We start from the raw sequence: 107429 nt of genomic DNA on the forward strand, positions 1-107429 counted from the left end.
TACACTTTAATTAGAAGGACCATGGAATAATTCAGATTCATTATTATAAAACGAGTTTGTTCATTTCTCCGGGGAAGCTTGCATCCAAAGACAGTTCTCAGGATGGTACCTACCGGTGACGGGGTGAGAGAGGATAAATGGGACGAGAAAGGAAACAAGGTGACTGTGCTGGAGGGAGGAGCTAGCGAGGGTTAGCTGTTGGATATATCTCCTCCATATGGTTGAACAGTGGCCAATCTGAAAACCAATTTAGTTTCCTAGAACTACCGTGTAACCCGATTCTCTGAGTGTCTGTCCATCCTGCTGAATTGACCCCAGGAATGTGCCCAAATAGATGTTTACCTATCACCTGGCTTTTTTTTAAAATTTACTTTTTCCATATTTAGTTTACATCCCATTCACTGCCCTCCCCTGGCCACCCCCTCCTACAACCTGCTATTCTTTGGTTAGGCATACAGAGGGCCAGCCATGGACCAGAATGTTCACTTTTTAACCCTTCTTTCTCTTCCCCTTTCTGCTCTCTAACTAACTACCTTCAGTTTAGAAGCACACAGTGGGCTCTGGTTTCTGGAGTAGTGAGAGGAAGAAACTTGCATAGTTGTTGAGACGCTCATTTTTGTGTCTCTCCTCTCACCTTGCACGAGGAAGGCACAAGGAGCCAACCTGACAGTTGGTACTAACTAGGTGAGAATTCCTGCTCTGTCAGCTTGGAACTAGGGTGTGGGACCTGCTACGTAACGTGTGGAGGACCAGCGGAAAGCCACATGCAGGGTCCCTTGTTAAAAAGTCTGAAGACCGAGAGCATCATATGGTGGCATGCGCCTTTAACCACAGCATTGAGGAGGCTGAGGCAGGATGATCACAGGTTGGAGACCAGCCTGCGCTACAGAGCAAGACCCTGTGGTGAAAACAAAGACAGGAACTGAAGAAACGAAGAGTAACACACTGAGCCAACTTTGTTGTTGGGGGACACTGACTGACTCCCATTCGCATGTGCAGGACCTCTGAAGTTGAAGCACTTCTTGCCTGGTGAACCCCTCTATCAACAGCTTGCACCTTGGCCCTTCCAACAGCAGAGCTGCGTTAGAAGATAGGAGGTGGGAGTTATTAGCCTAGTGGCAATCGCCAGTGGATTCTATGTTAACCATACAATGGTGAGCCCTCGAGAACTACCCCACTAATTGGCTAAGAAGCCTACTCAGAGATAGGTACACTGGATAGAGAGCTTTAGCCTCTTCAAAGATGGCACTTAGTACTTAGCCCTGCGAATGGAATTGCAATTATTGTTGGTTTCCTAATTATAGAAATTGCTAGATGCCGAGGTTGAAGGGGTTAGAGTGTGGGCATTTCCCACAAAATTAAAAAAATAAAAAATAAATTCTTTTTCTTGCTGCGATTCGAGTTTTGTCAAGTTCAAAGTACAAAGCAGCCCTGACTCTGGAACCTCTGGAGTGCCTAGGAGGTCCTGGGAAGGGCGCCTAGTAGATCTCTGCACATGCCTCACTCGCAAGCCTAGGCAGTGTCCGGATGACTGTCGCGAGCCAGGAACTAGGAACTGGATAGGGGTAGCATTCTTCAGGTTAGGATCTCTGTGCTAGCAACGGCTCTCCCATTGCATCTCTGGATACATTCCCCCCACCTTACATTGAAGCACAGAGTGCTCACTGCTGGATCCAGCGACTTCTTATAGCTTTGAGCAACTATAGTACCCAAAGGCGGCCTGCTGTTGACCTACGGTCTATGAATAGTTCCAAGGATGAGACAAAGTCCCAGTGTCTGGGTGACAACAAGGTTATTGACAAAAGGCCGCGAGCTGCAGAGGATGGGATGGTGAGAGAGAGGGTAGAGGCCAGTGGCGGGGGGGGGGGGGGGCGTGCGGTGGAGTGGGGAGCGGGACAGTAGACCCTAAATTTCTGCTCAGCCAGCGTTGGGAGTCAAGGCCCCAGGGACAGTTTTTCAGTCCATTAGCAGGCAGGGGCCGCGCGCGCCGTCCTTGAAGGGCTGCCCGGCTGACCTTGCTCCGCTTTCTCGGAGGATTCTCCAGCAGCTCACGAGGACGCGGCTGCCGCGGTGACTCAGTGACCTGCGCACCGCATGCAAATGCTCCTCTCGACCAGCTTGCCTCTGCGGTCTGCGCTCCTCTGAACCCCACGATCCCAACCTGGCCCTTGACGCTACTCCCCTCCCCCTCCGCCACGGCCCCGCGTCCTGAGGTTGTGTCGCCCACCTCGCCTCCGCAGCACTGAAGGCCAACCTTCGCATCCCCAGGCTGCGGGAGCGGGGACCAGACGCGCTGTGCCCCGGCCGGCCCCACGCGCAGGGCGCCCCGAATCCCGAGCCAGCCCAGAGTGGGCGGCGCGTCGGTCTGAGTCTCGGCCCAGCCTCGCCGGCCCGGATCCCCATTGGTCGTCACCTCGGCGGGAGGGCGGTCCGGTCCCGCACCTGCCGTCGCCCCTCCACGGGTAGATCGGCTGCTGCGGGACACCGGCGCCCAGAAGCCGCAGCACGAGAGGACAGGCCTGGGGCTCAGCCGATCTCCACGCGGCGGGCCCTGTCCTTTTGCGGCCGCAACTGCGCCCGCGGGAAACTTTGCCCCGCCAAGTCCTCTGCCCTCCTGGCCACGCCGTGGCAGTTCGCCTGACGCCCCCCGGGGGCCCCGCACAACGCGCGTGATTGCCGCCCCGCCCCGCACAGTGCGTCCGCGGCGCCCGGCCGCCAGGATGCGCTACGCAGACCCCTCGGCCAACAGGGATTTGTTGGGGAATCGAACTTTGCTCTTTATCTTCATCTGCGCCTTCGCCTTGGTGACCTTGCTTCAGCAGATCTTGTACAGCAAGAGCTACATCAAGAGGTAAGAAAGTCTGAGGGGTGGGATACACCGAGTCCCGTGATAGCGTTCCTGGGGTCTGCCCTTAGCCGGGACACCTCTGTGGTGTGCCCTATGGCACCACTGCTGCCAGCCAGAGGACAGCGCCAGCTGCGTTGCCTGTCCTGGTGCAGTTATGGAGGTGTGTGTGTGTGTGTGTGTGTGTGTGTGTGTGTGTGTGTGTGTGTATGCGCGCGCGCGTGTGCGTGTGAAAGAGAACGTGGGCAGCAGCTTGGAATGCTAAGCAGCAAAGCTGACCATAAATACATGTGTATGTCCAAAGCTGTGCTGTCCCCAAACCTCCATTTCCGTGGCCATTTGCAGCAGACAGAAAGAAAAGGGCTAGTTTTTCCTTCTTCTACTTCTTAGTTTGGCAAGGTCTAAATTTTTGTAGGGGACCTTGGAGGTATAGTCATTTTTTTTTTCTCCCCAGGAACTCCCAACTAGGTGGGGTGGTAGTGGTCTGGCCACGCACAGGTACAGTGAATTCTATAGGTCTGTGAGACAACCTGGTCGCCTCAGAGGCAGACGGTTCTTTTGCATCCTTAGCATCAAAGGCAGCAGGCACTGGGCTCTCTCACCCCTTCACCACCCACAGCCAAACTCCTTGAAGAGAAAGGGCAGTACATGCCGCTCAAAATTCAGGCACGGCCTCTGTCTTCTGGGGGAGCAACATACGGGCTATGGTAGTCCCGAGGCTCTGCTGCCTGTGGAGCTGCGGCTAGCTAGCTACCTGCCAGATTGGAGATAGGGGTTCTGCTCTGGATGCTCCCATGCTAGGGTCTCTGGTAGAAAGAGCCCCTCTCCTCTCTGCTGGAGGCTCCTTCTTCACCATCAGGGCCCATCTATGCTGACTGCCTTCCACTCAAATGGATAGGAATGAAAATTTCTTTTCAGAAGTATCCCAATAACAGAACACCACCCTTTCTCTTCTCAGGCTTGGGGTCTGCATTGGTCAGACACGCTCCTATTCCAGGCTGCCCAGAGAGTGGGGAGAGGGTGAGGGTTGCTGCTGGTGATTTGCTCAAAACGGGAAAGCTAAGCAGTCTGGCTGTTCCTTCCTCCTGACTCTCCAGGACTGAGGACTATGAGGCCCCTCGCCTCATACATTCATTCCCAGTCACTTCCTGCTCCCCACGTCCCCAGACAGCTGTCTTCCCTATTGGCACCAGCTTCTGTGCGCTGTGTGGTGCTGCTTGCTTTAAAAACACTCTCCAGTCTCCTGCCGGATGTGGTCAAGCCCTTTGAGATGGTCTTGAACTGTCTGCCTTGCAGCCTTGCCTGATCTTGGAACCTGCTTCTTGGTAGGGCAGCTCTCGGTTTCTGCCCCCTGCTGGTAATCCCCCAGAACTGCCTGGGCTCCTAGAGCTTCTGGTGGGACAGAAAGGAGTGGCACCAGAGCCACAGTAGGTGCCAACCACACCACTGCCTGAATGTTCTGGTAAACCCTGCCTGGGTTTGGATGGATGGGCTAGTTGCCCAGAGCCTAGCCGGTGAATTGGTTGCTTCCCATTCTCTTTCTCAGAGACCCTGACCCCTAGACAGTAGATAAAACCCTGCTGGAATTCTGCTTAACACAACCAGTCAAGACTGGTGTGTGTTCCATCCTGGAAGGGAGTTGAGGAGGGTGCTATAAAGAAGTCGATGATGGAGTCCTGGTGCTCAGAGGGATTAAAGTCTCTCTCTGGGGAATCAAATGGCCACCAGTGAGAGAAGTACCCAGCGGAGGAGAGTGATGGGTGGGTGGGAGTGGCTAGGCAGACTGCCTGGAGGAGGCAGAGCTCTCGTGGGCCTCGAAGGCAGGTAAGATCTGAACAGTGGTGGAGACATGCACGTCTGTAACCGAAGGGAGGAAGCAGTAACCCTGAGACAGGCTACAGGCATGGGCTCATCCTCCCCTGTCTCTCTGGCACCTGACCCCCTGCACTGTCATGTTTGCCTCCATTTCTGGTTTGTCACCAGGCTTCCTGGTCCTGTGTCTTGTGGCTGACTCGTTATGTAGACAGTGCATGTCTGTCTGGTCAATTCTGCCCTTAGACATTAGAGTAGCCATGTCTTCGGTTACCACATGGGGAGAGGCTACTGGCATCCAGGAGGGAGTGGGTTGAGACACCCCCAAACTGCTCTAGGTCTGGAGTGCCTGCACAACAAAGATATTTCAGCCCCAAATGTCAGGGGTACTGAGGTTGAAAACTGCACTAGGTCAGAAGCTGTGAGGTAGGGATTATGGTTTGCTTGAGGCTGTATGTGTCACACACATGTTTGCCAATAAGAAGCCATTAATAAATATGGATAGTGAACAAATGATTGAAGATAGGAGCAGATGCACGTGTGTGTGTGTGTGTGTGTGTGTGTGTGTGTGTGTGTGAATACATGCATGGATTTATGCTTCGGTGTAGACATTGGAAGGGACATAGTAAAAAGATGGTCCCATGTTGTAAGGGGACAACAATGTGTCAGATAGCCAGAGCTTAGTGGCTTCACTGAAGTGCCCTGAAGGCTGAGGACAGATTGAGCTTGGTTCATAGGTCATGGGGAGCCACAGGTGATCCTTGCGTAGGGTAGGTTCTTGGTAGAAGTGCTTGGGAAGGAAGGTTGTCTGGGTGCTGGACAGGAAGGCTCAGAGAGCGAGAGACACTGGGGGTTACAGCCTCTCAGAAGTGAGAGCATGGCTCAGGGGATTCTGAAGCCCACAGTAGAGGCACAAAGGTGGTTAGCTTTTCTAGTGATTCTAGGTGACATTGCTACAGCAGGAAGTGGGCAATGTGAGTTGATATGCATCCATTTATCAATCCATCTGTGTATCTCTCTCTCCATCCATCCATCCATCCATCCATCCATCCTCCATCCATCCATCCATCCATCCATCCATCCATCCATCCTCCATCCTCCATCCATCCATCCATCTATCCATCCATCCATCCATCCATCCATTCATCTATCCATCCATCCATCCATTCATCCATCCATCCATCCATCCTCCATCCATCCATCCATCCATCCATCCATCCATCCATCCATTCATCTATCCATCCATCCATCCATTCATCCATCCATCCATCCATCCTCCATCCATCCATCCATCCATCCATCCATCCATCTATCCATCCATCCATCCATCCATCCATCCATCCATCTATCCATCCATCCATCCATCCATCCATCCATTCATCTATCCATCCATCCATCCATTCATCCATCCATCCATCCATCCATCCTCCATCCATCCATCCATCCATCCATCCATCTATCCATCCATCCATCCATTCATCCATCCATCCATCCATCCATCCATCCATCCATCCATCCATCTATCCATCCATCCATCCATCCATCCATCCATCTATCCATCCATCCATCCATCCATCCATCCATTCATCTATCCATCCATCCATCCATTCATCCATCCATCCATCCATCCTCCATCCATCCATCTATCCATCCATCCATCCATCCTCCATCCATCCATCCATCTATCCATCCATCCATCCATCCATCTATCCATCCATCCATCCATCCATCTATCCATCCATCCATCCATCCTCTATCCATCCATCCATCTATCCATCCATCCATCCATCCATCCATCCATCCTCCATCCATCCATCCATCCTCCATCCATCCATCCATCCATTCATCCATCCACAGTGAGTTCTGCTTCAGCAAGAGTGGGCCCAGTAGTGAGAAGTTTTTTTTCTTTATTTATTCATTTATATTTTTATATTCTTGTCTTTCTGTCTGTCTATCTATCTATCTACCTACCTACCTATCTATCTATCTACCTATCTATCTATCTATCTATCTATCTATCTATCTATCTATCTATCTTTTATCTATCAATCATCTATTTATTAATCATCTAGCTATCTATCATCTATCATTTATCTATCTATTTATCATCTATGTATCTATTAATCATCTATGTATCTATCATCCATATCTACCTATCTATCATCTGTCTATCATCTATCTATCTATTTTGAACACTTTGTCTTTCCCTGGGTTGTGCGATGGGCACTTTAGACAAGGACCATCGTAAACCACTAAAGCTGCAGGGATGTGCCTCATTAGGAAACAAAGCAGAGTAGTGGCCTAGTGAGTGGTGTCTTTCTGCAGCAGAAGCCGTGCACTGTGGCTTGGGAAGGAAGGAGTAAGAAGGATCGAAGTTGTAAGGTGTTTGGCTTCCCATGTCTGCTTCAGACTTAATGTACACTAAGTATTTCCTACACACTGAGTGCTATTTATACACTGAGTACTGTCTATACACTGAATGCTTGTTATACCCCGAGTACTTACTATACACCAAGCTGTCCACTGAGTATGCTTTATACTCTAAGTAATTGCTGTGCATTGAGTACTTACCTCACACCAAATGCCACTGGGAAGTTCTGTGGATCACATGTGCAGAGAAAGGGAGCTCGTGGGCTTAGAGGAAGACAGAGAGCACGCGTGGAGGCATAGACTGGGGACCCTAAAGGTGAAGGGGGAGCTGCTTAAGGAAAGAGTTAGTTTGGCTTACAGAGGAGATCCGAAGAGGTCTTAAAGATCCTTGGGCACAGGTGAAGGTGGGAGGGAGGCTCAGAAGCCCAGCACAAACAAGGAACGAAGGACGGGGCAGATGGAACAGCCCACAGTGAGCAGGGTGGAACTGCCTTCTCCAGACAGGAGAGAGGGGCACAGAGCGAGGACAAGGCTGGACTGTGTGTGAGGAGTGTGTCGGGAATGGAGAATCCTGAGTTTGAGCCTGTGTTTGCTTGGTTATGGAAGGTAGTCTGTCTGGAGCAAGCCAGCAAACTCATCGGAAAGACGCTCTGAAACCACACATGGGAGGAAGCAGGCTAGCAGCGAGGGTTTTGGAATCACCTGCCTCAAATCATCGTGCTCCAAACTTTATAGTTGTCATGTGCAGTGAGGTGCGTGGCCAAATAACTCTTGGCCATAACAAACCCTCTGGGAAGTAATATTTGGCTTTGCTATGAGAAATGTGCTCTGACATTTTCTACTCAGTTGCATTAAAACAAAACTTAGGAGAGCCAGAGAGATGGTCTCAACAGCCTCTTAGATCTGGATTTGGTTCCCAGCACCAATGTGATGGCTCACAGCCATCTGTGGGTCTAGTTCTGGAGGGTCCAGCGCCCTCTTCTGGCCTCTGTGGGCAATGCACAAATGTGGTACACTTTCCACACATGGAGGCAAATGCTCATACACATACAATAAAAATAATAAACAAAATCTTTAGAAGAACTTTCTAGGGCTGGGGATGTAACTCAATGGCAATGGTGTACTGCCTAGCTCTGGATTCAGTATCCAGCACAGGAAAAAAAATCAACACCCACTTTTCTATTTTAGAAAAATGTACAGTGGAAACAGGAAGTGGTGACATATGCTTTTAATCCCAGCACTTGGGAGGCAGATGCAGGGGGATCTCTATGAGTTCAAGATAACCTGGTTTACAGAGTGAGTTCTAGGTCAGCTGGGGTTATAGTCACTTTACATCTATATCTGCCTACCTATTCATCCATCCATCCATCTATCTATCTATCTATCTATCTATCTATCTATCATCTACCTACCTACCTACCTACCTACCTACTTAAGAAGAAGGCTCCAATACAGAGCTACAACATAGATGCACCTTGGAGCTATCACGACAAACAAAATGGGACAGACAAAAGGGCCAGCCATTGTATGACTCCACTTTGATGAGGTATTTGGGGTTGTCAGATACAGGAACTGAAAGTAGACAGGTGTTTGCTGGAGGCTTTGGGAAGGATGGGATGTTAGTCATCACTTATGGGTAAAAAGTTAAAGATGCAAGAACAAAGTGGATGGGCTTGCTGCTACTCACAACCGGGTAAAATGGCCACAGCCAGGCTATGTAATTTTATTTATAGTTACTGATTTTTTGCATGTGCAGAAATTTCTAGCCTGTGTGCAGGTGCCAGGGCATGAGTGTGTGGGTTAGAGGTGGACTTTTGGGAGTTGATTCTCTCCTTCCACCGCGTGGATCCTGAACAATCCATTAAATTGTCTTTATAACCAATTATTGGGAATATGCCCCTCGTTAGAAAATAATCTGGTCTTTAGGAGTAGGGAGATGTCTGAGTAGTAGAGTATTTGCCTGGCGTGTGCAGGGTTCTGGGTTCAACCCCATTCCTGCCCCCTCTCTGATCTGTGTGACAGATAGAACTTAATGGGACAGGAGGGACCAGACTGTCAAGCGACAGAGGGCCAATCAAAAAGGGCTCCTTGTGGGAATGAATGCTTTCTTTCAGGACCAGGAAGGTACTGACCGCCTCTGAAATCTGAGGCTGGGAGAGAAGAGGGGCAAGGAGGGTTGTTTATCCACTCTTCAAGCTGCAGATCTTGACGTTGTTTCTATGTCTTTGGCACGATGACTAGTTTGTGTGCAGGTTTTTCTGTGGTGGTATTTTTGTTTCTCAAGGCTTTAGATCTGTGAGTGGAATTGCTGATCATTTCCATGGTACCCCAGGAAGAGTTGCAGATGTTTTCCAAAGTGGCTGTACCGTTCCACTCCCAGCAGTGCATGAGGTTCCTGGCTTCTCCTCTGTTGTAATCTGACCATTCTTTTGAGTACCTTATGGGGGCTGGGCTCTTCCTTTTCTAGATGACCAGTGCAGCAGAACACATTCTTATGTGCTTGTTGGCCGTGTGCATTTCTTCCTTGGGAAAATGTCTATTCGGGTTTTTCACCTATTTTAAAATGGGAGTAGTTGCCTCTTAAAAAAAATTAAATTGTAATTTAGATATTCCAAATGTAAGTTACTTATGTGTTATTGACAAAGCATTTTTCTCATTCTATGAATTATACTTCCCATTTTATTTATTTATTAAATTTCAATTTTTGTTAACTCATTTATTGTTATGGACATGGGTGTTTTTGCCTGCATGTATGTCTGTGCACCAGATGTGTGCCTGGTGCCCTCAGAGAACAGAAGAAGGAGTCAAATCCCCTGAAACTGGAATTATAAATAGTTACGAACAACTGGTAATCGATGTAAGTCTCCAGGGAGAGCAGCCAGTGCTCTTAATTGCCGAGTCCCAAGTTTCACTTACTTATCTTTATTTTATGTGTGTGAACTTTTACTCATGTATTCATGTGCACCACATGCATGTAAAACCCAAAAAGCTCAGCATAGGGGATTGGCTCACCTGAACCTGGAGATACAGAGGTTTATAAACCACCATGTGGGCACTGGGAACAGAACCCGGACTTTGACAGGAGGATGGATGACAACTGAGCCACCTCCCTTGTCCCTCCTCTATTTTAAAAATAAAACCGCTGTGGCCCTGTGAATCAAATCAGGGCCTGGACCACATCCGACGGGTGAGCAAGCACTTCACCCCAGCCTCATCTTCTCAGTCACTTACTGGTGTTGTTTGAAGCAAGAGAGTTTAAAGTTTGGGTGAAGCCCGAGCCATTAGCTTGTTGCTGTTGTTAATTGCTGCCCCTTAACTATTGGTTCATAGATCACCTACAGCATGACCACAAAGGCTGACACATCTGCCTTCTTCGAAGTGTTTTCATGGCCTCTGCTCTCATGCTGAGATCTTAAGCCACGTTGTGTTAATGTCTGTGCACAACATTGTACATCCTGATTATAAAAAGACCGTCAAGAGTGTCTCATCGCTGGGGCTGTTGGCTTAGATTTTGGTAATTTTGGTAGACATCTTCAAGCAGTTAAGAATGTTTCATACACTCATGGACTAAGTCACACAATTGTGTTTTCAGAAACATTATGTATTGTTTACATCTATTAGATGATATACTGTTCATCTCTAACCCTTAATGTGGTAAATCACATTAAACATACAACTGGTCTCAGTACTGAACACCATACAAAAGCACCCAGTGTCGTACAAGTGCTCCCCAAAGATTATACTAAAAGATGCTCAGTGCATAGATTTAGACACACGCCTAGCTCTTCATGAGCTATGCAATGTGAGATTTTGTTGGCTATTATTTTTAGTTAGGATCTTGGCATTCAGTGTCTTTCCCATACTGTCTTTGCCTTTTAAAAAAAATCCTGTGGGATGAATTCAGAACAGTCCTTTTAAAACTGATCTTTGTGTGCTGGAGAGATGGCTCGGCAGTTGTGAGCACCGGCTGCTCTTCCAGAGGGCTTGGGTTCAACTCCCAGCATTTTCATGATGCTTTACATCTGCAGCTCAGTCCCAGGGAATCCCAAGCCCTCTTCTGGCCTCTGCAGACCCTAGGTGCACACATGGCGTCCAGATACACATGTACACAAAACACCTCCACACAAAACAAATCAATTAAAAAAAAAAATCCAAACTTGCTGTTTGTGAAAGTTTTGGGGATGTTCAGCAGTGGTAGCTTTTACAGCTAATCACTCCTAAGGTTTTTTTTTTTTTTTTTTCTTTTGAAAATACTTTATCAATTATTTCCTTTAGTGACTTGAGACTGTTTAGGTTTTCTATCCCTTTAAACTGTGGTTAAGATTTTTCTAGAAGTTAAAAGAGTAAGTTTCAGGGCATGAAGTTTATGAGTCTCAATTATTATTTTGTTATAGCTGCATTTTCATCTTCCTTAAAATTACTTAAAATTTAGCATTTATTTATTTATTTATTTATTCATATTTTAAATATATTTTTAAAAGTCTTTACTTCTAATGAGTGTTCTAGATGCATGAGTGAATGTGTACTATGTGCATGTCTGGTGCCCACAGAGGCCTGAAGAGGTATCAGATCCTGGAAGTTGGAGTTACAGATGATTGTGAGCCACTGTGTGGATGCTGAGAACTTAACCTAGGTCTTCTGAAAGAACAGTCAGTGCTCTTAACCGCTGAGCCATCTCTCTAGCCTCTCTGTTTTGTCATTATGTGTATGAGTGTGTATGAGTGTGTGTGTGTGTGTGTGTGTGTCCTGGGAGTTATAGCAACAGACCTGATGTGGGTGCTGGGAACGGGGTCCTCTGCAAGATCAGAATGCACTCTTAGCCTGCTGAGTCATCTTTCCATCTGCTATCTTCTCTACTTGGCTCTGATAGTCTTTGTAACTGACGGGCTTTTCCTGGGTTGGTCTTGCACATTACTGCTTTGTGTTTACGCTCTGGTTGTCCTCTGTCCTGCCTTTTCCAGTGTCCTATGACGGATGCTGGCCTCTGTGACAGTTGCTGTCTCTTACTATCTGTGTAAGCCAGTGAGGTAGGAGAGTTCTGCTTCAGATACACCTCTTCAGCTGAGGGGTGACGGCCACACCAACTCAGAGCTGTTCCATTTACCAGGTACCAAGTAGCAGTTCATATACCTTAGATGTTAACAGGCTTGTGTTTAAAGACTACCACTGGTGCTATTAACCTATAACTTCAGAAATGTTTGAAGTTTCCTGTTTTCTTTTTTTTTCTGTCTTCCTTCATTCCTTCCTTCCTTCCTTTCCCATTTTCTTTTTTGACAGGGTCTTCCTACATATCCCAGGTTGTCCTGGAACTCCCTATGTAACCAGGCTGGCTTTGAACTCACAGAGATCTGCCTGCTTCTTCCTCCTGAGTGCTGTGATTAAAGGCACGTGTCACCATGCCCAGCTTCTTTTATTTTCTTGAAAAAGCTTTTTATAAAGAATATTATGAAAGCTTTGAAAATAAATAAAAACACCACATGCGAAAACAAACCAGACTTGCCGTCTATACAACTCAATGAACTAAATAAATTGTATTAACTCAAAGTGTGTGGTAGAGAAAAGGGGATGTTTATGGTGCTGATCTTTAACAAACACATACACACATACATACACAGATACACATCCACATATACATCCACACATCCACATCCACACATCCACACCCACACAAACACATACACACATATACCCCATATACTCACACACATAAACACATACATATATGTATACACATATACACCTATATACACACATCCACACATATACACACACATCCACACATATACACACACATCCACACATATACACATATACACACACATACATACATACACACACACATAAATACATACACACATACACACATATACACACATGCATACATACACACATAAATACATACACACATGCATACACATACACACATACATACATACACACATAAATACACACACATGTACATATACACACATATACACACATATATACATACACACATAAATACATACACACATATACACACATAAATACATACACACATGTACACACATACACCACACACCACACTTCAATACTTGCATGCCTTTTATTCCTGCTGGAAAAACATGCAGTTTGTGTATTCACTGTCATAATCTTTGGCTTTTCCTTAGAGAGCCTAACACATTTGTATTTGTTGTGATTAATGACAACTGACAACTAAGAGTTAATTCCCACCATCTTGTTCTGTGTTTTACATATCTTGCTTCTCCCAACCCTGTTCTTGGCTTTTAGAGAGTTTTTGGCTTTAGGCAGAAGTTTCTAGAGTGACCCTTCACCTGACGTAGACCATTTTGGGCTCTTGAGTGGGTAGCACAAATCCCCGGGTTTGGCTGATGTCCCCCGGGGTAGCTCTGGCTTGAGACTCATCCAACACTTTTCTTTGCCAATGTCCTGCATTTAGAAGACACTCAGTGATGTGTTCTTCGTGGTCTCTGTTTGTGTGGGAGGGTGCGAGTGGGGCTGGGCTCCCTGCAAAGCAGGCTCTGGGCCAGACTTGAATGTGCAGGAAGCCTACGAAGGAAGTCAGGGATCAAGACCAACGAAAGGAGAAAAAGGGAGAAACAGAGGCAGCCTCAGCTGAACACAGGCAGTTTCCAACTTGGGTGTCCCTTCAGATTTGCCCATGTTTGGGGTGAGAAGGTTTGTGGCTCTGTGTGATCAGTTATTGGATTGGGGCTGTTCCTGGAAGGGGACATACTTCAGGGAAGGAGGCTCTCCTGGAGCTCTCTGAGAGCTGATTCTGTCAGCTTATGGCGTTCCCCCACAGAGGAAGTGAGTGCTGTGAAGTCTCCTCACAGCACTGCCAGGCAGCAAGTCTACTATTCTGTTGGAAACTGAACTCCTTGAATGGCTCTGTTTCCCACCCCACACAGCCATATGGCGGGCTACCTCCTAATGGTCAGCCTGTGCTGAAAGTCCGTCCTGAAGTCCAGCATTTCTTTGCTCAGTCAAGAGTCTTTTACATGTGTGACCTCTGCCCTAACTCACGCTTCTGGCCGTGCTGTGACTAAGTCCCTCTTCCTGCTCCTAACTGGACGCCTGGCCATCAAGTCCTCCCACTCCTTCCATTCCCACAGTGCCCCTTTGTCCCCTGAATTCCTAGCACCCATGCTGGCTGCACTCCACTGCTTTGTGCAACACCATCCCGTGGCTTTCTTGTTTGTACCCTGGACCCACCCGAGGTCTCTTCTTAATGCGCAAGTGTAGAGGATTCGAATATACGGCCCAGCCTCCTTTTCCTCGTGCCTCCAGGGTGCAAATCTAGGCTGCACTGTGCGGCTGGCTCACACCTGAGACTTGAGGCTCGGAAATTGGGTCAAGGTAAAGGACAGCCTGCCTCTGCCGCCTTCACATGCGTTCTGCGGCTCTCATCATGGAGCGGGTCCCCCATCCACCCAACAGGGACAAAGCATCTCGATGTTCTATTCCCCAAAGAAGCTGGTGCAGCCCAAGAGGTTGGGAAGGTGGCAGGTGAGCCATTCAGCTGCTGTGGAAACAACAGTCCAGTGAGTGCTGGTTTGCAGAAGGGAAGGTTTGTCTGGACTTGCAGATTCGGAGGTTCAGTGCACAGTTGCTTATGTTCTTGCTCTGATCTGGGTTGAGGTATTAAGTCATAATGGGAACTTGTGGGGGATGAAGCGGCTCAACTCGTTGTAACCAGGGAACAATAGAGAGAGAGAGAGATGGTTGGAATCCAGCATATCCTTCACGGTGCACCCCTGATCACTAACTTCCAAATCATCCATGGCGATTGGAATGACAGCAGCCCCGCAGGCTCATATCTTAGTCCCCAGTGGGTAATCCATTTAGGAAGGATTAGGAGGTGTGGCCTTGTTGGAGGAGGTGTGTCACTGGGGATGGGCTATGAGGTTGAGGTTTCAAAGGCTCCGCCCAGGTCCAGTCTCTCCCTCCCTCTCTCTCTCTCTCTCTCTCTCTCTCTCTCTCTCTCTCTCTCTCTCTCTCTCTCTCTCTCTCTCTCTCTTTCTCTCTCTGCCTGCTGCCTATAGATTAGGCTGTAGCTCTCAGCCCCATGTCTGCCTGCCACCATGCTTCCTGCTATGATGACAATGGACTGATTCCCTGAAACTGTAACTGAGACCCACCCCCCCAACAATTCTACCACAATAGCACCCCAATCTGGTGACCAAGCCTTCAAAGGGCAGGTCTCTGTGGGACATTGAGGATCCAATTTACAACACAGGGGGACCTGTGAAGCCCATAGCTTGTAAGGTCAGGGCAAGAGGTGCTTCCTTTATCTCATCCCTCAGGACCCTGCACAGGGACTCCCATCAGATGTCATCATCCGACACACAAAAGGAAATCAGAATGCTTCTTTTCTTAATGATTGTTCATTATACACCACCTCAGCTTGTCCTTGGGGTGAGAGAAGGTGATGATTTTGGTTTTGGAGAACTATCAGGTTCCAGAAACTGGGTATGGAAACAGAAGTGCAATAATTTGGATCTGGAATGCCCCTTCCCCCAAGGTTTCCTAGATAAGGGCTTGATCTTATCTTGGCATCTTCAAGGTATGGGGCCTGGTGGGAGGTTTCATGCTGTTGTGCATTTGGTCACGGCTGGTATGTAACATTTTTCCTTCTCCCTGCAACCTGTTATTTCTCGTAAGCAATCCCTCCTTGAAATAAACGTCAAGCAGGTAGTTAGCAAAGAGCAGTTGAGGAGGGTGTGGCAGCATTGGGATGTCCAAGAGTCCGCTGGGCGTGTGTCACCTGGGAGGGAAAGGGGTACGCAGTATAAGCTCAGAGTCTCGGCCTTACATTAAGGACAACACTGCCCGTCTGGAAGCAGCCTCAGTCTACTGCTGTGCTGAGGCGGCTGCGGTGCTGGTCCCAGAGCCCAGCCTGGAGCGTGCTTCGTGCTCTTCCTCTGAACCCTTCCTTGGCTGGCTGACACCCAGGCGTTCCTTGCTTTTCTCCTGCCTCTGCGCTGTGGATCTTGCACCCTTCCGAGGCTTCCGCGGAGCTACAGGGCTTTAGACTCTCCCTGGCTCAGCTGCTCCCCAGGAGGGACTCAAGAAAAGACTCCTTGTCCATTCGGAGCCCTCATATGATCCACCCAGATTACCAGTTTGCCTATCTCCTCCATCCCTATCTGAGAGTGGGGAGAGCTGGGGCCCAGTCCGATGATCATGCGCAGTAGATGATCATGTGCGGTGGATGATCATGCGCAGTGGACCAACTACGAGAGAATGAGCACCGCCCCTTACCCTCACCTTGTCCCACGTTTCTCTAGTAATGTTACTGTGGAGCTTTGAGAGGAAATCACGAGTCAGTCAGCTGTGACAGGGAGGGCAGCCATAGAGAGGAACATTGTTATTATACTATCAATTCCCCAGAAACACTGGGTCTTTTCTGAAATTGGACTACTTCCCTGGAGGAAGAAGCAGCAAGGGAGCAGAGACAGGTGGTGTCACTTCCATGAACTGAGGCCTTATCAGCTGCCACCCTGCGCCTGGCTTCCCCGTGTCCATATGCTTCGGGTCTTTGTTGCCCATGCTTGCTGGGCATTCTTTCCCAGAAGTCCCTGCTCACCAAGAGCGTTCTCCTACTCTTGTCTTGAAAGGCCACACTCCAAGCCGCATGTCTCTCCTTCTACCAGTTACCGTTACCCACCATGCCTTTCACCCTCTGGTACACTCTTGTCAGTAGCTTCTTTATTGTCTCGGTGTCCAGCCCCCACTGGAACAGCGGTTCTCAACCTTCCCAGTGCGGTGACCCTTTAATACATCTCCTCATGTCGTGGTGACCCCCACAACCCAACCATAAAATTAAGTCATTGCTACTTCATAACTGTCACCTTGCTATTGTTATGAACTGTACTGTAAATGTCTGTGTTTTCTGATGGCCTTAGGCCAACCCCTGTGAAAAGATTATTCAACCCCGCCCCCAAGGGGGTCGTGACCCACGGGTGGAGAAACATTGGGTCTGCTACTGATCTTTGGCATCCAGCCTTGTGGCTGTGTGATAAGTGTAGAATGATCTGATATGTCACATACTGTAACAAAAATAGAACGAATCCATAAAAGACACATACGCTCAGTCAGCTACGATGTACCATATGTGACATTTGATAACTATTAACTGAAGAGAAGAATGGTTATACCTTTTGTTTCACAAGCTGTGCTTGGTGAGAGAGAAATGGATCCTTTAAAATTATTCAACTAAAAGTATTATTAAGCCTTATCTATCACTGCTGGGAATTAATTAATTATTTTTGAGACAAGACTCCAACTTGGAAATCTTTCTGCTTTACTCTCCCAAGTGCCTAGATCCCAGGTTCAGGGCACCACAGCCGGCTGAAAAAAAGAGGTGCCTTCTTTCTACCCATAATGCCATGTAAAGAGCTTGGAGGTCTTGTGTGGAACAAGACCTTTGGGGGACTCTCTGAGCCACAGTGTGCTTGGCTGATCTACCTTTTGTTTTCTGGAAAGTTCTAGAGCCCAGGGCCAGCTGACCCAAACAGTATCTCTGGGGCTTTCTGTCTTCCTTCCCTTCCCGTCTCTCTTCTCCCTTCCCCTCCCCTCTCTCTTTCATTCATTCTATTTTTCTTTTATTGAAAATATTTTTTCATACACTATATTCTGATTATGTTTTCCCCTCCAAGACCCTCTCCACCTCCCCTTCCATCTGGATTCACCCCCTTTCTGTCTCTTGTTAGAAAACAGACAGGCACCTAGAGAATAATAATACAACAAAATAAAATGAGACGAAGCAAAACTGAACAAATCAGAGTTGGATAAGATGAACAACAGAAAAGTCAAAGTCCTGGGGATCTACCTGCGTGGAAGCAAAGGCTCTTGGGATTGCAATACCAAGAAAACCTGTCTTATCTGTCAGCGCGAGAAAACTTAATAACTTAATCCTGAAATGGGACAGCCTTGGCAACAAGGGCTTCACCACGGTGAGCAGTATTGCTAACCTGAAAGTCAGCTTGTTGAATAAAGAGAAGGTGGAATTAGAGAGCAGCAGCCCAACTCCCATTGGAGAGGAAGAAAAGACAAGTCCAGACTATGAGAACGGCCTTGAAGCATTGTGTGAGGAGCTACAGGCTTGACTGAAATACAGATGAAAATGGAAAAGCTGTCTTCAGCCACCAAGGGAATTTGTGAACTAGAAAACTTCCACCACAGGGAAGAAAGCAGCTGGCCCCTCTATTTCACTCGTGGCCCACAGCCTTCTTCACGAGGTCTCCGGCCAGCTCTCTGAGGCACACAAGGAGGAGCTTTTGAAGCGCACCATTGGCGCAGAGCTGGCTCATACTGCAGACCGGAACCTCCCCCTGACCTGCCTGTCCATGTGGCTGCACCAGCCCTACATAGAGAGCGTCGGCAAGCTACAGCTGGAGAGCATGCTGCTCGAAACAGGGCACTGGGCCCTGTGACTCCCTGGCCATTTTGCCTGTGACCACGCCTTGGAGCTGCAGACCACTGGCTGGATGGAACCTGTTGTGCCTCAAGGTCAGATCCTTTTAGGGTCCTGGGATCACTCTCCCCAGTGCTGCAGCCGCTCCAGACACACAGACACCGCTGCCCTGCCCTCCCTCTGCTCCGTCCCAGGGATCATTAAGTTCCAGGGTGACATAAACAAGAATGGCTGAGGGGAAAGTTCTATAAACCAGTGGACTTAACTGTAGTTACATCTGTGGAGACGATCTGCATTTCCTATCTACTCCTAGTTCGTATAGGTATTCACCTTTTTGTTTGTTTGTTTGTTTGTTTGTTTGTTTTGTGGTGCTGGAAATCAAATCCAGACTGAACACAAGCTGAATATCCAACCACCGCTCCACACTCCCAACCCTGTGCTCAAAATTTGAAGAGAATGTTTTAGTTCTATAACTATCCCCAAACTATTAGATGTTTAAAGTCTCATCAAGTGGGGATTGAGAGATGGTTTAGCAGTTGAGAGCACGTGTGAACTTCTGGCCTCCCCTGGCAGCCACACATATTTGCACGTACACAGAGATACACTTTTTGAACTTTATTTTTACTGAGGTATTGTGTATGGGCCACATGTACAGATGACCAGGACACCTATAAATAAATGGGAGTGGGAGCCTTGGAGCTGGACACACAGGAGGTTGTCAGCCGCCTGATTTGGGTGTTAGAACCCAAACTCCAGTCAGTCCTCTGGAAGAACAGTTCACACTCTTATGTGCTGAGCCATCTCTCCAACGGCTGGAGATACATATATTTAACATATTGTATAAACTATATTAATAAAATATGTATTGAAATATATATTTTTTAATCCTATAGAATTAACTGAGTATAGTTTGGTGTCACAGAAATGAAAACCACAGCCACAACAACAAAAGCCAAAGGAGAAGAATAAGAGACACACAGACGGCAGAGACACACACAGGAATCCCATTAAAGCACAAGACTGCAAGCCTTAACATGTGTATGCAAAGGACCTGCAAGGTGTTAAATCAATTAATTAATCAGTTAATTAAAAATGTCTTTAAAATGTCCTGACAAAAATGAGTCCATTTTGTGCTGACCACCTACTGCCTGCCCCCAAGAGTGCTTTGTATGCCCAGTGAGAGCTGCTAAAGAAGACAAGTCTTTTTTCTGTTTGCAAGTGGTATCAACTGGAGACAGCCTCTGGGTTAGGGATGAGGGTTTGTGTCCCCTTTGCCTCTCAATGCTGGTGTCCTTTCTATGGGACTCACTCGGCAGAACGTCACAGCAGTGGGACTGTGGCAAAAGGCAAGGTTCACTTTCTGTCGAGTAGGAAACAGAAAAGGAGACAACACATGGTTTTTCTTTTTCAAACCCACTCATAAATTTTAAATAAGATAATGCTTTATGGTTTCTAGAGGGTATTATTAATGGAGGTAATTAAACTTCAGTGGAATGTTCCTCTTGTTCTAAATTCTCTGAGAAGTGATCCCCCCCAGCACACCCAAAGTTTCCTTGGTAGCCACCCTGGGCAACCTAGGCAGGTCCCCCAATCCTTAAATGACTAAGAGATCATTTTGGAAGCAGAGGATCCAATTTGATATCTGAAGCTCATGCAGCAGGGCCCTGGCTGAGCCTTGTGTGTGTGTCATCCACAACCACCACACAGTAGGAAGCCAAGCTGAGCCTTGTCATCCACAACCACCACACAGTAGGAAGCCAAGCTGAACCTTGGTGGATCTGTCTCTTATTTCATAGCCAGGAAATCAGGACCAAAACAATTTTGTATCTGAGAAACTATGGGCAGCCAGGGAGACCCGCAAGCTTACCAGTGCTTGAAGCCACTAAATATGATTGCCTAGGCCTTCAGTACACTAGCTAATTCTTCCCGTGCTGTTTCCTGTCGGGGGAGCAGGTGCTGGAGAGATTGCTTAGTCATTACTAACAAAAAAAACTTAGATGCGATCTTTAGACCCCCATGTAAAAAAAGTAGGGTTTGGTAGCAAACACCTGTAATCCTGGTACTGTGGCAGCAGGGATGGGGTTCCTGTGGCCTGCTGGACGGCCAGTGACTTTAGATTCAGTGAGAGAGCCTGTCTTGAAAAATAAGGCAGAAAGCAATAGAGGAGGACTCCAAATGTTGACTTTCGACTTCATGTGAAAGCACACGTGTGTGCACACACACAAACATGCACACAGCATAGGTAATGGTAAATTTTAATTAAAAATGAGCTGCCTGTGATAAACTCATAATTACCAACAGGACCTTAGAATAAAGCCCTGCAGCATTTTACACTATGCAGGCTTGTGGTTGAAGGGTACTGTGTGTGTGTGTGTGTGTGTGTGTGAGAGAGAGAGAGAGAGAGAGAGAGAGAGAGAGCGAGAGAGAGAGAGAGAGAGAGAGAGAGAAAGAGAGAGAGAGAGAGAGAGAGAGAGATGGTGCACATATGGTGCACATGTAGAGGTCAGAGAACAACTTTACGAAGTCCTCTCTTTCTCTAACAAGGACCCCCAGGGATGGCACTTGGGTCATCAGGCTTGGTGATAAAGTCATTTCCTGGCTGTGCCATCCTGCAGGCCCAAGAACATGGTGAAGAAGTTTTCACAAAGACAAGACAGAGAGTCAACAATGTTCATTCTGTAGTATTCATTTCATCCCTCCCCCTAAAAAAAAAAAAGAAAAAAAAAAAAAAAAAAAAAGAAAAAGAAAAGAAAAGAAAACCCGACAAAACAGATTCAGCCTCTTTTTGGTGCTTGATTTTGCCCGTCCCACTTGCCAGCATACATCCTTACTTAGATGTGTGCTAATATCTCCACACCAGCTTAGTCCTCATGTGTGTTATTTCCTGCTTGTTGAGATTTTCATGTGGGTTAGTGTTACCACCTCACCTTATGGTAAAGATTCCAAACACGACAGCGTGCTCCCCAATAGTCATCCCGGTGGCCAGGATTTGTAGAACACAGTAGAGACTCCAGGAATGTTTGCAACTCACAGGGAAGAGTGAAGAAGCGACTCAGGGAGAGAAGGTTTCTTCGTTATCCTGGTCTCATCCCAATTAAACCTTTCTCTTTGTGATCAAATTGGGTAATCAGGGTCAGTTCCTTATGCTTAGCCCAGGAATGAAATTTAAATTATGTAATATTTGGTTTGAGAAACAGTATTATCAATTCTTAGATAAACCAGAAAAAAAATAGTAGCCTAGAAGAAAAATAAACTTTAGTGCCACACACAATGATAACCAGCTTCATGGTTGAAACCTCTGTGGCAGCCTGTCTTGTCTCTGTGGCAGCCTGCTCGTGTTAATTTGAGTTACAGCAAGTGCCTCATCTGATGCTCAGGCCTTGCACCTAGTGACTATATATTGATCTTGGCATAACTCTTGGGAGAGGGCTGTCTTTTGTGGCTGGAAAGGTGACAGTGTGGCTACATGACCTTTTGAGTAGAGTCCATGGGGAAGTTTTTCTCACCAGGCTGTCCTAGTTTGCTATCTAATGTTATAATAAAGACTGTGACCAGAAGAAACGGGAGAGGGGTGTTTAATTTGGCCTACATGTCCACAGCCCAGTCCATCATAGAGAGAAGTCAGGATAGGAACTCTAGAAGACATCTAGAGGCAGGAACAGAAGCAGAGGCCTGGGAGGAACACTGCTTGCTAGCCTGCTGTCCTGGCAAGTATGATGTCAACTTGACATAAAATCTGACATAGGTTAGACTCATCTGAAGAAGGATAGGATGGGCTCAGTTGCTAACAGGAGGAGTGGGTGGCAGTGGCCATGACATTAGCAATGATGACAGATGTAGCAGTAGCTTTGGTAGCAGAAACACAAGCAAGAAGGTAGTTGAAGGGCTCAGGGAGTGAGTTCGAGTGGATCCTACAGGGAGCAGAGGTAGTGAGGGGTGGTGCAGGTTTGGAGACAGGGAAGAAGGAGACACAAGCTGAAGACTCTGAAGACTTTGAAGCAGTAACTTTGGGCTTCAGTTACTGGAAGATTCCAGAGAATTCTCAAGGCCCAAAGGTCCAAGGGGCTTGACCCTCAAGGCTTGAGAACTTTACACTTGCTGTTGAGGGCCAGGGCCAAGGGTTCTGGAACCCTTGGGAACTGTCGCATAAGCAGGCACTGAGTGGGATTAGAGCTGCTAACTGAAGAGATGCTCCTTGGCCAGTGCTGAGATGCTGGTAGTCAAGCCCACAACTGGAGTACCTAAAACTGTAAGCCTCTGTCTTCTACAACCTGAAACTACAAACCTCTAGTTCTAAGGCCTTAAGAGCCATAGGCATCCAAATTTGTCAGCTCAAGGGTGCTCCAAGCGCCCAGGCCTACCAATTCTGGAAAGTTATTTGTCTGATAGTGATTTCCATCTGAGCGGAGCAAAATGACCCCAGCAAGCTTGACTGGCAACAAGAGCAGCTGCCTCATCTCTAGGTACTCCCACTCCACGACTCCAGAGACATCTACACTGTTTATTCACAAGAAAGTGCAGAGAGTTGGCCGAGAGCACCAGCTAATTAGAAGGGTGTGGATGGCACAGCTCCAAAATCCATCTGCAGCCCTCATTCCCTTAGCTAAGAGGCTATTTATTAATAATTCTATTAACTCTTTTCCTCAGCATTTTCATCTGTCTCCTCTTCCCCCTGCCCAGAACTCCCCCTTTCCTTGCTCCTTAGTTCTACTGGGACTTGGAGGTTCAATACGTTTTTCACTGAAGTGGTATTAAGAAGTGGCCTCATATTTGAGGGCCAGGCAGATGTAAGTGGGTTTTTGGAGTTCTATGCATTGCTGCATGACAATGATTCCTAGTAGGTGTGATCTTACCCCTAGAAGCCTTTTGCACCGAGAGACATTTTGATCATCCAAGCAGAAGAGCCGGGGGCCGGATGCAGCTGACAGAGACTTGGGGACATCACTCAATACCTCATGCAGCATAGGATAGTCCCACGGCAAAGGGCTCACCAGCCCCAGGTTGACACAGTACTAGCTGGAGAAAGCTGGGCCCGAGGCACTTAGGAGGGCACCCCCTTTTATTCTTAACCGTTTAACAAAGCTGCTCAGCTTCCTCTCTTGAAAGGCACACTCCTCACCAGGCCAGAGGTTCAGGCTGGGCAATGCTTCACCGTGGTTCTAGGGCCAGTCGAGGTTCTAGAGTACCAGTTGAGGTTCTAGAGTACCAGTCGATGTTCTAGAGTACCATTCGAGCCCTTCAGGGCAGCTCTGGGTGCAGAATTCCCTTCTGAGACAGCTTCTCCAAGACCAAGCCTATTGCTGTCCATGGGGTATGTGGGAAGGGAGCCTGGTGTGTGCTCCCTTTGTGTGCTTTATTGCTTCTTAAATATGCTTAACCCAGTCCTCCTCCTTTGGGTGCATCTCACGTGCCCACCTGCAGAAGCCCGTCCCTGGCTACTCCTGATCCTTTTGCGGCTGTGTCCTGAGAAGGGATCTACTTGTTGTAGGCCATCAGGAGGCTGCTTTCTCTGACCTGAGTCAGCTACCCACCTGCTTGCTGTCTTTCAGAACTGTTTCTGGTCCCTTCTGTCACCTCCTCTTCATGCACATGTTTTTACTCCTTGCTTTGCTACCACTGTCGTAGGGCTGGGGAGGGACTTAGATATAGATGTGCTTGGTCCATCATCTTAAACCAGAAGTGGGAATCCTCATACGGTGAATTAAAATCCTCCAGGTCGTGTCTGGCACAGCACTGGTGATAGAATTCTTTTCACTTAACTCAACTTAGAAATAGGAGTTGAGGGGTGGCACCACACAGGAGGTAGAAGAGCCCTGTGACTTTAGTCCCAGTAAGCCTCTGTTTCCCTGTGTGTAAAACATGTGCTTTGCCATGTGGGGAAGATGTGAGCAGGGGAAGGATGCAGAAGAATGAAAATGACAGAGGGCCATGCCTCACCACCATCATCCATCCCCATGGTTGCAATTAGCACTATCTTCTCCTTCTAGTGTATAACTAAAAAGTTGTGGGGACAAGGACAGAATGTGACTCTTAGGTCTAACCCAACATACCAGTGTGTATATCCATTGCCTCATTTTCTTGCCAGAGGCTTCCAGTTTGGTTGGCAGAGGGGCGACCAACAGGCCAATTGGACTGGGCTCTTTAATGACAGCGACAGCCCAACAGAGCAGAACATCAGTGACTCCAGCTCCAGGTACAGACCCCAGTGAATGGTGGGGGAAGGGGGAAGCCCAATTGGAGGGGACTCTGAAGTCCTTACCCTATTGCTTGTCCCTCGAGCTGTCCTCAGGGGAGGAGTACTTGGTCCTCAGTTTCACAGCTCACCACATTTGGGGTCCTCCTTGCATCCTTTACTTTGGGGTTGAGTGGATATGAGGAATAAGGGATAGGATCTTACCCTGTGGAGATGCTTTCGGGTAGGGTGGGACGGGAGCTCTGGGTCTGAGCCCCCATTAGGATGTGGGAACAAGAGCTGCATCTATATGGCAGAGATTTCAGAACTTGAGTTGGCAAATGCTTGTGTGTGAGGGAGGGTGAGGTGGCATTAGGGAGTGGAGATTGGACACGGGTCCCCTGCTTCTTTGAAGTTCACTGACACAGAGGTTTCCCCACGGGCAGCACAGAACAGTCTCTTTCAAGACTACACTGTGCTGTAACATTCACAAACATCTTCTCCTGTTATTTCTTCTTGATCTGTTGAAACGTCTAAAGCTGAAGTCAGGAACTGAGGGCCCTTCTGCTGACATGGGGAGGAGCTTGACAGTGTTTGTTGAGTGGATAAAAGTGGAATCTTTTTGGGTGAACACATTTTTTTTTTTTTTTTTTGGCAAGGAGGGATTGTGTGGCCAAGACTGGATGCTTTCTCTGGAGCTGTGCATGGCAGGAACCTGCCAGGTAACGGTTTCCAGGGCCTGATTAAGCCATTTTGTCCTTTGATTCCATTTCCCTCAGTCTCTAAGTATGAACTGTCAGATCTGCTTTTCTGAGAAAAAGGCCTGAGATTTCTTTACACTTAGTCTTGACTCTAACCATTGAATTAACCTTGGAGAGAAGAAGTGATGTGCTGTGCGGGGTCCCAGACAAGCCTGCTTTTGTCAAATCTTTGAAAAAGTAAAATGTGGCGAGTGTCAGAAATCAAGTGGGCATATGTCCACAGGGCAACCCGAGTGTATCAAATGGGCACACCCTATGATCAGACCTCAAGAATCTGATGCTTGCCTCTTGGGACCAGAGTTCTTCCTTCCTGTGGGCATGGGCAGCCAAGCAGGGTCTGGGGCTGTCATGGGATAGTGAGTGTACCATGGTTGTCCTCAGGTGTTGTTGTACAAGGAAACCTGGACAATGTCAAGCCAGTCAACACTCCAATGTGGAAGAGAAAGTCTCTAGCTGAGGGACTGCTGGCAGTTGATGCCTTCTCTGGGAGAGGGTCAGCTTTCTTTAGGAGAGTGGCGCCCACAGTCTGCTGCTCTCCAGTGGATGGCACACACCCCTGCATCTGTGGCAACATTCCTTGGACCCAGTAGAATCTAGATTTATTGTATGTATGTATGGAATTCTCAAACAAGTCATAAAAACTTCATACTTAAGAACCAAGGATTAACCGTTTACTGTCCTGTGGCATCTTAGGGGTCCTTGGCTCCTGTTGTGCTTAACCAGGAAGAGCTGTGGTCCCAAGCTCAGCATCATGGCCCTGCTTGACGATACTGTGTGGCATAGTATTTAGACCACTCTGCCCACTTCAGAACATCTGCCCACTTGGTTTCAAACACATGGGCTCTGTCCCTACACTTCCCAACTGCCAGCATCTTCTCTTCCTCATCTTCATCCTGTTTCTCTCCTTCCCTCCCCTTCCCCTCTCCTCCTCTCCCTTCCTCTCCCCTCCCCTTCTCTTCCCTTCCCCCCTTCCCTCTGTTCTTCCTTTCCTTCTTCTCTCCCTCCCCTCTCCCTCCCCTCCCTTCTCCTCTCCTCTCCTTATATGAAGCCATCTGCCTTTCTCTCATTTCCTGTCATCTTTCTTGACCCACATATCTTTCTTCTTTCCTTCTCATCTGCCTTGCTCTCTATTTTCTCTACTTTACAACTACTTTAAACTTTATAATTTTATAACTTTGTAAGTACTTTATGACTACTTTATAACTCAGAACCTTCCTTTTTCCTCACCTCTGACTCCTTAGGGGTGGAGTTTGTTTACTTTCAGAACTCAGAGGCTCTTTAGCCAGCAACATCACACCCCATCCCACTCCATCCCACCCAACCCCCAACCCTATTTGTTTTTTTGAAGAGCTGCCATCTGACCAAGAATAAGTGTCTTGACCCCCCCCCCCCAATTTTGTGGAACAATTCCAATTTCAAATCTCAGCCACCTGTCCATTCCTAAAAGATGTGTCTGCTCCTCCTGCTCAGACTATAGACGTGAGCTTGTTTCTGAGTTTCTTACCACACATTCTCTTGTGCCAAGCGGTGATGGATATGGGGACAAAATGACTTGAACTAAGTCCCAATGCTTCTTCTTTGTGAGGGTCAGAGCAACGATGTCTAATAACCAGGACGTCAGCAATCAGAAGCTTTGACCACAGACCTGTGCATAACACTTGGGCAACCGTTGGCCACGTTTGTTAGAGACTGCATTCAGTGTGTGTGTGTGTGTCTTGCGTGGGAGGAATGAATAAGGTAATCAGAACCTGGCTGCATATGGGAGATTTCTCACCTGGGTGAATGGGCAGCTTGCGCCTGCTTGAAAAGGTGCTGGACAGCTCCGGGCAGCAGATTTCCAGCCTCCACAGAGGACTTAAAAAAGACAGATGTCATGCACGGCATCCCATTTAGCAACTTTATATCTGTATCTAGAGTATCCTCGTGGTATTATTCACCTACTGAATAATTCAGTGCTTGCCATATTTTATCCTCTATAGTTGTGTGGTATGTCAAAGTATGGTGCAGCCTGTTAGCATTTTATTATTAACAAGGCTGGAAAGGAAGTCAGGAGGAGCCAAATATAACCATATGATGAAGAGGAGGAGCAGACCAGCTAACAGTTGCCGGAAGTCCCAGGAGAAGAAGCCAGTCTGAAAAATTCCAAGCAGAGTCACAAAGAAAATCCTGGCTGATAGTGCCCATCGGGGCTGCCAGTCAGATCTAGACACTCACCAGGAGAACTCAGACTGAACTGGGAAGTCTCTATCATGTAATATACATTGGTGAAGAGCTTTATGAAGGTCAAGTCAGGTCTATGGAATATTGCCCGGTAAGAATCTCTAGGGGCACTGCTTTGATGCACAGAATGGAGTGGCTGTTCACCAGCAAGCGTTAAGTGAGTGTTTGGACCAAGCAGAGGAATCTTTGAAAACAGTTCCTGTTCAGATGAGGAGTGTTTGTTTCTGTCTCCTCAGCTAGTAATTGTGAGCCCTCGTATTGTTCTCAGCACATGGGTGGTACCTGCAACAGCAGATGCTCAATAGAGGTCCACAGGACAGGAGGAGGAGTTGAGGGGGAGATAGAGGCTCATGGCGAGACGGGCAAACTCCAGCTCCTGAGATCCAGACACACCCTCTGGATTCAACTTCATCTCCTGATGCTGTTTTTAAAAAGTTATTCCCTCACAGGCTGGAACTACCGAAGATCACCTCTTGGGAAGAGCAGGTGAACAGTTGACCTGAGGGTTCTGGGATCCTGGGTAGAAAAGATGAAAGTGAAAGGCAGGAAGGGTGTGTAAGAAGCAGAGAAGAGTCAGTGAAGGTGGGCTATACATATGCCTGTGGTAACTGACTGAGAAACCCTTCCAAATGCTCCCATGCCTGTCAGCAGCCTGGTAGTTCTGGGAGGTGAGGCAGAGTCCTGGGTGCCTTGTCTCCTCCAGCCTGACCTATACGTCTGCCTGCCTGCTCAGCAGTTGCTCTGGGGAGGTAGCTGTCTCCTTGGTGTGCCTTGCAGAGTGGGCAATATTGGATCTAATTCCTCATACCATCTCAGGTAAAGTCCCCACCCCAATCCCCAGTCACACTGGTGTTGAGGGCAGCTAAGGCTCTCCCACCTCCAGGAGCTGTCCATCACCCATGGCTGACCGCAGCACAGTCTAGAGCATCACCCAGAGGCTTCCCTCAGTGCTGTGGCTGTGCTCTATTCGACACGACGGCCCCGTCTGCCTGCCAGTACCCACCTGTGCCATCTCTTCCTTGGGTCTCTCTGATAGCCCAGCACACTTGACTTTCTTTTAATTCTGCTGTCTGTACGATATGCCTGCCCTGGGGCCAGCTTCTACCACCACACACACGGAATCCCCTGAAAATTGCATATACATACTTCTGAGTTTTCTCACACAGCCCCAGTGCTCAAGGCTTTTCACCATGAAGACTTGGGGTGCTATCTATGCATGCATCTTGGAAGCTCTGGACCCGTGAGCCCCGGGTGACCTCAGCCTGACCTCAATGGTGCCTCTTCGGTTCTACACCGGTCCTGGTCCTCCATTCTAACAGGATGGCCAGAGGAAGATGTAAGAGGTGAACCGAGAAAGGCTGCCCAAGGACTAAAGCACAGTTGGTTCAACTGCTGTCGACAAGCTTCCTGAGCTAGACACTGCTCTCCCTAGCTTAGTAGTTTCTAGTCTGGGGAACTGAAGGTGGTCTGCACCACAGCAGACAAGAGAAGCCTCCATCAAAGGTATGAGAGACCCAGCTGGGTGTCAGGGAACAAGGCTGAGATCTGCCACATGTGTGTCTAGGAAGCAGGGGTGCGATTGTCATGTTTTATGGCTGGAAGGAAGTTGATTGAATTTAGTTCTGTACTTTATGATGTGGCATGTTCCCTAATTGTTCCAAGACAATGTATAATCAGGCACCAAACTGTGGGACACCGGCAGCAAGCACACTGGGAGCTAAGCATCAAAGTCAGAGGCACTGCCCAGAGTGGGTGAGACTTGGCTTAGATCTGGAGGACCCTGCCTAACGCTTGCCATCACTGGAGCTGCGTGCCAGTCATCTGTTTGCTGAGCATATTCTGTGAATTACTGCTGGGTAAATTTCACCCTTCCGTCTTTGTGTTGGGCACTATTACCATCTCACACGACAGGTGAGGGGGGACGGAGTCACCTCCAGGTGGCATGTGGTAGAGAGGCAGCTCACCTGGGTAATGCCGACTCTGGAGCCTCAGCTCTGGTGGGAGGTGGGGGAGGGATTCTTCATCCGGACTGCAGGCTGGTCACCCATGATGGTGAGTGCTGTTCACATGTCCAGCCACACGGCTCTTCCTGCTCTTGACTGCTGGGCCAACATAAAAAGGACACAAGGGTTTAAGTAGATAGCCTCGCTACTGGTTTCCCAAGGAAGATACATATAGAGAGGTGGTTTACTGTAATCCAAGTATGGGAAAACTCACTCATTTTAGACTCATTTTCTCTCTCTCTCCATCTCTTCCCCACTTTTTCTTTTTTGAAGCTGGGTGCTATGAACTTTATTGATGGTATTGAGAAGGGCAGGGCTCCCTAGCCCCCCCCCCCCGTTATTCTGGGGATCTGGGATGGAAACTGAGGAAAATGCTCAGTGTCGAGGGCTGAGTCGGGATGGGGACTCCCCAGTGGTTTATGGCCTCTCTTGTTCTTGTGTCCTTGCTGGGGTGAGTTGTCCAGGACTTCTTACTCCTGCCATGCAGGCCATGAGGTCCACCACCCTGTTGCTGTAGCCATATTCATTGTCATACAAGGAAATAAGCTTCACAAAGTTGTCACTGAGAGCAATGCCAGTCCCAGCATCAAAGGTGGAAGAGTGGGACTTACTGTTGAAGTCGCAGGAAACAACCTCGTCTTCAGTTTGGCCCAGTATACTCTTTAGCGGTTCCTCAGATGTCCAGGATGCTCTTTAGTGGGCCCTCGGATGCCTGCTTTACCACCTTCTTGATGTCCTCATACTTGGCAGATTTCTGTAGGTGGCATATCCGTTCCATAACAGACATATTGTGGGTAGGAACATGGAAGGCCATGCCAGTGAGCTCCCCTTTCAGCCCTGGGATGACCCTGCCCACAGCCTTGGGAGCACCAGTGGATGCAGAGATAACGTCTGGGAAGCCCCACAGCCATCACACCACAGCTTTCCAGAAGGACCATCCACAGTAATGGCATGGACTGTGGTCATGAGCCCTTCCATGATGCCAGAGTTGTCATGGATGACCTTGGCCAGAAGGGCTAAACGGTTGGCGGTGCAGGAAGCATTGCACCAATCTTAGGTGAGTTCTCATAATCCTTGTGGTTCACGCCCATCACAAGCATTGTGGCATTGGCAGAAAGGGCAGAGAGGATAACCTTTTAGGCCCTGCCCTTCAAGTGACTCCATGGTGGTGAAGGTACTGGTAGACTCCACAACATACTCAGCACCAGCATCACCCTATTGGATGTTAGCAGGAAGTCATTCCTGGAAGAGGGGGATAGGCTTCCCGTTGTGACATGCTCAGCCTTGACCGTGCTGTTGAACTCACCATGGGTAGAGTCATTAGATCATGTAGACCATTTAGGCCATGTAGTTGAGGTCAATGATGGGGTCACATTCACTTCACCAGATAAGAAGGTGGCCCTGGTAACCAGGTGCCCAATCTGGCCAAATCCAGTCACCCCAACCCTTACCATCGTGTCTCAGCCAAGGCCGGCATCGCTCAAGAAGATGTGGCTGTGTCAGGAACAGGGAGGAGCAGAGACTCTTTCCCACTTCTGTTCTTTCCTCAGTTTTCAGGAGGGGGATTTGTTTTCTGATCCCCTGACCTCTGAGGTTAGTATTTTCCCAATTGTCGTGGAGAATCCCTGTCTCAGCCTGCACCATGGGGTTCTGCGTTTCAGAATAATCCCGCTTCTGAGGTGGAATTTGAGGTGTAGCTGTGGAATTTGAACACTGGGCAGCAGTCCTCCCGATGGCCTGGCCCACATCACCACCCCTCCATTCTACCTCCTGTAAGAGCGCCTGCCCCTCGGGGTAGTTTTCGATGCAGCCTGGCTTAGTGTGAATCTTTCTGATGAATTTTCACTGCTTTGAAAAAATCAAGTGGGCACGAAAGAGAGACAGATCTCTTGGGTTGCATCCAAATGAGAAGAAATTGGAGAGACGGCTTTGGCAGAAACGCTACTTGCTGGGTGCTGGGAAAACACACAGCAAAGCAAATATGGTGTCTTCCCCCTTTCATCCTACAGACCTGATGTAGGCCTCCTACGGCCCGACAGTATCAGGCTTTGGCAGATGAGGCTGGTGGTGGAAGTGGACACCATGCCAGGAGACTTAAGATAGTGTTGCTTTATGAGTTTCCAGCCTCTGAGGTTTGGGGACCATAAAGGATCTCAGCAGAGTCTCCTAGACTTATGGCGCTTCTACACTCATGAGTTCACGCTTGTAAATTCTGTTTCTGCTCCTGTAAGTTGGCATTAATTCAACTGTCCAGCAGATAGAAAAGGAGGTCAGTCACGTGCTTGGACCATTCCAAGGACTGCAAGGTTAAAATACCCCACTCAGGTAAGCTCAGCACAGCTTGCTTTGTCTCAGGCAGTGCTGAGGCCCCTGAAGAGACATTCTGACAGGGCCTGATCTCTGCTTTGCCTCGACCCAGGGCATTGTCTTGGAGAGGTAGCACCCCATATGTGGACCGTGTCTCTTTAAAATGAAAGGAATGCCTGATTGGACTGTCTGGCTTCACTGGTTTTGATTGACTTTTCTTTTTTAAATCACTGCTTTTGGAGGTCATGGAGCCAAGCAATGCACCCCCAGCCCCCCCCCCCCCCCCCCCCGCTGGCTTTGCAGATCCCTCTGCACTCTTGTCTTGTCTGCACTGGTTGTCTGGTTACTTCTCAGGGACTCTAAGACTGCTTTTGTCAAAGCTACCAGCTCACCACTGAAGCCCGTACAGGTACCCATGGGGGATCTTTTGGTGTCAAAAAGCCAAAACTCCACTCACAGATCGTGGCAAACCACTATTTCTTAAGCATCCCTTCTGTGAGAGGCCGTGAAGCTGGATCACACACACAGGCAGACCATGACTCAGTTACCTTTCCCTGCGCCTTCGGTCACCCTGCTTCTTGATCCCATAAGTACCTCTAAACCCTACCCTTGGGGAGGCAACCTATACTCCTGTGCCCCCAACTTCATGCTCCCCCCCATAACGACCTTGTGAATGTATTCTCCATTACAAAATTCACAGTTCTGGTGACTACCCCATTCTGCAACAGGAGAAACAGGGCTGGCTCAGGAACAACCCTTCTGACGAAGCAGCTCCCAGGCACCCTGTCCTGTCACCCCTGCCCCCATGGTTCTGCCCTTCTCCACAGCTCCACTGTTTCTGAGAACTTCACACCAGGACTTGGCAAAGGTGGAAGGACAGAGAGAAATGGAGAATGGAAGGGAACGGAGGCAGGAGGCTGGGCCAGGAAGCCAGTGTACACTTGATAATCAAATGGGGGGCACTTCTAGTGCCCCCCCCAGGTTAAAAGCTATAGAATCACCTAGAAGCTCCATGCACTCTCCTAGTTTGGTGGGCACCAAGCCTGTCAGTGGGTAGTAAATGATGGGGGCTCACAAAGCTGGCTGCAGGCCATCCTCCATCGAGGGCTTCCGTGTTGGAAGTCCTTCCTCATACTGAGTTTGAATCCCTTATGCTCGATTGAGATCTTCAGTTTCCTTTTATTGCTTTACAGGACACTAACCCATCCTCCCTGAAGCTGCCCTGGAGTTCAGTCTCCAACATCCTCACCCTGCCTCCACCCCCCCCTCTCGACATTTCTCAAGACGTCCTGGTCCCCATTGCCCACCCACCCCAGTCTTACCTTAATTAACACATTCCCACAAAGAATTACCTGCTGTTGTCAAGGTCATTGTGACCTCTAAGTGGTCAGATCAGGGGTTCTTTCCATTTTTCCTTGACCACATTGGCACTGGGTGGAGCTCTCCCTTGTGTCCTGAAAACGTTCTTGGTCCCTGGGCTCCACGTCCTCTTTCTTGCATACCTTTCTTCTCAGTCTAACCTCAGGCCTGCCTTTCCCCCTCCCCACCTCTGAGAGTTCATGGGGTCTCTCTGTCAGCTCTGGATCGTGTGTTTTGCCCTCTGCTCTGTGAATACCCACCCTTCCCTGCTGCCTCTTACCCTCTGATGCCCGAAGGTCACAGAGAACACTTCTTGGCCGTTCGTTCACCGTCCCATTCATTCCCGGGTCATGGCTTAATCATGCCACTCTGTGTAGACAAGGAAGTCCCAGCAGTTATCCATACACTAGAAGAAGGAGGTTTCTTCTCCTCTTGGAACCCCCCTTGAAGCCTGTGTGAACTTTTAAATCAAGTTACGTTGTCCGCTGCCTAAATGCTTGTCAAGCTCTCGCCCTACAAGGTGACCGATGACCCAGCCTTTCTGATGCTACCACCCTGTCCTGGTCACCCTGGCTGCCGCTATACCTGCCTGCAGCTGGCCAGCTCTTGTTGTGTATACTGGTTGCGCATCTGCCTAGGGCTGCCCCCTCCCCCTGTGCACTGTCCGGAGAGGGAGGAGACCTTGCCTGGAGGTTCAACAAGCCTCAAGTGAGGGAGAAAAGATAAGACTTCCTGACCCTTGAGGGGTACAGGCAGGCCCTGAGGGATCGTATTTAAGTCATTTCTAGGGGAGGTGGAGATGGGTCCGGGGGATGTTGGCACAGAGGATGGAGGGCAGGAAAGCGGCCTGGAGATGCTGACCCAATTGACCTCTGATAGAAGTAAAGAGAAAGACACTGCAGACCCAGCGTCAGACACCAGTGAAACAGGGGTGGAGACCAAGGCCACTACAGAGGCAAAGATTTGGAAGGAGATAAAGAAGGAGACGACTCAGACACAGGCTTAGCACCAGGAGATGGTGACCAAAGCCCAGTAGGGTCAGTGAGACCCCCAACCAGGGGACATGTTGAGCAGTCGGGGCTAAGCTGGACTTCAATAGGAGTGCTTTCAGGGTCCCCTCATCTGGCTTAGAAAAGGTCACCTGACAGGGACTGTGCTGGCCACCAGGCCTTGGGCTGCGTCTGAGAAAGGAGGCACAGGGGTCTCTGAATTTGTTATTGTCCCTTACTACCCAGACCCCACCAATGGCAGTAATGACAGCCCAGCTTTTGCAGAGTGGTGTGGTAGACCAGGCTGACCACGGGGCTATCCAGAGCTCCTTTCAGAACAACGAAATGTAAGCTTTTATTTAGTCAGCATATTAGCTTATTATTTTGCAGTATTAGGGGCTGAATGTAGGACTTTGCACATGCTACACAACTACTCAACCATCAAACTATACTCACAGCCTTCTTCTACCTTAACTAAGAAAATATTCAATATAGATTCTTCCTAAGTTTCCCCAGCTGGCCTTGAAGTGACTCTAGCACATTTAGCCTTGAACTTGTGATTCCCTGCTTCAGCCTCCCTCAGAGCTGGGTTTATAAGTTTGTGCCACCAAGTCCACGTCACTAAGCCTGCTGCCTTTTAGCTTTTATACCTTTTTAGGTCTGGTGACTCCTGGCATAGGGAAATCACACCCCAGAGAAAACAGGTTAAATATCATTAAGCAGATATGGAGCCCCTCCCACAACCCCTCCCCACCCGCACCGCCTCCTCCCAGAAGTCAGTCTTTGGTGGCTGGTGGTGGGGAGCCCTGAGCCCCTCTGCACCTATCCGGGGACACTTACAGCCCTGGTACTCATCAGCCTGCAACTCTCCAACTGCCTTCTGCTGATGGGGCGCGTGCTCACTCCAGACCGCAGCTGTTCTTGTGCTGGAAATAGCACGCATCTTGCTGAAGGGCTGTCGCCTCTGGGAGAGAAGGGGGCTGCTTACTGACAAAGCCCCCAGGGAGCTGTCGCTGTCAGAGTCAGGGGGGTTGTGCTGAAGTGATGGAGACCCTGGGGTTTGGGTGCTTGAGAGCCTGAGATTTCCTCTCTGCTATAATTTACTAGCGGGATGACCTTGGGCAAGTGGTCTTGTTGATTGCAGCCTGAATTTCAAGCAACTCCATTGGGCTGCTAAGAGAATTGAACAAGACAGTTTACGAGTCTAAGAGAAGACTGCCTCACTCAGCTGGGCAGGATGGGAATCAGGTTGAAACCCAACCCGATCTCACTCCAACAGGCCATGCTGCTGGTATGTGGCTTAACTAATGGGGCTGAAGGACTTGCTAATATTTTGCATGGAGGTGCACATGGGCTAGTGGTGTTTCCACTTAGTAGAATCACTCTACAGTTCTCTTAGAATGCCCTCGGCAGGACAATACCCAAAGGGTCCAGACTTCACCAGCTTCCCTTCCTTCTGCCCCCGGCAGCTGATGAAGTCTACTAACTCTGTTCTTACATGGCACTGGACACCTCCTCAGGGCCTCTGAGATCTTAGATACTACTAGTGTCTGTAGCTGGTGGGATGTGCTTAGACAGGAAATGCAGTGACCCCATCTCACAGCAACCGGTGGTTCACCCAGAGCCTGGAGTTATATGACCACCCTGCTGCCTTGGGAAGACTGAAGAGGTAACAAGCAGAGGGGACCCTCTGTGGGTGAATTCGTAAGGAAAGGGATGGTTGGAACAGATTAGCTGGCCAGCTCTAACCTGCCCAGAGGGGCGCCATCTCACAAAGCGGGGACCATCATGGGAAGGAAAGCCACACACACACACACACACACACACACACACACACACACACACACCCAGGGCCCTCTGGGCCTTCTTCATTTGTCTTTTCATAGCCGAGGTTGCTACCTGATGACTGGGCAGTTGGAGCTGGCCATCCCAGCCTCACAAGATCCCCGAGGGCACAGGGACAGAGAGGGATGCAGCTTAGAGTCAGCTTAAGCTTGATTGCTGGGAGTCAAATGGTGTTGGGGTGGAGCTTGGCTTCTGACACAGCTCTCAGGCTATTTATACCTGTAGATGCCGATGGTGGTGCCAGGTCCCCCTCCCCTGAGCTGAGTAGAGATCGTCTTTCCGGATGGAAAGAGGAGCTGGTGACTCACTTGCTTACAAAGCCTGGGGAGTCTGAGAAGGCAGAGGGATGCTTTGGTGAGACTCCACACGCACAAGCAAAGCCGGAGCTATTTATAGGGGAGTCTGTAACTTAAAAGCAAAGAACGTTTATCAGCAGCTTTCAATAGTACAAGAAATCATAACGCCGCTGCGGGAAGCAACACAGAAAAGGCATTTTAAAAGCTATCTCCACCTCAGAACTCAGAGGTCCCAGTAACATCTCACACCAAGCCACCCCCTCCCCAGGGACTGTCATGTGTACAATTCTTTCTGCACGTCACAGTCCGGTCCTTGCAAGGTTCGCCTCTCACTCTCATGCGGCTTCTTCCCTAACACACACGTATGTGAGCATCCCTTCCGTGGATTCAGAGTGCTCTCGGTTTACACATCTTCCTCTAGATACTCCCTTCAGGCTTCCTGTCATGGGCAGAATCTTGGGGGCTCCCAGCATGGCAGTACGTCTTGGAATTACATGTATTGTCATCAATACATCATCAGTAGAGACCAGGCTGAAACAGCATGCCCCCAAAATCACATCCCTGTAAGGGTAGAAGGAGAAAGAAGCAAGAATTGTTAATTTCCTTTTCCTGACAGCAAAAGTGAGTGAGATAGTCTCAGATAGTCATGGGGCAGTTGGGGTGACATGACCAGGGTGTTTCAGGGGCTGAAGAGCTGTGTTAGGTGGAAGAGTCTGAGAATGGCTCTGCTTTGGTTGTATGGCATGACAGAGGCATTCCTTTCTTTTTCTTATCTTTTTTTGTTGGATAGTCTGTGTATTTATATTTTGGATGTTATCCCCTTTCCTCCAATCCCCTCCCCCTCCCATTGCTTCTATGAAGGTGCTCCCTCTCCCAGCCACCGTCTCCCACCAACAGAGGCATTCCTAGGCTTGTCTTTCGTGGTCTCTAGGAACCCTGAGAAGGACATATATAATAGACAGGGCCCAGGGTTAAGGTTTCAGAAGCACTTCTCCTGAACTGGGGTCTCCCTATGTACCCTGGCTGGGCTGGAACTCAGAGATTCCTCTCCCTCCCACGTGTACCACTCCACCCAGCAATAACACAGTCTTCAAACCTGTGGTGCTTAGCAGGGGCAGGCAGGGCGACCAAGGACATCTAACACCCAGGCAGGGGCTGTAGCCATCAGGAAGCAGAAGGAGGTTTAGTAAGCTCAGCAGAAGGCGGTGTCACCAGAGCAGATGGTAGAGAAACTTCAGTGTTATTCATCCCTGACTCAGCTCTGCTATCAACCAGCTGAGCGGAGAGAAGAGTGTGGCACTCCCTGGGTCTCCCTGTGGCATCTGCTGGCAGCCATTGCCCTTCTGTGGCAGGGCACATCTTACACTCTGTGTGTGCTAAGCTTTCCTGGAAGCGCCAACAGGGTCACATTAACTGTACAGACTGAATGATAAGACTAGAACTGACACAGCTAAAATGGCCGCCTCGGTTCATTCACGCTGCTAACACAGAACACAGAGACTGGGGTGCTCGTGAGCAATGGAAACTTATTTCCGTTTATTTCCAGATTTATTTCTAGAGTCCAAATTTCAAGGGAGCTGTGTTTCTTGGTTCATAGATGGTGTCTTCTCTCCATCCTTATGTTGTTCAGGGGACAAAGTGTCTCAGTCCCATCTTCTTAGGGTATTTTATAAGGGCTTTATCTTATAGATATAGGGGGAAAAATCAAAGGGCTTATCTCCTAATTCCATCACTTCAGGTTTTGGGATTTTGATTATGGATGCTAGAGGGCCATAGACACCCAAGCTCTAGGAGTGGCTAATAAGGAATGTGAGCCCAGTTCTGAAAACCTCCCAGCCTAAGAACCCCTAGACACACAGCACAAAACTGTTCAGAATGGTTCACTTGCCTATCTGAGTGATGTTGGGGACTCAGGAGAAAGAAGGACTGTGTTGGCTGGTTTTGTGTCAACTTGACACAAGCTGGAGTTATCACAGAGAAAGAAGTCTCTATTGAGGAAATGCCTCCATGAGATTCAATTGCAAGTCATTTTCTTAACTAGTGATCAAGGAGGGAGAGCCCAGCCCACTGTGAGTGGTGCCATCCCCTGGGCTGGTAGACCTGGGTTCTATAAGAAAGCAAGTCAAGCAAGCTAGGGGAAGCAAGCCAGTAGCCAGCACTCCTCCATGGCCTCTGCATCAGCTCCTGCTTCCTGACCTGCTTGAGTTCCAGTCCTGATTTCCTTTGGTGATAAACAGCAATGTGGAAAATGTAAGCTGAATAAACCCTTTCCTCCCCAACTTGCTTCTTGGTCATGAAGTTTTGTGCAGAAATAGAAACCCTGACTAAGACAAGGACTAAATAAAGGCTGGAGGAAAGGGGAATGATAGTTGGCTGGTCATCTGAAAGACCCTGTTTTAGTTCTAACCGACAAAAGAGACATAGAGAGGGGAAGTAACCCAGACAACTTATAGAAAGTGGAGGTATGTCTGCAAGTCTCTAGCTCTCCAAAGACTCTGAAGCAGTGGTTCTTGACCTTCCTAATCCTGTGACACCATAATATAGTTCCATATGTTATGGTAACCCCTAACCATAAAATTATTTCATTGCTATTTCATATATATATATATATATATATATATATATATATCTGCAAAGGGGTTGAGACCCACAGGTTGAATCCACTGCTCTAGACTTTTAATTGTCTTTACAACATTTGTATCTAGAGCTTTTCTTAGCAGTCTAGGTTCATGACATAACTCAACCTGTGGTTCCAAGGCTTTAGTGACACTTGCAGGGTCTGGTTGCAAATAAGGTTGCTTGTGACAAGACATTAGACCTTACTTTCCTCCATGTGACTGGAAAACTTCACAAGTTTGAGCCAAGGTCATGGACTTCTGTGATGGCCCCAAGCTGACCCCTTGTTCTTAGTTGGAGGCAACAGAATGCTTATCAGCTAGTTGAAGAAGAAAGGGATGTGTAAAGGGCACACCTAGCTCAGAATCTTTAAAAATAAAGACGTGACTGAATATATTAGTCAGGGTTCTCTAGTGGAACCATGAATTACAGAACGAGTGTATAGATAAGAAAAAAAGAGGATTTATTAGAATGGCTTACAAGCTGTGACCCAGCTCATTCAACACTGAACAGTCCAAGGAACTAGTAGTTGTTCAGTCCACATGGCTGGATGTATCACCTGGTCTTCAGTATACAATGAAATCATGAAGAAGACTCTAATGCCAGTGAAGGAATTGACTGCCCATGCTTGCTAGGGCAAGCAGGCCCAGATCAAAACTTTTCTTCTCTTTCCATATTGTTTACATATACCATGTCCTAGTTAGGGTTACTATTGCTATGATGAAACACCATGACCAAAAGGAGAGGCTTATGATTCCATAATGTAGTCCATCACTGAAGGAAATCAGGGTAGGAATTCAAGCAGGGCTGGAACCTGGTGGCAAAGAGCTGATAGAGAGGCCATGGACTTACTACTTACTGACTTGTTCCCTTACTTACAAGTCAGTGTAAGAGTGATTGCCAATAACCGTATAACACAGTCAATGCAATACAAGGCTGCCTTGAAGTCTCTTCTGCTGATTTCATTAATGACAAACTGTTAAATCCAGTTTCAGACAGGTATTTTTGGACAAGGGCAGGAAGAAGCCACGTTCTTCTCCAAAACATCACAGGAACAGTTTCTAGGACACTTAGCAATATTCTTCTTCTCTAAAACCTCTTGAGCTTAGCCATCACCATCCACGTTACTTCCAACAGCATTATCATTCATACTCCTACTAGGATGACCCACTCAAAGTGGTCAACTGCTTTTCTAGTTCAAAGTCCATATATTCCATATTCCTACAACAAACAGCACGGTCAGGCTCATCACAGCGATACCCCACTCCTGGTACCAACTTCTCTCTTAGTCACTGTTCTATTGCTGTGAAGAAACTCTATGATCAGAGCAGCTCTTATGAAAGAAAGTATTTAATTGGATTTAATCCATTATCATCATGGTGGGGAGGCCAGTGGCATTCAGGCAGGTACCAGAGCAGTAGCTGGGAGCTACATCTTGACACACACACACACACACACACACACACACACACACACACACACACACACACTGAAAGAAAGAAAGAGGTGGGGGATGGAGAGACTGACTCTGGGCTTGTCATGGGCTTTTGAAACCCCATTTCTAGTAACACACTTCCTCCAACAAGACTTCACCTCCCAATTCTTCTAATTCTTTCAAATGTTTCCACTTCCTGTAGACTAAACTTTCAAATATATGGAGGCCATTCTTATTCAAGCCACCATGTTTTACTCCCTGGACCCCATTGACCTGTATCCATATCATACTGCAAAATATGCATTCAGTCTAGTTTCAAAAGTTCCCACAGTCTACCACAATCTCAACACTGTTTAAAAGCTCAGTCTTTTTAAAGACTCAAGGCAATCTCTTAACTATCACCCCCTATAAAATTAAAATAATAATAAGAAACAGATCACATACTTCCATCACACAATGACACAGAATGTATATGTATATCTGTATATGATGTATATGTATATACACATACATCACCATTCCAAAAAGGAGGAAAGGGAGTGTAGTGAGAAAATATTGGAACAAAGTAAGACTTAAAACCAACAGAGGAAACTCCAAATTCTGCATCTCTATGTCTGATGTCAAAGTACTCTTCAGATCCCCAACTCCATTTATCTTTCTTGGGCTGTTTTCATACCCAATCTGCAGCTCTCCTTGACAGGTACCCACAACTCTGGAATCCCTAGCATCTTGGGGTCTCCAAGTTAACCCAGAATTCACCTTCAAAGCTCCACACAATGGCCTCTTCAGGCCTCTGTGCAGGAACACTCCTGGCCTCAGCAGCTTTTCTTAGCCATGGAGGGAGGTTCCACAAGCCCTCTTTTCATATCCTTGACTCTAAAGCCAGAGCCACATAGCTGGAGCTGCCAAGTTCTGCTGTTTAATGGGGCTGGACCTTGGCCCCTTCCTTCAATTGCATTCATATCAGCTTTCTGATATTGGTTGCTTCCTTCCTGCTGAAGCTTGTATTTCCTTTCCACAAGCTGGACGCTTAGCTGGTGAGGTCTTGCTCTTAGGTTACCACTCCCTTATATTCTGTTTAGCATCAGGCTTTTCTTAAGCCCCAGACTTAGCTCCATTACACTTCCTGGTGCTCCTTTTCTCCTCAAACTGTACATTTTGTATTGGAGTGGAATGTGGGGGTTTGCATAAGCATGGGCCCCCAAGGGCTCACAGATTGGAATGCTTCACCAGGGAGTGGCATTATTTGAAAGAATTAGAAGATTTGGGAGATGAAGCCTTGTTGGAGGAAGTTGTTACTAGGGATGGGCTTTGAAATTTCAAAAAGCCCATGCCAAACCCAGAGTCTGTCTGTCTGTCTGTCTGTCTGCCTGCCTGCCTGCTTGCCTGCCTACCTATGGATCATGATGTTAGCTCTCAGCTACTGTTCCAGTACCTGCCTGCATGCCACTGGGCCCCCCACCATGGATTAAACCTCTAGAATTGTCAACAATCTCCCCAATAAAATGCTTTCTTTTATAAGAGTTGCCTTGGTCATGGTGTCTCTTCACAGGGTAGAGCAGTGATGAAGACAGACCAGAAGGTGTGGTCCAGATTAAAGGTGGATCTTCTTATCTCAAAAGACCCAGACTAAAAGTGGGTCTTCTGACATCAAATGACTTAATAAAGAAAAATCTCTCATAGGTATACCCAGACACTAGATTTTAGTTAATTCCAGATGTGTTCAGTTGACAACCAAGAATAGCCATTGCACTGAATAATGGCATGGTGAAATGGGGCCATGGTGTAAGCTGCTGTCTGTGACATAATCATAGAGTTGTTGCCATGATAGTTGTTTCTGAGAACAGTGCTACCTCAATCTGCCCCATTTCCCTTTTTATGCTTCTCAAAGAACAGCTTGGAAATCAACCTCTTAAGAATGCTTCTGATTAGTTGGACTAAATTGTTTCCAGGGCCTTAGCCTTAAAGGAGTCTGGGAAATGTAGTCTTTACTATGCCCATTTTTAATAGTGCAGATGAGAAAGAAATAAGAAAGACATATTCTCTACATTTGAGATGCTCAGCATTTGGAGGGGCCATAGATACAGAGACAGATTATAATATGATACTATTTGTTCTAATTAAGACATAATGTATAGAGCCTTGGGAGTAGTACCACACTAGAGTTCCCAAAGGTGACCTTTGACCTCGGTTCTGAAGTTGAGTTTGCTGAATGAGAGAGACAGAGAAGGCTTCAGAAACAAGAGGGAAACATAGAGCAGGGGCAAGTTTGATATTACAGAGATCCTCAATTCTTAGTTCTTATGAGCTCACTTAATTCTTTTATGATAAGATACGGGGCCAGCTGGTTTTGGAAATAGGTGATAGCTCATTGCACAGACTTTTTTTTCTTCTTTTTTTTACCTTGTTCATAGCTGGCAAGCATTAAACCACTGAGCCATGTCTTACCATTTTTCAATCAGCGAATGCATGTCTATAACATCAGACTGGTAATGTGGTGACTGCTGCCATGGTTGGGAAGGTTCTGGGACACGCTTCAAGGGTGCTCGTGTTCCCAATTCTGCCTCCATGGCCCTGGGTACCTCTCCCATTCTGGTTCTTGAGGGTTACTTTTCAAGAGACCACTGACCCCACAGTGTCAGGCCCTGCAGTCTTCTTGACTCATGACTGAGGCCATCTTGGGATGCAGCATTCCTGGCTAAAGAAGCAGGTGGGAGTGTGCGAGGCCATGAGGAAAGGAGCGCTTGACTCCTTACTCCAGGACTGTAGGTACAGCAGCTGTTCTGGTAGGCAGATGGGACATGTCACAGTCAACACTGCATGAACGTGAGCAGAAAGGGAACAGATGGGGGACGGAAATGGATTGTAAATAAAAAAAAACAATCTGTGGCAGCCTCATCTTTGCCTGCGGCTGGGTCTTAGGACGTTGTCCTAGGAATGAGAGAAAGGCAAAAAGGGGAAGAAAGAATGCTACATCTCGTTGGCTGCATCCCAGACTGGCTGCCAGGTGCTGCCCATCTCCAGCTCTGTCTGCTCAGAGCTCAGAGGCTGCCCCATCTCCTCCCTCACAGCCACACAGGCGATGATCCCTGTGCCTGCCTTCAATGGTGGCAGAAGTGGGCTTTGTTCCTATACTTGCTTATAGCACAGTGGGCTTGCCATGCCTAGAGCCAGCCCCCTACTGGGTCCTGTGATAGGGTGGGTTGGTTTGTTTTCTTTGCTGGACTAGGACCCTTGGCTGGTCCTAGAAAACCTGGTCAGTTTTCTCTGTGTAACCTTTGTCCCTGTTGGTTCTCAGGTACTTCGAATTTTACAAGGAACCTTTAGAATTTAACTCCACAAGATGCCTGGAGCTGAGGCAGGAGATCCTGGAGGTGAAGGTGCTGTCCATGTGAGTGTGGCTGGGCTGGGTATGGGTGGAGGTTCATGTGGGGTGGGGTGAGTCAAACAGACCCCAGAACAGAAAGAAATGAGGAACACACGGCAGACTTCATAGACCGAAAGTTAGATCTTCCATGGGCACTAGAAAGGCCTGGAAGATGTTCTGATAACAAAGGCTGCCTTTGCAAGGTCATGCCTGCTGACCGAGCACAGAAGTCCCCAGCTCAGTGACCAGCCTCCTTGATTATCATCGCTGGGCTTCTTCTGTTCAGTAGAAACCCAAGAAGCCTTGGGAAGTGCCCACTTGAAATTCAGTATTTTGTATCACAGGGTTAAGCCTTGCCCACTTGATGTTACCTCTTACAATTTTAATCTCTTTGAAGGTTTGGTTAGTCAAGTGAGACAAAACCCAAGTGTTGCAACGTGGAGTATGGTGAAGTAGGCCACTTCTCAGACACCAAGTTCGAACTCCCGAAGCCGGTGTGTCCTTTCGTAGTGTCTATAAACACACACATCTGTGTGCGGAAATTCCGTAAATACGTTTTTACACGAGCGGCAAAGAAGCATCCCTTGCTCCACCCCGCCCCGCAGTCCATCACCCACCATACTCCCAGAGCCAGTGGAAGGAGGACCCAAGCCTCTTATGGGGTGCTTACTTGAGTCTTCCCTCTCTTGCTATTACACCTACAAATCCCGCAGGCCTCTCTAGGGGAATCGGATTATATTATATAGTTATGTCAGGCTCGGGATCTGTTTGGAAACAATTATACCTGGACGTGGATAAAATAAAATTTATATAGAGGTAATGTTGGGTGGCTTATATGGACTCATGAACCCCCTGACATAATCCCAAGGACTCTGCCTATGGCTGGCAGCTAGGAGCCAGGTAGTGTGGGTCACAAGGAAAGTATAGGCTTTGCATTCAGGCAGATCTGGGACCAAAAGCTAAATCTAGGCCCTGCCAGTTATTGGGCAAATTACTTAATTTCTCCAGGCTTTCCCTAACTCATAAAATGGAGATGGCATTACCTACTTCTTAGGTGCTGTTGCCAACTAGTGGAAATAGTTTATACACCGGAGAGCAGGCCCTGCCTGGGGTGGGAGCCACGCACAGGCGCATTGACGCTCAGTGCGTATGAATACTCCACCCTTTTTTTCTTCCATTCCTTTCTTCTATAAAATCAGCAGCAGTCGTTTCTCTGAGTTAGGCACATAATCTACCAGTGAGTTTCCCCATCACTATAATGAACACATAATGAGATACTAATTGGAGGTGAGCAGGCCCATTGTCTTGGGGACTGTGTTGAGATAGCATGCTGTGTCAGGGAACATGAGGTAGACAGAACGGAGCTGCTGTCTTCATGGCCAAGAAGGAAGAGGGAGAGACCAGGTTCTCACCAGCACTGTCAAAGGCCAGTCCCAGTGACCTTGAGACCTCCCACATGGCCTTACCTCTTAAAGGACTCCCAGCCTCCCGATAGCATCACTCTGAGAAACAGCCTTCAACACACCGGCCCCTGGATGTATAGACTCCATATGTACTGCTGCTGCACTGAAATGAACACACAGCACTGTGGTCCAGCTCTTGGGGAGTCCTTACCTTAGCCCAGCCGGGAAACAGATAGGAATAGCTCAGGAGACTAATTCTTGGGGTGATAGGGGACTTGATCTAGGGTGGGGTGATGTCAGGCATAGGCAGATAGGATGCTGGTCTGTGGGGCGATAGTTATTAAATAGGCCAAGAAGATTCTAAATGGGACAGTTGGTATGAGCTCTTGAGACAGACAGGAAGGTCCCTGCTGGGTCCTGGCTCTGAAGGACCAGAGCAGCTTGTAGGCCAGCATGTGGGGGGGAATGGAAGCTATGGTACCAGAGGATTCATGGTGCACCTGTGTCTTATTTTGGGGGACCGCGAAACCCTGTGGACAGGATTCGGGGCGGCACACAGGAGTGTGGTTTAATAGAACGCTTCCCAGGAGCCACATGACAAAGCCTACTCAGACCTCAGCTGGGAGTGGAAGCTTCCTGCTTATTGTCTCTCAGAATTTAGACCCTCACACATCTGATTGGGACCTCAGATTACCCCCGTTGGCAGTGTTCCTCGGGTTTCAAAAGAAAGGAGAAAAACAGTTAAACTTTAAATTAGAAAATGTAATTTCTTCATGCATACTTCAGGGTCTGGACAGGAAGTGCTGTATGTTGTTGGTCCCCACATCTCGGAAGCCATCATCAAGCCATCTCCTTTCTTTTCCATTGTGTGTGTGTGTGTGTGTGTGTGTGTGTATACGCATGAGGAGGCTAGATGTTGATGTCAAGAACTATCCCCCATCGCCCCTCCATCCTATTTATTGAGGCAGGCTCTCTTGGTTAAACCCAGAGCTCAGTGATGTGGCTGGTCTTGCTAGTTAGCTTGCTGTAGAGTCTTAGCTTTCTGGGGCTGGAATTACAGGCAAGCCAGCACTTTAAGTGAGGTCTGGGGATCCGAACTCCAGTCCTTATGCTTGCATGCTGAGTGCTAACACCGAGCCATCTCCTCAGCCCTAGACCAGTCTTTGATTTCCTCTGTGTTCTGGAGGCAGGATGATCAAGACGTGTCATGAGGAGTCTCTTTCTGGCTTGGCCATCCTTTCTCCGTGTCCTCAGACAGCTAGCTGCCCCTTGGTCTATGTCTTGTGTCTTATTCGCTTCTTATAACGATGCCTGCCATGGACTAGGCCCCACCCCAGTGATTTCATTTCCCCCTATTTTTTTGTTTTCAAGACCCCGTCTGCAAATACTGTCACACTGAGGTTAGGATATGCACATATGAATTCCAGGGAGACACAATTCAACCAGTAAGAGTTGCTGTTACCAGATGAGAAATTACTAAGGCACTTAAATTTGAACCCACAGACCAATACTGCAGGGAACAAAGAGCAATCTCGGATTTCCCAATGGCCATGACCACGCTTGCCCTGGGTTGTAGACTCATTTTGGTGGCGGTTGGGTCTTTACACAGTGGCAATCGGTTCTTATCTGTCTTCAGAACGCTTTGTCTTGTTTCTCAGGACAGATTCCTGGCATGAAGAGCAGTTCTGGCTGTTGGTCTCAGTCTTACTCAGTCTTGCCTGGATGGTTTCTTCCATGGCAGCCGTTCTGTCTGGGGACTTGAGTTGTGGAGGTATAGTGGGGTACAGGCAATCACAAGTAAAGGCAAGACTGGACCATCCATCCATAGGGAATCGCTTGTGTCGGTCTGTGCGGAAGCAGGGAATAGCAAGCCCGGTGCCTTCCTGCCTGAGTTTCCCAACTGAAGGTCTGTAGGTTCTCCATTGGGAGATACTGGAGAGCACAGAGGCCCACTGCTGTCCAGATTGTCTGGCTACTCTCAGTCTTTGCTCGCTCCAGCCTAGTCCCATGACCTCAGCACCGCAGGACTGACCTGAATAACTGGGAGAAGGTCAAATCCCATCTGTGGATGGATGCTCATACTGTCCATTCGGGCACACAGAGTGTCAGCTGGTATTTTGTCTGAGGACACAAGGAGATGTGTGATTCCCGAGTGTCTTAGTCAGGGCTTCTCTTTCTGCACAAAACATCATGACCAAGAAGCAAGTTGGGGAGGAAAGGGTTTATTCAGCTTACACTTCCACATTGCTGTTCATCACCAAAGGAAGTCAGGGCTGGAACTCAAGCAGGTCAGGAAGCAGGAGCTGATGCAGAGGCCATGGAGGGATGTCACTTACTGGCTTGCTTCCCCTGGCTTGCTCAGCCTGCTTTCTTAAAGAACCCAGGTCTACCAGCCCAGGGATGGCACCACCCACAATGGGCTGGGCCCTCCCCCCTTGATCACTAGTTGAGAAAATGCCTTACAGCTGGATCTCATGGAGGCATTTCCTCCACTGAGGCTCCTTTCTCTGTGATAACTCCAGCTTGTGTCAAGTTGACACAAAACCAGCCAGTACACTGAGGGAGTAATTTTGATCCAAAATTTCTCAAATCAGTGGTAAAAACCACTCAGCCAGAAAACACCCACACACAAAAATGCCCTGCTTCCTGACAGTGTCAGAGGCATGAGGAATCTGATTCTCCTGTGGTTATTTGTTGTGAACATGTCTGTTGCTGATTCTTGTCCAAATTATTTATGTTTGATCCTAGTCCTTTGAGTATCTGTTTTTAAAAGTTAACCTTCTGCCCATGTCCACACCAACACGTGCTTTGTGGCCACACCTCTCTGGCTTCCTTTCTTATCCTTGTGGAACTGGACTTGGAGCAGAGTCCAGCAATGAGGCCAAACAGAGCAGCCTGGAGCCATGGCCCCTGGCAAAATGGCCCAGTCCCTAGGCTGGGAGGTCCCTTATACCTCTTCAAAGCTCAGATCCAGAAGAGTTTTCAAAGGACTGTGTCCTCTGCCAAGCGGGGGCTCAGTGAAGTCAGGTCCTGAGCCCAGGGGTCCCGGGAGTAGACACTGCACAGGCTCAGGAGGTGTACAGGGAACACATGGGTGAATAAAGTGGAGGAGAATGAGGTGCAGACAGAGTAGGTTAAGATCACGTGCCCTGGAAGACATGAGGCAACAAGGGAGAGCAGCGAGGCTCTGTGTGATGAGTTAAATCACAAAAGCACGTAGCACCAACAGTCCATAGCTTACCCCACCCTTCTCAGCCTAGCTCTACTCTGGACTCTCAGCTATTTCTTGTGGCGAGCATCACTATCCTCGTGAGGGATGCGCACATGCTGCTGCGGATTTGCTCACTTTCCCCCATGTTCATAGGTCTTCTACTCTGATGTGAGGATTCTCCCTTTTCCCTTCAGGCCCAAGTCCCTCCCCACCTTTCCCAGGGTGCTGTGGTTTGGCTGTGGTTTGCTCCCAAGAGTTCATGTGCTAAGAATGGTGGGACTTTAAGAAGCGGGGCTAGAGGGAGGCAGCTAGATCCTTAAGTGTAATGTCACCCCAGTGCTGGAGGGGCAGGGCAGGAAGGTCTCTGGATCTCTTCCGGCTGTATAGTCTAGCTGAACTGGTGAGCTCCGGGGCCAGTGATTGAACCTGTTCCCAAAACTAAGGTGGAATGTCACTGAGGAGGACACCTGACAATGACTTCTGGTCTCTACACAAATGCACACACATATGCTTGTGCATCTGAATGTGTGTGTGTGCAGGTACACAGGAACACTACACTACATCTCACACACACACACACACACACTCTCTCTCTCTCTCTCTCTCTCTCTCTCTCTCTCTCAAGCACACACGCTACCCCATGTGTGCACATGCACACACATGCACGAACTCACACACAGGGTTTGGGGGTGGGAATAGGTTGCTATAAAAGATTAAACTTGACTCCTAACCATCTTAAGCCATCTGATCTTGGAACTTTCAGCTTCTGAACTCTGAACTAGACAGACCTTCTCCTTTGTAAGTGCTCAGCCTCTGGTGTTTTGTCTCAGCATTAGAAAACAAACTAATCTAAGATATACTGCCTAGTTCTAGCTCTTCTGTGGATGGGTCACCTTAGTAAGCTGGTTTTTCTCTATCAGCTACAGTGTTTCTAGACCCTGTACCACCAAAGAGGAGGCTATTGGCATTGCCTTTAAGATTAGAGCCATTTCCTGTCAGAACCCAGAGTGGATTTGCATTTCTCCTTCTGTCTGTTCTCGGTTCCCAGGAGGTAGTGGATGAGAGGGGAGGGTTTGGGTCTCATCCCCTCCCTCTCCCCCAATCTTCCCCTTCTCCCCCTCTCTCTGAGGGTGGTTGTGGATGTTGTATCTTCTTTAATTGCTTCCCCACCTGTATGTATCTTTTGGGGATAGGGTCCACACATCTTTAATTCTATCCATCCAGAGCTTTGTCCTTAGAGCATCCTTGCCTAAGGCAGCAGTACCTTTGGGACATCAAGGATGTCTCTTAGGCCTCAGTTTTCTCTACGGTCATTTTACCTGGTAGTTTATCTCCTTCTGTCCCCTCCAGGTAGAGTCAGTTAACCTTGGTTGTTCCAGTTCAAACGGAAAACAATTAGAAGCTGCTATAGTTCTGTGTTGGAAGTTGTTTGAGACGAAGGAGTGAAACGCTCTTGTCTTTAACAGGGAATGCCATGCACTTTAGAAAGAAATGTGTGGTCTGATTTCCCCCACTTTATCATCTGATTTCCCCACATTTATCAAATACCTGGTTGGGGAAGTTGGACCGGACTGAATGGTTTGTTTCTTTGCTTTCTCTTCAGTGACTTACCCAGGTCACACGGTGAGTTGGGGATAGAGCCAGGATTCAAGGATATGGTCCAGGATATGACAAGGGCAAGGGAGACACCCAGAATAAGGTCTGGATCCTGGGTACAGTCAAACTTCGGGCCCCTTGCCTACAGAGCTGGCAGTGTCACATTTCTCTGAAGTATTTGAGTCAGTTGCTGATCCTGCCCTAGGGCGTTGGGAAGTGCCCAGAGGTAAGGGGAGAGGGGAGGTGGGTGAGCCAGGGTGCTGCTGTGTGACAGCATCTATTTTCTGATGTCCCCTGGGCTGGAGGAGGTGGGGCAGCTGCAGGAGATTTGTGAAAGCTGCAAGGCAGGCTTGCTTTAGGCAGAAAGTGAGGGCTTTTTTCTTTAACTATCAAGCATGCTCCTGCCGAAGGGCCTTTGTTCTAACTGAGCGACACTTTCCCCCAGACAACAGTGTGGCTCACGTAGACAGTATTTTAAGATTCTGTGCCAGGCTTCTCTCCTCGAGAAACTTCTGGCCAACCACGTGACAGTCAAGTCCCTAGTCTTCGACCCCGCTTTTCTTCCTCTTCCAGATGAGGCAGTCTGTGCTTCTTTGAAACATGTCTTCCTCGTTGTCCTGGAATCTCTGTGCAAGTAGCGAGATCCTGTGTCTACTCCTGTATTTTCACACCTGGCCAAGTAGAGGCATTCCATAACTAGGCTTGATTTGAGCTCTGGTTAATCAACAAACTCATTAGTCTGGTGTGATACCCAACAAATATCTCCCAGATGCCTGTGCACCTCATCACTGTGTGAGGAGCTCAGGCTGATGGAACAGTAAAGTTATGATTGATCTTTTGTGGGCTTCAGTGTAAGGGAGAACCATCTCTCTCTAGATACTGTCCCCTCTACCGAGAGTGCTTGGGAAGATCCTGGTGCAGAGATGTTTGAAGCCAGCATTATAAGGCCTGGAGTTGTTCAGAAGAGACTCTCAAGTCTCTCTCCTCCTGACCTACTTGGAAGGGAGTGCCATGGTTAGGGGGTCAGCCCTAGGCAGATGTGCAAACAGTATACGCAGCTGTACTGGGCTGGGCAGGTCTTCTGATGGAAGTGGTCTTGTTTTTTACCGGCTGATTTCTGAGAGAACGGTGTGGGCCTTTGAGGGGAAGCACATGGGAAAGTCGACTTGCTTGAGGCGGAAGTGGTTAAGATGTGCAGACACGGACCGAAGGTGGATTTCCAGTGACTGTGTGGGTGCAGGCTGACCTTCTCCTCTGCCCTGTCCACTGCTCCCACAGGGTGAAGCAGTCTGAACTGTTCGAAAGGTGGAAGAGCCTCCAGATATGCAAATGGGCAATGGACGCCTCGGAAGCCAGCCTCTTCAAGTAGGTCTCGCCGTTGTCTGCCTTCCTTCCTCGTGGTGCGGGTCACCAGTGTCACCTCTTCAGATACCCATTATCCTGTCACACCTAATTCTCAGTGGACATCTGCCTGGAGCTGGACCCTAGGGGCTTAGGGATGTGAACAGGCCAGGTCAGCATGTGGTCAGCTGGTGGATGCCATTCTTGGCTGTGGCTCTTGCTGTGGCCTTACTTGGTTGGGCCTGTAATCTGCCCCTCAAACTGATATATACCAAAGCTCCAATAAATGAGGTACTTGCTTAATGTCCCTCCACAGCTAGTCCTTATAATCTCTTTGTCCCTACTTCCCTGTCCTGGGACAGTGGCTCTACCCACCTTCTTGGAGTCCCATGCTTCTGCCTGATGTCTGAGCCTGGCCAGTGATGTTTCTTAATTGCTCTCTGACCACAATTAACAGGCAGCAAGAGAGGCAGTAGCTGAGTTCCTGGGCTTTCCCATGGGAGCCAAACAGACAGGAGGCATCCAAAAATGCTTCTTTGTTAATGATGGGCTTTGGGGTTTTCTCCATTGCTAGTCTCCAGCCAGCTTGGGGTATCACTCCTGGGCAGGTAGACCTTACACTAAGAAATTGATGTGCTCCTGGCAACTTGTGTCTAAACTGGGTTCCAGCCATTCAGGTTCAAGTTTAAATGAACTGAGGAGCTACTGACATGGGAGGCTGTAGAAAGTAGGTGTCACCAAGCATTTGTAATTTCTTTATCAATAGGTAATTCCAGACCAGGAAGTCTCTCCTCCCTTCCCTCCCCTCTCCTTCCCTTCTCTCCCCTCTCCTCCCCTTCTCTCTCCTCTCCTCCTCTTCCCTCCCCTCTCCTCCTCTTCCCTCCCCTCTCCTCCTCTTCCCTCCCCTCTCCTCCTCTTTCCTCCCCTCTTCTCCTCTTCCCTCCCCTCTCCTCCTCTTCCCTCCCCTCTCCTCCTCTTCTTCCCTCCCCTCTCCTCCTCTTCTTCCCTCCCCTCTCCTCCTCTTCTTCCCTCCCCTCTCCTCCTCTTCCCTCTCCTCCTCTTCCCTCCCCTCTCCTCCTCTTCTTCCCTCCCCTCTTTTCTCCTTCCCATCTCTCCTCATCTGTCCTTCCTCCTTTTCTCTCTCTGGTCAGGTCCAGTTGTGTAGCCTGGGCTGGCTTCAAACTCACAATCCTACCTCTTAACTCCCAAGTGCTGAGGTTACAGGTATTCGGGGTGTGTGGGGGGGAATAGTATGAATCAGCACATTTTTAGAAATATAACTCTTTGATATAATGATCCTCAGTGAGCAGGTGTCATAAGCCCCATCGAGGCTTGCAGAGTCCTCGTTAGAGTACCTGGTTAAAGGACACCCACCTACCTTGAAGGGTCTAGTGACCCTGGGTGGAGCGTCACAGCATGAGAATAGATCCAGGCCTGCCCCTCTGAGGCATGACTCTGTGCTCTCCCCTCTGGACGTCCCCAGGGCAGGGGAGGCTTGAACACATGGAAGCAGATACACAGCATGAAGAGGGTGAGCCAGTGAGGTATTCAAGGATGTGGGCCAGGCTTAGTTGGAACCGAGAGCACATCTGAGATGATGCTGATGACAGGAGGTAGTATAGCAAGAGGAGCACAGAGCTTCATGAGGTTGGAGGGGAGGGGCAGAGAGCCTCTGGGGTTGAGGGAGGTGGAGTGGGTTTAGGAGTGGGGGAAGGAAGTGACAACAATCCCTGCCATGGTCTGAACAGAAAGCTCCCAGGGCCATCAACTACCTCTCCTGGCTCTTACTTCGAGCTTCTGGAAAAACAGGGAGCTTCTCCATCCAGGTTGGAGAGAGCTCGGGCACAGTGCCGGAGCAAGGCATTGACATTTCGGTCACAGGAGAGGAACTATAACAGCCGCCTCCTCCGTTCTGGCTTCTACATTAGTCACATGTCAGCTTGTGTCATGTGGGGCCATCCTCTAGTTGGTAGATGTCTTAGCTGGGACTGGCTTCTAGGTTCAGAGGTTCAGTCCATTATCGTCATGGAGGGAAACATGGCAGCATCCAGGCAGGCCAGGTGATGGAGGAGCTGAGAGTTCTACATCTTGATCCAAAGGCTTCCAGCAGAAAACTCTCTTTCCACGCTGTGCAGAGCATGAGCACAGGGGACCTCAAAGCCCACCCCACAGTGATGCACTTCCTCCAACAAGGCCACACCCTCTACTAGTACCATTCCTCATGGGCCACGCATTCAAACAGACGAGTCTATGGGGGCCAGATCTACTTAAAGCACTGCAGCAGACTAGACTGCTTCCTGTCCGAATGCTGTTCTGTAATGCTGACCTTAGTTGCCCTGCCACAGCCTTTCTTTGGAAACCTCACGCACGCTCTAAGGTCCAATCCTTCGTAGAAGAGCACTCTACACCTAGCAACCAGCTGGTTTTCCAGCGAAGGTGTCTCAGCAAGACACGGAATCATTAAAAATATATCTACATTTAACCTTTTGGCTCTGACAGGTCGGAGTCACAGAATTATAGAGGGTCAGAAACAGACGAGGCGACCCTGCATTTTATACACAAGGAAACTGAGGCTGTAGTGGAAAGACACCTGCCTAGGGCCCGGTGCCGTGGACCACAGAGCAAAAAACAGAGCCCTGGCCTCTGGATATTAAGTACCAATTCATATTTCCACCCCAGAGCTCATGAGAACATTCCAGACCTCCTCCAGGACCTACTAGTGGTCATCACAGGGCTCTGTGAGGTGACCCATCTCACAGGGCTGCCTGAACCCTAAGGGTACTGGGGTCTGGAGCTGTGTGTACTCCATTCTAACTCAATGAGGCAGTGATCTGTCCCCATGGCCACAGTGAGAACCCATTAAGTTTCCAAAACAGGACAAGGGGCAAAACTGCCCAAGAGGCAAACCTATCAAGAGCTTTTTTGGAAAGGCCTGGAGAGAAAAGCAGGTTGCTTCAGTAGCCCCATTCCACAGGCTTCTTTGTCTCTTTCATATCTGGTGTCTGAGCTTTAACCCGAACTGTCACCCAGCTTTGGCTGTTTCTGAGACAAAAATGTCAAGACTCTTTCAACTAACTGACTGACTCACTGACTAACTAACTAACTTCCCTCCCTCTCTCCCTCCCTCCCTCCTTCCCTTCTGCTCCCTTTCTCCTTCCCTCCCTTTCTCCCTCCCCCTCTCTCTCCTTTCTTCCCTCTCTCTTTCCCTCCTTTCCTCCCTCTCTCTCCCTCCTTACCTTTCTTTCCCCCCTTCTTTCTTCTCCCTTCTTTCCTCTCTCCCTTTCTCCTTTCCTCCTTCGCCCTCCCTCCCTCTTCCCCTCCTTTCTCTCTCTCCCTTTCTCCCTCCCTCCCTCTCCTTCCTTATTCCCCTCCTTCCCTTCCTCCCTTCTTTATTTCTATACTGAATCCCCAAAACTTCATTCAGAAGTCATGTTCCACTTTCTGCAGGAAGGCAGCCAGCACCAACTAGAGTCCCCAGCCCGGCCCTACCATCTTCCTAAGTCAGCTTCCACATGTCAGAAACAGCCGGCACTTTTGGTCACCATACAGGCCCTGGTTTTGTGAGATAAGGAGAAATCTTGGTTGAGTGTTGGTCATGGGGGTTGAGACTTTAGAGAGTTCTGGCTTCAGGCCACTGGACGAGTGAGAGGAGAAAAACAGTTCCTGGAGCAGTAGAACTCCGAGGGGGAGCCTTGCCGTAGCTGAATGGGCACCAGTCAAGTCCTGGCTGGCTCCGCTGGCACAGGGCATTTGAACATGCACGTGCTGAGTGCTGTGTGAAGTTTAGAGAGGACCTGGATTCCAGTCTTTCCTCCCAGTCTGAGATTAGTCTGTGCCATAGCCTTCAAGGAGAAGAGCTATCACAGAAATTTGGCAGACAGAGTTTTCCAGTAGGAAGTCTTGGAGAGACAGAGGAGCCCAGGTGTCAGGAAGATGCTGAGGGGTGGATTGAAAGTCAGTGTGGAAATGGGGTGGAAAGGAAGCCCCCCATGCTCTGCCCAGTGTCATCCCTGTCTCCATGCCTAGCAGGTCCACCTTGTCCAGGTGCTGCAATGCCCCCAGCTTTCTCTTCACCACCCAGAAGAACACCCCGGTTGAGACGAATCTCAGGTATGAGGTGGAGTCCAGTGGCTTATATCACATCGACCAGGAGATCTTCAAAATGTTTCCCAAGGTACATCCCTGACATGGTCTAGGAGGAATGGGTGGTCTGTGGCAGTGCCCCAAACCTGCACAGAATACTGTGCATGAGGTATCACTCTGCATATAGGTGCTTTGGTCTTGTCCAATCAGTGGCCTTCATCCACCGGGTTTCCCTGAGAAGTCTTGTCTGGGCATGACAATGCCGTGTGATCTGGGTGATCTGGGACACACACACACACACACACACACACACACACACACACAGAGAGAGAGAGAGAGAGAGAGAGAGAGAGAGAGATATTAAAAGCTCATGCCATTGTTTGCCAAGGACATCACACCTTGATCCCTCATCTGAGGAAAGCATAAGAGAAAAGTAATACGAAGCACGTGACAGCAGAAAGCAGGCCCAGGGCAGAGACAGGCCTGAGTGTCAGCCACATCAGATAGGTGCTTGGTGTCGCTGTGTACGAAGGCTTTTTCTTAGAATTTAGTGGTTATACCTAGTGATGGGTTTTATTATTCCATTTTCATACATGGCTAGAATGCATTTTAATCATATTCCTGCTAATACCTCTACCACCAGCCTCTCCTGTTCCCTTCCCCTTCCCAACAACCTTCCATTTCCCCTTCCCCTTCTCAATGAGTCCCTCCCCTCCTTCCTCCATTAGTAACTCAATGGGGTCATATACAGGAGCATGGGCAACTACCCCTATGAGCACCCTACCTAGCAACTGCTAACTGCCTATAAACTCCCTGGAAGGGCTGGGACTCACAAGTCCATGACAGCATGTTGACTAGTCCATTCAAGAGTGCCACCATCATACCTTGCCCACATACCCAGACGACCACAGCCCAGCATCTCACCAAACTCCGCCCCATCCTATGGCTCGTCCATTGTGCCAGCTCTCCTTTCCACAACATTCCCTGAGCCTCAGAGAAGGTGATATGCATGCTTTATTTATGGTTGGCCACAAATGACCACTTATTCTCAGTCCCTTGTCTAGTTATCTGTGCAGTGGCTCAGAAGAAGCGTCTCTGAGCCAAGTTGACATCAACACTTATTTACAGGGATACATATAATTATTTAGAGGGCCATTTGATGGGCACGTCACGTGCATTTAGTTTACCAACAGCTGTACGTTCCTAACTGGACCCTAGGACCTCCCAGCCACGGGCCTTTGACCAGGTTTGTAGGATCAGATGCACATTCTCTTAGCTCCAATCAAAACATGGTTGGTTGTCAGAAAGTGGGGGAGTGGCAAGGCCACATTCACGACTGTGTTCTGGAAGGGGAGCTATGGCATACCCTGCATGTTTAGTGGCTCAGGGGAGGTGTTAACAGGGTACAACCAGAATGTATGTTCAATTGCTGATAGATACCAGAGTGATTGCTTGGGCTCAGGGAATGAGCCAAAGGTACAGCACGGTGCTGGAAAGAATGGTGTTGAGTCACTAAGTGTGGGGCAGGTGGCAGATAAACCTGTATCTTACTCGAGTCATAGCACCATGGGATGTAGCCCGGGCTGGCCTATGAGTCCTCGGAGAGCCAGGGCATGAATTACTGAGATCAGGAGCTGCATCAAGGTGTCTACACCTTTCTCTGGAAAGGAGCAGATAGTAAATAGACATGCAGGTCACCAGCACCATCTCTGCCACCTGCCACCGTGGTCCCAGCATGAAAATGGCCATGATCATGTGTAAACTGAGGAAGAAGGATTCGTCTTAGTGGCGTAGACCTCAGAAGTCTATGTAATTTTCACGAGTCACACATCTTCTTTGAGTGGCTTCAGACGATTTAAAAATATAAATGTTATTTTCAGCTTGCTGGCCGTACAAAAACAGCCAGTAGACCAGATGTAAGCATGCAATTTTTCAGTCCCTCAATTGTGGCAGCTTCCCTTAGCACAGAGGTGTTTCCGGGGTTTGAAAAGGTCAGCTTTCCAATCTCCTGTCCACCAGGAGATTCTTATTCTGTGGTTATCGGGTGGTCGTTTGCATGTGTTTCTGAAGCACCCATGGAAAACACCAGGAACCCCAATGACTTTCTCTAAGACTACTGTGGTTTGTTCTGCCCCTCCCCCTCTCGACTGTGAGACCCCAGTGCTTTCCCTGTCCTGGTCTCTGGACCTGTCCCCACAGGAGAGTGGGTCACAGACTCATGACAACTGTGGGTCATGACAACTCCTGGTTGAGCCTAATTCCTAATGTGGTGTGGCTCCCTGTGAGATGCTCAGCAGCTGGTTAGCTAGTGGGTGCTGGGGACAGGCAGGACAGTCCTGCAGACTCCTTCATGTCAGAACAGGGAGAAGAATCACTCAATGCAGGAGGCCTCTCCTTCCTGCTCCTCAACTGTGAGTTGAATTCCCCTTTCTCTCACATTCCAGAAAAGGCTACCTTGTTGGGCAGAGCTAATAGAGGGGACTTTTTTGGAGCGGGGACAGACATGAAGCCTCAGATGAAGGTGGGGTGGCACTGGCTGTGACACCATGCGTGTTCCTCTCCAGGAGATGCCCTATTACCGTTCCCAGTTTAAGAAGTGTGCTGTGGTGGGCAATGGTGGGATCCTGAAGAACAGCGGCTGCGGGAAAGAGATCAACAGTGCTGACTTTGTCTTCAGGTAAGGGACGCCTGCTGGGATCATTGTCATCTACCCACCTACATGTTCTTTCTCCGTGGGTGATGGCTACTCTTCATTGTCAACTTGTCTGTATCCGGAATTAACTAAAACCCAAGTGGCTGGGCATACCTGTGAGGTTTTTTTTTTTTTTTTTTTTTTTTTTTTTTTTTTTTTTTTTTTGTTTCTTCCTTAGTTAAATCATTTGAAGTGGGAAGACCCACTTTTAATATGGACCTTTTGAGGTGGGAAAATCCGCCTTTAATCTGGCCCACACCGTCTCCTGGCAGCCTATAGAAAAGACACAGGAGAAAGAAGCTCACTCTCCTTGCCTGCTTGTTGTCCCTCTTGCTGGAGAGTCTGCCCATTCACTGCATAAGAGCCCACTTTTGCAGACTCTGGCAATATGCTGAAACCAGAAGAGATACCCAGCCTTGCGGAATTTTGGATTTTTGGACTTTCTGTTGGTAGACAGCCATTGTTGGACTAGCTACTCTAATAAATCCACCCTACTAAATAAAATTTATACATGACTCCCGTAGAATATATGAAGCTGAACATGATGCAGATCTTGGTATCAGACATGGCTTTAGAGCAACAGAAATATAAAGATTTTTTTCCTTAAGTATCTGGAAAAGGTTTTCCAATTTGCCAACACCCACAATTACAAAACCTCTTCTAGAAGCTGAGATTACTAAAAGCAAATTTTACAAACTTAAGGAGACAAATGCTTTTGATTATCCTGACTTACTGATTGTGAGAGACAACAAACACATTTGGTGACTCTGTTTGCAAAACTTTTGACAATCTGAAAGGGGTAAAAAAAGGGAAGATGAGGATGCTGGGTGACTGACTGCTCCTGGCACCTCTGGATGAACTGACAGGGGAGGAGAGTGAGCTCAGTAATAAAATTAATCAGCTTGTGGTGTCTCAGAATATGGTGAAGGACAACAATGAACTTTGATAAAGCTGACCTGCCCCAGATGCACATAAACGTGTAAAGTTTTCTAAGTGCACCCTGGCAGAGACTCCTCCCTCCAGTAGCCCCAGGACTCACGTTGTGGGAAAATTCAACAAAAACCCTCATTATAAGGTTGGCTGAATTACAGAGAGAATTCAAGTCCCAGTTTCTGAAGGTGTCAGTGGTTAAAGGAATGGCATTCATTGGTAAAGAATGAGATCTTGTAACTTGGGGTATAACTGTGTGTGGGGTTTATCTCTCTCCCCTTGTCACAAGATGTATCTCCACCCTCCACTGAAATATTGCCCTTTCCACCTTTGACTGGGGAAATTAATCCTTTCATTGCTAAGCCAGCAGCGACTTTCCTTGATAGAGATGTCAGCTGAATACTGATGTCCCTCAAGTCCCACCAATAGTTGCCTCCAGACCTATAATCAGACTTAAGGCCAAGCAGGCACCTAGAGGGTAAAAGGAAAGGGAAGTCCATGAGGTCCACCACCACAGAGCTTAATGAGTTTGCTAATTCATTTAAGCAGAGGTCTGGGGGAAGTGTGTAGATATGTTTTAAGGGAATGGGATAATGGTAGAAGGAACATGAAACCGGATCAGGCAGATGCTGACATGGGCCCACAGAGTGGAGATTCTGGGAAGTGATATAGAAATGTGCACAGTTTAAAAAACTGTGGAAAGTTTGTTTGAATGGTTGACTGGAACATTTACCAAAAGATGACCCACTGAAAGGGAGTTGGAGATGCCTGATATCTCCCGACTTACTGTTGATGGAGTGGTTTTAAGGCTCAGGAAACCTGCAGTGCTGGTAGAGCCTAAACCCCAGCAATGGGAAGGCCTAGAAGACATGCCTTCCACTAATCTTATAAGACACAAACTGGTGAGAGGGCACCGGCACATCTGAAGAGCTTTGTTGTTGCCCCCTATCCTGCGCCAGACCTTGGGGCGGGAGACACTGCTGCTCAGTTTGATGAATTAAATGCAACAGGTTTAATTGGGCCTCGAAGTAGCAGCGGCCGGTGGGGAGTCACCAAGGGTCAGGTGATCTTAGTCACGTCGACGGGTAGCACCATATACAAAGCAATGTCATAAAGGCCTAGCCCGTAACTGCCAGCACAGGCAAAGCGATTTCCGTGGCGAAATGGCTTGTATGGATTGTTGGCACTGGCTAGTCACTCATGGTGTTTCCAGGCACGAGATAGATAAGAAGTCTCCTGCATTTTTGTTGGGTCTGTGTCAACCAAAAGAAGTGGAAGAATTTCTCAAACAAATAAAAGAAATGCTTCACTGGATTGTGGCAAAAGGGAATCTCAGCCCAATTTCCAGGCTTGAATTGGTTTGCAGACCCAGGACCCCTTGGATAGAGGGATGACCAGATTCGCCTGAGGAAGGGCCTTGATAACACACCTAAGAGTGTTTATCTTACATTAGTCTTTCCTCCACCCTTCCCCAGAGGGATCCTTTTACAAGGTAACTGTACACTGGGGAAAGGAAACAATCAGATTTTCCAAGGTCTATGGGACACTGGTTCTGAATTGATGCTAATTTGGGGGAAAGCCCAGAAAACATTGTAACATGCAGAAGTCGCCACAGTGTGTCTTGGGGTCTCCCTTGGGTCCATTCCCCAAGGATAGATGGACCAAGCCTGTAAACCATCCTAACAAGTACATCCATTCCATGAGTTCCGCTCTCCTACGAACCGTGACTAGCAGACTGGTAGACCTTCCTTCTTATCTTAGGGTTTTATTGCCGTGAAGAGACACCACAACCACAGCAACTTTTCTAAATGAAAACATTTAATTAGGCCCGGCTTACCGTCACGGTGGGAAGCGTGGCAGTGTACAGGCTGACATGGTGCTGGAGGAGCCGAGGGTTCTACATCTTGATTCGGAGGCAACAAAAGAAACTGTGGGCCACTCTGGGTGTCACTTGAATACAGGAGATCTCAAACTGACTCCACAGAGGTATCTTTCCTCCAAGAAGGTCACGCCTCCTAACAGTGCCACTCCCTGTGGGTCAAACCACAACATTTGTCATGCCACATTCTCTTTCTAAAAACTTGTGGGGTGTCCCTGGACCCACCTGGTTAATCCAGAAATTTTCTCCCCATCTCAGGATTCTTGCTGAGATCTCAGTGTCTCTTCTGTTAATTAAGGCACACATTCCCAGCTTCAGAGGTTGGGATTTGGTTGCCTTGGTGACCCCACTCTTCCTACCTTAGGGGATTTCTGCAGGGCCACACAGTTCTGCAGCTCTGGACCTCAATAGTGCATTTCCAAATAGTGTCTCTAGCCCGGGGCAGCTGGTTCTTCTGCCAGATGAACTTTGCTAATTCCTTCCCTCAGCTCAAGCATTACTTCCTCAGAGAAGTCTTGAGTCCCCAGACAAGGGGATGGATGCTCCTGTATCTCCCTGCTTACATTCCCTCACAGAGACCCAGGGATGATCACAGCTTTCAAGGATCAAGGACTTGTTTTTGATGATAGTTTCAAAATCTCCATGGTTGTAACTTGAGTGAGACTAAGGATTTTTTTTTTTTTTTTTTTTTTTTTTTTTTTTTTTTTTTTTGCTGTTCTGTTGTGACACAGATCAAAAATGACCTTTGTCTCTTAGCCAGCCACAGAAGTCCTTCCCAGCTGGTGCCCATTGCATCCTTTCGTTCCTCCCCCACAGCTACTTGCAGGTGACTGTCTAACCATGTGAGGCTGTCTCTCTGCAGGTGCAACCTTCCCCCCATCTCAGGGATATACACCACAGATGTGGGAGAGAAGACAGATGTAGTCACCGTGAATCCCAGCATCATAATCGACAGGTCAGTGGTCCTCCTTCTCGAGCTGTGGTGTCTTTTGGTGGCCACCGGTCACTTGCAGCCACTGAGCACTGGGAATACTGGTTGGTCCTGATTGAGACATGCCAGATGTCTACATGACAAACTCATCATTGGGTGACAAAGACTTAACACAAACAAAGGGATTTAACACATCTTGTTGATTTTTATTTTATAAAGTGATAGCATCTTTATATTTGGATAAAATATGACATGTTTTTAATAATGTCCCTCATTTCTCGTTCATTTCCACACATGGGGCCTGCACTGTATTTCTTCTGGGCTGTACAGGTCTGAGCAGTTGCTATCCTGAGGTGGTCAGGAACCCATCAGGTGGGCTGGGGGCAGGCAGTGCCCAGGTATAGAGGAGGGGTGCTCATGCAAAGATCTCAGGTCTCATCGGTCTCCCCTCTGCGGGCCTGCCTGAGAGGTCTGCAGAAGCTGGTATGCTGGAAGCCCTGCACATAGTTAGCCTGGCTAGAGGGTGGGTAAGCGAGACAAGAGACGGGGAGGAGTGGCTAAGTTATATCAGATGCCAGGAGCCTCTGAGAGCAGAAGGAGCTGCAGACAGAGGGATGGACACTAGAGAGGACATGCAGGCTGAGGGCAAGATACCAAGGAGGGGCCCAGGCATGCCAGGCTGCTGGGTCAGATGGTCACTCCAGTCTTAGGGAAGAAAGAGCAGGGGAGGGAAGCAAGGTTCCACTTCCCAGCCATAGCCTTGGTGCCTTCCTTGGCTGCCCTTAACCAAACCAGACCAGACCAGGCCAGACCAGACCAGACCAGACCAGACCAGACCAAATCAAACCAAACCAAACAAAACAAAACAAAACACCATCTTTGAGAAATGCCACGTTCCTGGGAGACATGAGGTGGCTCAGTGGGCAAAGCCTTTATTGCCCATTCTGACTTGAGTTCAAGCTCCAGGGCTGCCATGATGGAATGAGAGAACGGACTCTGGCAGGTTGTCCCGTGACCTCCACACTTGCACTCTGTCATGTGTGCGTCCCCTCCATGAATAAACAAGCAAACACATAAACAAGGAAAGGAGGGAGGCAGAAGGGGGGAGGAGAAGGGGCAAAGGGGGGGTGAGGGGCGGGGCATGGGGTGTTAGGGTGAGGCTGGGGGTGAGGGTGTGTGGGGTGGGCTGCCAGGATGCTCAGGGTTTGCTGCTCCTCACTCTGCCACCCTGCAGGTTCCACAAGTTGGAGAAATGGCGGCGACCCTTCTTCAGCGTGCTGCAGAAGTACGAGAACGCGTCGGTGCTGCTGCCAGCCTTCTACAACGTTCGAAACACCCTGGTGTCCTTCCGCGTCAAGTACATGCTGGACGACTTCCAGTCGCGGCAGCCGGTCTACTTCTTCCACCCGCAGTACCTGAGCAGCGTGTCGCGCTACTGGCTCAGCCTGGGCGTGCGCGCACGGCGCATCAGCACCGGTCTCATCCTGGTCACGGCAGCCCTGGAGCTCTGCGAGGAGGTGCACTTGTTCGGTTTCTGGGCCTTCCCCATGAACCCCTCCGGCTTCTTCATCACACACCATTACTACGACAACGTCAAGCCCAAGCCGGGCTTTCATGCTATGCCCTCGGAGATCTTTACCTTCCTGCGCATGCACAGCCGTGGCATCCTCCGCGTGCACACGGGCACCTGCAATTGCTGCTGAGAAACAGCCCCCCACGGGTGTCCTTCTCCCTCCCATTACGGCTGTCACCCCCTAAGGACTTAGGGTTTGTGTTTGGGTCCTGGGGAGGGAGACAGGGATAGAGCACAGATCCAGGTCTCATTCAGACCTTTGGCTGCCCAAGTTTCATATGGGAGGAGCTCAGCCCTGAAGCACCATCTAGAATCTCAAGGCCCCAATGCCAGCCCTTCCAGGGAACAAACAGTATGAGTGTCCTAGTCGCACCACCTGGCTGAGCTCAAAAGACTTCAGGGATGTCTAATCAAAACCCATGTTGGCACATCCCCGAGAGTCCAGGAGTTGAGAACCATGCCCCTTAAACCAGCTCTTGGACACACACAGCCTTGGAGCCTCTAGGTTCCAGCCTGCATTTAACCTTTGACAACAAGGAAATAAACCAGACCAGCCATTTGCACTAAGATCTTCAAACCAGTGTTATCGACTCAATAAGTGCTTAGCAATTTGCTTCCTGTTCTGGCTCCCTATTTTCAGCTCCATTTTAATCAGGAGTTATTTATAAAGATCGGTTCCTCTTTATGTCCCTGAAGACTGCAGAATCTTGTTAAACTGTGTTCCCAAATAGGAACTGTCAGCTGGGAGGTGCCTTGTCACGTGAACCTGGTGGATGGCAGCTAGCTGGGGGCTTTGACACCAACATCCTTACTGTTTCTGTTGTGAAGGTGGTGCACCCAGGGCACATGCCTGCCATCTTCAAACACAGGGATTCACCAAGTCTGGGGTTAGGGAAATCAGCAGTGCCTAGGCTGATAGATTCACATGTCATCAGCATCCGAAATCCCTTTTAACTGCTTTCTCCTATGAATGTCCACCCTAAGTGCTGTGGTGCCGGATGGTCACTTGATTTGCTTTGAGGAACTGTGGGATGTGTGTGGAGAAGGCTTTACCCTTCTCTCTCTGGCTCTTTCCCTCTCTCCATCCTTTTCCTCTTTCCTCTCTTCCCTCCCTCCTTTAGACATGTTTAAAAAGCCCGTCCTGATCCCGTCTGTGGCTGCGCTGGGGAGGGTCCTTGGCGGAAGGATCACCTCTGTCTTCTGCAGAGGAGCAGATGAATCACATCTACACTCCAGCCCCACATGCCAGTCTGAGGAGGTGCTCTGAGAAAACCAGGGGCAGGGCGGGCCTTCCGCCTGACCCCACTTTGCAGGAGAGAGCTGTCCCAAAGGCTTCTGACTAGCCTGAGCTCCCTTCTCTGACTTTTCTGAGGCTGTTTCCTCTGGGCTCGGGCCTGGAGGTGCCTGCAGCTTACTCTACACTCATCTGTCTGGGTGCTGTCTTTCTGAGATCTGACTGACTGGGAGGCCCCCAGGAGGCCTAGATTCCTAGTCTGTGGGACATGGGGTCACAGAGCAGCTGCTGAAGCAAGCCAGGCAGCACACTTAGGTAAATCGGCAACTACCACACAAGAACAGGGGTGCACCTGGCTTTCTGAGCTCTGGTCCTTCCTTCCTTCCTTCCTTCCAGATTTATTTATTTTATGTACATAAGTACACTGTTGCTGTTTTCAGACACACCAGATTCCATTACAGGTGGTTGTGAGCCACCATGAGGTTGGTGGGAATTGAACTCAGGGCCTCTGGAAGAGCACTCAGTGCTCTTAACCACTGAGCCATCTCTCCAGCCCCTGGCTCTGGCTGTTTCTGCCAAGGAAGGGGTCCTGAGAATGATCCATGATAACTGAGATTTATAGCCATTGTTCACAGCTAACTGAATCTATGGAAAGTCAGAACTAGAAGGTTTCATAAGGACAGATTAGTCTCACTTCAGGAGACAGACCTAGAGCAAAGAGGTGACTTCACTGGCCAGACTGAATGTCTGTCAGGGACAAAGCTCTCTACATGGGGGAATAAGTGGGCAAGAGCCTGGTCAGACATCAGGGTCTCCTTAGTCAATGGTGCTTAGAACCTGCCCTACCCAGAGCCCTCACAGGAGCTGGGGATGACACATCCAGCTTCATTCCATGCACTTGCATAAGGGGTTAGGACCCTCTCCTGGCTTATAGTGGCACTTCTGCCTATGAGTTTTAAGGCAGAAGCCATCCCTCCTATCCCTCGAGATGTCACTTTTCTCGTGTCTTCAATTAGAGGCTCCGTTTCAGTGCAGATGAGACGCGAGGGCGTCCTGACTTGAGAATGTGGTACTCGCTATGGCCGGGCCTCCCTCCAGTGGAGGGCCTTGCAGAACTCACAGAGCTCACAGAACTCCAACCCTGGGAGTGGGAGGCAGCCTCTGCTTGTTGGCACCTCTCTCCAGCCTTGACCCTGCAGCAGTTTTGACACCTGGTGCATTGTTGCCCTGGAGGAGGACTAGGAGCACCTCTACATTTTGGGGGCAAGTAGAGATGTCTGGAAAGGGTCCATGTTTAGGGACAGCATGAGCGGCTCTCCCCAGGGCACATGGCAAGGTAGAGGCTCGCCAGAGGCTCAGCCAGTCTCCTCTGACTCTCAGATCATATGCTTTCTGCAGCAGTCAGACATGGGCATTGATTCTGGGACCCCTCTGCCTCTGCTTCTTCACACAACCAATTAGGTTCTAATTTAAGGACATCAATTCCCCATGAACAAAGCAACCACGGTGTTGTTCTTCCTCAATGCTAAATGCATTGCCAGGCTTCCCAGCAAGTAGGGGACTCAGTGCTTAGGCAGGCAGAAAGGAAGGAGGCTCAAGGTGAGGCTAGCTTCTGGAACCTTCTGGCGACGCTGCTAATGCATCTCTGTCCAGACTCTGGGAGGCATGAACAACCCTGGATGTTGCTGAGTCTGGGAAGGAAGCAGCAGTTTCCTGCTGACCTCAGCCGGGCATTGTTGTGTGTTACTGTGTATTTGGTGTTTGTCTGTTGTACCAGGGGATGTGTGAAGATTGAAGCCACCCTTCTGGCACCTCTCTTGTGCATGTGCTGATGCTAAAAGGGGCCTCTGTCAAATGCTCACAGAAGCACAATATGTGGAGGGCTCCTCAAGACCAGCTTCCCGATTACCAGCGAGAGGAGAAGGAGAAGGGGGAGGGAGCGGGAGGGAAACACAAGTCCAACCCAAATCCTGAACATCAGCAGCATAGCCATTCCCAAAGAAGGTGCCTTAGGTCTCATCCTTGGCAGCCAAGGAACATTTGACAAGGTTGGCTCCAGGTCGTCACATCCTTTCCTGCTCTGTTTACTCCTCCTGTGGCCCAGCCTCTGAATGTCCCTTCGCTGTCACTCATGCCCTGTGACAACTTCCTCAGGGCTTTCTTAACAGCAGTGCTCCTGCTGAAACCACCTCTCCTGAGAGCCACCAGTGCGTGCTGACCTCACCTGCACGCCAGCCCTCCCCAGGAGCATGTCCACTGGGGCCTTCTGAGCACTGGCTTCTGCATGAAGTCTCAGACCTCAGTCTGGCTGTTCTCCACAGATGTAGGTAAAAGAGTCTGGACTCAGAGTTTCTCCCATGGTTTAGTAGACATGTGACCTTGGGGACTCCCTGAAGCCCCCTATAGGCTCTAATTTATCCTCTAAAACAACTAGGACCTCGGGTCACTGGTGTTTCCAGGATAAAGCAGATGGCGCAGTGTTGTGCAAGGCCTGGCACAGACACTGCGTAAGCACAGGTTCCGTCTGCCCAGACTACTTCTTCACATTTTGTTTACTGGTTTCCAATTCCGACATCAACCTCCCCTGAGTCCATTGCCTCCCGGTACCCATTTCTGCCACTGCCATAGTTTCGGTTCTTTTGAGGGAGTCTCCTGCGTTCTGAGAACTAGCATTTCAGAATACCTTTTGTGTGGTCCATTGCTGCCCGTACCGAAAAGCCCAAGGTATTTTGTTTGTTTTAAAACCGTGCCATATTGGCCACATCACAAGCAGGCTGTCTTTCTTTTGGGAGGCCTCTGTGGGCCTCCTTTCTTCTGCTAGTCCTGAACTTTTGTGCAAGAGGTCCCAATGCCTGGAATGGTCCCTTCTCCCTCTTATCTGGTCCCCTTTGCAAAATGATGTGAGGTTACAGCTCCTGCTATATGCTCTACTGAGGAGTCCCACACTCTCCTCTCTGCTTCGGTGACAACCAGCAGACTTCCATAAGGACATCCTCAGAGGATACAGCTAAGTGCTCCCAGACCCTTATTTATCTGTTCTCCAACGGAAGGCTTGAGACCAAACTCCTTTGTGTACCCCTAACACAGACACAGAGCCACACAGGAGTGTTAAGATCATCCATCCATGACTGGATGCCTGTAGCCCTGGGACCTAGAGTCACAATACTCTACAATCATAGGCAGGTGGACCATGAGTTTGAATCTAGTCCAAACTATATCTCGAGTTCAAGGCCAGGCTGGAATGTAGAGAACCTGTATTAAGATTGAAGAAAAAAAAAACTTAAAATTCAACTATTTTTGGGTGCCACTGACCTGTAAAGGTTTTTTTTTTTTTTTTTTTTTTTTTTTTTTTTTTTTTTTGTCTTGCAAAATAAAAACTTGAAACCAATGAAATGACAACACATCCCACCCCCTGCCCACCATGGTCTGTACTCTTCTCTCTGAGTTGTGTCTGTGCTAAGGCCCTGTGTAAATGGAATCACACAATGTTTGTCCAGAGATTTGGGCTTGTACAGACTTGAACTAGCACAGCCAGTGAGCTTAGGGAGGGTGGTTTGCCAGTCTGTTAGAAATTTCTATTTCCTCCTGAAAAATCTCTTCTAAACATTTTTTTTTCCATTTCAAGGACAAAAGGGAAAAATAATCACTACCATCACCTAACTTGGTTACAACAGGACAAGACCCCAAGGTCTGCCAATCCGTGTGCACATTAGGGCTTCCTGGAGTTTCGTATCAAGTAATCCTGCTGTCACGACCTTGTCTTCCTAGGGGCAGGTGCGGTGGTTTGTGGGAAGCTCCCAAGAGCCTCACGGATTTTCCAAGTGGTTACCAGCATAGTGGCTGAGAGTCACCATACTATGCTGGCCAGTGGCCTTGGCTGTGCCTGCTCATGGTAATCTTCAGAGAGCTCTGAAATCCACGAGGACTCCAGCCACGATACTTCCATGTGGCATATCTGGGACAGGGCCTGGGCTACTATGGTTTCAAGCTGTCTGGGACTCTGGGACGTGCTGACGCTGACCTAGGGATCTGATTCCACTTCAGGACCACTGTCCTGGGTGGCCCTTTGATCTGTGGCTCTGACCTGTTATATTCAGCCTGTCAAGGGTAGGTGGTTCTAGAAACATCTGAGTTTGGCATGAGATTTCTTAAAAGTACCACCAGCTTTTCTTTGCCTGCACAATTTAAACACTATGAAAAGAAAATAAACACCATGAACTACTGTTCAAGGCAAAGCAACAGATTTCCTGGATTCAGATTCAGCGTGTCTGAATTAAAAGTTCATCCACGTTTAGGATTTGGGTGTGTTTTGTAATCAGAACTAAGGGGTAAGTTTGGAGCTTGGGACCAAAGTAAAAGTCACTTTGTGGTTGGTGCTTTGGTCAGTCCCAAGCATCACACCACGCCCTCTAGCACAGAGAGAGCCTCCTTACCCACCTGGCCTGGCCTGGCTCAGCCCAGCATTCACAGTGAAGGCCACAGCTCCCTTAGTACCCCACAGCACCCTGAGCACCCCCACAGAACCCCACCTTCTTATACTCATCCTTTGCTCTCTGCATTTGGAAAAGACCCATGTCGGAACCAGCTAGTTAGAACTCAGATTTGCCTTAACTTGTTACTCTGACTAGAGGCAGGGGCCTGATATTTCTAAACATGTTCCCATGGCAACTTAGAAAACCACACTTAGCCACAAAGTTCACAAATCCCTGGAGATTCTGAAAGCTCACTAGGAGATTAAACGGTTGCTATTTCATTGAAACTCCACACTCTTACTGTGACTACTTACCAGAATGGTCCCTCAGTCCCAGGAGTGGGGCAGTGGAGTTTAGAGCCTCATAATTCATGCTGTAAACCCTTTCTCTCAGGCCATTTTGCAAAGGGCAAGTCATTCATGACATTTGCTTTAACTTTGTATTCAGTTCTAGTGAGCACAGGCCTAATTTCTAACAGTAAGGATGGTGCCAGGTGACAGGTAGAGCAAGGGGTGGCAAGGCCAAAATCTACAAGGCTCAGAAGTCATCAGGTGACAAGGGACATCTTGTTGATGGGGCAAGTACATAAGCCCAAGGGCAAGACAGCTTCAGGTCCTTCCATCCTGGGTATCCACAGAGACACAGAGACATGGAAATCTCCAAACAGTGTCAGCCCACTGTCTTTAATAAGGCAAAGAAGTATCATGCTTTAGGGTTGTTTCCCTCCTCAGAGACTCCACATCAAAATGTCTGTGTGAGATCTTGGTGCTTAGGGCATGGATCCTTAGGTTTCTTGAAGTTTCTGCAAGTGAAGTCTTCATTACCTGAGATGGAAGACCCCCTTTTAGGCTTTACTCTGACATGATAGTTCCCTCTGGCTATTCTCTGTGTTTTCTGGCAGAAAGAATAGGAGAGATGGAGGGAGAGGGAGGGAAAGAGAGAGGAAAGGAGGAGAGGGAGAGGAGGAGAGGGTGGAGAAGAGGGGGAGGGGGAGGGAGGAGGATAGGAGGAGGGGCAGGGGAGAGGGAGAGGGAGAGAACAGATCTCTTCCATATCCAACCTCGCCCCATGGCATGAGTAGGGTCAGTACATCCTCTTGCCTCTGTGTTCACTCTGCTTATGATCCCCTTGTTATACAGGTCAACTGTTATGGCGGTCAGCTGCTACCCACCCTGGTGACTCAGGCTCTTGTTGTTTTCTCATTCTTTCCCTCCTTCTCTTTCTTGTGCAAGAGACTGAGCCCAGGATCCTAGGCATGCCTCCCACTAAGCTATGCCCTGACCCTGAGCTAGCTAATTTCTGAATTGAAGTGTAAGATTTCTAATTTAAGTGTAAGGTTTCTCTTCTCCACAGCTGGACCTTTCTGCTTCCCAACTACAGTTGTCATCCGTTCCTTTGTTGGCCTTGGCTATACCCTGGGGAGGAGGCTAGGACAAACCCAGGTCACTGGGGATGGAAGGTATCTATAGGATGCTTCACTTTCCCAAGACCTGAGGAGCTAGGGCAGGAGGAGGGGGCAGTGCCCTTGTTCCTCTGGTGTCCATCTGTTTGCTGGAAGAATTCCGATGATCTGGTGATCCAGGCGATTCAGACCTGGTCTTAATCCTAGCCCAGCGTCTGTGTGGGGCTTCCAGTCTGAAGAGCAAATCCACTGCACTAGAGCCCGCAGCCTGAGAGGCTGTACTCACGGGGAAAGGGGGAGGGGAAGCAGTTGAATATGGTCATTGTCATGAAGGCCACAGGCCTGAGAAAAATAAGAGTGTGGAGGGAGTGGATGCGGATGAGGGACTGTCATCCGCTCCGCTGCAGCAGAGGAGGCTGCAGACCCCAGTGGCTGCTCCTGCCAGCCTCCCCGAAGCTAGCTAGCCATCTCTCTGCCCTGCTGGTTTTGGAACAATGTCAGCATGACACAGCTAGCCTTCTCTAGGACGCACACATTGTGCACACATGAGTCAGGGATATTAAAGGGGCTTGATAATCTGCAGGTGAAGTGACATTCCTATAGAAAGCCATATACCTATTCTCATAGTTCCAGAATGGAAGAATACCTATTTTTTAAAAAGTGAGTGATTCATGTGGGTTGCTTGGCAGTTCATCACTGCTGCCTCTCCTAAATAAAGCTAGGACAGATGCTGCGGCAGTGGAGGAGCTATGTAGGCCAGCAGCTTGCCCCCAGGTACTTGTCATCCGTGCCTGGCATGTCTTCCCTTGGGGCGATGGCCCTTTCCCAGAAAAATCTGCAGGAGTCTGTCCTTAACAGTTTGGTAGCACTGATTTATCCTTGAGTGGCTGACACCATTCTCTGATCATTTTCCCCCTTCTTTGTGTTTTTTTCCTCTCTCCAAGAACCACATCATATTGTGTGGTACAGGTGCACTTCCCTGTGGAAAGAGGAGGCATTTGCTCCTGGCCCCGGAGAGAAGCGATCTGCCATTTGGAGACTCGCTTAGCCTAATTTTTTAAAATTGTTGTGGGAACCTGGGTTCCCACAAACTCTGGCAGCAGAATTCTGGAAGCACGTGCTTGTCCCTGGATAGTGATTCTGAAGTGATGTCTGGGAGCAGAATTACATCTTCAGGGTACTTCATGTCTGTCACTGTGTTTGAAGGACCTTCACTTTCTACCCAAAAAAACAGTCAAATGGTTCGTTGGGCAAAAATGGGCTGTATCTGTACCTTTGTGTTCGTGTGTTGGTTGGGCTGGCTAAATGACCAGCATAGGAGGGTGTCGGGTGTTTTAAGAAGCTCCCAGACACCCTAACACTTCTCTAGGCTTGTCAGACGTACACAAGGCTCAGAACACCTGTTGACATCTAGCGGCAGTAGTTAGCATCTAATCAAGTTAGGACATGGGCTTTCAGATCAGGACAAAAATCAAGTGGGTTGCCAAATTTCTTCCCAGAATGCCAGGCCTGTCTTTAGAGTGTCTAAATAAATCAAGTCTGTTCACTTGCCCCACAGATCTCATGGAAACATAATGATAAAGGCAGGGAAGGAGTTTTATATTCAGCATAGATTTACCAGGAAGAAACCTGTAGGGGTCAGCATTCTTAAAACAGCACCCTTTGGCTGAGGAGATGATGCAACGGTTAGGAGCACCTGTTGCTCTTGCAGAGGACTGGAATTCAGTTCCCAGAACCTACATGGTAACCCCAAAACCATCTGTAACCCCACTTCTATGAACCCAATAGGCACTCAGCTGGGGCACAGACATACATGCAGACAAAACATTCATTTACATAGAGTAAAATTCTTTTAAAGAGACAGACAGTACCCTGTCTTTGGGGGATACTAACATGACTGTTGTATCAGTTACTCCCCCATTATGATCAAATGCCCAGAAGAAGGTATTTAAACAGTGGCTTACTATTTAAGGGAGCACAGTTCATAGTATCAAGGGAGGCATGAGGCATGGTGGTTAGAGTAGCTTTGTCCCTGGTGGCTAGAGTGCCTGGCAATGGCTCTTTACATTTTGAAAAACTCAGCATAGAGACTGGAACCAGAAACCAAGTCCTTCAAGGCTCATCCAAAGCAGAAATCTCTGCTGTTCAAGCCCATCTCCTGCAGTTTCCACGACCTCTGCAAGTACATCCATCAGGGAACTACGTGTCCAAACATGTGAGCCTGTGAGGAGCATTTCACATTTAAACCACAAGAAATCATAGGCAGAGTTGAGGGGAGTGGGAACATCAAACAGACTTGGGTCGACTATGGTCTGGCCGATTACAACTGCAGCTCTTCTCTAGGGGAGGTGTGACCACCACCACTGCATTGGGGGGAAATTCTGTTCTCATCTTTAGTTGATTCTACTAGATCTGGGTAGTTGGAGGGGCAATGGCCCCTCTAGGGGTAAGTGTTACCACTTATAGGGACAACCTTACCATGGACATCTGCCTGAAAGGTCCACTGTCCCAGGAATTCAAGGAGACACAGGATCAGGGCAATTAATAGGAACTTTCAGGTGCCATCTCAGGGGGTCTGGAAAAAGATGCTTTTAAAAGTTGATAGGAAATTTTCCTTATCATTCTTGTATCGACTGATGGCTCCAGTCTTAAAAGAGGGTTAGCGAGATCAGGTAGGGCTAACCTATTTCTGTCGTCACAGACAGGAACTACTCCGTAAGTGATGAACACAGTTACCTAGAGCTGAGCAGGAATCTGACCCAAAGAAGACAGACATAAAGCAAAGGCAGAGATGCCATGTGCTCATCCTGCTCTCAGTTACACACATGGGGCACTTCAGGTCCAGATGAAGAGATGGTGCTTTAGCAAGAGCAGCCTCAGGCGCTGTTAGAGGACCAAACCCTGCAGCCCTGACCTGCTTTAAGCCAGTGGTTCTCAGCCTTCCCAATGCTGCAGCCCCCCCCCCACTTTTAACAAGACTGAAATCTTTTATTTACATATTTCTGATAAACACTAATATAATCTTATACATTCAACTAAATCTAACGTTGGTGAAAGGGGAACATAAAAGACAATTTCAAACTTTAGTTGTGTTGAAACTTTCTCACTAACTGCTGGACGTGACCAGGAAATAGCCTTTATGATACCGGGGAAGGACACTTTCCCTGTGAAAACGCCTAAGGGCACACATTATTTTCATGTTCCTCTGTTTTCAGATTCCTGATGAGGGGAGGTTTCATTTTATATGTGTTGGCCATCCAGATGTTGGACATAGCCAAGTCATTTCTATAATATCTAATGGTCACATCACATCAGGGACTCCGGAGTTAGAGATGATGAGGAAATCACTTCGATGTGGACAGCCTCCTGTGCAGACTGTCCAGCGGTTGACTGGCCTTCCAACATGGATGGTTCTTACCTTTCTCACCCATCTCTTCAACCTGCTTCTTCTAGCTCCCTCCTCACTTTCCCAGAAAACATTTCCACTAAAAAACACTTCCAACATTTCCTTTTATCAGCTGTTTAAGCCTGGGCTGCTGCTGAGCCTGAATCACAGTTCACCCGCCTCCTTCCATCTTCCAAAGAGGAGGACCATTTTCTCTCTAAGAGGAACTTGGTGACAGCTGTTGGCAACAGATGTTCATGTGTTTCATTATGATGCTTATAAGATGTTAAACACACTCAGAGCATTATAGAACCCGAGAATGCTCTCTGAGGGTTTTATCCAAACCCATAGGAATACAGGTTCCAGGTGACAAGGGGCTGAGAGTGAGAATTTGGAACAAGAAATAAAGGGGACAGATAATCTGGGACCAGGAGGTCTTGCATAAGCTGATGTCTTATGCCAAGCAAGCTTATTAAGAGTTCAACATCTCATATACTATTTGCAGGAGGAGAATGGACCAAAGCCAGCAGAGAGATAAATCAGACAACACTGGCCAAGAAAACACAGGGTATTTCAGACACCATAGCCTTAGTCTTGATAACCGTGGCCCTTCAGTTGGGAAAGCTCTGAAACCAAAATTCTAACTCCTTTGAGGCTCCAAAGAAACTTGCTGAGAGTCTGCTACTGGATAAGGACACAAAATTAGCATCTCCCATGTCCTTTTGCCAGGGTTTCTGAGAAAGCCTTGAATCAATCTGTCTCCCAAAAGGATCCTCTCCAGACCTGGGCAATGTCTTCTAATACTCTTGGAAGGCAAAGCACCATTGCTCTTCCACCAGAAGGTGGCGTATTGGTTACCACAATTGCCAAAAAGGATGTCCTTAAGTGGGGATATTTGTGCCAGCTCATAGTTCAGAATCTTGAAGCCCCTTATGGTAGAGAATGCACTGGGGCGTAGCCCAGGCTGTAACATCAGGTACTAGGGGTGGAGCCAGGTGCTGGGCATAAGTTTCAAAGATCTATTTCTAAGGACATACTTCTTCCAGCTAGACCTCACTTCCTAAAGGTTCCACAGACTACCCCACCAGCTGAAGAACGAGTGTTCAATTGATAAGACAGGGAGTTCCTTAAAACTTTGGACTAAATGAATATGGGCATGTCCTAGGGGTGGATGGAGGTGATTGTATTCCATTTATTTATTTAGTATCATTTATATAGTGCATGGTGTTTGTTGTGCTATCCATTCAATAAATGCTTTCTGAGCACTGGGGCAGATTCCTTAATGCTTTGGGAAAGTCAGAGTGTACTAGAGAGGAGCTTCACGCCCTGAGAGAGCTCCTCCGGGCAGCACCATGGAGAGCTCTCTGAGCTAATTCTGCACCTGGTTGTGGAGAGCATGTAGGAAGGTTTGTGTGGCTTCTAAGGAAGAGAACACAACTGCTGAAGACCAAACCGGGGAGCTGGACAGACAAAGACTCTAGTGCTTTGTTCACAGTGTTGACTAAAAGTCTCAGAGTCAGCTGGTCCTGGGAAGAGAAAGAGATATCATCGGATCACGCCTGAAAAAGCTCACTCTGGTTGCGATGTGGAGTGCGGGGCTGCTGAGGGGTTCTGCGGCATGGTCATTTAGGAGTGACAGCTTGGCTTGTAGGGATGGGAGAGGAGCAATGTAGGTATGACACAGAGGGACAGGGATGAGGCACCTGAGAGGTTAGTGGAATAAAAAGACAAATCAACAAGAGTGTGTGGGTAAGCAGGGAGGGTCATTTCAATGAGAGCAGTGGTTTCTGAAGGAGGCACAGAAGTCTAACTCCTTGGCCTTCCCAGGAGTGATATTACTGGAGAAATGAGATATCTGTGCAGCAAGAAGGCAAACTGAAAAGCTGCAGAGGATGCTGCTTCCCAAAGGAGGCACTGGACCATGGATAACATTTCCAAACGGATGGGCAGAAAATCAGTGAAACTTCTCTTGGGCCTCTTATCTCGAGGCAAAGGCATAATAAGGATGGCAGAGCATGGGGATAATCTTTTTGAGGCAAAGTCTCACTATCTTGCCATGGCTAACCTGGAACTTGCTATGATGACCAGGGTGTCCTTGATCTAACTCACAAAGATGTCTGCTTCTGCCCCCCGGGGGCTGGGATTAAAGGCATGGACCACCATGCTGTTGAAATTGTTTTAAAGGATCTTTAATAGAAAAAAAAAATACTCAGTGAGCCCTACTCCGTTGGGAGAGGCAATAGTCTCTCTCTACCTCTTAAGTCCAAGCTTAGAGACACAGGAGGGTTCACCAGGACTGGCCTGAATGATTATAGATTCCCAGAGTACTGGGTCCCAATTCTTGCTCGGAGCACCAAAGTGACCATGTCACAGAGTTGGGTTGATTGGTGGAGGGTCAGGATTCTGAGGTTTGGTTTGAAACCATGTAGGTTTCATATAGCACAAAGATCATCTGGGAGTCATCTGAATGGAGGTGTGCTGCAGGGTAGAGGAGGACCGGAACTGTCTGTCCCGAGGGGTGGCTTGTCCATATCTAGAAAGTCTGTTGGGAGGAAAGCCACAGTGTCATTGGGAAGAGCCAACTTAAATCACCCATGGGGCACATGGGCAAGTCCTGTGGAATGGTCATTTAGGAGTGATGGCTTGGCTTGTAGGGATGGGAGAGGAGCAATGTAGGTATGACACAGAGGGACAGGGATGAGGCTGTGGAATGGCTTAGCTTCACAGGAAGTGACAAGCTAGTGTACGTCCAAACCTGCAGCTCACCAACAGGGGGAGACCAGGAAGGTAGAGGGCTGCCACTCCTACAACAACAGAGGTTCCTTATTCCTGCACAAAACATCATGACCAAGAAGCAAGTTGGGGAGAAAAGGGTTTACTCAGCTTACACTTCCACATTGCTGTTCATCACCAAAGGAAGTCAGGACAGGAACTCACACAGGGTAGGAACATGGAGGCAGGAGCTGATGCAGAGGCCATGGGCGGGGGGCGTTTCTTCTCTGGCTGCTCAGCCTGCTTTCTCATAGAACCCAGGACTACCAGCCCAGGGATGGCTCCACCCACAATGAGCCTTCCCACCCTTGATCACTAATTGGGAAAATGCCTTTCAGCTGGACCTCAAGGAGGCATTTTCTCAAGGGAGGCCCCTTTCTCGGTGATAACCCCAGCCAGTGTCAAGTTGACACAGAACAGCCAGTACAATGAGCAGACGGTTGGAGTCTCCCGAGGAGTCTGTGTATTGTAGGTTCCTGTGCTGGAAACATTGTCATTTGTAGTATGTGCAGAACTTCAAAACTGACAGGGAGCCTCACAGTCCTACATCTGCCATGGACTTCAGCTGCCATCAGGGGAAGAACTAAGTCATTTCCACAGGTCCTGCTTGCTTGATGAGTAGGTCAAGAGTGATTTCAGAGTGGTAAGCTGGGGACAATCACACTGGTATAAGTAAGAGGCTTCAGGCAGCTGGGGAGAGTTTCACAGCTGTAGACGGTACTTGATCGATCTGTCTGAGACGGGGCAGAGTGCACAGGCAGTTGCATGGGTTAGGGGGTTAAGAGTTCTATGAATGTCGTCATGTAGGATGGGTCATAGAACCGAGGCAGTGCTTGAGAGGTAGGCAGCACCAGGTCATGGAACTGGTGCTGCCGTTTGAGGAGGCTGCAAACAGTCATGGAACTGGAAATTTGCTCTCTAGGAAATGGAACAGGAAGAGAGTTCCTGCCAAATGTGACCCAGGAGTGTGAGGAGGTGGGTGGCCACCAGGGGGTGCAGTCCCAGGGAGAGGGGAGTGAGGTTAGGACCAGAGCAGTTTGCCTTTGACAGTGTGGGCTTCCCATCAGGATGAGGACCAGAGCAAGTTTGCCTTTGGCATGTGGGCTTCCCATTAGGTTGGCGAGTCACTCAGAGAGAGGAGTTAAGTGTAAACGGTGCACATGGAGCACATGGGAGGCAGTGTGCTTGTAGGGCAGAGAGTGAGGGAGGGCCTGCAGACATCTGAGAAGTCCAGATTAAATTCTAAAGATGTGCGGAATCATTGGAGTATGTAACCTGGAGAACGACTTGAACAGACAGTGTTTTAAGGGAAATCCGGTACTTAGCACAGAAGACTGACGGGAGGAGCCAGAGCTTTGCTCTCCCGCTACCTCAGGCAGCTGGAACCAGTGAGAGGTTTGTCCAAAGTGGGTGAGGGATCTCAGATTTTATGGGGACAGGAAGACCACCAACACACAGCACTGCACTTCGGACTCTTCTCCCGGGATAAGAGGGGATGCACTCTGAGATGTAAGGCCAGCTGGTAGTTTGAGTGAGGAATCAGGAGCACACAGTAAGTCAGGGCTCACACTGAAGAAGTTATGGTCTTCACACTTACGCATGCTCATTGTGCCCACTTCAGGTTTGACGCATGCCCATTGCTCCCGCTTCAGGTTTGACGCATGCCCATCGCTTCCACTTCAGGTTTGACGCATGCCCATTGCTTCCACTTCAGGTCTGTGGTCTGCTCGTCCCGTTATCGTTTTCTGAGAGCGGCATGATTTCTCTGCCAGCGCTGAAGATTCTTAAATTTTGCTTCAAGAAGCTGCAATGTTGGTGCTAGTAGAGCTGGAGGTTGAGGGGCTCGTAAGAAATGGAGATAAGGGGGTACATTTGGTACTAAGGCCTCGTCACGCTTCCTCGAGTCTAGACCTTGGCTCTGTCTGAGATGAGAAGTGGGTCTGAAAAGCAAGCCCCCAATCACCTCTCCCGACAACTCCGTGCAGGGTCCTCACACTTAAGAGGTTTGGATGAGGATCCAGACAAGGGCCAGGCCTGTATCACAGACTTGAGCCAGCTAGACTGGCATGTGGACTGGAAAGGCAGACGAAACAGGACACATGAGAGAATGAGAGGGACAAGCGGAGTCTATGTCCTGTCTGTGAGGTTGTGGGGATCCTCCTTTCTAACGGTCCAGCCTCTGGCCAATGCTGGCCTGTTTCTGAATCTCTACCTTTTATCTTTCTGACAGTGTTACATAAATGCAAACCTGCAGTGAGAGCCTTCTCTGGGCTTCTTACTTAACACGATTCCTCTGATATCCATCTGTGTCGCACACCCCTTCCCCCTTTTATCCTCTGTGGGAGGGATCAAAACCAGCTCCGCAGAGTCACAGTCTTAGTCCACTTGACTGCCAGTCCCAAGTCCTGCCTAACTTCCCTTTCAGTTCTGAGCACTCGTCTTCTGCGTGAAGAAGGCATACAGTTTGCTTGTCCACTGGCCAACTGACCGTCACTGAGGTGCTTCTAGTGCTCTTATGAATGGCGCTTGTATCTCAACACACATGTACAGATTTTGAGTAGATACTGTTTTATTAAATTTAAAATGTATTTTATTTATTATTTGAGAATTTCATTCATGCATAAATGTATGGTCATATTCACCTTCCCACTTCCAACTCCCACCCCCTTCCCCGCTTCTCTCTATAACCCACTGCCTCTCATTCAGTTTGTGCTGGTGTGTGGGGTCATCTACTGGAAGGTGGTCAACTTACCAGAAGCTACACCCTAAGGGAAACCAGCTCTCCTCAGCCAGCCACAGTCTCTGTGAGTTCACGAGGGCCGCATCCCCGCCAGGCCCAGAAAATGGAAATCCAGCTTTGTCTTCAGGTAGATGTCCAGGAGTGGAATTTTCGGGTTCTGTAGAATGTGCTTGCTGAGCCACCACATAAGAGACCCCTGCTCCTTTGCCAAGAATCGGGAACATTATCCATTCCCTTGCCCCAGTATGACAGGCCTGCTTTGTGTCCAGGCCACTGTTTGGTTCTGATTCAAATCATGATTTTTTTTTAAACTCACATGTTCTAATGTTGTGGGATTCTCTAGAAATATTTTTATTTTCAAAGTCTTATAAAAAATTTCAATAAACATTTCATCTGAAGGGTGTCTCACTAAAAACAAGTCTTGTTATTGTCTCTGATCTCAAGCAAACTGATTTGTATGCATGTGCGCGCGCACGCGCGCGCGCGCGCGCACACACACACACACACACACACACACACACACACACACACACACACACACACGTGTTCTCTCCTGTCCCTACAAAATGCCTTTTCTTGGCTTCTTCCAATCTTCAAGGTTCCAGAGGTCAAACCATATGACACCAGCAGGGGGCGTGTGTCACCTACAGTTAAGCCACTCCGTCATCTATCCTTTCCACTGATTCAGGTGTGGTCCCTCTGCAGACTAAGGGGTGGGGAGAGACAGGGTTGATGTCTCTCTGGTGAAGATGTTTAGGATCAAAGATACCTTCCCTTTCTTGGGATCTGGGTACCTCAAAAGGACCAAGTGGGAAAAAAGCTTTACCGAGCAAGTTTGGGGGAGGGTTCCAGTGCTGGTTGCTGCTCCGATGTCTCTTCCATCTATGCATGGCCCTCTCTTCCTTTCCCTCCAAAATGTGTTAAGAATGCTATCTATGTGAGAGCATCTGTTCTGCGTGACGGTGAGTTCTGGGCAGCGCATGCTTTCTTCCCGGGTGCTGGGCCTCGAACCTGGTAGTTTTATTGACTTTGTTACCATCTTCTCATGTGTGCATTTATCCCTTCACCGAGCCCAGTGTGTTCCAGGCACGGCAAAGGTCCTGATCCTGCTTCTGTGAACACCATAAAGGCTCTTCCACTCCCAAAGAGCTCACAGCCGGCCTTGGTAGGGAGAGGCCTATAATGGTCCCTCTGCAGACAAGGAACTTGGAAGAAAGAGAAGAACGTGGAAGGAACCAGGAACTCAGAGCCTCTGCTGGGCTTCTGTGGGCATGGAGAGCTGGCGGTACTGAGACAGGGAGAGTCCCTCTTAGAAGCCATGCAAGGTCCTGTTGATGGTCCCATACCCACACACATAAAGGCGACACTAAATAGACCCAGGGGATATTTAGTTTCCAAAAAAAAAAAAAAAACAATATCTATTTTTTTGTTGTTGTTACTGGGGGGTTTTGTTTTGTTTCAAGACTGGGTTTCTCTGTTCAATAACACAGACTGTCCTGGAACTCCCTCTGTAGACCATGCTGGCCTCGAACTCATAGATATCCACCTGCCTCTGCCTTCCCTATGCCAGGATTAAAGGCGTGCACCACCACAGCCCAGACTCATGTCACTTTTAAAAATGATGCTACCGCTGACCTTGCAGCTCACTGGTTAGACTAGACTGTGTGGCCAGCAAGGCCTAGGAACCTGCTGCCCTCCCTCACCTGGGATTGCCTGTGCTGTTTGCATGCCTGGCTTTCTGTGGAGATGGAACTCGAGCCCTCCTGCTCTCCCAACAACCACTTCACTGACATACACGTCTTCCCAGCCCCTGGTGTCTCTTTTCTAAGGCACTGATCACACTCCCAAGGGCTCCACCTCCGTGACCTAATCTCCCTTCTTGGCCACCTCCGATGACCTCCCTGACACAGGGATCATTTTACATGTTAATATTCAACATAAGAATATGGAAGAGACAGATATCTAGTCAGTGCAGGAGTTACAAATGTTCATCAACCTCTAATACTTTCTGGAAACTTCTGACTAATAAAGAAGGGTTTTCTCCAACTGCTGAATGTGCAATACTGGGTCATTATTCCCCCTTTATGGATGGGAAATTGGGTTGTGCTCCGGGCCATACAGCCAGGAGGTAGCACAGATGGACTTAGTCCTGTCCCCTCATCCACCTGCAAGGGAAGAGAAGCAAGAGTTTCAAAAATTGAAAATTTCTAGTATTAAAAAAAATTCTATTCAGAAATCTCACAAACCAGGTAATAAGGGATCTTGGTTTAAAGTCATAATAGAATGAGCAAGGAGGGGACTCTCGTGGCCACAGGAAGCTCTCCCTGCTGACTACGAGTTGGCAATGACATCCGACCCTTGTTCTGTGCAAGTGCATCTAGCCTGGCTTATCTGGGCCCTCTGGGGCCACCTGAAGTTGGGTGGACTTCCTCAAGGTCCTAGACTCCAGGCCAACAGTAGCAGTAACTTCTTTGTGGGTCAGCCACATGCTTAGATGGACAGCAGGACGTCCTAGAGGAGAGTCACTTCCAGAAGAGATCATTCTCCTGGGAAATGGAAACAGAGACTGAGCTAGTAGGAACCTGCCTTAGGGGTAAGATGAGCAGTACTCATTCATAATGGAGGGAAACTGATCCGTGCCAGGAGCCTGGTATGTCCCCTCAGCTCTGCCCTCCTCAGACCAACAATGTGCAGGACTCTCGCAGGCTGTGGAGCTCAGGTGTCTCCTTGGTGGCTGGCCCCTACATGTCCTTGGAATGGCCTGGAGGGGTCTTGAGTGTTACCCTCCTGTCGAGAGGTCAGGTGGGAAGTGAAAACCAGGACATATGTCACCTGAGTCTCTGCAAAGGGGGGTGAGGGGGAGGAAAGAGGGCAACCTCCTCATTTTCATGAATAAGTGATAGGGCTCAAGGAGAAGCCCCGGGGCAGGCGCAGAACGAGGGAGGGTGGCAGAGAACGGCTGTGGGAACAGAAAGTGTGCCGCGTTGTGCTGAGGCACCAGAGAAAAGGAAAGTGGGAACTTCGGGATTGGGGACCCAGGAGACCCAGGGAGAGCCATATCCAGACCTGAAATTCGAGGAGGGGCTGAGGGCTCTGCATCTTGCTGAGTGAGAGGCACAGGTCTAAGGAAGCCTAGAAAGCTGACCGGTGAGCCTATAGGGTCCCAGAAGAGGCAGGCAGCAAAATGATGCCCCAGAAGAAGAAGCGGAGAAAGAAAGACATCGACTTCCTAGGCTTGTATGAGGAGGAGCTGCTGAACTACAACTCAGAGGATGATGAGGATGAACTGGAACACGAGTACTACAAAGCCAAGGGTGCGGGCTGCTGGTGGGGGCTCGGGCTGTTGGTGGGGGCTCGGGCTGCTGGTGGGGGCTAGGGCTGTTGGTGGGGGCTCGGGCTGCTGGTGGGGGCTCGGGCTGCTGGTGGGGGCTCGGGCTGCTGGTGGGGGCTCGGGCTGCTGGTGGGGGCTCGGGCTGCTGGTGGGGCCGCAGGCTATTGGTGGGGGCTCGGGCTGCCGTCCCTTCCTCTGAGGAGTGCTTTGAAGTTCTGGACCATTGCTTATCAGTTAATACTCATGCCCTGAGTGTCTGAGAGTGCAGGGCCCCATGGAGCTGGAGATGAGGCAACTTTCTGGTTGGCAGAATGGACTATGGCAGTACTGAGGCTGTCTCGTAGTCTCAGCTAGCTGCACTGATCTATTTGAATTAAAAAGTAACAAATTAGACTGAGGGCCGGTCTGCGCCCAATACAGAACGCGGAAGTACCGAGGGAAGAACGTAGCCGTGCACACGTGTGTGGCGCCACTAACTCAGACCAGGACGGGAGCATTTCCACCCCCACAGGTCGGTCTCTGCCCGACTCTCCAAGTCTCCTTATTCTGTCTCCACAGACAGCTTTTCACTGCTTTGAACTTCGTATAAATGGAGTCAATGGATGTATGCTTCTCTGGAAGCTAGGTCTCACTCTGTACTTCGGGATTGTCTTGCTATATACTCACTGTGTGGCCTAGTCTACCTCAGCAGTCCCCATGCCCCTGTTGCCTGGTGCTGGCATTCCAGGGGTGAGCTATGGAGTATGAGTTTTGTGGTGTGTGTGTTTTTGTGCATATCTCTTTCTTACCACCCAACCTGAGAGGTTCGTGCATGCTGTAACAAGGTCACAGTTCACATTTTTTATACATGAATATAATTGCATTTCTCGAGCACATTGCTGGTGATTCAACCACTCTCATGGTGAGCAGTTGCATTGTTTGTGCTTTTAGTTTTGTGCTACTGTGAACTGCAGGTTGTGGACACACACAGTCATCTCTCCAGGATTTGCAATTGGAAGCCGAAGTGCTGGGTTACAGGGTGAGCGTCTGTTCCCCTCTCAGTGCTTACAGCCACTCAGACACCCCCACCATATGAGAGGGACAGTGGCTTCACGTTCTGTCATTGCTCAGAATGGTCAATTCTTTATTTCAGCCATTCTAGTGACATGGTAGCATCTTCCTGGAAGTTTAGTTTTCATTATTCATTAGTCCCAGATGAATAATGTTTCTGAGCATGCTTATTTGAGCATCTCCTGGTGGTCATTTGAGTATCTTTGGTGACATATTAAGTTATTTCTGCACACAGTGTTACTGAAGCATATAGTTTATTATAATACAGTACCAGTACATATATTTTGAATGTCCTTTTTACATGACAAGGTCAATGTAGAAAATAGTTTCATTAGGGAGACCAAGGGTTCCTTGTGTTGTTCCCAGCCAGCTTCCTGTTCCCAGTTCCAGCCGGCCATTTCTCTGTCTCCTGTTACTGCAGGTCCCACTTGCTCTCAGTGGCTTCACATACACAGCATTGTGAAGAACTAGTGTTTCGTGTCTGTGTGCTGGGCTGCATAGTGTGTGTCTTTAGCTCACTGCTTGTCATTGCTGAGGGGTATGGTTTGTTTACCCAATGACCTGTCGACGGACACTTAAACTTTCTCTAACTCTACTAAGTTACTATGAACATTGAGCTCATGGGGCTTTCTGTGCATCTCTTTTTTTTCTCTCTGGGGTCAAATCCCAAAAGTAGACTTTTTTTTAATCTTATGACAAGTGATTTGTATTTAAAAGAATGGGGTGTGTGTTTCTTCTTCGTTATCAATATGAGTAGTAACATAGTTTCTAGGTTTGGGTCCTTGGCCAGGTGTATTCCAAATGCCATTTCTTCATCCATGACTCAATCTGCCATTTTCTTCATGGTCTTAACTGTCATTAAGTTCAGATGAGCAACTTCCAAGAGAAAGCGTCTGGCTTAGGGAGTAGCTGTGAGCCCCCCTAGTGAGCTGGTGAATCAGCTTTTCCATTCCTGCCTGAACACCAGACCCACCTCTTCTCTAAATTAAGTATCTCTGGGCCTCTTTCTACAATTTTCAAGTGATGTGGTCCTGGCATTTCCAGCGGGCTGGCCAGACTCCTGGGGCTACTTGACTCAGAAATGCCTATGTGGATGTAGATGATGTCAGAGATGCCCCGTGTGCACACAGATGACACACACAGTACTCGGGTTCCCCTGGGGTACAGGCTACGATGGCTCAAGCCTTGCCACAAGTATCATGGGAGGCAGTGCATTCACACGGGCTGTTCCCCATTCTCTCCCCACTCATGGCCTCTCTGATGAACTTTGTGAGACTCAGGCACATCCAGCGTTTCTCTCATCTCCAGACACTGCAGATCCCATTCCCCACAGGCAAGCAAGTGCCACGCTAGAATCTGCAGAGCTCTTGGAGAGCTTCAGAATTATCTGCACACCATGTTCATGGTGCATGAGCTCATACGCTGTCTGCCAAAGGAACAGGTGTTAGCTCTTGGATGGAGTTGGCTTTTTCTGCATAAACAATAGCTTTAAACGAGAAAAGCTATTTATTACCTTCTGTGTGTTGGGGCCTCTACATTTTTCAATCCCAAGAGCAGTTCTGCAGAGCAGATATTACTGTCTAGTGTTATGTAGGCAGCGAGGTAAGAAACCATCCTGTTCCTAAGCAGACAGTCGGTGGTACTGATGCTCAACAGTTTGTCCCAGCATTCGGAGGCTCAAAGGCTTTCAGTAGGAAGAATAATGCTTGGAACACACCTGGAACACACCTTCCACAGGTCCAGATGCTACAGGTGCTCAGAGGTATCCATGACCTCCCCCTTCTGCCCCACGGCTTTGCTACTTTGTCCATGGGGCAAACCCCTCTTCTGGAATGGACCGCCAATTGATAGTTTTGAATGATGAATATCTAACCCCCAAACAGCAACCCAATCCACGAGACCTCCTCAAGAGAGCTCCAATATATTCTGCTCCCAAGAACCCTTCCTGAAAAAGGCCAGAAGTAGGGATGAGAAATAGGTTTGCAGCAAGAGTCAAGGGTGATGACAGACACGAAGCCCGTAACTAGGACAGGACATGCAGTAAGTCATCCACCATTGTGGTTATGACACAGCTGTCAAGCGCTGGGACTCTTTCCCACATTTGACCAGCTCTTCCCAGTGCAAATTCCTCCTTCCCAATGCAGTCACTTCCTCTTGGTCAGCCTTCCTCGATGCACACACATGGGGCTGGTTCTCTGAGTCAGCGTTTCCAGCCCACAAATGATTCAGAAGCGAGTCTCCTCATAAAGCAGAATGGGAACGCACTTCTCACTGGGAGAGAGGAATAGCATCTGGGTAGGTTTGTGTGTGCTGTTCCTGCTTCTTAGCAGAGGTGATGTGGCTCTGGAGGTGGTAGGCTGCAGCAACCCTGCCCAGGCCAGGTGTGTTGGGTGTCTAGGAGTTGATTCCAAAATAGATCCAAGATACATTCCTACAGTTTTGCTAACACTCTTGCTGGCCATAGAATGCCCCTGTTCATCCTGCTCAGTTCTGGTTGTAGCAGATCCTGCCTGTTTTGGTCAGGGTTTCTATTGCTGCGACGAGACACCATGACCACAGTAATTCTTAAAAAGGAAAACATTTAGTTGGAGTTGGTTCATAGCTCAGATGTTTGGTCCATCATTGTCAAGGTGGGGGGGAGGGAGCATGGTGGTGTACAGCAGACATGGTGCCAGGGAAAAAGCTGGGAGTTCTACTTGATGGACAGGAAGCAAGTACAGAGACGTGGGCCCGGCATGAGCTTCTGAAACCTCAAAGCCCACCCGCAGTTACATGCTTCCTCCAAAAGGACATATATCTTAATCTTTTCCAACAGTGCCACTCCCTGTGAGCCCACGGGGGCCATTTTCATTCAAATCATCACATTGCCATTTCTAAGAATCTTGATATATTCTCCGGTCAGCAAGTATACAGACACGTCCTGCCCAGGAAAGTTTTGACCACAAGCCATACAAGCTTCAAGATAACTATGAGCAGGAACTCAGTGACCCAGCCAAAGACACACCCCTTGTTGGAAAACTGCATATTCAGCCCATAGGTTCTTGACCCATGCAAAATGAAGTTGGCCTTGTCTCTGAGCTTTCAGAGTCCTCTGCTACAGCAGTCTGTGGTGTTGATAGTGAGTTTTCACCCAGTAGGAGTTAGTGTGTATTTGACCTTGGTTCAGGATTGTGAGCATGAGATTCTTGGTTCCCTCCTGAGCCTACAATCTGTCTTTTTCTGCTTTCTTTCTCCCAGTGTACGAAGTGGTTACAGCCACAGGGGATGTTCGAGGTGCAGGGACAGATGCCAATGTGTTCATCACGATCTTTGGAGAGAACGGGCTCTCTCCCAAGCTCCATCTCACCAGCAAGTGAGTACCATTCTGGGCTGATGGGATTCTGGGATGTTAGTTTGGCTGGCCATGTTCTAGAACCCACTGGTGGTCTTCTGCTCTGTCGAGATGGACAGATGGACCACAGGCATGTTAAATGATGAGAATTCTCCATAAACAATCCAAGTATCATTCCGGGAATTTTCCTTTGTTCCATTCTATATTTTGTAAACAGTAATGTCTAGTTTGGACCTTCCAAGGGCTCATGCACATCCCCTGATGATGGAGAATGAACAACTAGGACCAAAAACCCAGGGCCAGCTTTTCTATCCTGCTCCATGTAACTTTGCCAAAATCTCATAGTCTCCAAGGCCTTGATTTCCTTACCTACCATCCTAGGGCAGTTGAGATCATGAATGTCATGAAGAACATGTGTGAGGGAGCCATAATCTTGAGATGTTCTATACTGAGGTCTCATGATCATACTTCACCTACCTGGGTACCATGTACACTCGGTCACATGTCATGTGTATATGTGTGTGCATCTGTGTCTGCTCTGCACACACCCAAGCCCTTTGCTTTCTATAACCCCTGAAGGCAGAGACTGCTGCCGTCTTTGTGGTTTACTCCGTCAATACACATATGCACACACAAGCAGACACGGCACACCTATGAACATCCGCAGAACAACAGGATCTCCGAGTTGGCTATCGGTCTTAGAAGTGACCTTGCTCACTGGTCTTCACTCAGTCTGGGCAGATTTGACTAGCTGGCTCTGGGCCCACAGTGCCCCTAATCTTTCAGAGTACCCCACTTCTGCTTATCTAACCCACTGGGGTTCCGGGTAGGATTCCAACTGAGGAAAGGTTCCACAACCAGTTAGATCTACTGATACATTATCCTTCGTTCATAGGGAAGAAGTATTGAATGGCTCACAGTCTCGAAGTTTTTTGTTTTTGTTTTTGTTTTTTTTTTTTATGGGAAAGCGGATACTTCATTTATATTTATGCTATAGGCATTTTAATAGATGACATGACTCTGTGGCCCTGGAGCATGAAGAGATTCTCTTCTAGACTGCTCTACAGATCATGGCCTCTAAGGTTTATGGCCTGGTACCTCCTGGGGACAAGAAGGGAAGTTATAGAGAGGCAGAGTGGTTATGCAAGAAGACTTGGGACTCCGTGCTTTAGGGTTTTCAGCATTGTTATGTGTGAGTACTAAATTAGAGCCATGTCCCCATGTCACTGTTCAGATGGGCATAACACCCTTTTCTGTCCATTTCTGCAGAACAGGGTACCTGCCTCCTTGTCTGTTCGTACTGCACGAGACTCTCATGGAAGTCTTTCCCTCCTCTGATGTGGGCACGGTAAAGGGGATACATGAAATATCCATCCTTTTTGCCATGCATCTTCCCGGAGGAAGGAGATGCCACTAGCCCTGGCAAGGTGGCCATCTGGTACTTGCAGTCTCCACCCACCTCTTAAAGCAAAACCATCCTTTTATCTTTTTGTAGTGGACTCTCACTCTCCTTCTTCTTTTTATGCACCCGGAATCCTCAGCTTCCTCCCCTTCTGCTTGTCCATTTGCCAAACTTTCTCTCAGGGAGGCCCAGGCCACCAATGTAGCACACAGAGAAGGGACCCTGGGATCCTGGCTTTTAGCCTTTCCTCTCCATAGGAGGAAAAAAAGCTACCAGGTGGTGCAGGGGGAGCTATGGATGGGTCAGGGTCAGGAGGGAATGGAAACCAGCTTCTCCAGCCTAGCCCAGGGGTAGGAGTTCACAATCCCCAAGACTACGGAGGTCTTCTGGGGAGGCTCCTTGAAAGGACCTGTGTCATGCTTGAGGTTAAGAGAAAAAGCAAGATGATGGGCAGGGGTGGGGATATCAGCTGGGTGCTGCTGAGACTAGAGAGGGCTGTCGGGCAGGGAGATGGCGGGTCTGCAGCTGAGGGCAGAATTATGATGATTAGGATGAATAGCAGCTCAGGAGACACCTGAGGTGTCACGTGGCCATAGTGACACTTCACAGTGAAGGACATAACCTAGGCCTTCAGTGCCAAATAAACTCAGATACTAGAGGAATAGAAATGATTAGTTACACCCAGAGAATCAGCGTGAGAGTGTGGAAAGTAGAGGTCCTGTGGGGGACCCAGCCAGAACTGCTGTGGAGCCATGTTCCCGTGTGGAAGCATAAGGGAACAGTTGAAGGCCCGAGCAGAAGCCTGGAAGCCAAGTGGTGAACGCTGAGTTGATGTCATCTCAGTAGTGAGCATGGTGGAGGAGATCCAGAGGCCAGAATCTGGCCACATGGAGAAACCGAGGGACAAGACGACAAAGAAAATGGTGTACAATTCTGCCCGTGACATCCCTGCAGCTCAAGCTGGAAACTGAGTCCAGGAGGAAAATGTGACTTTCTGAGGGTTTGGGATGCATCCCACGTGGGCGGCAGCTGAGGTCACCTCCAAGTCCAATGTAGTTAGCACAGGATGTGCTGCCTCTGTCTCCTTACACCGTCTGCTGATTCTTCTCCACACCGAACCAATCCAAGACAAAACTATTGAGTTACTAAGAGTAGGGATCCTTGTACACACACACACACACACACACACACACACACACACACACACACACACACACTTTTGTATGTAACAGATCTCTCTGATAACTCCATGCCCTAGAAAGGGTTTACACTACCCAGTGCAAACAAGTCAATGCTTGTTCCTTCAGTATTAAAATTCAACCTTGATCTTTTTCGGGCATGTCTCCTGACCCTTTTCTACAGACTTCAGTAGCATCTTTCATCTCCTATCTCCTGGTCCTCACATTTTCTACCTCACCCTGATTTGAGCACACCCCTGTCCCTTTTCCGGTGTCCTGGAACATAGAATCTCACCCCTTACCCAATATAATGTAATTTCCAGTTCAAGAAGATCTTTGCTATCTGACTTCTAGGCAGCAAAAAATAAGATGTGTCCACTCAGTTGCCCACATGTGACCTTTCACCCAATCTTCACCCCAGTGAAGTCCCTACAAAATGATTTCCAAAAGAAGTCCCCATCTTCTGGGTGTCCTGTTACCCCCTGTTGCCCAGGAGGTCACGTTTTTAAGACATGGTAAAAGGATGGGATTTCATGTATTTTATGGTTTGTTTTCCCACTGGGAACTCACACCCCAGTGTGTTGAAGAGTGCCTGGCATTTTAGTTTGGAGGGTATGTCTTGTTAGTGGCTAAAATGCTGGGTACAGCCTTCTGAGGCTCTCTCTGAGAGAAGTCTCTGCTGAATGGTGATGTGGACAGTACCCTGAGCCACACTTTATTTGAGGATGGTTGGGGAGCCTGGTGGGTCCCTCTTCCCACTGGGAATCATGAGGAGGCCTGTGTTTCTCTTTCTTTTGGGATTTCTAAGTCAGCCTTGGTCAGTTTTCTAAAGCAATTGCATTCTGACTTACTAGAAATGGGCTTTTCAGATCTGATTCCAGAGTGGGTGGGGCTGGGGACTTGTTTGGGGATAGTCCCAGCCACTCCTTGAACATGAACAGTCAACAGAGGGCGCCTGCAACCTCTTATTCTCTGGAAACAGGGCTTTGCCGTATGCCAAGAACAGGTTGGTCTTGATGGGACAAAGGCCAATGAAGTTCATATCACATCTGTCTAGGAGCCATTTTAGTACCAACGACGTGGCCTTGAGTTGGCCTAGAGTGTCCCTGCTCCTGCTGGCCATGCAGATCTTTCTCCCTGTGTCTGTGTTCCTCACCACAGGCTGCAGAGCAGCAAGGATTAGTTAGTTATTCAACGAGCACAATGGTACATGTGTTTCGAGCCCCCCTTTGCTGGAGGCAACTTTCAGAGCTTTCCTGCCAGAACCCTCATCAGAGGTACCACAGAAACCAGCTTTCTCCCTCCACCCTCATCATTGGCTGGAATGGCCTGGCAACACTTCCCTCCTCATCCCCTGTTCCCAGTTGTCTACTTTCTAGGTTCTGTGCACCTTTAGAAGATGACACCGACCATCCTCAGACCTTCAGCAGCCCGTGGGCTGAGCTGAGTGTTGGGAGGGAGGGGGTTTGAAGGGAACCTGAAGTATGGGGAATCACAAAAGCATTACGTGTTTCTTAAAAAAAATGTAAAAATTCATGTAGACAAGGACAAGTAAGACTTCATAGACTTAGCCTCTGGGTGCGGCATCATATTTGTATAATTTCTCCCACTCATTGTTTGTATATGAAGGTATCGTCCTGTTGGTGTTGATTGTTCTGTCCACAGACTCCATCTCAACATTATTTTTTTTAAAGCTTGTATTATAAACGTCTTTAAGTGTTCTTTTATAACAGGATTCCTTTCTTTTAAAGGATTTATTTATTTATTTAGTGTATGAGTACACTGTAACTGTCTTCAGACACATCAGAAGAGGGCATCACATTCCATTTCAGATGGTTGTGAGCCACCATGTGGATGCTGGGAATTGAACTCAGGACCTCTGGAAGATCAGTCAGTGCTCTTAACCACCGAGCCATTTCTCTAGCTCAATAGGATTCTTAATGGCTACAAAGCATTGAATCATATAACTTCCCAGGGCATCTTTTTCTTAGGGTGTTTACTTAATCCAGACTCTCTTGTTGATTTCTTCTAAAAATCTGTTGCTTTGTATCATGAATTGAAAAGGAAAATACCACTTACTGACTTTCTTGGGTTTCTTCTTCACAAAATTCTAACATGCAGAATCAATGTCTATGTGTTTCCCTTCCAAGGAGCTGGTTTGTCCCATTCTTTTCCTGTAGATGCAAACCCCACATTAGCACACCTCCACGGGTACTGCTTTGGTTTGGTTCCATTTTCAACACCGGATCCGAAAACTCTATCTTCCCAGGAATGAAATCAAGTCATTCTTTGGAGGAAACATTTTGTCTGCGCACTTGAAGAGGCATTGCTTGGCTCCTCCTTCCCTCCTTGACACTCACCTGAGTTCAGATACCGTGTCTGCAGCCTTGGAGTCTCTATTTCTCTACAGCAAACCTAGAAGCTTCCCCACCTCTCCTCTCTTCTCTTCCCAGGCTTCTCCTTGGGTCCCCATTTCCCTGACAAGGCTGTTGTTCTTTTGTAGGAGGCTTGGAACCCACCCCATTGTGCCCTGGCTCTTAAGGAAACTTCTCCCCAAGGCAGATTGCTTTACAAATGGATTCCATTTGAAGAATCCCAGCTTATGGGCCCCAAAAAACCTTGAAGGCCCCCTGTGCCTGAGCTTCATGAAGAAGAGCCTTCACTCCCTTTATTTTGAAGAACAGACAGCCATTAAATGTTAATAACCATAAGCTTGGTTATTTAACATTCCATGGCTGTGACAGAGACCTAAAACAAACCAACTACAAAGAGAAAGACTTTATTTTGCTCCAGAGTATTTGGAGGTTTTGGTCCATGATCAAAATCAGTTGGCTGTATGGCTTTTAAGAAACATGTCGAGTCAGTGACAGCTGTGAAGGACGCTATTCAAATCACAGCAACCAGGAAGTGAAGGGAGGAAGAGAAGTCACCACAGGGTCCCAATGTCCTCTTCAAGGGCACAGCCTTTGAAGACTGACTTCTCTCCACAGAGTCCTGACTTCTTTATTGTGCAGTGTTGGGAATCGAACCCAGGGCCTCATGAATGCCAGAAAAATGCTCTCTCATGGGGCCACACTAAAGGCATTCAAACAGTGGAGGGGGAGGTGCAGGGGTTGAGATTTACAAGGCTTTGGGAATACATTGAAGGTGTGAACCATCACCCAGGCAAACGTCTGTGCTTTCCCTTCCTCTCAACTGTGAGCTGGGCCAAGAGCTCTGGCTAAGAACACAGACTCCCAAACCAGAGGGTTCATCTGTGAGGGAGAAAAGGCTGCTGGCAGCCCTGGGCTGTCGCGGCTGGATTACTGACCCACACAGAAGGTGGAAGAGATGACAACAGGAGACTCAGTGTCCACTCCTGAAGATGCTGGGGTGAGGCCTCCAGCCTCCTGTGTGACACTTTTGAATGTAGGATGTGCAGAAGCTGGGACCGGCCTGGGGTCTACACAGCTTCACACCTCTGGTGTATTTCCTCTGACCGCACTGTTTGCCAGGTGCTAGTCATGATTCCCCTTACTGCGTCCGACTTCCTGGTTGTGGGGGTGGGGGAAGGGATCTCTTTTCTCATCACGGTGGGATCACAAGCTGCCACCCAAGGTCTGCATCTACTTGGGGCTGCCCTACACATTCTTCTCTCAGAACAGAGCAGGTGACGATAAGCCGCAAGGGACTTCAGAAAAGAGGCCCCGGGCTTTCATCCACCACATGCTTCTCTTCCCTGAGCGAATCCCAGTTCTACTGGATAGCGGTTTGCACTGCCGGCCACACAATGGCGCTGGTATCAGCCACCGTGCTTGCCTTAGTGACTTGTGGCAATGCTTAATTGAACTCCTAGATGTGAGTCTTGGCATGATCCTGCCTCTCCTTTCTCTTCTCATCTCTGACCAGGTCAAAATGGTAGCTAATGGCATGCAGCTCTCCCAGTGAGTGGGATACGGAGCAAAAAGAGGAAGCCAGCCTCTGGCTCTATTCCTGAGCCCAAGAAACACATTATTCAGACTAACTGCACGTGTTCACTGCAGGAGCGAGTCTGCTTTCGAAAAAGCCAACGTTGACGTATTTCGGGTGCGAACCAATAACGTGGGCCTCATCTATAAAATCAGGTGAGAGTTTGCCCCCAACTACAGTCGCAGTGATCAAGGTTAACATTTTCTTGATGTCCAATACTCACTGGCTGCCCAAATCCCACCCCCACCCATCGAACCACAGAGCTCATAACTCTAAGCTGTCCCATTAGAGACTTGATTTCACAGGCTAGGACAATTTGCTACAATTTCCCAGTAGCTCTTAGAGACACTAAAGCATGATAATTGGGAGCAAATCTCGGGGTCCAAGTCCAAGGCCCGCTCTGTGGGTTGGTTTTTAGCTGTAGAGTTTTAGAGGGTTTGTCTTTCCACATCTCTGCTTCCTCCTCTCTAATAATGGTGCTTGTCTATATAATGCTGGGACTCGCTGAGTTGGTGCACAGCACAGTCACTGGTAAGCACTAAGCACTCAGAGGAAAAGCACTGGTGAGCACTTTGTGGAGCCTTGGGATGGAGAATCCCCCTGATGTGCTCATTGGGGGATTATTGTGAACTGCTTAAAAGGGGGCAACTATCCTGTATTCCTCTGCCAACCACCGCTATTCGGAATATACTTGCTTTGGGTCTGATTGCCTCTAACTGCATTCTGGACAATTCAGTCTAGCTTTTTTTTTTCTTCTTTTAGAAAATCTAGGGCCATGGAGTCCCTTTTCTGGGAAAATAGAGGGCCTAAGGTCCACAGGCACTGCTTATGTGCAGGGAGGAGAATATAGGCAGAGAGGGGCTCTTACAGGAGGAGGGGAGAAAAGGAAGTTGTGTGGGAAATGGTCTTTAACCGAAGTCTTCCTGGAGCCAAACTCTGTGCCAGGCAGAGGCAAGTGACCCTGTAGAGGACAGCCCAGTGTAGCAGGTTGGTTATCTAGGTTGGGGTCGTGAGCTTTACTGAACTGTGAGTTTCTGGGATAATGTCTGAAGTTTGATGGGCCAGAATAAGGTGTCCCATGTCCCATGAGGTCATTCTGGGGAAGAAATGAGACAGAGGTGGGAGCTGTAGGAAGAACCAGAAAACAGATTCAGAAGAGCCTATATCTATGTCCCCAGTACAGAAGACATGTGGCTATTGTGCACGTAAAATCTAGCAGAGTCACAGCAAGTATGTTGTATGGATAAAACAGATGCCGGGTTTTTTAAAGACTTAACGAAAGAAGAATGCACAGCATGTTACTAATTTTTTAAACACAAGAAGAATGTACACCATGTTGCTAATTTTTAAAAAGATGGCTATGTGGAAGACATAATACACTATTAAAATCCATTCTACTGACCTTCTCTATATTTTCACACCTGCTTTCTACTCACTCTTCACAATTCCCTTCATAAGGTCTGGACCAGCTGCCTTTCCCATCTCAACTCTGATAGGCTTGAGAGGTGATGCATAGCTCATGTCAGGGCAGACAGAGTACAGCGCTGGCAGAGACCAAGGATAGCAGAGAACACAGGACCTGTCGGGTCCAGTCAAGATGCTCCTACTGAGAGCTCCAGGGATGTGGATTTTCCCGGGAAATAAACTATTTCCCTATGGAAGTATGGCAATGCAATCATCATTAACATGCACATCTACCTTGCAAAATATCTCCGTTAATAGATGAGGGAACTTAGAACCAAAGTAAGTAAATGACTGGACCTCTGTCTGGAGCAATCATTGGGTGCCCTCGTGTAAAAGGGGCGGCATCTTGGTTCTGCTAGTGAAGTGGGGCTGTTGGCTTCTCACCCCAGGATCGAGCATGACAACACAGGCTTGAATGCCAGCTGGTACCTGGACCGCGTCATAGTGACTGACATGAAGAGGCCGCATCTCCGCTACTACTTCAACTGCAACAACTGGCTGAGCAAGGTGGAGGGTGACCGTCAGTGGTGTCGTGACCTCCTGGCCAGCTTCGACCCCATGGACATGCCCAGAGGTCAGTGCTAGCTTTGTCTGCCCATCGTCCCTCCCGGCCAGCGCCTGGCTCCTTGCTGTGCTCTGGAAGCCCACTGTCCCCTCTCATCATGTTTCCTCTTGGGCCATGTGGAATCCCATCGGTGCTGGCCAGTATTTGTCCGTTGGAGGCAAAAGGGACCTTTGGGTGGAGGAGAGAGGTGGCTTCCCTATGGTCATCAGAACAACATACTGGCAAACTCACCACTTTCGTCCTGGTGCCGTCTCTAAGTAAGTTCCACTCTCTTCAGCCCACCCTGGCAGAAGGAAGCATGTCCTCTGTTCTCTAGCCATGTTTCTACATTTCTGCGCCCGTGCCTGACTTTCCAGCTCTCATGCAGCACAGAGCAGCAGGCATTTTTCTAATGCCTAGCACACTAAACTTGCAACTTGACTGATTCTTAAAAAAAAAAAAAAAAAAAGTCACCATGAGTTTATTTTCTTACAAAGCCAATTTTCATCATTGCACACAGTTTAGAAAATAGACACATGGAAATATAAAAAGAAATAATTTAATCACATCACCTGGAAAAATACCACCCACCAGTGACAGATGCATTAATTTCTAGCCCTTTCTGTGCATGTGAGCTATAGAATAACAGGCTGGTATACCCTCTGTTCGATAGTGAGGTTATTTCGGTGACATTAAATATTACTTAACATTTCTATTTCCGGTGGCTGAGTGTTTTCGAGAATAGTGGTTCTTAACCTGTGGGTCGTGACCCGCAAAAAAACCACCAGAAAACACAGATATTTATATTCTGATTCATCACAATAGCAAAATGGCAGTTATGAAGTGGTGACGAAGGTAATTTTACAGTTGGGGATCGCCACAACATGGGGAGCTGTGTTAAAGGGCTGCGGCACTAGGAAGGCTGAGAACCGCTGGCTTAGAATGTGTCCTTCTCTTATTATTCAGGTATTTGATGGCTACCTCATTATTAGGCATCCATGGTGTGTTTCTCTTCTAAACAATACACCCAAATGTGTCTTTTGGTTTCAAGACTCCTTTCTTGATGATAAATTCCAAGGTGGAATTTCTAAGTCAAACAGTATGCCTATGGTTAAAGTTTTAAAGAAGTTATTTTGTATGATTGTGTGTGCGCGTGTGTTTGACATGTGTATACAAGTGCAAATTTGCCAGAGTGTGGAGGTCAGAGGGCAACTTGTCAGAATTTATTCTCTCCTCCAACCACGTGGGTTCTGAGACAGAGCTCAGGTTTCAAGCCCAGTCTTTGCCTACGGAGCCATCCTGCCAGTCCGGGGCAAGCTTTTGGTGGGCAGTTCTAAATGGGCACAGGAAGTTGGCATCAGGTGGACCACAGTCCCACAGTGCCCACTTGGTTGGTAAAGTGTGATTTCTCAGATGGATCATAGCAGGGCTTTTCAATATTCTTTCTTTGGTGACTAGAATGATTAAATATTTCATATTTATTGACAATTTTTCACTTTGATTTTTCGTAAATTCTGTTATATATATATTTGAAATTTACATAAAGGCTTGAGAAATGTTATGGATAGTAAAACGTTCTCTCCCCCTGCTGCCCACCCCCTCCCGTGTGTGTGTGTGTGTGTGTGTGTGAGTGTGTGTGTGTGTGTGTGTGAGTGTGTGTGTGTGTGTGTGTGTGTGTGTGTGTGTGTGTGTGTGTGTACATATGGGAATTGTCTGCTCATTGTTCTTTGCCGTGTCTTTTCCTTTGGGGTGAATTTCACAGCTTCTCCTTACACTGTACACAACCCGAGTTGCTGACAGTCTGTCAGAACCAATCCACATCAAACCCACCATTCCTTCCTTTTCTCTTTTTCTCTGGTCCCTGGCATTTTTCCATGTTCAACTCCCCATCTTAATGTCCCTGCATTTCTTGTAGACAGGATAAATTTGGGGTTGATAGTTTTGTGGGTGTGTTTGTGCTCCAATCGTTCCATTGGGGTTCCTGCCTGGCAATAGAAAGTGGGCTTTTCAGTTTCCACATCCCCAGTGCTGTGGGTCACAGCTAAGGTTGCCCCCATTGATTTTTGGGCCCCTCCCTCACCCCAGGCCTCTGGTCATCCTGGAGATGCCCCCTGCCTCCCCATCTCTGTCAGTTGCAGATTTTCATTCATTCTCATGGCCATCCCTCCCCACACCCAATCCAGGACCCCCAATTCCTCCCCATATCTTCTCCCATTCAGTTCCCTCCCTTCATCTCCCTCATGACTGTTTTATTTCCCCTTCTAATCAAGATTCAAGCATCCTTGCCTGTGCCCCTCTTCTTGTTTGTGGGGTGTAGCATGGGGGTTTTCTGTACTTTATAGCTAATATCCACTCATAAGTGAGTACATACCATGCATGTCCTTTTGGGATTGGGCAACCTCGCTTAGGATGATATTCTCATCTATTTGCCTGCAAACTTCATGATGGTTTTGTTTTTAATGGCTGAACAGTATTCCATTGTGTACTACACTCTCTTTATCTATTCCTCAGTTGAGGGACATCTAGGTTGATTCCAGTTTCTGGCTATTATGAATAAAACTGCTGTGAGCATAGTTGAGCAAGTGTCTTAGTGAGAGATGGTGGAGCATCTTTTGGGTATTTGCCCAGGAGTGGTATAGCTGGGTCTCGAGGTAGAACAATCCCAGTTTTCTGAGAAACCACCAAAGTGATTTCCAAAGTGGTTATACAAGTTTGCACTCCCACCAGCAATGGAGGATTGTTCCCCTTGCCCCACATCCTCACCAGCATGTGCCGTCACCTGAGTTTTTGATCTTAGCCATTATAATGAGTACAAGATGGAATCTCTGAGTTGTTTTGATTTGCATTTTCCTGAGGACTAAGAGCATTGCATTTCTTTAAGTGATTCTCAGCCATTCAAGATTCCTTTGTTGAGAATTCTCTGTTTAGCTCTGTACTTCGTTTTTAAATTGGGTTATTTGAGTTGTTGATGTCTAACTTCTTGAGTTCTTTATAAATTTTGGATTTTTAATAAGGAAGCCAAACCATACAATGGAAAAAAGAAAACATCTTCAACAAATGATGCTGGTCTAACTGGATGTTTACGTATAGAAGAATGAAAATAGATCTATATTTGTCTCCCTGTACAGAACTCTAGTCCAAGTGGATCAAGAAGGAACTTAACATAAAACCAAATACACTACATCTCATAGAAGAAAAAGTGGGTAATACCTTTGCACACATTGGTGTGGGAGACAATTTCCTGGACAGAACACCAATGGATCAGGCTCTAAGACCAACAGTTGATAAATGGGACCTCATGAAACTCTAAAGCTTCTGTAAGGCAAAGGGTATTGTCAATAGGACAACATGGCAGCCTACAGAATGGGAGAAGACCTTGACTAACCCTACATCTGACAGAGGGAAGGCAGGAGCTTAAGCAGGTCCTGGGAGATTCCTCTAAGGAAGATCTCATTTCAAGCATTGAGAGAAGCACAGGAAAGCTTTCCCCATTGGTGACAGTAGAGGGCAGCAGTGGGCACAGGACAAGATGTCAGATGGTCTTTTCCTGGGAAGTTCCTCTGTAAATGTGCCCAACATGTTCCTAACTTTTAGAGAGAGAGCCTTTGTCTTCATTAAGGTTACTATTGCTGTGAAGAGACACCGTAACCACAGCAACCCTTATAAAGGGAAACATTTAATTGGGGCTGGCTTATAATTAAATTCAAAGATTTTAGTCCATTATCAGCCTTGGTGGCACATAGGCAGACATGGGATTGAAGAAGAGCTGAGAGTTCTACATCTGGATTCAAAAGCAGCAGGAAGTAACTGTGATACACTAGCCAAGCTTGGTTTTTGAGACCTCTAAGCCTGCAGTGACACACTACCTCCAACAAGGCCACACCCACTCCAACAAGGCCACACCCACTCCAACAAGGCCACACCCACTCCAACAAGGCCATACCTCTTAATAGAAGTGTTCCCTCTGAGCCTATGGGGGCCATTTTATTCAGGCTACCACAGCCGTGTTAGGGTGCTTTCTCCTTTAGTAGAGCCCAGTGGATATAGGACTTTAGAAAAGGCAGAGGCAGGAGGTCAGTCATGAAGGATGTAAACCCTGATCAATCACATACTTCATCGAGTTTGGTGTCTTAGTTGGTGCTGTCAGTGTGTTGAGAAACAGCCCATACAGCTTCTTAGGGAAGTCAGGCAGCACAACCTACCCAGAGAACTTATCTTCTGCTTGCCTGAGTCTGGCATCAGGCATTGGGGACCCATGGCAGGAGCTTAATTCCCCAATCTATTAAAGAGTCCCCAAACCTTAGCCACTCACATTCTGCCTTCAAGAGTTTTCCCTTCTTCAGTCACCACATACATTAGTCACGGCTCTTCCTTACTCACCTTTAATATCCTTGTAAGCTTGTCAGAAACACAAAGGTATGTACCACTTCCATAAAAAAAGCACCACTCTCCATGGTGTGAATGCCAGCTACAAACCTGCATGAAGCGATATGAACGTACCTCACTAGACAACTCTAGTGTGCCAATGCTGCCGTCTCCCAGACCACCGAGTGAACAGATTACTTCTGGGAAAACACCACTGGGTCTCTTCTGAAAGCAGAGCAAAAGGAAGGGCACAGGGGTGCCACCCATAATCTCTTCCCTTCTGACGTCCTTGTTTAACTGGCCCCATATCTCCGAGAATCAGGGTGAGGTGGGGAAGGTCCTAGCAGGTGTTAATTGAATTGAGGTTTATCCAAGGACAGATGGATATTTCTGAAAGAACTTGGACTAGACTTGGGGGGGGCGGTCTGCCTATCCACAGCTAAATTGCTTACTGCCTATGTCTTAGTCAGGGCAAGATCAAGGGCAAACTGGCCTGGCTTTGTGAGAGCTAATGGAGTCACAGAAGTCAGGAGCTCCAACCTCCAGCTGTCCTTCTCCTGCCTTTACACCAGCCCTTCTTGAGTGGTGGGCAGTTCTTAGCCTCCCAGAGTGACCCCCATGGCTACAATGTGACACTGATAATTAGAAAGCTATTTTTAAAGTTAAAGCCCACATACTCTCCCCGAGTCCTCTTCTTGCCTTGCTTCAGGCCCTGCTTGGCAGACATGTGGCACATGTAGCCCTTCAGTGAAGGGGTCTGGCTGGAATGCAGGCTTAGAAATGGGGAGAGGAGGTTCTCTAGGCCAGGTTGAGAAGTTCTCTTACTCGTTAATTGTAGTGCAAACACATACATCCTTAAAAATGACCATTTCAAGCTGTTTTATAACCAGCTCCACAATCCATCTCCAGAGCCTTTTATCTTCTCAAACTGAGACTCTGTCATTATTTAACTATGGCGAAATCTCTTCTCCTTCCAGGCCCCAGTCACCTCAGGTCTACTTTTTGTTTCTCTGAGTTCAATGACTCTTAAGAACCTCATGTAAATGAAATCCTGCTATAACTGTTTTTTTGTACCTGGCTTATTTCACTTAGCACAATGCCTTCAAGTGTCATCCACCCAGTAGCATATGTCAGAACTTGATTTGTTTTTGAGGTAGATAGTATTTAATTGATAGTAATTAATATACTGCATCTTTATTCATTAATTTTAATCTTTCTCTCTGACATACATGCACATACACAACACACATTCTATCAACTATCTATCTACCTATCTTTCTATCTATTGTCTGCCTATCATTTATCTGAAAGAGGAGGGGAAGGGAGAGAAAGAAAGGGGGAGGGAGGGAGGGAGGGAGGGAGAGAGAGAGAGAGAGAGAGAGAGAGAGAGAGAGAGAGAGAGGAACAGAGAGACCTGGCACGCAGACAACACTCTCATTTGGATTTTTAGTATGTTTTGACCATTGTTGATAAAGCTTATGGGAACATGGGTGTACAGATCGAGTTACTGGTCTCAGTGCTGCTGGATGCACATCCAGGGGCAGATTAGAATTAGGGGTTACACCATATCATGATTGTGTTCCGAAGTTTGAGGATTCACCATACCATTTTAGATGGTAGTTGTAAGATTTCTGCATTTGCTCCTAAAGTGTCAAGAGCCCCAATTTTCCTGCATCATGACCAACTTGTACCTCTTGTGGTTCCGATTTGCACTTCCATAATGATTCACAATATTGATGATATCTTCATATGTGCTTCTTGGTCATTTGCATATTTTCATATTTCATTTCAGAACTGTCCATGCAAATCCTTTGCTCATGTTTTAGATATCAAGTTGTTTGGTTTTCATTCTTGTTGCATTGTTGGAGCTCTTTATTTTTCTAAGTATTAACCTTAAATCAAATATAAGATTTATAAATACTTCTTTCCCAGTTACTCAGTTGCCTTTCGCTCTTGATAACTGACTATATCTGAAGGTGATTTTGGTTCTATCCTATTGGTTGGTTCTAGCCTATTGGTTCTATCCTATTGGTCAGTTCTATCCTATTGGTCAGTTCTATCCTATTGGTCAGTTCTATCCTATTGGTTCTATTTTATTGGTTCTATCCTATTGGTTGGGTCTGTCTTATTGGTAGATTCACACCTTCTAAGACACATTAAGCATCTCCGATGGGTTACTAGTAGGGAGAGCTGCAGCCAGTATTGTTGTGTGCTTCACAAAGACCAAGGTGAGCTTTTTCAAGAAGCTTCTCTCTCATAGGCGGGAGGGCAGGTGGCATTTTTATCAGAACTGCTGATCTAATCCCCCCCCCCCCACTTTTCTTATGCCCAACCGATCTGTCAGTCTGGAGGCTGAAAGTGGCCCAGACTCTCAGGACCGGTAGGAATAGATTGTGTTTGCTCTCACTGCTGCCATTTCTCTTGGGTGCTTCGTCAGGTAACCAGGCATTCCATCTGCGCTGTGCCACACCACGATCAGCACACTGTGATGTGCACAGCATCTCAGTGAGACCCTGTCAGGCACAGTGCCCTGGGCGTATCCGATGTGAGGATGGGTTAAATGGGAGATGTGGTTGGCACAGGAAGGGCATCTGCAAATTGTATTGTCCAGCAGTGGGTCACAGCCTCCCAGAGGACTGTGTGAACACCCACGCCGAATGACAGTTGCTAGGTGACTGATACAAAGAAGCAACCGTGAGGCTCTGCCAAGGAAATTAGTAGTTATGGCCTTTCCTGTGTTCTTCTGGATACCACTGAATAATTACATAATTGTATTGGGAACCAGGCAATAAAACCACAGAGTAATTGAATCACTCCTTTTAAGATCTAACACTGGGTGAGAAGGTACCTGAAATAGATGTGTATCCGAGTCTTGGCTCCGCCTTTTCCGAGCTGCTAGCAATGGGACCTGGGACATATCCCAGCTCCTCTGCCATACACATCTGGAGAATGGCTGGACCGGGTGTTCTGGGGTTCAGTAGTAGAATGTGGATGTGTATAGAGCAGGAAGAAACTGCCTTTGATGCTCCTCTCCTGCCGTAAGCACTTCTCCATCATCACGGACCTCTGCCCTCTCTGGTCAGAACCTCTCTGTACCAGTCCACCCTCCGCACAGATGTGAGTGGATGCTGAGGGATGTCCTGTCTGTATGTGAACGCTGTCCTTTGAACCCGACATGTTCCCCATAGGTTCACATTTTGAACCTTTTCCCCAGATGATGTTGCTGCTTAGGATCCATGGGTCCTCTGGGAGATGGGGCCAGGCTGTCGGAAATGGATCAGGAGAGGAGGGATTTTGAAGGCCATCCCTGGCCCCTTGCTTTCTGGTTCACTGTAATGTGATCAGCCTCTATCACATGGTCCTGCCTCCGTGTACTGAGCTGTGCTGTTGAGCCTCCCCTGCCATGGTGGTCCCTATGAACCCTCTGAAACAGTGAGCCTGGATAAGCGTGTCTTCCTTGATGCTTTTTCTGTTTGGCTGTGTGCTCACAAGGATTCAGAGGTCACTAAGACGGAGACAGTATCGGCAGGAAGCGTGGAGGTGGCAGCTGGCCTGTCTCCTCCCTTCTCCCACATTCGGAGCCATTCTGGTTCTTGTGACTGAGACACAGTCTGCAGCTTTTAGCCCCTCACAGTTGGAAAGGACTCTCGGTGCCGCCATCCCCTCTAGGATCCTGGCAGACTAAAGACAACTGTGAATGTTCCACATCTGGAGCTTTCCTCCCCCTCTCTCTGACATTTCCCCATTACCCAGCTTCAAACCTCGCCAGGGCTCTATTGGCTGCGGGTGCTGTTTGAGAGCCGCTTGACATTCCTTGTAACCCTGTGGTGGGGGCTCCCTTCCCACGGGGACAGGGAAAGGGCTTTGGGCAGGAAGAGTGAGCCAGGCCCGAAACATTTGCCTCTCCTGACCTCACAGCCTTCCACCCACGCCATCTGCTCCCACCTAGCGTCGCCGAAGATCGTCCCCGGAAAGAGTGGGAAGAGAGAACCGCTCACAATGAGGCTCTGGTGAGGCATGCAAGAGAATTTTAGGACTAAATGGGATTTTTATCAACTCCTCCTCCACTTTACAGAAGAGAAAAATGGAAACCCAGGCAGCCAAGCAACCCGCTGTTGGTCACAGCCTGACTGCGGGGCAGAGCAGGAGCCCTGGGCTCACAAAGCTGGCTCACGTAGCTCCTAAGCATAGTCATTCAGTGACTGGATGAATGAACTGCTTTGCTGTTTCTGTGTGCCAGAGCCTGCGCTCACGGTGAAAGTATGCAACCTTTCTCTCTATAAGCCTAGATGCTCCAGAGGACAGAGTCAATAGCCACAGCGCAGAGAACCCATATGCTGTACGTGGGTGTGGCTCAGGCTAACGGGAGCGTGGAGGAAGTGGAATCGGGAGGGCTTCATGGAGGAGGCACAGCGAAGGCTGAATTCGTGGTTTGAAGGCCTTTGCTAGGCTGTCGGCAGAGTGAGAGCTCTTGGGAAAGCTGCCCTCTATCACCGAGGCTTCTGCTCTTACCAGAACCACAGCCAGCTCCCTGTAGACTCCAGCCGAGCAGCCAGAACCTTTGGAGACGTGGAATTACAGATTTTCTTCAGACTTGATTATTTTGAGGTTTTTGTTTGTTTTTCAAGACGGTTTCTCTGGGTAGCCCTGGCTGTCCTGGAACTTGCTCTGTAGACCAGGCCTGCCCCTGCCTCCTGAGTGCTGGGATTAAAGGAATGTGCCACCACTGCCCAGAAGTTATTTTGATTCTTAAATGGGTGTTTTGAAAACAGCTCCTTCATTTATGGAAATAGAAGGTTTTCTAGTCTACATTTTGTACCCAAGAAAAGAAGAACTTTTGGTCAGACTCTGCCTTGGCCTTAACCCCATTGTTCAGTCCACTGCCGGTGGCTTCCTGGTAGCCCTCCCCTGGATCCCATTTGAGGGTTGGAGTGATCTCAGAATGGTACCTACTTCTTAGGGGCTGGAAGTCCACCATTGGACTTGAAGTCTCTCCTTTTTCCACCAGCCAGTCCCCAATCCTCCCTCCAAACTCCTGGAGAGCTTTGGTGTCAAAGTCAACACAAGGCACAGGAAAATGGCAGATGTTCCCAAGGGTTTCTTTCAAATCAGAGGCTAAGGCTACAGTATTGACCATAGGTGACTTTATTCTTTAGTTCTAATGATAAGAAAAGGCATGGCCTACAAACTCAAAGTACTGAAAAATGTGCACAAAATAACAAAAGTGTTCATTATTCTATCATTTGAAGATGGCAGTAGTAGGTAATTTTTGTTTGGTACTTACAACAGGCATAATATTAACAAGTTTTCTTTATCTATCTGTCTGCCTATCATCTATCAATCTATCATCTAAAATCTATCCTTTATCATCTGTCATTTGTCTATATCTGTCATCTATCTATCTACCTGTTTATCTATCATCTGTCTACCACCTACCATTTATTATCTATCATCTGTATCTATCTACCTATTTATCTATCATCTATCTGTCTGTCTATCTATCTATCTATCTATCTATCTATCTATCTATCTACCAAGCATCTACCTATATATTTATCATAAAGTACATTTAATATTTCCAGTGGCCTATGAGGAAGGTCTCCCTATACTTACAGGTGATGTTTCTTAGAGTTTCCCCTCTGCAAACATGGAGCTGGGAGTAATTCCAGTGCTGGGAACCCTGTGTAAAATTGCTATGGAGTCACTCCTTGGTGAATTTCTTCCTGCCTGTCTCTTAGGTGGGTCTGAATCTGTCAAACACTTGCCCAAATGCTGTCTTATCTGTCCCTACATGTCCGTGTGTCTGTCCTTAACAAAGGGCTTTGCTCTATATTGAACAGCACAGAAAACAGCACAAGGAGGGGGATTGAGAGATACTTCACCAAAATCATTAGCCAAGGTTTACAAGGGATTAAATATTGACCACAGCTGACCACAGCTGACCCAGATAACAAACAAAGAAATACTATCAAGTGATGTTCATATATTGTGTTCAACAATGAATGAGAATATTCATTTTGTAAGGACTTTCCCAACCTATACTTGCTAGTTTCAGCAAACGGTAATCATAACACAATGCACTCATGGGCATCGCACTTGGGCCAAGGACACAGAAGGGTATATAATTTAAGATTACAGTTACGCCTTAGCTTAGGTTGTAAAGGCTGATTGAAAGGCAGGTTAAGCAAATGGGCTGAGCACACCATGGAAATGCAGTCCTAAAGTCTTCAGATACCTCTGTTGACCTGGATGTAGGGTCCAGCAAAAGTTCCAGTCTCTTAGAGTATAAGAGATATTTTTATCGTAGCGCATGGCCACAGCACAGCATTGCCTAATCTTCTGATTTTAAGCGGTTGCCCATGAGTGGAAGGCCATCACAGCTCACCCATCTCCTATTTTGGATATTCTAGTATTAAGAGTCCTGTGCTTGTTATAGGCACACTGAACAGGACTGTTCTTTCTGTAAACTGTTGTGTGCAGTGATCACACAGGTAGGCCCACAGTTTGCACATGTCCAGACTTCTGCATGTGATATGTCAATCACTCGACTCCCAGAAGGGCTGAGCAAAGTTCTAGTTCCTCCTGCCACAGACGAGCAGTATCCGGGGCAACAAACCATAACGGTTCAGAGAAGTCTGGGACAAAAGGGCCGTGGTTCCTGAGGGAGGAGTGCGGAGCCTAGGAAAGTATGCCCTGAGCACCAGGTGTGGAAACGAGGGTGAGCGGCCACCAAGGAACAAACGGAGAGGACTCCACAGAGCTAGCCTGTGAGCTGTCTGAGGTGGAGAGAGCAAGGTAAACTGTGATCGGTGGAAGGTTCTACAATGTGCTCTAACATGCCAGAGTACTGTATTGCTAACAATGTAGCATATGTTATAGCTAATTAGGAAAATATTAGGAACAACTACTAAAGACCAAGTTATGTTTTGTCCATATATATATATACATACATATATATGTATATATATAATTCAAAATATTTATTTATAAACGTGTGTGCTGGTACATGTGTATGTAGGCGTATGCAGATACCAAAATAAAGGTATTAGTCTGGTGCTTGCCAACCGGGCTAGACTCACTAGCTGCTGAGCTACAGAGATCCTCACCTTTGCTTCCCAAACACCATCACACTTTGTTCATTTATGTGGGTTATTAATGTGTGTGTGTGTGTGAGCGTGTGTGCAAGGTAAGCACTTCATTGAGTCATCTCTCCCTCTCCCGAGTGATGTTTCAATACATTGTCAACCAGGCTATGGTGAGATTAAATTCAGTGTTTGAGCACACAAGTGCCTATGGGCATCACAGATGCCAGGCGTTCAGGAGTGAGTGCACTGTGGGCTCAGGAGTCCATGTTTC

At 48.1% G+C, this 107429-nt stretch overlaps 3 protein-coding genes and 1 long non-coding RNA gene across 10 annotated transcripts in view; 3 read left to right on the forward strand and 1 right to left on the reverse strand.

The window, feature by feature from the left end:
- Positions 1-2431: 2431 nt before the first annotated feature.
- ST8SIA5 (ST8 alpha-N-acetyl-neuraminide alpha-2,8-sialyltransferase 5) lies at positions 2432-64140 on the forward strand. Of its 4 annotated transcripts, none has more exons than XM_080919906.1 (8): positions 2432-2851; positions 24532-24639; positions 43748-43840; positions 51305-51391; positions 55394-55541; positions 58015-58127; positions 61814-61906; positions 63117-64140. In XM_080919906.1, the coding sequence occupies exons 1-8, from the start codon at positions 2721-2723 to the stop codon at positions 63583-63585; spliced, it is 1242 nt and encodes a 413-aa protein (XP_080776032.1). In that variant the 5' UTR covers positions 2432-2720; the 3' UTR covers positions 63586-64140. The 4 variants fall into 4 exon arrangements, with proteins under 4 accessions (XP_080776032.1, XP_080776034.1, XP_080776033.1 ...); XM_080919907.1 differs by having other exon boundaries at positions 2438-2851; positions 55397-55541; XM_080919908.1 differs by lacking the exon at positions 24532-24639 and having other exon boundaries at positions 2434-2851.
- On the forward strand, positions 15765-19471 carry CINP (cyclin dependent kinase 2 interacting protein; the record flags this gene model as incomplete). The annotated part of the gene is given in 6 exon segments (XM_080920511.1): positions 15765-15933; positions 17837-18133; positions 18136-18225; positions 18228-18263; positions 18266-18768; positions 19340-19471. Coding segments are annotated over 5 exon segments (792 nt in total). The 3' UTR covers positions 18466-18768; positions 19340-19471.
- Positions 26870-35165, reverse strand: LOC308423231. Of its 2 annotated transcripts, XR_013975099.1 has the most exons (5): positions 35098-35165; positions 33549-33637; positions 29564-29698; positions 28603-28724; positions 26870-28115 (listed from the first exon to the last, which is right to left on the reverse strand). It is a non-coding gene; the product is annotated as an uncharacterized lncRNA (long non-coding RNA). The 2 variants fall into 2 exon arrangements; XR_013975100.1 differs by lacking the exon at positions 28603-28724 and having other exon boundaries at positions 26871-28115.
- An 18504-nt stretch (positions 64141-82644) lies between the features above and the next one.
- LOXHD1 (lipoxygenase homology PLAT domains 1) overlaps positions 82645-107429 on the forward strand; it is a gene marked incomplete at both ends in the record, with an annotated part of 140518 nt that continues 115733 nt past the window's right edge. For all 3 annotated transcript variants that reach the window (XM_080920392.1, XM_080920393.1, XM_080920394.1), the window contains 4 exons: positions 82645-82774; positions 87079-87193; positions 93775-93855; positions 95554-95738. In XM_080920392.1, coding sequence (XP_080776518.1) covers positions 82645-82774; positions 87079-87193; positions 93775-93855; positions 95554-95738 — 511 coding nt within the window. The remainder of the gene's footprint in view (positions 82775-87078; positions 87194-93774; positions 93856-95553; positions 95739-107429) is intronic.

This window comes from Micromys minutus, assembly GCF_963924665.1.
Source record: "Micromys minutus genome assembly, chromosome: 8".
NCBI lineage: Eukaryota > Metazoa > Chordata > Mammalia > Rodentia > Muridae > Micromys > Micromys minutus.

What these genes read in the sequence shown, in the direction of transcription:
- ST8SIA5 (XM_080919906.1), top strand. Translation starts at nt 2,721, where the DNA reads ATGCGCTACGCAGACCCCTCGGCCAACAGGGATTTGTTGGGGAATCGA. An exon ending in AGCAAGAGCTACATCAAGAG is followed by an intron (nt 2,852 to 24,531) that starts GTAAGAAAGTCT and finishes TTTTCTTGCCAG; the next exon opens with AGGCTTCCAGTTTGGTTGGC. An exon ending in TCGGAAGCCAGCCTCTTCAA is followed by an intron (nt 51,392 to 55,393) that starts GTAGGTCTCGCC and finishes CTCCATGCCTAG; the next exon opens with CAGGTCCACCTTGTCCAGGT.